General features: G+C 36.8%; 4 protein-coding genes, 1 long non-coding RNA gene and 2 pseudogenes across 7 annotated transcripts in view; 2 read left to right on the forward strand and 5 right to left on the reverse strand.

Annotated features, from left to right (window-relative positions):
* LOC145822325 (uncharacterized) overlaps positions 1 to 1276 on the forward strand; it is a 5450-nt pseudogene extending 4174 nt beyond the window's left edge. The window contains exon 1 of the transcript XR_014363432.1: positions 1 to 1276. This exon is cut by the window's left edge and continues 4174 nt beyond it. The product of XR_014363432.1 is annotated as an uncharacterized LOC145822325 (transcript).
* A 246-nt stretch (positions 1277 to 1522) lies between these two features.
* LOC114321820 (uncharacterized) lies at positions 1523 to 4534 on the reverse strand. The gene is made up of 3 exons (XR_003650412.2): positions 4312 to 4534; positions 4132 to 4227; positions 1523 to 2948 (listed from the first exon to the last, which is right to left on the reverse strand). It is a non-coding gene; the product is annotated as an uncharacterized LOC114321820 (long non-coding RNA).
* Positions 4535 to 24740: 20206 nt separating this feature from the next.
* LOC114321817 (abscisate beta-glucosyltransferase-like) lies at positions 24741 to 26954 on the reverse strand. Its single transcript, XM_028269048.2, has 2 exons — positions 26216 to 26954; positions 24741 to 26087 (listed from the first exon to the last, which is right to left on the reverse strand). Exons 1-2 carry the CDS (start codon positions 26643 to 26645, stop codon positions 25006 to 25008), a joined length of 1512 nt encoding a protein of 503 aa, XP_028124849.2. The 5' UTR covers positions 26646 to 26954; the 3' UTR covers positions 24741 to 25005.
* Positions 26955 to 31975: 5021 nt separating this feature from the next.
* Positions 31976 to 40264, reverse strand: LOC114321816 (protein trichome birefringence-like 3). The gene is made up of 6 exons (XM_028269047.2): positions 39938 to 40264; positions 38381 to 38627; positions 36745 to 36916; positions 35835 to 36034; positions 35561 to 35719; positions 31976 to 32600 (listed from the first exon to the last, which is right to left on the reverse strand). Exons 1-6 carry the CDS (start codon positions 40257 to 40259, stop codon positions 32267 to 32269), a joined length of 1434 nt encoding a protein of 477 aa, XP_028124848.2. The 5' UTR covers positions 40260 to 40264; the 3' UTR covers positions 31976 to 32266.
* Positions 40265 to 59047: 18783 nt separating this feature from the next.
* Positions 59048 to 106500, reverse strand: LOC114321823 (acyl-coenzyme A oxidase 4, peroxisomal-like; annotated as a pseudogene). The gene is made up of 12 exons (XR_014363321.1): positions 106389 to 106500; positions 105959 to 106065; positions 105702 to 105779; positions 105494 to 105617; positions 105286 to 105359; positions 105118 to 105177; positions 104868 to 104965; positions 67666 to 67825; positions 67085 to 67161; positions 60842 to 61013; positions 60422 to 60514; positions 59048 to 59408 (listed from the first exon to the last, which is right to left on the reverse strand). The product of XR_014363321.1 is annotated as an acyl-coenzyme A oxidase 4, peroxisomal-like (transcript).
* A 10184-nt stretch (positions 106501 to 116684) lies between these two features.
* Positions 116685 to 118492, reverse strand: LOC145820915 (uncharacterized). The gene is made up of 2 exons (XM_082917591.1): positions 117691 to 118492; positions 116685 to 117608 (listed from the first exon to the last, which is right to left on the reverse strand). Exons 1-2 carry the CDS (start codon positions 118168 to 118170, stop codon positions 116766 to 116768), a joined length of 1323 nt encoding a protein of 440 aa, XP_082773717.1. The 5' UTR covers positions 118171 to 118492; the 3' UTR covers positions 116685 to 116765.
* Positions 118493 to 140520: 22028 nt separating this feature from the next.
* Positions 140521 to 143792, forward strand: LOC145821306 (uncharacterized). The gene is made up of 4 exons (XM_082917811.1): positions 140521 to 142364; positions 142457 to 142762; positions 142862 to 142949; positions 143055 to 143792. The coding sequence occupies exons 1-4, from the start codon at positions 140521 to 140523 to the stop codon at positions 143790 to 143792; spliced, it is 2976 nt and encodes a 991-aa protein (XP_082773937.1).
* Positions 143793 to 144179: the final 387 nt, after the last annotated feature.

The following is a 144179-nucleotide window of genomic DNA, read 5'->3' on the forward strand; positions in this document are numbered from 1 at the left end:
AGAGATTATGCAACGTTTTCAAAATATGAAATCTCGTCGAGGGCAATTGTAATATTTTATCTAATTACAAGTTGTTTTGATGGCAATTGTAATTTTTATCTAATTGCAAGTTTTTTTTTTTTTGTCAAAACTTTAATATTAATACATTAGAGTTCTCTTTTATATTTGTTTTTTAATACAGTTGTTAGATTTTAAGTTACTTAATGAATACCCTGATTAAAATTCCTGGAGCCGCCACTGCAACCGGGTAGGATTTATCATTCCTCTTTATATGCTCAGTTAAATTAAATAAATTTGTATAATTTATTACTATTTGTTACCCAAAAAGCAACCTAAGATGGGGTGAATTAGGTTTCTACAAATTAAAATTAATAATACCCCAATAAAATTTACTACTAGTACAACAAATTATTAACAAGCACAATGATGAACTTAGCTGTAAATGAACAAGCAAAATAATAATGAAGTATAACTAACACACAGAGTAAATCAAATGATTAGCACATGAATATTAGATAACTATAGCAGTAATAAGAAAGTAAAGAGATTAAGGAAGATGAGACAAATAGATTTATAGTAGTTCGGCTTCAACCAAGCCTACTTCCACTCCTCAAGCTTCACTTGAGATTTTCCACTATCTTCTAACTTCACAGGGGTACTAGCAACCTCATAAACATGGAGCAATCCTCCATAAATTTTACACAGACTTCACAAGTCCAAACCCTTGCAAATCTTAAGTGATTCACAATCGCTCTCAAGATTTCAAGAACACAGTGTTTACAACACTTTTACAAGATGAAATGGTATTTTTACTTTTAAAGAAAGCTTACAATAAATATCTCTCCCAGATGGATATACAAAATGAAACTCTGATTTTTTTTATAAATCTCACACAAGAAAGATAGGCTTAAAACTATACATCTCAGTGTATAATTTTTAAAAGAGAATGTAAACAAAAATTGAAGAACACTTCTCAGAGAATTTTTTAGAAAATAGATGTGAGTGATTATAGATGAAAGAATATTTTCTGATTTTTTTGTAACTTGTTTGTATTAGAGGCTTTGGAATATATAATAAAACTTATAGCCGTTTATAACCGTTGTATTCATTTGAATTTATAACCATTGTATTCATTTGAATTGATAACCGTTTATAACTGTTGTACTCCATCATTACTGATTTGAATTTCTTTCACTCAATCATTACTAACTTGAATATCTTCCACTTGAACCTTTTGGCCTGTTGCTGTGCTGGGCTGTTTGAACCTCTATTTTTGATTATTTAAACTCCTGATTTAATCAAATATTAAATACATTCTAATAACATTTAGGATAAAGGTTTAGGTGAGAAATAATGAGACAAAATAAATTTTGATTCTATTTTTCTCTTTCAAATAAATTAAAAAATAATTAAATAAATCATCAAAATAAATTTTAGATTCTATTTTTCTTTTTCAAATAAATTAAAATATAATTAAATAAATCATCAAAATAAATTTTGAATTCTATTTTTCTCTTTCAAATAAATTAAAACATAATTAAATAAATTATCAAAATAAATAAATGTAACACTATTGCATCCAATGTCAGTTTAAATCTCCAAGTCGAATCAATGCTAAATTTTGTCAGTTTACAAATTGCATGTATGTTGTCAAGTGTCAATTAGCTAATACCACAAGATGGCAAGCCTATAAGTCAAAAGTGATTATAATAGAACAGTGGTTGCCAAACAGACTTCAATGGTTGCCAATATGAATAAACCAGCCCCTCTGTCTCTCTCTCTCTTTTAAATGGTTGCCAAATAGTCTTCAACTGGAGCTTGGCATATAAACAAACATGTAATAGGCAATCTGAATAAATATCATGGATGACTTTGGAAAGTAGAAAAGGAAATTCACAAGAATCTAACAATAACCACACTTGACTATAATTATAGACAATGGGCAAGAATTCAGTTGGCACTATATTCATGTTTCAACATCAAGTAAGAATCTGAGTTCTATTATTGGAAATTAAGAAGCTGACTATAATTACAGAACTTACAACAGCACTATGATCATTAAAAGTCAAAATTTGAGCAAAAATTCAACCACAACAATCAACATCAATTTCATCCAATATATCCTAACTTGTCTTGAACCCCAAAACCGATGGATACATCAAAATCACATCATTTTCATGCAAAACAATATTTTTAAATTTCAACTAACAATAATTGACATGGAATCTTACACAACTACCCTAATTATAGCAACAGATCATTCTATCAAATGTAACACTAATAAATCAATAGATGCATTAACAGATACAATTGAAAACTTAGAACATACCCATAATGCCATAATACCATAATTTTTTATTTTTTTATTTTTGATCCATTAACAGCACAAACACGGTTATATATAGTACCAAAACAACATAAGTATAGAATTATATCTTGCAAATGCAAGTACCTTATATTCGTACCATCCTTTTTCCACGTTACTTGTACTGTTTCTTCCAAACAAAATGTAATAACATAATTAAATATATATATTTTTTTAAATTCCTTCATTTTGTTTTTAAAAGTATAATTTTTGCGGGGTGATCCATAATCTATAAGATGCTGGTCTGTAGGAGTAAATCCAGTAGAAAACCAGAACAAAGACAATATGAATGATACTCAAATAAAAAATTCAAAATTTCCACAACCCATCATCAAAAACCTAGAAATTACAGTGGGTTCTTCAATCTCAGTTCCAATTGGACATCTAGGACTTTTTTATACAACAACAACAGCACAAAAACTCACAGTATCCAAAACAACAGCACAAAAACTATCAAATACCCATTAAAGAGAAGTGAAGAAAGAAGAGAAAAGAGGGCACCTTTGAGATCATGGGAGTTCCAATCAATAATAAAATTTAATCCCCAATTCTGGTATAAGCCTTTTGAAGGATATTGCTCGTCCTAGGTCACAAATAGGGTTGAAAATTACATATAATAACTACAACTAAAGAATAACCCCTTCATTGTGAATCAAATCAAAACAATAAACATTTAAACTCAAAACAAAATAGGCAAGATTCAAGCAAGACCAAAGTGAAAAAGATGACTTTTGGGCTTAGTGGAACCACAACAAACAAAAAAAGACTCATCAGCCTGTCTCACCAAAACATTAAGAAATAATCTTAAGCTGCCTGTGCCAATGCATTTCTCTGAAGTAGGTAGAACTATAAAATGAACAAGTTCTTCAGATTATCGGTTTGAATGTTCATATGGTATTATCTCACATTGAAACCCATTGAATTATTTCTATAAAAAGTAACTTCTGTATATACTATACATTAGGCATCAGATGATTATTAATTTGTAATTTTTATTTTGAATTTTTTCACAGGGACCATCATTCAACAATTCTAAGAATGCATCTATATATCCTCTTATTGGTTATATTTATATCAAAGGACAATATAACATCATCACATATTTACTGTCATACGATATAATCATAAAATTGTTGCAACAAAATAGGCAACAGAGCTCTGTTTGGATTAATATCTTTTACCAACATAGTTCAACGAACACTATTTGCACACTGCACTGTCCAATTGAGGTTTCTTAACAATTTATGTCATCAGATTTTACTCAAAATTGGTGAGAAATAAAATTACCTTTTTAAATTATTCAACACCTGAAAATTTTGCTGATATTAGAGTATATAGAACTTGCTGATATCATCCATTCATTCAAATTGTGACTCAACTATTGATACTCTGCCAGTGGCCAAAATGGTGCTGAAAACACCACAGCTACAAAAGTAGATTAGATTTTTGGGAAGCCCAAGAGACATTTTATCAAACAGTTAGAAGGCAAGAAAAAAAACAAACAAACAAACAAACAAACAAATTTAAAAGGCATAACAACTTCCCAAACCAACAATTCATGGGGGCCAACGAGCCATTAGATTTTAATGGGTTTTGATTTATATATATGGATATATATATATACACACAAAGAAGACTAGAAGAGGAAGAAACAGAGAGGGGTGTGAGGATGATTCTGGAAATTTTCCTAGAAAGTGGAAAGAAAGAGAGAGCTTTCAAAATTGAGACTTTGAGAGAGAGAGAGAGAGAGAGAGAGAGAGGGGTACCTCAGGCTTGGACAAGGATTTGCACTGCATGAGCTGTGCAATCTGCTCATCGAGATTCCCATGGGTATTCGAGGCGACCAGATCTACACTTATCTTCTGGATTATATACAGGAAATTATTTCAATGAAGAAAAACAGTGATGGTTCTATCAATACCTAGAAAGAAGACCTAATCACCAACCTAGATTTTGGGTCAATATGCGAACTGCACAGAGAGAGAGAGCTCGCAATTGGTACCCCAGTTGTCGGCGACCGTGAGGAGGAGCGGCGAAGGCACGGTTGGTGGAGCGACAGTGAGAGAGGAAAGGGAGAAGAGCAACGGAGAGGGAGAGGCAGAGGCAGAGAGAGAGGGACAGGTAGAGAGAAACGCTAAAGAGAGAGAGAGACAGAGGTGCCGGTCTGTTGTTGGGAACCAAATATATATATATAAAAAAATGTTTGAGCGGCACAATTTTTGTGGTTTAAATGACTCAAAATTGTAACTTTGAGTCATTTGAGTCATAAAAATTGTAACCCTCAACCATTGCTGATATATATATATATATATTATACAATTACCGACTAAATATTTTTAGTGGCCAATTCATTTTATAAAATCTCTTCAAAATTTGAAATGTTTGGCGTCAAATATTTTTGATTTTTGGCGACAAAAATAGTTTTTGGTCACTAAAATAGTTTTTGGTCACTGAAAATAAGGTTTTGATGACCAAATTTTTGGTCGTCAAAGATAAATAATAATTTTTTTATATTTCCATTCGACGACGAAATAATTTTAGTAGCCAAAAATTTAATATACGGCAAAATTTTTTTTTTATCGCTGAAATTAAGTTTTTGGCAACTAAAGTTTGGTCGCCAAAGATCAAAAAATAATTTTTTTACTTTCCATTCGGCGACTAAATGCTTTTAGGAGCTAAAACTTAATATACAGTGACTATTTTTTTTTTTTTGGTTGCCAATTTTGGATTTTTTAGCGACTAAGGCCTCATTTGACAAGTGATTTTTTTAGTTAAAAAGTCGCTAAAAAAATCAACAACCCATACTAAAAAGTCAAAAATTCTCTTTTCTCTCTACTTTTTACACATCTTTTCGTAAAAAGTCAAAAAGGCATCCCAAACATACTATTTTTTATTATCTCATATTTTAGCCAAATAGCAAAAAAGTTACTAAATTAGCCTGTTCCCAAATGAGACCTAAATTTTTTTTTAGTTGTCAATAATAAATATACGCCGACTAAAAAAAATTAGTAGCAAAATATTTTATTTGTGCCGACAAAAAAAATTATTAGTCACCAATTCCCCAACTTTTGCTGACTAAATTTTTTTTAGTTGTCAAATGTGCATTTTGTTGTAGTGGTAGCACATTTTGTCTAAATTTAAACAATGAAATTTAGGTCTACAATGTTCGTTCCTTGTTTAATTGTAAGACAAGTTTTGCATGCTATTCGAAAATAAAAAATGCTATCAATTACGGCAAATTACACTATTAGTCCCTCTATTTTGGCTATTATGTCATTTTAGTCTTTGTAATTTCAATTGAATTGATTTTAACCTTGAATTTTTTATTTTGTCAATATATTGGTCCAATTGATAGCATTTTTATATGACAAATGCAGCCTATCATCGTTTTAAGACTTAACCTTAACAAAATACTTAGTCAATTCGGTGACTTAACTTTAACCAATCCATTGAAATTTTCTATTAAAGACCCTAAAGATGTCATACCCCAAAATTTAGACAATTAAATATTAAATTAGGATTAAATCCCAATCAATATTCCATCATCTTCATACCAATACAATATCAAACCAACATCAAATAAATAAAAATAACAAATAAGAGCTGTACGGGGAAGAAATAATTCTTCTCGTATAATCCTGTTGACTAAGTCCACGCTCCTCCGTACAACGTCGCTTTATCACCTGAAAACACAAACGTGGGCTAGCTGGCGGGTGTGCGCCGGAAACCTCTCCGATGCCTAAGTCAGTAAGCTTGACAAATAGACAAAGCTCTATGTTCTCAGAAAGCAAAATTTGTGTTGTGTTCTGTTACCTCCTCCAAGGTGATGCTTGTGAGCTTTTATAAGTTTCCTGTGGCACAATCCTAGTAGGACTTGTATCTCTCCATGCAGAGTCCTCCTAGGATTCATACTCCTAAGGATAATGCTTATCCTTTTACACCTCCCCCACTGCTTAAACCAAGTGGGATGGTTTTTACTTTGGCCGAACTACTATATGACCGAAATAAGCTTGGCTATGCAGAGCCACTGAGTAAACCGAATTCATCCTTAGTTCGGTTCTTGTGTTATCCCTTTCTTATCTCGGCTTTCTATGTAGAACCCATAGTACGATCTTAGACCGGACCAATGACTTTCGGCCAGTATAACCTTAAGACCGGTATAACTCCAAGTTGCTTTCGGACTGAAGTATCTTTACAGTCACTGTGCCGAAGTAAATTTGTCTCTCTTATACCGGAGTAGCCTTGCCTCTCCTGGGCCGGAGTAATTATACCTCTCTTGGGCCGGAGTAGCCATGCCTCTCCTGGGCCGGAGTAACTATGCCTCTCTTGGGCCGGAGTAACATTGCGGCCGTTTCACCAAGTCCTTGGCACTTTGGGCCACAAAGCCTATCACATAGCTCGGCCCAATTTTTACCAAAAATTACCCTCTCAAGAGCAACAAAATAAACATAAATCAAGAAAAGTATGTTTTGCACTCACAATTATTTTTTGAACATCAAAAAAATATTTAAAGAATTAATGAAACTACTTAAATAAAACCATAACCCTTTCTTTCTCCCCTCTTCTCTATCTCCCCGCCGTCTCTCTTTCTCTCTCGGCTTTCTCTTTTCCGGGGCTTGCTCCTACACACAGAACGCTTTTTTTTCTTCTTCTCTTCTCTACTCTTCTCTTCCCATGGCAGTTACTTCTGTTGTCCTGGAAATTCTTCTACACACTCTCATGGTTATAAGTAGGTCTAGTATATTATACATAATTTACTATTATATTTATATTTTACAAATACCACATAAATACAATATATATAAATATGTTATATAAGATCAATATATATATCGCTTTTTTATATATAATATATATATAAATATTCAGATTAATTATATATTATGGATTTGTCGTTTTAAATTTTATAATGATTTTATATATGAAATTATACTTTATTTCTCACATTATTTTATATAATCACAACTCACAAGAGGAAAAATCTGCATAACAATGATACTCTTAAGGAACCTCTAAAATTTGAATTTACTGCTTGAGTTACTTTTTTAATTGTTGAACAGTAAGTTCTTTTACGTTTTGACATTATATTATAGATGATTAATTACTTTACACATTGAAATGTATCTATCATTTGGATGCTTTCATTATTTTTTCTTTTTATGTTTAGATGTTGTTATGTGATTCTTTCTTAGTTAGACGTTGTTGAATTTTTTTTTATATAGTTGATATTTTAATTTAATTAAGAGTGTTTATTTTATAATTTTATAATTTAATATATATATATATATATATAATAAAATCATTATATAATAATCCAACTACAACATATTTATATTTAATTTTTTAAATAAATTTTATATAATTTCTATTTTTACATACTTTTATTTTCCAAATGAATATAAAAGAAAATTAAATAGTTAGAATTACTTTTAATTTTATGTTATTAATTCTTCTTCTAATTTAACTATTATTTTTAATATCAAAACGAGTATTTATTTTATTATTTTATAATTTAATATATATCATACAAAATTATTATATGTTAATTACAATTCTATAATGCGATAAAACTAAAATTATCAAAATATACAAATAATTTAACTAAAATTAATATATATATATATATATATATAAGTATTTAAGTAACATTTTTTATAGAATAATAGTGTCAATATTATCCAAATAAATAATTAAAATCATACTTTAATTTTAATTTTAAATTAAATTTAAAATTATTCTTTATAATATACACATCGTACCATTAAATATATTTTGAAAAAAAAAATAGCACGTGCATTGCACGGGTGAACTGTTAGTTCTTATAATTAATATAAGAATTTGTTTTTCAATTTAGACCCAAAATATTATATAACTTGATTTTGCCCCAAGGTTTTTGGGCCCTTCTAATTTATGGCCCGTAATTGACCAAAACATATGGGATTGAAAAACAGAATGCGCCTCAATAAGTTACATTAAGGCCCATTTTATTTTTCTAATTTGACTTCCAAAATTTTGGGCCGCTTCAATTTACATAAGAAGATTGGCCCTATTTTATTGCCTTAACTTTTTGGGGCCCCAATGTTGGTCAAAAATTAGGGCCCGAGGCAGCTGCCTCTGTGACCTGCATCCCACACCCAGGCGTGTGTAAAATAAAATTTAGATAATGAGGAACATATATACTAATTAGAAAATGATATAGAAATTCATTTTTTAAGATCTATTTTCAAAAATCATTGTTGTATAAAAAAAATGGTTAGTTGATGATTAAATAAAATATTAAAGACAGAGTTGCATTAAATATTCTAATAGTCTACCACATCACTAAATTTGAAAATAAGTTTTACTTTTGAATTAGAATAGCAGTACATCATTTCTCAACATAAATTTGTGACTTATTTTGAAACCATATTTGGCCCTTTGTAGAATGTAATGTATATCATAAGAATATATTCTTCTTTGTATTTATGTTAATATGTCATATTATTTATGCTAATATATCATATCTTTGATCATAAGAGTAACATACATGGAAAAAAGTATTTTTAAGAGAACTCACAATGTAAATACAAAGAACCTTAAAAAGAAGAAAATCTACATTCTCATATGCAATGATGGAGATAGAGTACTTCAGATCAGCAGAACTCTAAAATTATATAGAACTAATTAGTTTCATATCCATTACGGAAAGAGTAATAATAGAAATTTTAAAGTTTCTATTAAAATTTTTATCAAATATCTTATATGGGTATGAGACCTGCTACCATGTGGGTTCTATGTTTGTTCGACACTAATATGAGAAATTTGATAGAAATTTTAGTATAATATTTAAAATCTGTAACATTTTTGTTACGAAAATACGACAATCCTTTTCAAAGTCTGAGTAATAAAAATTGTGTTGTCTAACTTCACTAAAAAATGAAATTCAATAGGCCATTTCCAACGTTTAATCAAATGTATCACCAAATTTAAATTTGGTGAAAAAGTATAACTTTTTATTTTTTTATCTCCAACGATTTCATCAAAACTCTATCAAATTGAAAACAACCCAAATCTTTCACCAAACTGAGGACCTAGGCAGTTTTCACAAAACCACTATGCGTGAACGTTGGGGGTGAGACTCACCAAACGTCCGGCCGATTGTCCCCTCGATCATCAGGTTAACAGCACAAAATTGAAAAGGAAACCCAAACCCTCTATTCCAGCATGACTCCTCTTACGGTTCTTCAACGAATGGCTGATTTTTTGACAACCAAAATAGGATTTTCTTTTTTTTCCTGCAGTTTCTTGGCAACCAAAAAGGGAATAATTTGTAGCTGGTTTTTTTTTTTCTTCTTTATTTTAGCTGAGATATATTATACAAGTAGCTAACTGGTTGCTGGTTTTTTCTAATTGGTTGTTTTTTTTTTTTCCCTAACTAGTTGCTGGTTTTTTTTTTTTTTTTTTCATTCTCTCTAATATATGTATATATATATTTATCCGAGTAACTATTACAAATATTTGTTCTTCTTGCTCTTATTGTTCTCTGTAAATTCATTATCTTGTGATTATCACAAGTACCTGTCACAATTAAATTTGTATATCAAAGTCATCATACTTGCAACACTAATCATGCAATATATTTTTGAGCATGGAACAATAAGAAATGGCAAAGATTTAATGGAGGGAAAAAGAAATGGCAAAAAAATTGAGAGAAACTAAAATGAATGGGGGAAAAAAATTTCATGAAATTCTCTTGTCGGTTGACCTGCTAGTCATCCCTTCAGACATCTGGTGATGAAAGTTACAGTAATTCATCATTGGAGTAACTGATATCAGATAGAGAAATTAGACATATTTTTACTCAGATTTAATAAAATTCTTAGTGAACCGTTAGAAATACCTTATTGTAGTTAGTGCTCATTTGGGAATGACTTTTTTAGTTAGCTTTTTCACTTTTTTAGCCTGAGACTTTTTTAATCGTTTGGTATTCTTGTGTGACTTTTTTGGCTTTTTGGCTTTGGAATGGTGTATTTTTCTTATTTAATTTTTTTGTATTCTTTGACTTTTTTTTATCATTTTGTGATTTTTTTAGTCCAATATATTTACCAAACGACCCCTTAATGTATAAATTAGTGTCCTATGTTGGCAGACGTTAAAAGTGACACACAAGATGTACATGATCAGGAATTGTGTCTATTACATATTCTCTACGTGCCTCAAAAACACTGAATACATAATTCCTATATATGAACAAAATTTTACACGTTTTTTTTTTTTTGTAAAATTAACATGCTTCCAAAAGTACATCTATTGACATTCTAGATATGGTCCATATTATATGTAAGAGTTTATGTATACAGAAAGAGAGAGCGCAAGTGAATAAATGAGATGTTATTGATATATTGAATGTTATACACGGTCTCCTTTATATAGGAGAAAATGGCCTAAGTGGTATACACACTATACAAAACAACATCATGGCCTAAAGGGAAAGTAGTCACCGAAAGGGGAAAGTATACACTAAGAAGACAACATTATTAAAGCTAGTTGGTGTTTTACAGCTAATATATATATGCACTAACATATAATACATATACTAACAGCCTCCCTCAAACTCAAGGAGGATAGGTACTAACCAACTTGAGTTTGAAGAGAGTAACAAAACAAGAAAATAAACTGACAAATAAAAGTGGATAGGAGATACTGTATGGTTGTGTCAAATCGTTGTTGAAGACACGGTATGGTCGTGTCACACCATTGGAGAAGACACTGTATGGTCGTGTCGGACCGTTGTAGCAGATAATGGCTGGACAGTTTACGAGGTCATGCCGGACCGATGTAGAAGCTAACCGGAATCAATGTCGGGACAGTTTATGGGGTCATGCCGGACCGTTGTAGAAGCTGACCGGAATCAATGTCGGGATAGTTTATGGGGTCATGTCGGACCGTTGGAGAAGCTAACCGGAATCAATGTCGGGACAGTTTATGGGGTCATGTCGGACCGTTGTAGAATACACTGTATGATGGTGTATATAGGCTGCCCAAATATATATACATGGCTATATATATCGAGCCCTCAAAAGTCGCACCCTCAAAAGGCGCGCCCACTTCATCAAAAGTCGTGCCCGACAGAAAGCGTCGAGCCATCAAAAGGGGCGCCGGACACGCGGCGAGGCACGTGATCGACAGAGCGTCGTGTCGCGGCGTCATGGTCAATATAAACCAATGCGGAGGCTGGGTAAACCAAACCAGTGTGAAACCTCGGAACATTTGCATTCTGAAACACTCTGTAAACACTCGGTAACCAACCCTTCTCTGAAAACACTCAGCAACCCATAACATGGCCTCTTCTTCCCGTGGTCTGCTCACTCTCTTTCCAGACTTCAACGAGTCCACAAGAGAGATAACTGGTGCAGTTGTGTCACGACCCAAACTCGGCCCTATGGGTTTAGCACCGTAACCGGCCAGTAATCCGAGATTACCAAAGGCCTGCAGAACAGTAACACAGTAAAACAGAGTACAGGGCCTGGCGGAAGCCAATACAGTAATTAAACAATGTCCAATGAGCTGTAACAGTCTGTATGCCAAAAAGATTTTTCATGCATTCATACATACACAAACAGTACAGTCTATACAGAATTTACAGTCACACAGTACAGGGACCTAATCCCTTGATAACAGTACGGTAAACATTCAGTCTATACAGAACAGTTAGACAGTATGAAGACAGGCGGGGGAAAACAAACAAAACACCCCCAAGCCATAGCATGGCAACTCGGAACCTCGCAGTGAGGCACAAAGGCTGGCTTGACAAAACTGGAGTTACCCTGACGCTCCTAGCTCCGATCTGGTGCCTGTACACCTACATATATATATATATATATATGAGCAGTGAGCTAAAGCCCAGTGAATAACATAAAGCGTAAAGGGGTTTAGAATGAATGTCCTTACAGTAATGAAAACAGTTCAATTCAATCAGTATTTCAGTTGTTCAGTACAGTAAACAGTCATATGTGGTACATCCATTAGCATAACAGTAACAGTAGGTCTTAAAAGACCGAACAGTAATGATGGCCATCAGTCAGTAAACAGTAGTGGTTCCGCGAGGGAACCGACAGAGATCTCTGTAACAGTAACAGTAACAGTAAACAGTAGGTACTAAGGATGCCACAGTACAGTTCAGAAATAAAGGACATACATTCATTCAGTAATACCAGTTCAGTAAACAGTTCAGTTCAGTATTCAAAAGATATCAGTTGAACATGTCTTTACACAATTGTTACTCACAGAGTTCTGGGCTACAGTATGCTAGAGCGTGTCTCCCCAGTTGCCAACCCTACACAGTTCACAGGTTGAACACACACTAAGCTACACAGTTGGGAAATATCATAACTTAATCCCTAATTTGCCTTGGTGTGTTCTACAACGATATCCTCATCTAAATGTCTTAAACTAGGCCTAAGAATGCCTAGGATGGGATGAGGATGCAAAAATACACTTAGAAAACATTTCGCAGAGTTTGCTGAAACTAGGAGCCTCGCTCGAGCGGGACTTTCTTCGCTCGAGCGGAAGTCCAAAATCAAAGGCTTCGCTCGAGCGAGTAATCCTTCGCTCGAGCGGTCTGTCGAAACAGTAAAAAAATACTGGATGCTGTGATTTTACGCGCGATGGTCGCTCGATGGTCGCTCGAGCGGATCCCTGGACAAAGGTTCTCGCTCGAGCGGGGAATCCTTCGCTCGAGCGAGGAAGCAAAATCTGAAATTTCCAGATCTGCCTCCCAAGCTCAAACCAAGCATTCTACCACTCCAAACTCGACCTCTTGGGCCCAAATTCTGGAAAACATAACTAAATTCAATGTATAACAAGTTTCAAAGCTCAATTTATGAACTCAAGCCCCAAAGGTGAGTCAATTTAAAACCATATTCAAACCCATTTTCAAGAATATGAAGAACATGCAAACATGCATGAATTCAAATCATTTCAAAGCTTCAATTTGATGCTCTAAGGAGCCAATTGATCCAAAAACAAGTTGAAAACATGAACCATTACAAAATTATGAACATGCATGCATCAATTTACCATGAATTCAACTCAAACTTCTACATTACAACATGCATGCATGAATTATGCTCTATATCATCATATATGAGCTAAAACATGGCTTAACTCTACAAATGAAGCATGAATCATGCAAGAACTAGCTCAAACACATCAATAAAGGTTGAGTTCTCTTACCTAGAGCCTCAATTACAAGTGTAGGACCACAAAGCAACAATCAACCTTCAATTCTCTAAGTTGTTTAAGCAAAATCTCAAGAACTACACAAACTCTCACTCTCTCTTCCTCAAGGTCGGCTAGAACAAGAGATATGGCTGATGGAAATGTTTTTGGCTCAAGTATAATGAGCTCAAGGTGTAGAGGTAGTGGCCCACTCAAGGGCAAAACGGTAATTAAGTCCAACTCTTTAATTAGCTTATTTTAATCTAATTTAATCATACCTAATCAGTTTTCAGGTAAATACACCACAAAATCACATAAATTATGTTGATCATTAAACATCAATCAATTTTGGATTCGGCCGCCGATAAGGCCTTCAATTTGCAGTTTAAACATATAAGCATGAACAGATATTCATACAATCAAACAGATAGGATGTAATTTAACTAACATATACTCCATCAATTCGGTTTCCAATTTCAGTCAGTCAGTTAGCAGTCATTATTAGTTCCGTTTAACAGTAATTGGTGATTAACGGTAATCAATCAGTCATTAATCAGTAAACAGTATGAGGGTTGTTACAGTCTCCCCTCCTTATAAAGAGTTTAGTCCTCTAAACTGGAGTTACCTTCATTCTGGAAGAAAACAGGATTCAGTGGAAACAGTTCAGGATATCGTTTGGCCATGTCATCTTCCCTTTCCCAAGTGGCATACACGCCACCGTGGTTTTGCCAGTCAACTTTCACTAACGGGATCTCTTTGTTTCTCAGTTTCTTGATTCGTCTGTTTACAATCTGTATAGGCCGTTCCTCGTAAGTGTAGTCATCACTCAACACTACGTGGGTAGGCTCTATTACATGGAAGGGATCCCGGAGATAATCTCTTAACATAGAAATGTGGAAAACATTATGCATGTGTTCCATTTCAAGAGGAAGCGCAACTTGATACGCCACCGGATTGATTTTCTCAATAATCTCATACGGTCCGACATATCTCGGCGCTAACTTGCCTTTGACTCCAAAACGAGTCTGGCCTTTCATCGGTGTCACTTTCACAAAAACGTGATCACCTACTTTATACTCTCTGTCTCGTCTTCTGACGTCAGCATAACTCTTCTGTCTGCTCTGTGCAGTTTTCAGTCTCTGTTGTATCAGTTTAACTTTCCCAGTTGTTTCATAAACAATCTCGGGCCCAAGCAAAGGCCCATCTCCAACTTCTGCCCAGCAGATCGGAGATCTACATTTTCTGCCATATAATGCCTCGAAAGGCGCCATACCAATACTCGAATGGTAGCTGTTGTTGTAGGCGAATTCAGCCAAGGGTAAATGGCTTTCCCAATCTCCCTGAAAATCAAGGACACACACTCTCAGTAAATCCTCCAGAGTCTGGATGGTCCTTTCTGACTGTCCATCTGTCTGAGGATGATAGGCACTACTCAATCTCAGTTCAGTACCCAATGCAGTCTGTAGACTTCGCCAAAATCTCGATGTAAACTTCGAATCCCTGTCAGAAACAATAGACACAGGTACTCCATGCAGTCTTACAATCTCATCAATATAGATAACGGCCAATTTGTCCGCATTATAGATTGTCTTGACAGGTAAGAAGTGAGCAGATTTGGTTAGTCTATCAACAATAACCCAAATAGAATCCATACCTTTTCTGGAGCGAGGCAATCCAACGATAAAATCCATCGTGATATGCTCCCATTTCCACTCTGGTATGGGTAGGGGTTGCAATAGTCCGGCAGGTCGTTGATGTTCAGCTTTGACCTGTTGGCAATGAAGACATTTGGACACAAAGTCGGCAATTTCTTTCTTCATTCCTGGCCACCAGAAATTCTGTTTCAGATCTTGGTACATTTTCGTATTCCCCGGGTGGATAGACAATTTCGAATTGTGGCCTTCTTGCAGAACTCTTCTTTTCAGTTCAATGTCATTCGGTACACACAGTCTTTCCTGAAATTTCAGTACATTGTTCTCAAATTCGAATCCCGGCCTTGGTTTAGATTCTCTTTCTTCGATGATCTTTTTCAAGAAGTCATCCAGTTGCTGTTTCTCTTTAATTTCTTCAATCAGTGCCGGTTGAGCAGAAATAGCAGCTAAGGTTCCACCTTGTTCTCTCAAAACAATTTCAATTTCAGATTTTTCAAGGTCACAAAGCAACTCTTTCTGTCCTGTGAGCAAACATGCTAAGTTTGCAATCGATTTCCGGCTCAATGCATCGGCAACGGTATTGGCTTTTCCCGGATGGTACAAAATTTGTAGGTCATAATCTTTGATCAGTTCTAGCCATCTCCGCTGTCTCATGTTCAGTTCTTTCTGTGTGAAGAAATATTTCAAACTCTTGTGGTCGATGTATACTTCACATGTCACCCCGTACAGGTAGTGACGCCAGATTTTCAGTGCAAATACTACTGCAGCAAGTTCCAGATCATGGGTCGGGTAGTTCTTTTCATGTGGTCTCAACTGTCGGGAAGCATAAGCAATAACTTTCCCATTCTGCATCAAAACACATCCCAAACCCTTATGAGAAGCATCACTAAATACAGTATAACCATCCGTACCTGAAGGTAATGTGAGAATCGGTGCAGTCACTAATCGAGTTTTCAACTCCTGGAAAGCAGATTCTCTTTGGTCAGTCCAGTCAAATGACGTCCCCTTTTGTGTCAGTTGAGTCAACGGTAAAGCAATCTTGGAGAAATCTTTGACAAATCTTCTGTAATATCCGGCCAATCCCAAAAAGCTTCGGACTTCAGTCACATTTGTTGGTCTAGGCCAGTTCACTACAGCTTCAATTTTCTACGGATCAACAGAAATCCCATCTTTGCTAACAACATGCCCCAAAAACATAACATGATCAAGCCAAAATTCACATTTAGACAGTTTAGCATATAGTTTCTGTTCTCTTAAGGTTTGTAGGGCAAGTCTCAGATGTTGTTCGTGTTCTTCTATACCCTTGGAGTAAATCAATATGTCATCAATAAATACAACAATAAAATTGTCAAGGTATGGTTTAAAGATTCTGTTCATGAGGTCCATAAATGCAGCTGGTGCATTCGTGACTCCGAATGGCATAACTAAAAATTCATAATGTCCATACCTCGTTCTAAAAGCAGTTTTATCAATGTCTTCCGGTTTAACCTTCAGTTGATGATATCCCGATCTAAGATCAATCTTGGAAAACACTTGCGCACCCTGTAATTGATCAAACAGGTCATCGATACGCGGTAATGGGTATTTATTCTTTACAGTTACCTTATTCAGTTCACGGTAGTCAATGCACAGTCTCAGTGAGCCATCTTTCTTCTTTACAAACAAAACCGGCGCACCCCAGGGTGAAGTACTGGGCCTGATAAACTTCTTATCCAGCAGTTCCTGCAGTTGCACTTTCAATTCTTTCAGTTCAGTTGGGGCCATTCTGTAAGGAGCTTTAGAAACCGACTGTGTTCCGGGAATCACATCAACAGTAAATTCAATCTCCCTGTCAGTTAAATCCCCTGGAAGATTATCTGGAAAAACATCTGGGAATTCTCTGACTATAGGAATACAGTTCACATTAGCATTATCATCAGTAAATACAGTCAGTACAGAACACAAATATCCCTTACAGCCCTTTCTAATCAATTTTACAGCTTTCACAGACGAAATCAAGTACGGAGGAGGTACTACTCCACTCCCATTAAACACAAATTCAGGCAAACCAGGTGGACGGAAAACAACTTGCTTGGTCACACAGTCAATAGTGGCATGATATTTTTGTAACCAATCCATCCCCAAATTACATCAAAATGATCAATGTTCAATGGCAGTAAATCAATAAACAGATGCATATCCCCAACAATAATTTCACATGCGGGGTACATATAAGCACATGTCATGGATCCCCCTACGGGTGATGATACGGCTAACAGATAGTTCATAGGTTCTAAGGGTCTATTCAATTTCCGTGAGAAAGCATGCGATACATAAGAATGTGTAGACCCCGAATCAATCAATACATATGCATTTTGCGTACAGATAGAGAGGATACCTGACACAACGGTCTCAGTATTTTGCACGTCTCCCGGTACTAGGGCGAACACTCGACCCTGCCTCATGGGCTCTTTCCCGGTAGCCTTAGGGTTCGGTTTTGGTGGAGCGTTTGATGCTGCGCCGCTGGCTGCAGCTTTGCTATTGCCTTTAGGAGCAGAAGGACAATCCTTAACCATGTGGCCCACCTTGCCACACCTGTAACAGGCTCCAGATAATTTGTGACAAACCCCCTTGTGCTTGTTGCCACATACAGAGCAGGGCGGTATGAATCCACTCCCTTGGCTGGGGCTAGTTGTCGACCCCGTATTCTGTTTCTTATTGGCTGGGTTGTGCTTGCCTTTCTTGAATTTGAAACCCTGCCTTTTACCATGCCATTCAGTTGTTGGCGTTTCAGATTGTTTCACTGCTGCAATGTTCGACTCGGCCATCAATGCCCGGTCGAGAACCCCCACAAAAGTCAGTAGTTTCAAAACATTTATTCGATCCAGAATTGCAACATTAAGGCCACCTTCAAATTTTCTGGCCTTCTTATACTCAGTATCCACCATATGCGGTGCATAACGGGCAAGTTCAGTAAATTTTGTTTCGTATTCGGCAACCGACGTGGTGCCCTGTTTCAGTTGCTCAAATTCAGTCACTTTCCTATCCCTGACACACTGTGGGAAGTACTTTTCAAAAAAGGACTCCTTAAACTGAGCCCAAGTCATAACAGCATTTGTATCGCGAATCAACATCCACCACCTTCTAGCTTCTTCTTGAAGGGTGAAGGTAGCTAACAATACCTTGTTCGCTTCCGAGCACGGAAACACTTCAAATAATTTCTCTGTTTCCAGAACCCAAGCTTCAGCTTTTAACGGTTCAAGGCCTCCCTGAAAGGATGGCGGTTTCATTTTGCTGAACTTCTGGGTCAAAGTAATTATGTCCCCATCATTCACATTCGCATTAGGTTCCGGCTGTACCGGAGGAGGAGGAGGCTGTTGGTTCTGTTGTTCAAGTCTAGCAGTTATCAGTTCCATCATTCTTTCCATTCTTTCCATTCTTGCCTCAGTAGATGAGGACTCAGGTTCATTTGCATTGTCCATTTTCACTATAAGCAGTTACAACAGTTTTAAACATAAGCAGTCATTGTTTCACAGTTTAACACATTAGCATGTTTTTAGTCATAACATAACCACACACTTATCATGCTCATGAGATGCCCTAACAACTTTTCTAGGACACCCTATAGCTCATTTGGACACGTGTGTGCGGTATAACTCGTGGTAAGTATCGCTCTGATACCACTCTGTCACGACCCAAACCCGGCCCTATGGGTTTAGCACCGTAACCGGCCAGTAATCCGAGATTACCAAAGGCCTGCAGAACAGTAACACAGTAAAACAGAGTACAGGGCCTGGCGGAAGCCAATACAATAATTAAACAATGTCCAATGAGCTGTGACAGTCTGTATGCCAAAAAGATTTTTCATGCATTCATACATACACAAACAGTACAGTCTATACAGAATTTACAGTCACACAGTACAGGGACCTAATCCCTTGATAACAGTACGGTAAACATTCAGTCTATACAGAACAGTTAGACAGTATGAAGACAGGCGGGGGAAAACAAACAAAACACCCCCAAGCCATAGCATGGCAACTCGGAACCTCGCAGTGAGGCACAAAGGCTGGCTTGACAAAACTGGAGTTACCCTGACGCTCCTAGCTCCGATCTGGTGCCTGTACACCTACATATATATATATGAGCAGTGAGCTAAAGCCCAGTGAATAACATAAAGCGTAAAGGGGTTTAGAATGAATGTCCTTACAGTAATGAAAACAGTTCAATTCAATCAGTATTTCAGTTGTTCAGTACAGTAAACAGTCATATGTGGTACATCCATTAGCATAACAGTAACAGTAGGTCTTAAAAGACCGAACAGTAATGATGGCCATCAGTCAGTAAACAGTAGTGGTTCCACGAGGGAACCGACAGAGATCTCTGTAACAGTAACAGTAACAGTAATAGTAAACAGTAGGTACTAAGGATGCCACAGTACAGTTCAGAAATAAAGGACATACATTCATTCAGTAATACCAGTTCAGTAAACAGTTCAGTTCAGTATTCAAAAGATATCAGTTGAACATATCTTTACACAATTGTTACTCACAGAGTTCTGGGCTACAGTATGCTAGAGCGTGTCTCCCCAGTTGCCAACCCTACACAGTTCACAGGTTGAACACACACTAAGCTACACAGTTGGGAAATATCATAACTTAATCCCTAATTTGCCTTGGTGTGTTCTACAATGATATCCTCATCTAAATGTCTTAAACTAGGCCTAAGAATGCCTAGGATGGGATGAGGATGCAAAAATACACTTAGAAAACATTTCGCAGAGTTTGCTGAAACTAGGAGCCTCGCTCGAGCGGGACTTTCTTCGCTCGAGCGGAAGTCCAAAATCAAAGGCTTCGCTCGAGCGAGTAATCCTTCGCTCGAGCGGTCTGTCGAAATAGTAAAAAAATACTGGATGCTGTGATTTTACGCGCGATGGTCGCTCGATGGTCGCTCGAGCGGATCCCTGGACAAAGGTTCTCGCTCGAGCGGGGAATCCTTCGCTTGAGCGAGGAAGCCAAATCTGGAATTTCCAGATCTGCCTCCCAAGCTCAAACCAAGCATTCTACCACTCCAAACTCGACCTCTTGGGCCCAAATTCTGGAAAACATAACTAAATTCAATGTATAACAAGTTTCAAAGCTCAATTTATGAACTCAAGCCCCAAAGGTGAGTCAATTTAAAACCATATTCAAACCCATTTTCAAGAATATGAAGAACATGCAAACATGCATGAATTCAAATCATTTCAAAGCTTCAATTTGATGCTCTAAGGAGCCAATTGATCCAAAAACAAGTTGAAAACATGAACCATTACAAAATTATGAACATGCATGCATCAATTTACCATGAATTCAACTCAAACTTCTACATTACAACATGCATGCATGAATTATGCTCTATATCATCATATATGAGCTAAAACATGGCTTAACTCTACAAATGAAGCATGAATCATGCAAGAACTAGCTCAAACACATCAATAAAGGTTGAGTTCTCTTACCTAGAGCCTCAATTACAAGTGTAGGACCACAAAGCAACAATCAACCTTCAATTCTCTAAGTTGTTTAAGCAAAATCTCAAGAACTACACAAACTCTCACTCTCTCTTCCTCAAGGTCGGCTAGAACAAGAGATATGGCTGATGGAAATGTTTTTGGCTCAAGTATAATGAGCTCAAGGTGTAGAGGTAGTGGCCCACTCAAGGGCAAAACGGTAATTAAGTCCAACTCTTTAATTAGCTTATTTTAATCTAATTTAATCATACCTAATCAGTTTTCAGGTAAATACACCACAAAATCACATAAATTATGTTGATCATTAAACATCAATCAATTTTGGATTCGGCCGCCGATAAGGCCTTCAATTTGCAGTTTAAACATATAAGCATGAACAGATATTCATACAATCAAACAGATAGGATGTAATTTAACTAACATATACTCCATCAATTCGGTTTCCAATTTCAGTCAGTCAGTTAGCAGTCATTATTAGTTCCGTTTAACAGTAATTGGTGATTAACGGTAATCAATCAGTCATTAATCAGTAAACAGTATGAGGGTTGTTACAAGTTGCCCGTGAACCTCAACCAAGCGCCCCTGAGTTTGCTCCGTTGACCTTTCCTATGCGGTCTGTGGAGCAAAGAATGGCAGCACAATCAGATATTGAGACCAATCAGTATATATTGAAGTCATGTGTGGAGACGATGACGGCAGTCACAAACTTGTCGCACCGGCTTCAGAGTAGGACAAATGAGGTGCAGCAGTTAAACGCCCAACTGGCTCTGCTCCAGTGCATGTATAAGGATGCGCGAGCAGAAATATGTGTACTAAAGGCGGAAAACAAGGATCTGAAGCGGAAGGCCACCGTTATGTTTCGATTTGGAGGTCCGCCATATGCTGTAGTGGGGGAGCAGGGGGGAGTGAACGTGCTCGTCGGCGTGGGAAACACGAAGGCAGCACCGGCAAGGGCCGCACAGGACGGAGGCAAGAAGAAGAGACCGGCGGCAGAGTAGAGAAGAAAAATCCCGCCGGTGGATGTGGTGGTTGTGGTTTTGGGTGTTTTTTTTTTTTTTTGTTGTGTTTTTTTTTTTTTTTTTTTGTGTAAAATTGTGATCGGGGTTGATCCCCGGCATGAAGAAATGACAAGTGTGTGGAATGAAAACCGAGTTGGTTGTGAATGGATTTTTTTTTTTTATTGTGAAAAGTAAGGGAATCGAATAAAAAAAAAAATGGGATGGTGATGAAATGATAAGCATGGTGATGATGAATATATAATGATGAATAAAAATAATAAAGGAGGGAGTGGGGAACAGGGCGAATCGAGAGCACCAATTAAGCTTTATAATAAAAAAAAAATAAAGGTTGGGCGGTGGATCGGTGTGATTAAAAAAGAAAAGGAAGGAGGATTGGTATCCGTGTTGGTGAGAATAAAAAAAAAAAAATATATATATATATTTATAGATATAGGAAAAGAAAAATGAAAAAAGAAAGAAAAAGAAAAATAATGTGTCAAAGTGAGTGGAGATAGATGGCTTACGATATTGTTCAGGAAAGTGATAGGAGATAGGAGGAGAGAGAGTGCAGATTGGTCAAGTCATCGTCGCCGCCGTCTGTGGCGACGACGGCGATGGTAGGTTTATCAAAGACAGCGGTGGCAGATCTATAGGTTGAGAGAGCAAGTCTAGAGAGTCTGTTTTGTTTTGGTTTGGCCCAACTTCAACATAAGAGAGAGAGTTTATGCATGTGTGTACCTTTGTGTGAGAGAGAGGTGCCGAGATGGGAAATTGAGGGAGAAACTTGGAGCAGCTATGGATGGCTGCAGCTTCAAACTCTAGAGAGAGATCGATCATGCATGGTTGAGAGAGTGCATGTGTATGGATCTTCCCCTTCAAAACCGTGTGTGTCTGTGTGTGCTTTTGCTGTGTGTATCGTGTGTGTTTATGGTGTGTTGTTTTTGTTTTGCTCAGATCAAAGACTCTCCCCTATGTGTGTGTTGAAGCCTCGCTTGCAGTCAATGCTACTGCCGTCCCGAGAGAGAGATAATAGAGAGAGAGTGTGGGTGTGGGTGTGGGTTGAAGAATCAATCAGAGAGGCAAAAGCCGAAGCGGAGGAAAGAGAGAGGCTGCAACTCCTCCTCCTCGCCCCACTCTCTGCCCTCCCTGTAGTACACATCTCCGACTCTATGTTTTTGTTAATTTGTTTTGATGTCGATCTGAGGTGATCGGGCTGTTGAAACGCAGGTCTAGCGATGGCTTCAAAGCGGATCTCGAAGGAACTCAAGGATCTCCAGAAGGATCCTCCTACATCTTGCAGCGCTGGTCCTGTTGCTGAAGACATGTTTCACTGGTAGGCAACAATTATGGGTTCGACATGAGGAGACCATAGTGGCACCGATTGTGGCCGTTGTTGGAAGGTGCACCTGAGCTGTCCATACTCACCGGCGGCGGAAGCAGCCGCGGAGGACCGAAACTGGGAGGTATGGCAGACATGTTATGTGCTTAGTTTTCTCATCGTCCGGCGGGCGGCCAAGGCGAGGCTGCCGCCCGCCGGTGAAGCAAAATTACTAGATTGTTAACTTTGCTCTGATACCATGTAAGAGTTTATGTATACAGAAAGAGAGAGAGAGCAAGTGAATAAATGAGATGTTATTGATATATTGAATGTTATACGCGGTCTCCTTTATATAGGAGAAAATGGCCTAAGTGGTATACACACTATACAAAACAACATCATGGCCTAAAGGGAAAGTAGTCACCGAAAGGGGAAAGTATACACTAAGAAGACAACATTATTAAAGCTAGTTGGTGTTTTACAGCTAATATATATATGCACTAACATATAATACATATACTAACATTATACAAAATTTGAATGTATACAACATACTTCACTTTTAAAATAATTTTCCAAATAACTATTCGAAGTAAATAACATTTTTATTTTTATTTTTATTTTTATTTTTGATTAACAATAAACGTGAAGTACCAATAAATCTTAAATATTGATCTTATAAACTGTTTGATCTTTCTTTTTTTTTTATAGACCCAAAGATCCCATTTTAGTGTGAATTATATAAAGGGTCAAGTATAAATCCGCGTATATGTGATGTGTTAAGCGATAAATGTAAGTTTTCTCATAATATTGAAATTATTAAACGTAACACTTCAAAAAAAAAAATTAATGTACTTTTCTTAAATATAACACTCCAATGTAACATTCCGAAAACGTAAAATTTCAATGTAACGCAGTAAAAAAAAATTTAATGCATGTATTTCTCAAACGTAACAATGTAACATTTCACAAAAAAAATTTAATATACTTTTCTCAAACATAACACTCTAATCAATGTAGTACTAAAAAATTCTTTAGTGTACTTTGCCAAATGTAATACTTTAATTTAGCACACTAAAAAATTTCTTAGTATATTTTTCTCAAACGTAACAACGTAACATTATAAAAAAATTATTTAGTGTACTTTTCCCAAACGTAATATTCCAATCAATATAACTCATAAAAACTTTTATGTGAAGTTTTCCCAAACATGACATTCTAATGTAACATACTACAAAATTCCTTAGTGTGCTTTTCTTAAACGTAACAACATAACAATCTAAAGAAAATTTTTAGTATATTTTTCTCAAACATAATACTCGAATAAATGTAACACACAAAAAATTCTTAGTATACTTTTTTTAAACGTAACACTCTAATGTAACACTTCAATGCAACATCAGAAAACTACGCTAACAGAAATGTAGATTTCCATGTTTGACAACCAACACGTCAACCACGAATCCCTCAAAAAAAAAAAAAAATCTTTTACACCTTACATTTTCATTCACATCCCAAAAATAAATAAGAAAATTAGAAAAAAAAATCACAAAAAGATATTCATTTAAACTTAAATAATACCAAATCAAATAAATATGACTTTTCAAAACAAAAAAATTAATTGATTCATAAAAAAGCCTCTTAGAAATAAATGGATCAACATTCCCCATATAAGATTTATAAATAATTTTTCTTAACAATAATATTAAAGAAGTTATTCAGGAAAATCCAAGTAATTTATTATAATGAACCCATTATTCAATAATAATAATACAAACATCATATATTAGAAGAAGCTTGAAATAGGTACGTCGGTCATTGATGACTCAAGAGTCAAGAATCCGACTTTGGCCAAATTTTCCCTCCCCACCCGCTCCCCCAGAAAACAAAACAAAAACAAAAAAACAATCATGTGGTATTACTTATTAATACTACAAAATAATAAGAGAGTTGAATCTATACCACATATCACCATACCACAATCATAATTTATTTGCACGAACACGGTGGCGACGAGATTTAAGTTCATTGATCAAAGCAATAGCATCGGCGTTAGATGAGCCACCATGGTCTACAGCTTTCTTAGCCTTCTCGCTCACCACTTTTGCTCGCCTTCTCATCTCCTCCACTTCATCACCACCATTACCAGCCATCAACCACTTCACCGCTGCCTCCACTTTCTCCCTCCTCACCGTCAGCTTGGGTTCCCAAATATACGACAGCCATTCCTCATTCCCCACTCGAATCCCGGTCTTCAACACATCCACAACGATGCTTTCATTGAAGAATTGCTCTGCCACCAATGGCCATGTGATCATCGGAACGCCCGCTCCTATCCCCTCAATCGTCGAGTTCCATCCACAGTGTGTCAAGTACCCTCCAATGTTGGCATGTTCTAAGATTAGCAACTGTGGTGCCCAACTTTTTACCATCAACCCTTGTCCGGACTTAGTCATCCTCTCTTCAAATCCCTCTGGAAGCTTTTTGCCTCGATTTTTGTCTCCTTCCTTCTTTTCTTTCTCTTCTTGGCCGTACTCTGACATATCTCTGGCCACCCAAATGAATGGACAACCAGAAGTCTCGAGCCCATGAGCAACCTCGAGGAACTGTTCAGGAGCCATACTAGCCTGACTCCCGAAACTAACATAGAGCACTGACTTGGATTGTTTGGAGTCGAGCCATTTCAAAATTGTATTTCCATCAATGGAGTTCTTTGCACCCCTCTCGGCCTTTTCTTCGAATGCTTTGTTGAAAAGACACACCGGTCCTACGAGACATAACTTTCTGCCCATTTCATTCTTGAAATACTCAGCATAAGCTGGTTCCAACTCGTAAAAGCTGTTAACTATAACCCCATAGCTTTTTAGCTCAGACTTTAGAACCTCGTCAATGAATTGTCCATAACCAGTTCCTTTCTCCTTAAACCAGTATGGGATTTTTCTCTTGGTAAATATGATGTTATCATCGGGAAGACCCGGCAAAGCAAATGTCTCTGCATCAGAATTTACCTTGTCATGTGGTGCATACCGTCGAATGCTCTCTTCACAACACAGAGAAAACAAACCTGCAACATGAATCAGAATTTTAATAATAGTTATATACACACAAAAATTCACACAAAATGTGTATTCAAAATGATGTGACAGTTTAGGTTGTGTCAATTTAAAATCAAAGAGAAAGAAAGGAACAAACCTGTACCATAGAACAAGAACCTGGGAATGCCGAGGCGAGCACCAAGGTCGGCAGTCCAGGGATGGTACATGTCGCTGACGATGCAATCGGGGCGGCGTTCTCGGAGGAGTTGCTCGATGGGTTCATGGAGCTTCTCGAAGGCCATGAAAAGTTTAGCGATAATGCCGGCAGAGGCAGCGAGGAGAGTCTCGCATCCATCGGGCAAGCCAAAGTCAGAGGTGGGTAATTTGAAGATGTGGAAGTTGATGTCAAGGCCTAGTGACTGGTCTCTCTCTATGGTTTTCTGGAAGAGCTGGGCATATGCTGGTGTTATTATTATGGTGACTTCAGCTCCTTGAGCTGCAAATAGCCTTGCTGTATCTATTGCTGGTAGAATGTGACCTCTCCCCATTACACTTGGTATGAAGAACATTTGTACTTTTGAATCCATTGAGAGAGACAGAGAGAGAGACAGAGACAGAGGAGTTAGAGATTGAGGCTGAAACTTGATTGCTCTGCTCTGATGTGGGTTGTGTCATGGGATTTATAAGTAGTGCATGATGAGAGAGAGTAGCTAGCATTAATCAGTAACGATGTAAAAGTGAACATAATTAAAAGTAAAAAGTTGTAATTAAGTTTTTTTTTTTTTTTTTTTTTTTTTTTTTTTTTTTTGAGGTTTAATGTTGAAATATTGGTTTAGTGGATGTAATGATTATGATATAGTGGATAGATACTGTGATTAGAGGTTTGGTAGATCCTTACGGCCGCGTGGTCAGTTAATGAGTAAGGCTAAGCTTTCGTTTGACATGTCAATTTTTAAAATTTTGTTGACTATTTTAATTATAGAAAGATAAAATAAGGCTGTTTAGTACAGCTCTGGAACGTTAGTTCCAAAACTTATTTTACATATGACGTTTGTTTATAATTTTCAAAAGTTAATTCTACGTTCAATTTTGAAAACTCGATCGAAGGCGGGAAAATTTGGGATAATCGGTCGTCCCACCGGACGTTCCACCGGTCGTCCCGCTGGTTGACCGGAACAGTGCAAATATTTATTTATTTATTTATTTATTGCAATTCACACATTAATTTTTATATATTCGAAAAAAATATTTTCTGAATTTTTAAAATTTTTTTATGAGCTTTAATAGAATTTTGAGTTGTGTGTTTGGTTATGAATTGTAAGTTTTTGTATCAAATATCATATGCTACATAAAAAATTCCTCACTCAATTCAAAACTCTTTCACTAAACAAATTTTTCGCACTTAAATCATAATTCCAAAATTCACAAACTCAAAATACAACTCCTACTCTCAAATCATATTTAGAAAGTTCTACCAAATACAACCGAAATTTTTTAATCTAACAAGACAAAATATCACATCTAACTCATAATTATTTCATTTTTTCTCTAACAAAAGTCAAAAAAGTAAAAAACTCTATTCCAAACGAGACTTTTTAGCCCCAGCTTAAAATAGTCAAAAAACTAAAAAACTAACCCACATCCCAAACGAACCCTAAGACTTGTTTTGGGAAGTTGGCTAGAAGTTAGTTTTTTTAGTTTTTTTTTTAATTTTTTTAAAAAATATATTAAAAAAATATAAAGTGATGTGATTTAAAAAAGCTAAAAAATAAAAAAAAAAAAACTTTTAACCAGCTTACCAAAATAGGCCTAAGTATCTCGAATAATCTATCAATTTTCTATTAAACCTCTTACGTGAGTGTGGGATCTATACTGTTACAACCTAAACCCGCCCTTATAAATTTAACGTCATGATCGGCCAGTAATCTTAGATTACCTACGGCCTCTATATATAAAATCAATTGAATATAAATTATGAAGCTTAGTGGAAGCAAGTTAAAACATAAAAGTAATCCATTGAGCTGTGCATATATAAAAAGACTTCATATTGAAACTGTACAACCATTCAATAAGTAAGTGCATACATTACAAAAAGTTTTAAAAACAAACATCCAGTCCACATATCCAAACTTGACAAGTCATACTTACTCAAAAACCTCTATATTCAAAGCAAAAAGGGATTTAGACTTTGCTTGGCTCCACACGAGTCCAAGTTGGCTTCTTCTCAGAAGCTCTACAAAAGGCTAACAACGGGGTGACTCCGAGGCAATCTCTATCCTTGATGCTTAACTTGTTCACCTACACACACATATACATATATATATATATATATATATATACATAAATAGTGAGCTACTGCCCAATGAGTAATAACAGATTAAAGAGGTTATACGAATGAAATTCAATAACAAACAAATATCAATTTCACATTTCTAGTTAATCTTGACATCAATAGCCATTTCATTCAAATCATGTAGCACATCTAGTAAAGTTACAACGCTTTAATAACAATGGGACCACGAGGGTCATTCAATGGGACCACGATGGGTCTAACATAAAAAATTTCTGTGTTTTGATTGATTTGATAGGCCACGGTATTTTTTTCTCCGGAAGAGGGCCAATGGGCCATGGTATTAATTTTTTCTAGGCAAGGGCCTGTTGAACAATTAAGTCATGATATTAATTTCCCCCAAGCAAAGACCTATTAAACAATAGACCTTGGTATTATTTCCTCCAGGCAAAGACTAATGGGCCATGGTATTGTTTCTTCCAAGCAAGGGTCTCACTAAAGAATAACACGAATACATTTTTAAAAGGGAACTTCATTTATTCATAAGAAAATAACGTTTCAATAAACTATTCAATCAATCAATCATATATCGATTTCGAGAACAAAAGCAATTTCAAAAATAAAGATAATTTGAACATATCTTTATAAAGTTACTACTCACAGTGGGTTAAGTTGTCACCAGGCCTCTGATGTCCACCTAAACAAAACACAAAACAAAAACACAATTGAAGTACCATTCGATATCCATTTTGCTTTAATTCAACTCTTCTTATATGTTTCTAACTCATTTTATGATTATATGAGTCCAATTGGTGCTTAAGAGTACTAGAAATAACATGAGGATGCAAGTATGCACTTAAACGAGTTAGTCAAAATTTGCTGAAAATAGGGTTTCCGCTCGAGTGGTCTGCAAATCTCTATAAAATGAATAAAATTTTACGTAACTTCTCTGATATTATATGTAACTGTGATAAAAATAAATAAAATTTAGTTGATTCTAAATCATTTTTGCTAAATATTATAGATAAAATTTTTAGATTATTAGTTAATTTTAAAAATTAATTTTTGATTATTTATTTATAGCCGTGCATAGCACGAGTAATTATGCTAGTTAACTAATTATTACAAACACAAATGAATAAACTAATTATCTAATTATTAACTAATTATTACAAAATACGAATCTCAAAAGCGACTAATCTAAGGAATTGAATGAGTGGCGAGGAATCGCGTCCTATAACGATTCTGGTTTAGACTCCATCCATTTTATATTCCGGACTCGGATTTCATGGTTTCGTATTGTTGTTCATATCTTGCTTCCCTTATACATCCTTAAATTTGGCTATTGGGTTGTCATGCTTGTGATTGGGACAAGTTGATTGCTCAGTTTCCAAACTTTTGTTTTTCAAAATTTTGCTCTTCCGCTCTAGCGGATTTTACAAACTTTTAGTACTTTTTGTAGGTTTACAAAATTACTGGATGATGAATTCATGGAGAGAGAGAGAGAGTGAGTGTGTGTGTGTGTTTGTGTGTGTGAGAGAGAGAGAGAGAGAGAGAGAGAGAGAGAGAGATTGAGGGTGAATTTTGATTGCTCTGATGAAGAGCACTGTGGTGGGTTGTGCATAGGATTTATAAGCAGTGCATCATGAGAGCGTTCCAACATTGGGGACAAATGCTAATACTTATTTCTTAGTCCATAATTTAGGATAAATTACACTTAATACCCTTGCGCTTTTATGAAAATGGGGACAACTAATTAACCAGACAATGGGTTTTCTTTTTTCCTCATCATTACCCCTATATAAGTAAAAAGTTTAAAAATAATTATGGGTTCATATAATTTGAAAGTGGATATGATACTATACCAAAAAGATTTGCTTTATTGAGAGAGGATGTAAAACACCCGTCTTTAGTGAATTTGTCAAAACTATAATTTATTTTGATAAGTAAAATTTCAGTTTGGTGTTTGCTTTCCCTAAAAGTGTTCGGTAAGGTTGAGATGGCTTTATTCTGATTGATCCAATTTTTAACATAGATTGCTTTGGAAAGCTAAGAATGGTATATATATTTATGAAAAAAATGTTTAAAACCTACCCCCAAAAAAAATATTTCTTATAATTTGATTTATAATAATGTGACTTGATACATATCAATTTTTTATTTATCATATATTTAATTGTGTAAGATTTATCTGCTTTATCAGATTATTACGAATAATATTAAGAATCTAAATTATAAATTTCGAACATTAGTCATATTTATGGCTTTTGTGTCTTTCACTTTAATATGTTTGCTTTCCTTCCCTATGAGGGGGTTCAATCTGTCACACTATATATATGCCTTGTACTTATATTCTGCACATTTGCCCTTTTAATGTGCAGTTAATAACAAAGGTAGTTGCGGGGGCATTTAAGTGTAGCTGCATTTTATGGTGCAGCGAGATAATATATGACTTGATAAAATAGTGGCGGTCCTTTAAATGATACACTAATTTTATCAACAAATTAACAAATTTAGCTATTTAAAATGTTGACGATAAAATAAAATAAAATAAAAAGAAAAAAAGGAAACTCCATATCCTTATCGACTAATGCTCTATATGTTAATGTCATTGGCAGTATTTAGGCTTGGTTTGGAAATATGCTTTTTTAGTAATTTTTTTAGCTTTTTATGAAAAAATATACAGAAAAGTAGAGAGAGTAATTTGATAACGTATAGTAACTTTTTAATTTTTTGACTAAAATATAAAGTTGACAAACGAGGCCTTACTTAAGGCTGATCCAGATGGTTATTTTATTTATTTTTTAAATTTTCATGAAAAAATTTGCAAGGGTAAATAAAGTAATATGATAATTTTCAGTATTTATTTTTTTAGCTAAAATTCTTGATCGCCAAATGAGGCCTTAAACCCTTCAATTTTTTCTCTAACTTGTCTTATTTGATTAGTCAAAAAATCAATACAAGAAGTAAATTTACTTTTCTTACTTTTTTTTACATATAACTTCGTAAAAAGTTAAAAACATACTAACAAAAGTCGATCCCCAAACAATAATTCATATAAGTTTCAATTCTTTTAAGAAAAATGATCTTTTATGGATTTATTTTATTTGTCTTTCTGGTGATTGAATAAAAAGAAATTAACATATTCAAGGTAATTATTTATTTATAAAGGGTAAATTATAAATATACCTCATGAGATTTGATTAAAATATGAATCGTCTCCTGTGATTTTAAAAATTACATTCCACTCTTGAGGTTTCTAATTTCATAACAAATCGTCCCTTTTATTAATAAATCATTAAGTCAATTAACAGTTTTTAATGATGTTAAAAATATATTTCAATTAATAATTTAGGTAATTTTATTATTGTATAGGAGAACAATTATGAATTTCATTTTTTAGTTAATTCTATTAATAAATTTTTTTAATAAAGGGATATTTGTAATTTTTCAAACCATAAGAAACAATTTGTATTTTAAACAAACTTCATGAAGTATATTTATAATTTACCCATTTATAAAATACCGTCTCAAATCACCCTATTTCATTATATCGAAATGTGTAATGTAAAAATACATCAAACATTCTAAAGCAAACTTTTAAAATTAATCACAAACACCATCATAGACTGTAACAAACGAAACCGAGATCATTTTGAATGGTTTGATGTACAATTGAAGGTAGTACTAACTTTTAAATAAAAAAAAATAAAAAATGGAAGACATAAAAAATAAAAAAATTGGCACAAAGAAAGTTGGGGACATAATTGGCATCTTGTTCCCAAAGAAACACAGAATTTGGAAAATAGAATTAATTTTTATCAAATATAGTGAGATCTATACTTGAAATGAATCTCAAACATTCAATTTTTTTTAAAATTTTTTTTTAGATAAATGATTTTCTTTCCATTTTGTGGGCTACAAGTAAGCTAAAAAGATTTGATTCCACGTATCAGGAACACCGGGCAAGCACCAATGAATGCAGTCCGCATAGCGTAAAGGGTCAGTTTTTTGCTCATCAGTCAACAATTGGCCTCCCAACTCATTGTAGATCGAAGCGTGACCGTCGATTCTGTACTCAGATAACTGAGTTATGTTGATGAATGTCACAGGGAATTTCATTTTCCTAACCACGTTGGATACAATGCTCATTATGTGTTTGTTAGAGCCAGTCCCCCAGTGGCCTCTCTTCATGACTGGCCTTGTTTCATTGAAGCATTTAATTCCATCTTTCTTGTTCCAGTCTTCACTCCTGAAGATAAGAGACTTGTGCAGTCATTATATTGTAGTAGGAAAAAATCAGATTAGTGTATCTCAAAAAAAAATAATTACAAATTAATGAATTTTTTTTTTTATAAATATTAATAATTAAATTTATAATTTTTTTTTTTTTTTTTGTGATTTTGCATTTTCTTTTCCTGACACCATTATTCGGTAATAACTCCCATTGTAATCCCGTAAATTACAATTTACCTTTTCTGTTTAGCCATTTTCTTACTTTGACTCTTAAAATTTATTTTTTCTTACTTTAATTTTCATGTTTTAATTTTTTCTTAAAATTGTCTTCTAGTAAAAAATTTATAAAAAATAACACATGATAGTTACGTAACATAAAAATATTTATTATATATATCATTTTGACACAAAGTTAAACTCTAATATAATAAAATATTTTTTTATATTATGTGACAGTTATCATGACATTTTCTGTCTAATTTTGAATAAAAGTTAATTTTAAAAGTAAAATATAAAAAAATTAAAACATGGAGGGACAAGTGGAAAAAATAAATTTTAAGAGCCAAATACCTCTTTGGGGAAAGAGGTTAAAGCAGTTTTTTAGGTTTCAATCTTTTTGGGTCATATTATTTCTCTATTTTTTACACATTTGTTCAAAAAAAAGTCAAAAAATTAACTTTTAATCTACTTCCCAAAAAGCCAAATATAAAAGGGACAAAAGTAATTTACTCTATTGTAATCTGATCTAAATATTTCAATTTTATTTTTAAATTTATTTATTTTTAACTACAAGATAAATTACAAATATTAATTTTTGATCTAAATAAAAGATAAGAGACTTGTCCTTTTTTTTTAACATGAAAATTTTGGGGAGACATCACAACATTTAGAGGCCCTAATCTTAGGATAATTGATTGACGGCCAGATTTAATCAATCTAAAAGAAGGGATTCATCACCGAGGCACTTAATGAAATTTAAGAATTTGGTTAAAAGTTATTTTTTAACTATTAACTTATTTTGGGTTAAATTACCTTTCTATTTTTTTTACATAATTAAAAAAAAAATCACAAAGTCAATTTTTAATATACTTTTCAAAACAAACTTAAATAGTTGTTTGGGATGTGTTATATGAGTGCACTTTTTGATTTTTTTGTTAAAAAAGTAAAGAAAAAAATATGTATATTTAGGATAAATTTTTGATTTTTTACGAAAAAATATGTAATAAAATATTATAGTAAAATCATAATAACAATTTTACCTTTTTGACTTTTTAACTTTTTGAGTAGTTAAATTCAAAAGGCAAAATAATAATTTTGCCACTTCCCTCACAAGCTATCTATGAATAATATAATTTTTTTAATTTTTTAAATAACTTGTTAATTTTTTTTAATTTATCCCAAACAAGATCTTATATCAATCGAAAGACTATATAGATCTTCAAATTAAAAAATAATAATAATAATAATCAACTAGACAAGAGGGCTGCCTCTCCACCGCGAGGAATTGGACTATACGTGCCGAAGAATCCAACCCAAGAGGGCTGCCTCTCCACGAGGCCACCACTCCCAATGGAGAGACTGGTCCTTTGTTGCTTTCCCCTTGCGTGTCTCACGTGGCTGGATCAATCTTAATTTTTTTTTTATTTGGAAATCCTTTGGTTTTAAATATTTAAAAAATTTTTTTTTATGATGATTAAACAAAATGTAAGTATAATATTATTTAAAGAAAATATTTTTTATTATCATAGTCCCAAAAATAATTTGCCAATAAAAAATTTGTAAGTCAATTTTTGTGTAGTTTAATTTTAATTTTTGATCTAGAAGATAAATTATAAATATTAATTTTTGATCTAAGAGACAAGAGACTTGTCCTTAGTTGCCTTTTCTTGCGTGTCTCACGTGGCTGGATCAATCTTTAACTTACTATTTTTTAATTTGGGTGACAATATTGCCATCTTGTGCCACCAACCTTTGGGTTTAAATATTTTTTAAAAAGAATATTTTATGGATATTTTATAGTTTGGTCATTGAACAAAAAGTAAGTATAATATTATTTAAAGAAATTGTTTTTTATTATCATAGTCCCAAAAATGATTTGTCAATAAAAAATTTATAAGCCAATTTTTGTAAAGTTTACTTTCCTTTTAATACACTTGACTTTTTCAAACAAGTATTATAACTCACTAATTATTTGATGGAAAGTTATAATGGGCATTTTATTGGATCAAAATTTTACTTCGAGAAACTTTATCTATTTAAATTGTTTATTTACAAAAATACTAATGTTTGATAATTTTAATGATGTGGAAAGTACGCATGTGAAGGTGGAGCCCACACTCCTCTCTCTATCTATCTCTACTCTCTTTCTCACCTCACTAGAGTTCTATCAGTGTGTTTGATTTGAGTTTTTTGAATTAAGTTTTTTGAAAACTGGAGTTTTTTGGTTTTCGTATTTTTTTATTTTTAGTGAATATTTTTAAAATTTTAAATATTTTTTTTACTTTTTTAGATGCACCTTACTTAGATGTATCTAAAAAGTAAAAAAAATGTGAAAAAATATTTTAAAAAATTAATAAATACATAAAAATACAAAATATGTACAGAATTCTCGTTTTTTTTTTTTTTTATATTTTTGGTATTTAGTGAATTTTTAAAAGGTTTCTTTCAAAAATTTTTTACTTTTTAAGTATATTTATGTTAGGTATGTCTAAAAAGTAAAAAAAAATTACTTAAAATATTAAAAAAATTCAGTAAAAACAAAAAAAATACAAAAAATAAGAAAGTAGAATTTTCTGAAAAGAGTTTTTGGAAAACTCTAACCAAGCATAATTGTATTTTTTTTTGAACGGACACTAGAGTTCCATTTAAAGCTCTCAAATTAGAGCTATGTATCTTTACTGTTACAAAAATACCATTACCAGATTATTATGATAATAAATTTTGTATAAAATTTTGTTAGGAGAGAGAGAGAGAGACCTTGTGTGAGTAGGGGACATAGTAGTGAAGAACACGCGAGTTTTGTTAGGATCAATGTTTGAATCAATCCAGTTAGCCCATGTCTTCAATCCAATTTTATAAGCAATTGGTGTATCCAACTCTTCTGCCCCTTCTTCCCCATTTCCAAATGATCCCCATCTGTGTGTTCAATCAGACATTTTTCGTTGCAATCAAGGTTTATTTTAAATGTAAGCCTCGCAATACATAAGTTAAATATAAACCGTAAAAAACTTTATGATGAGAGAAAACTTACAGAGAGTTGACCTTGAGACCACTCATCCACCAAACATAAGTATTGAAGGCCAAGATATCCACACCTACCCAGAATTTGGCATGCTTGGAAACTGAATCCACTCTTAATATCCTACTCTTTGGATCTGCTATTATTGGGTTATCTGAATTTGACTCCACTAGAAATGGAGCCCAATAGAACTCTATTGTTGCATTGTATTCCTGATTAATCATACATGCAAGAATTTCATATGAGATCCCATGAGAAAAATAAAAATTGATAAATTTGAGATTTAACACCTAGATAAATTGTTTTTCTTTTCTTCAAAAAAGATGAAAATTAGTTTGATAAAAAAAAATGAAAAGCACTTATGATTTTCGGATGATTTTCTCTTTTTAGGGGCAAAATTGTGCAATTAAACAAAAACAAGAGTGTGAGCCTCACATTTTTGTGGGCTTTCCCACCTTATTTTTGTTCTCTACATTTCATTATATTTCATACAAGCATCACTTACAAGAACTTTGAATTATCAAATTAATCATATATAAAAGGGTGGATCATATGCATGGTCGCAATAATTTGTCTCTTACGTCAATTGAATCTATATAATTTTAGTTGTAACAATTTTACTTTTTAATTTGTTCTATTGCATCAATTCAGTATTGTCGATAGCTTTTGTTAAAAAAGAGGACATATATTAAGGGAAAAACAATCTATTTAAAAGAAATAGACCATTTTAAGTAGAATATTAACCCCTCAATGACTTTGACACAAGTGAATGGACTGTTACATTAAAAAATTAATTTCCAAAACGACCCCAAAATTCAAATGAAGTGTTAAGTTTAAGCCTTTTTTTATGGGTGTTTGTTAGAAGTCATTGTTGTCAAACATCATTTTTTTAACAGTCCTTGAGATGTGAAGTAATTGTTACCTTGGCTTGGAAGACTGCATGAGAGTGGTCTCGTCGCATGGACTTGTGTTTTTCAGGTATAATGGATTCAACAAGGCAAACGAACGATTCCCACTGATTTCTTTGTAATGAATCTCCTACAAACATCAGCCTCTTTCCCCGAAGCTTTTCAAGTGCAATTTTAGGATTAAACCTACGTCACATGACAAATGTTGAGTTTATCAATAAAAGGGCGGTCAGAAGCCGTTTAATTTTTAGGAGACTTACGTTTAGGTACTAATAGGTGGGTTTATTGTCTAATAGATTTTGTGAGAATTAATGACATTTTTTTTATCAAATATTATTAAAAAATATCACTAATTATTAATTTTTAGCAACAGATTGAAAATTTTATCACAAAAAATGTTACTAATTATAAGTTTTAGCGACCGTTGAAAAAGAATTCTCACAAAAAAGTCGCTAACTTTTAACTTTCAGCGACAGTTTCAAAAATTCGCCACAGAAAAACGTCACTAATTGTTAAATTTTAACGACATGTAAAAATTATCATAAAAAATAATTTTTAGCTACGATTATTATGACCTATTTGTAAATTATCATAATTTGTATCAAAGTCTATAAATGCAAATAGAAAATAAATGGATTAGATAATATTTTTGAAAAGCAGACTCCAATAATAAATTTGGTAAATCTTGTACATCTATGTGTTTTTTGTGTTCAAGTTTATTTCTGTGCTCTTTGCATTATTTTAAAAAATATCATGAATAAACTATGTACCTCAAAAATAAAATATACAATGTAAATTCAAAATTGATATCGTTGGGTATGCTTTGGCCCTTGCACATGCTTTGGTGTATGTGTCAATCCACTTGGGTTACACTATAAACAATACACAGTTCTACTTTAGTTTATTTATTAGAGTAACGTTAGACGCTTTAAAATTTTTATTAAATTTTTTACCAAATATTTTACATAGATATGAGACCTATATGATATGGGTCTCACACCCATGTAAAATATTTAATAAAAAATTTAATAAAATTTTAGAGTTTCTAACATTTTCTATTTATTAATGTACTTCCATTGTATTATCTAGTACTCATTTCTTATTACATTAATAATCTTTTTTTCTTTTTTTTCCTGTTGGAAGAAAACTATATATGTTTCAGACATGTTTTTGTTTTGCTTAAAGTTTTAGGATAGATGCATAGTATTGGTCTACAAAATACTAATGTCGCATTATTTTGATTTTAAATTTTGTAAAATTATTCTATTAGTCCAAATTATTTGTTTGATACAGGGGGAAAAAATGATACATTCACGTATAGAAATTTTAAACTTTTTTTTTTACCAATTAAAAGATCTCATTAAGTACTTTTAATTTATGAAAAAAAAAAATTTGAACAAAACATATTATTTTAAAATTTTTATTTTTTGTGCCAAACAAATAAATAATTTGAGACCGAGATGGAGGTAGTAATAAGAACATGATTTTTTATTTTATTTTTTTAGAAAAAAACAAAAGGAGAGAGAGCAATAGGACGAGGACTTTACAAATTATCCATCCTAATATTAGTCTCTTGTTGAAACACGCTTAATTGAAAAGTTCTGATAAGATCCGATGTATTAGTTTTTTCTGAATATGAATTTTGCATACCTAGGCAAGATGCAGTCATCAGGCTGCCATTCCCAGTGAAGGTAATCAGAATCATTATCAGGGCGTCCATTCTTAACACAAGAGAATTGCCTATCAACGTGTGGGCAACTCCTGTCTGTGTACAATGGTTTAAGTGAATTGTTGAAGACCCACTTTCCATGAGCTAGGCTGCACTCATTTGGGTCGAACTCAAACCTGTCATCTACTTCAGACTTCACTATCTCTTCCTCCTCTGTACTTCTCTCATCTGTTGTTTCAACATTTCCATCACAACACAAAACAAACATCTCACACTCATTATCATTAATCTTATTCATCAGTAGTAGCTACAAAAACACAAACTCAATTGCTATATATTATTTAATTTTCAGATTTTGAATTCAATCATATAGTTTAAAATCTTGGCCATGTAACTACTTTGATAAAAATAAATATCAAAAAAATAGTTTTAAATTTTTAAAATTATTTCTAACCTTTCAAAAGACAAAATTATATAAAAACAATAAGTGATTTTGATTTTTTTAAATTTATTTATTTCACTAAATTAATTTTTAATATTTTAAGAAAAAAATTTGAAAGAAATTTTTGAAAATCAAACCAAACAAAATGATCATATGAGCATACATGGCGTGTCCCGCCACTTCTAATTTTATATTATATAAAATCGATACTTCTCTTGGTGTGACTGTCATTTTTTTTTTAATTTCTAAAATGCCCCCCAAACATGATAATTTCTCTAAATTGCTTCAATTCTTTTAAATCTAATTGTTTCAAACAACTGTTGTATGTGCCTACCTCTAATATATATATATATATATATACATACTATTATATAAAACCAACCAACTCGCTCGGTGTTGTGTGAACAGGATAATGAAGTTGTGTAAACATCTAATGTCAAAACTATACGGATAAAAGTCAATTTTTACATTTGTTTCTGGTACTCTCATGTGTAATTGTTTAGCAAACAAAAATATTAGAAATCCAAATATTTTACCAAAAAAATTACCAAACATTCACTTAAGTGTAGACTCCTTACACATGTGAGACTCATGTGAGTATTTAATAAAATTTTTGATAAATTATTTTATACTCATAACATTACTCGTTTAGCAAATATGTAAAAATACTTCCAATGAAGTCTAGTTGCAAAACTACCTCCAATTTCTCACTTCCTCTCCCACAACATATCATCTTTTAAACTCAACACATGTATCACATGAGGGGATACATGTCATACATGTCACTAAACTATTAGGCCATGTGACCTGCCATCTAAGGTCCACCAAAAAATATTTACAAAATTTTATTGTCAAAATGTCAAATTTTTAAACGCTTAATAAGATAAAATTACATTTTGAAGTTCAGCAAACCGCTCCATGCAATCCAAAAAAAAATTGAAGTTTTGTCACTTTTTTTTCCCAAAATTATCCACATTGTAAACTACTTCAATAATTGCTAACAATTTTCAAATTCAACCAATCATTTTATTCATTTAGAGGTAAAATTACAAATGGGATGCGTTTGCACCCACTGCGAACATAAATATACACATACCTGTTATAGACTTGATAGATTTTGCAATAGCACCTCGTTTAGAGCAGGATTTGAAACTGAAAAAGGAGGTGCTAGAAGAAAGAGAGCTTATCCTTTCAGTGTACAAGAAAGCAATGAAGGCAGAAATGCAGATTACGACGGCGACAATGGAGAGAGGTCGCCGCCCACGCGGAGCTTTCATTGTGCTCATTGGAAAGAAGAGAAAGAAAGAAAATAGTTGAGAAGTGTGGATGGTGGAGCAACAGAATGATGCATGAGGAGTTTGAGAAAGGTTTTGGAGGAATTTTATTTGGTTTTTGAGTAGGAGTGAAGCTAAAGTCATGCATATGTATGGTTGGGTTTTTGGGTTGTATGCTCTTTAATTAAAAGTAGGGTTATAGTTTGATTTAAATTTTACATTAATTTTTATAATTTTAAATTGAACAATTTGATTCATCTACTTTAAGTTCACTTTTAATTTAGTTCTTTTATTCAAATTTGAAGTCAAAATTAATCACTCTGTTTGGTTTCAATTTTCAAAATTCACCTTTTCGAAAAATTTTATTTTTTCGTTTTTCATATTTTTTGTTTTAACTGAATTTTTTTAATATTTTAAGCATTTTTTTTTTAAATTTTTAGACACACCTAACATTAATACACTTAAAAAATATAATATTTGTGATTTTTTTTATAAAAAATTCACCAAATACCAAAAATATAAAAAATATATACATGAAAATTTAGTACATTTTTCATATTTTTATATATTTATTATTTTTTTAAAATATTTTTTTACAAATATTTTACTATTTAGATACATCTAAGTAAAGTGTATCTAAAAAAGGGAAAAAAAAAATTGCTTAAATTTTAAAAATATTCACTAAAAACAAAAAAACACGAAAAAAATTCAATTTTTAGAAAACTAAATTCAAAAAACTGAAATCAAACTCAATAATTTTTAAGATAGCAAGTAGAAGAAATTAATGAAAATTATAACAGAAGGACCAAATTAAAATTGGATTTAAAATGTATGGACCAAGTTATTTAATTTGAAATTATATAAATTAAAATAAAATTTGGATCAAACTATTGAGGTGAATAGTGTAATTAACCCATAAAAGTATGTAATGGGGTGGGTTAGAAGTAAGGTGGAAGGCTAACATCTTTCTGCTCTGCATATCGTGTATGCATGTATGATGAGCCAACCACAGTATTGTGTGCTATTGTTTTCAAGTTGCACCTTTATGGTGTTCATTAGGTGGGACAGCTTCTCTCTCTCCTGACTTGCACTTACAGTTACATATCTGCCATAACAGGTTAAACTTATCAATCATATGATTCAACTTGATAGATAGTTGTATATTTTGTATGCACATAGTGAAGAAGGGAATTTAAGTTCAATGTTTTGTGTACAACTTGTATTTAGATTTAAGGTTGTAAATCGAAGAAATAGATAGGTGGGTTGAATTCATTTTTGTTATAATTCACATCACATTAATAAGTATATTAAAGTTAAATAATGCTTACAATTGTTATGTATCAAGAATTTTTTTTACCTTTTTATATCACCAGGTATGTGGTAAAATATCATTTGCTTTTATTAATTTCTTAATAATTTTTTTAAACAAGGTAAGTAATCATTTATGTTCATGTAGACAATAATACAAAATGATAAACTAATGAAACTGTTGATACAATAGAACTCACATAAAATTTTATCAATACGAAATAGTTTTAAATGTATTATACCAAATAATAAACAAAATGTAACACAAAAAATTATAAACGAAACATTATTATCTGAATAATCTAGATCAAAAAAATAATTAAAAAAAAAGGATAAAATTAAAAGCACACCCCTGAGATTTATTTAAATTACAAATTACCCCTACAGTTTTAAAAATTACATTATGCCCCTAAGGTTTCTAATTTCAGAACAAATAGATCATTTTATTAATAAATTATTAAGTTAATTAACAGTTTTAAATAATGTTAAAAAATTTAATTAATAATTCAGATTATTATATTATTGTATAGGTGAACAATTAAAATTTTACTTTTTCAATTAATTCTGTTAAATAAAAAATTATGATAGGAAGGTATTTGTAATTTTCCAAACCACATGGGGCAATTCGTATTCTAAACAAATCTCAGGGAGTGTACTTATAATGGAAAATTTACCAATAAATCCCATTTCACAAACTGTTAAACCAATTAGTCCCAACTTTATTCTTTTGTTCGAGTAAGTCCTATTAGTGGGGAGGTTTGTTTCTTTCTGATCCTATTTTTCATATGTGGTGTCACTGTGTGGACAGTTTTACCCTTTATTGTTATGTTTCCATATTCTGTTGCGGGATCACGTGATTCTTTCGATTTTGTGGGTATCACAATTGATATTTCAATGTTACGTGTATAAACGTTTCAGCCTTTTTGACTTAGGGTTTTCAGTGGTGTAGGTCGGTGATTTTACAGTGGCTGTGTGACAGACTGATTCAGAAAGTTTAAACAAAGTCGGTACCCCATTGGTTCAAAGGTATGTCTTCTTATTTGGATAGCATTTACAGTTTTGTATGTATTGGTGGAAGGGGCTGCACCACAACGGGTGAGGGTGGGGGGTTATGTGGTGCATTTTTTGGGATTATTTTTTGTGTTACGATGGTATGCTTTGTTTTTTGTATTGCTTCTGTTGTGGGTGTGTGTTGCATTACGTGTTGGTGTAAGGGGGTTCTGTTCAACAGGTGGGGTAGGGGGTTATGTGGTGCATTTTTTGGGGTTGTTTTCTGTGTTACAAAGGTATGTGTTGTTATTCATATATTCTATGTTGTGGGTGTGTTTTGTATGGGTTTTCTAGTGTTTGTCAATTTTGTTTCGGGTTTTTCTGGTCCTGATAAAGCACATGTTAATCTTGTTAGGGGGATGGACACACATATTATGTTAATTTGTTGTTACGAAAATGTTAATGTCGCAATTAATTTACAAGCTCCATTTCGGTTTGATGACATGGTTAATTGTGCGTGCGAAAAGTTTCCTGGGTTAACATCGGCCCAAGTTTGTTTGTTCATCAAGATACTAGGTTATAATAATTTCACATTACATAATGATGTCGATGTGGAAAACATGGTATCTCTTGCACGGTCTTTCCGTTTGCAATGCATCGATGTCATCATTCAGTTACGAGAGTCACGCGACGCTGACAATGTTGGCAGCCCATTTCATAGTGTGCAGACTGTCCCGTGTCACACGGCGGGGGTGTTTGCTGATTCAGACATGGATGACGAACAAGATTTATTGGAAAAATTCTGTCCTCACATTGATAAGGTTTTTCTGTCTGTTCCATGGGCTAATGGGATTCAACATATTGGTCAAAGTTTTGAAGGTGGAGCATCTGAATTTCGAAATGTTCTTCGCAAGTATGCGGTTGAGTGTGGTTTCACTTCAAATTTGTGAAGAAAGATTATGTTCGAATCACAGCTTTATGTACGATGAGGGAATCGAGAGGATGCATGTGGTTGGTACATGCACGTGTTTTGCATGCCAATGGTTTTTTCTACCTTTGTAAGTGGAATAGCGAGCACATTTGTGGTGTTGCTGTACGGACCCCCAAAAACCCTAGAGCTGGTTCCGATCTAGTGTCCGATGCTATTTGTGAACGGGTACGTGATAAACCGCTCACACGGCCTACTGATGTTGTGTATGATATGAAAAAAGATTACGGATTGGAGGTTAGTTACCAAGTTGCATGGTTAGGTGTTGAAAAAGCTCGCGGTGAGATGTTTGGTGCACACTCCATTTCATTTGACCAACTACGCTGGTACAGTAGCGTAGTCATGGAAAATAATCCTGGGAGTTACATCAACATTGAATATGATGAACAAAACTACTGTTTCATACGGTATTTCATATCATTCAAAGCATGCATTGACGGGTTCAACCATTGCCCCCCATTGCTTTTCTTGGACGGGACTTTTCTAAAAGGGAAATTCAAGGGGAACTTGCTAGCCGCAACTGCGAAGGATGGCAACCAAGGTATTACTATGTGGTAATTATTTATATATTATATTTATGTGGTGCAAATGTACTTACATTGTTGCTAAGAAGGATACTTTCTTTTCCACATCGGCGTGACCGTCATAACACTTGTTCATAAATATTGTTTCACCGATTGGTTGCTTGACTAACAAATACAAATTGCAGGCTTATTCCCTGTGGCCATTGCGATTGTTGATTCCGAAAACACTACAAATTGGGCTTGGTTTTTGGGACACCTCACAAACGTGGTAAATGGGCAAAGGACACTTACATTTGTCTTAGATCGACATGCGGGCTTACTAGAATCGATACCCATCATATTCGCCACAACAAAGCATGCGTTTTGCTTACAACATTTGCAGCGTAACTTGCAACACAAGTTACGTTATGTGAATAGTTCATATCGATCTGTGATGTTGGCTAAATTTCATGCTTGCGCGTACCCTCTGACTGTGGCTGCATTCAACCAGAGTATGGAAGAGTTCACAAAATGTGGACGTAAGGTTATGCCTGCTTTCTTAAAAGATTTACCCCTTCATTACTGGGCGAATGCTTACTTCCAATACATAATTACTTCTTTTTTTTTCCCCACACCCACTTTATTCCTACAATACATCATTTCTGTTTCATGCCTGCGCATTGGCTTTTTTGTTCCCTAACACATGTCATCCTTCTTTAAAACTAGAGGTTCACAGTACGGTAAGATGAGTTCCAACGCCATTGAATCATTTAACTCGTGGATACGGGAAGCACGCCACCTACTAATAACTCAAATGATTGATAGTATCCGGGCAAAGATTATGCATGTAGACACTCCATTTTTGACCGACCTTAAGACTCAGACGTCACCGATCGAGCGCTCAGTGATGATGCATATTGTGCTCGTTCTAAGGTTTCGGAGTCTCGACTGAGAGCCTTGCCTCAAGACTTCGGGGTTCTTTTGTGCTTTGCCTCGGTTTGCGAATAAGATTCTGTTTTCTCTGTTTTCTCTTCCCGAAGGGAGGGAGAGGTTTCGTAGACCATCTCTCAGTGGCCGTAGGCTACGTTTCGTGGTCGTAGGCCATTTTTTCCGTTTGGAGACCAATTTCTGGTTTTCGGAGCCGTCGGCCGCGCGCCTCGGTTCGAGACCGCGTAACTTCCTCCGTTTACTCCGGTTTTCAGCACACACCTTATTTCCTCTCCTTAAAGGGACACTGTGGCCCGGGAGACCACCTTTGGGGTCGCACGCCACTTCCGGCGCTTAACAGTTAGTTTTCGGGGCCCCCGGCTGTGCGTTTTGACCCCCGAACCCTCGTTTTGCATTGGTTAGGGTTCATTTTTGGCATGGACCCTATTTTCATTGTTAAGAAGGTGGTGCAAGGGTGGGAGACCACCTTTTCCCCTTGGAAACCAGCTTTCTTCTTGGAGACCACTTTTCTCTCTCCTCAAGCCAGTTTTCTTGTCGGAAAACTGGTCTCCCTCACTTTTAGGCCATAATTTTTGGTTTCCCATACCACCATTGTGTTGCATTCATCTGGGAGGCCACCAATATGGGTAGGCCGACCACCTTTGGTGCTTGACCCTTTTGACCCCTTAGTCTCCCTCACTTTTGGGCCACAATTTCTGGTCTCCCACTATACCACTGAGTTGCATTCACTTGGGAGGCCACCAATATGGGTAAGCCGACCACCTTTTCTTCTTGACCCTTTTAACCTCTGGTCGGCCGACCAGGGGGAGTGGTTCCTGGTCGGCCGACCACCTAGACTGGTCGGCCAGTTTTCTGCTTTTTTGTCTCATTGAGTTGAAGCCAGTTGTGCCAGCTGGAAGCCTCAGAATGCATCCTCCATACACGTGTATGGACGTGTATGGAGGATGTTTAAGTTAGCTTTTAAGCTTCTTTGAGAAGCTTTAGACCTTCTCCTCTATAAAGGGAAGGGCCCTCTTCCATTGCTAGGGTTCAGAAATTGTTTAAGGCTCATGCATACACATCTCTTTATATCTCTCCTATTTAGCTTCAAAGGTTGAAGTTCTTGGCCCCATTGCCCTACACCTCCTAGCACAACACCTCCACCATCCATCCAAGAACCTTGGAATTGATTTGCAGAGGTTGAAGGCTCATTACCTTGGTCCAGAAGTTGCTGAGGGTCGGCTCTATAAGGGTAAGCCTCTATTTTCCCCTTTTTTTTGCATTATTTTGCTTCATATCTTAGCCCTATTTGCAAGCATTTTTGGGTTTTGACATAAACTGAAAAAAGTTTTCTTTTGAGCTTATAAACATGTTTTCTTAAGGTCATTTTTCTGTTGGGGGTCATCTACCCCGTTCCATGCTTTATTTTCTCATGTTTTGAGCTATGCATTTGAGTATTTGCATTGGCCTTGGTTTGGCCTTTTAGCCATTGAAATCCAGTGGATTTTCAGTGGCTAACATGTGTCTTTGAGCTTCAAAATCATAGAGGGGTGACCCTCTCACCCCTTGTTCTCTTTACTAGCTTTGTTGGCCTTTCAAAGGGCCCCTTATTTGCATGTTTTGAAGTCATGTTTCAGGCCCTATTTGGTAAGTTTTAAGGTCTGCATAAGCTCTATCCGGAGCCCTTTTGGCCATTTTGAATGTCTATTATGCATGTGTAGAACAATCCTATTCAAGGCCTTTCAAAGGGGCTTTCACTTGCATGCTCCCTAGGCTAATTTCAGGACCTTTTTGGTGGGTTTTAAGACCCTCATAACCTCTGTCCAGAGGTGGTTTTTCCATTTTGTGTGTCCATCATACATGTGTAGAATAACCTCTTGCATGGCCTTTCAAAGGAGCACTTCATTCTTGCATGTGTTGACTGAGTTTCAGTGGTTATTTGGGCATATTTTGGCATGGCATACTTCTTTTTTTGGTTGGTTTGGTGAGCCCTCATGTGCTTCATATACGTGTAGTGTAAATCATGGTTCACTAGCTTACTTCGCATGCTTTGTTGACCCTTCATGTTAGCACTTTTTGGCCATGCCTTAAACTAATATTGTGCGTATTTTGGACTGCCCTAGCTCTGTTTTTGGGTCTCATGATTGAATGATGTTTGTTTTGCATGCTTGTAGTTCAATACCCATGTTTAACTTTGAGTTTCGAGGTCCATTCCATGCATATACTGAGGTGTGTTCATGTTTTGGACCCATTATACATCATATTTTAGAGCTTGTTTGAATGTCATATTGCCATGTTTTGTACTCTTTAAATGCGTTCGAGAGTCGGGCTTGTATGCCTCGTTTACCGACCATTGAATAAGCTCAATTTCTTTGCATTCCGAACCATCATTTTAGGCCATTTCCCTACTATTTCAGACCTACCTAGGGTCAGTTTGGAGTTAGTTTTGCCATTAGTGCATTGCTTTAGGTACCTCTAGTGTAACGCACTTCACTAGTTTCGGTACCCGGGCCATCTAGCATGCATTGGGTGACATATTTACATGTATCTCGGTTGTCTCATTTTCATCACATGGCCATTGATTTGGGCGCGACTGAGGCCTCTCCATTTTGGTATAAGTCCATTGCGCATTGTTTATGCCATGTTGCAATGTGTTGTGCATGTTATGTTGTTTTAGGCATTGTGTATGCCATCTCATTTCCTTGCATTGCGTATGCTAGGTTGTTAGTCGCATTGTGTATGCCATATGGTTCATAGCATTGTGTATGCTAGTAGCATGTTTGCATCTCATCCTTGCATGTTTGCATGATTAGGTCGCATTGTATTAGGATTGCATGCTAGTTGCATTTGTGCATGTCATGCCATCCTTATTCGTTGCATTGTGTTTGGATTAGGGTTTAGTCCAAACACGGGAAACGAGGGACGTTTCGTACTCCAAGTAACGAAACGTGCCTCGCTTCTCGGTCGCCAACACTCTTGACTGTCCATGATAGAATTATTGGCTTTACTTGCTTATATGTGCATTCATTTCATATGGAGTCGTGCAATTCGACTCCTTGGCCATCATGCATCGAGATGCGTGATTGGTGGCACGAGGATCGAGAATTACATCCCCTTGAGCTTGTGCAAGGATAGGGAGAGTGATCTTGCACGCATATGTTGAAAATATATTGCCTTCTCTCTCTCTTGCCTTTGTTGTAGAAAAACCAGAATCTAGGGGCAGAAAGTGGTCGGCCGACCAGGTTTTCTGGCAGGCCGACCACCTTTTTTGGTTTCCACCACAAAGGGTGGTCGGCAGGTGTCTCCCAAGCCAATATCTGGTCGGTAGCCTTCCCAGGGTGGAGTTTCAGCCTCTTGGAGCCTTGTGCAAATTTCTAAAATCAGTTGCAAACAAAGGCGAGACGAGGCATTGCGACGGAAGTTCCCGACGAGGCGACTCAAGTATGCATGCATCCATCGTCACCCAAAACAGAGCTGAGGCAGTCACATTCATGTAGTTTACATGCTTACTTAGCTAGTTTGTTAATTAGTTAATATTGTGTAATAATTAGCTGTAGCTGTTATTTATTCGGACCCCTCGAGGGGGGCAATGTTGTAATAAGTGTGCGTGTGTGTGATGTATGTCTTCCAACCCCACGTCTTTTTCCCTTTTATTTATCAGCTTATGATGTTAGATTAGGGCATGTTTCAATTAGCATACTTATGCTCGCATGTTTGCATTCATTCATCTGTCTTGCATGCACTGGGCTCGGCACATTATACTAACTGTATTGTATTTCAATTCCAAGTTGAATACATGTTAGCTGTAGCATCATCACATGCCATCTTAGAATAGCCGAGCCTATTGTAGTTGCATTTTTGCATGTGTTGCATTAGGCATTTCTGTATAGTTAGGATCATACATGGATTTCTAACATAGCTTCTGTTTTGGCTTGGAGTACTCAGTAAGTATTTATGCTTTAGCATCCTTGCATATGTGTGAGTGACTGCCATGATAGCATGCTTACCATGAGGCTATTTGCTTATGTGATATATCTGCCTGAATGCCTGTGGGTGAAGGTTGGATTATCTGAATTGGAATAATGCATTGACTGTGAGTTTTAAGCCCACCCGAAGGTGGCAAAATCTGCATTTTTAGCCTACTTGCAAGTAGCAAACCGCTTTAAAAAACAAACATGAAATGTTTTGTTCCAATTCAGGCGATTCAGTCTATACTTATATGCTGTGCGCATCACATAGTAAATCTAGGCTAATAACCGAAATAAGAGCACATAATGTTTTCAAAACTCGATATCATGGTTAGTAAAGGCCGATCTTTGATCGGGCGAGCGGGGGTGCTCACGAAGTGACCTTCCCCAATCGAACCCAAGTTCCCGAGCCGAGGCAACTTTGGTGATGACGGACACGTGGCCTTAGGAAAACGAGTCAGGATTTCCTAAATTCCCCAAAATAAATATTTAGGTGGCGACTCTGTATCTGGCAAAGCAGTCCATGTTTGGCACTTCTTTCTAAAAATTTGTTTTCCAAAAAATGATTTGCCAAATTTGGACTCTTTGGTGATTTATCAATCTCACATTGCACATTGTGAGATCAGATTAAGAACCGTGACAATTTGAGTCCGAACTGTAGTGAGCCCCAATGAACAAAACGGGATTCCCTCCCGGGACGTTCGGGGACGTCTACAATGCGCTAGATGGCAAAACAGAAACATAAGGCAAATGCGTGGGCAGGTGTTATTTGTCCCAAAATGGAAGCTCGGTTGGTCAAAGCGTACAACAAAAGTAGATCGTGTCAAACAATGACGTATATGAGGTTCACTCTTTTCCATCCGTCATGGTCGATGTTGGTAGACGTACATGTTCTTCTTTCAAGTGGCAAATTAGCGACTTCCTATGTGCTCATGCAATTGTGGCAATCTGAAACAGTGGTCTAGATCTGTACAAGTTAGTTATTCCCTACTACCATGTGACTGAGTACCAGAATTCATATGCACATAACATAACCCCCATTCCAACCGTAGAGAAACCACAATTTGACTCTTCAGATTTTGTCATACAACCCCTCGCTGTCAAACGCCCACCGGGAAGGCCTATGAAGAAACGCCTGCTTTCTAAAGGGGAAAAAGTCCAACAAATTTGGTGTGGTCGTTGTCAACGCATGGGTAATCACAATAGGAAAACATGCAAGGAACCAATTTAGCTTCCAAACAAAATTCGTAGATTCGTACTTTTCACATTAAACTTTTACAGTTTTTTTAGTAAATAAGTGGATGTTCCACAATTCCCTACTCCGTCATTCAGACAGAAGAGTCAATGAACAAATTTAGTATTGGTGTGCTATTCTGTTTACCCCTTCATCATATTATTTACATTTGTTTCGTATTGTACTGCTACTTATTTCAGCACATACACCATACTTCAATATGTGTAGTTGCAATATTTTGTCATCATGTGACCAAATGAACTGCCACATCTGCAAACATTACACACAAAGAAGAAATACAGCACAGAATTGCCTGGTAACAAACATGGTTGTACCATTTTCAATTTTGTCCGGATAACCATCCTGCAGCCCATAGTCGTGTCGTTTTCCATCTTTTCCCTGACTATAATTTTCGCATATATACCATACTTATACATCAATGTAATTAATATCTTACAATTTTCGACACCCAACTTCTATCACTACGTGTACATCAACGTCACACAGTTTCTGCCCATAACGCAGTCCCACATGACTTAAAACCGTTACATCAACTTCCATTACTTATTTGAAATTTCTCACTACAATCACACAACCTACCTACAAACGCATCAACAAACAGGCCAAACAAACAACCAAAATCATAATCCAAATCATACCATACTTCCATTCAAAATGCATAAAACGTTATCCACAACGACTATTACGTAACACCCACAAAAAATATTTCTAACAAATTATAAACTTGAATTTCCAAACCTAAAGTTAAAACCAACAAACATGTTGTTTCAAAAAAAAAACAAACAAAATGCATAAACCAAATTCATAAAACAAAAATTGCTGCATCCGAATTCTTTCTCGTCCTCGTTTCAGGCCAAACACATCTAATCCTTCAACCCCCGAGTCGGATCGTTGATGAAATACTTAACCATGTTTGCTCGCAACACGCTACAATTACTACCTTGCAACGTTCACTCCACGTCGCCACGATACACGTACTAGCGCATTATACCACAACTATTACCCCACAATCAAGCCTGCACACGAAACAAGCACATGTAACTAGCGACACTCATAACATCATTGTTATAATTATAGTTCCCTTACATTTACGACAACACTGTTACTTATGTTTCTGGTTTTTGCTGTGGACACTTAGTTACGGCCTCTAACGGATGCCTGAAATTTGCCTCAATGCTCTGCTCATCCAGTCCAAACTGACGTAACGATTGCATCATAACATTTGACACACGTTCTTTCTGCTATTCAATAAAATTACAAAATTAAACCAAATCACCAACCATCGTCTACACAACTACAACCAATTTACACAACACACATACTAGTTACAAATACTTACCAGCATAACAGCTTCGGTGTAGTGCACATCTGTCCTATTCCCACGTTGTCTCATCGGGTTGTAATGCTTCCAACTACTATCTTCAGTGTCGTATACTACAAGCGTCCAGTGCCCAAGATGACACATGGGAAAATGGATGAAACGAAACTCGTAACCTGCAGACACGTTCTTCCGGATGTAGTTTTCTATTGAACGCACGTCATTACTTTTCACCACGCCCTACAAATACATCATTCTCATGAAACATTACACCACCACACCACCCACAAAAAAAAAAAAAAAAAAACTAAACCACAAACTCACCAGGCACACACTACTGAAACAATAAGACTTGTCCACCAATTCATTGTCTCCATACATCCTCAACTGGTCGGTCTTCAACAACTCCACATACGCATCAACGACGCACCAACCACCATAACCAATTTTCACAACAATACTGTAGAAACTAAATAATTGTCATGATGCCACCGTTTAAAACAAAATTAACCACAAATATATGAATAGAAAATACAACATTACAACCACTATATGTAAACGCTCACATTCCCACGCATGCAGCTCTGGCGTATAAGGTTTTTCACATCGCTGAAATAAACCACAACGCCATTCATATTGTCCTCCCACATGACCGCCCTGTACAGAATGCCGACGTACATTATACAAATTTACAAATAAATCCAAACAACACAAATAACACTCAAAATAAATACGTACCCATCACCGTGCCTCTCATACGCTTTGGTGATCCTTGCCTTCTTATCCATTGTCACCATCTTCCAAACACCCAACCGGTTATTCAAATCAAACCCAGACCACTTTTTCTCAAGTAACACCACCGTATCGACATCAATAATTGCGTTATGCACGTCACATTTGCTCTCATCCACTCCGTCACAATTGTTCCCGACTATCTTCTTAGTACGCCCACCCAACAGTGGGTAATCAAACTCAGGCATTTTTCGCTTCCTTCTCACTTTGTTCTTGATTTTACGCACATATGAATTTACATAACCCAATCCTACAACACATTCAACATCACTCGTCAAGCCTTCAACTTCAGTAGCAGAACTACTGCTACCGTAATGACCATGAAGCATCCCTGGTCTGCACTCCGCCATACTGTCCACCACCCCCTCATGACCACTCCGACCATGCTGTGGCAACATACGCAAAGGTGACACATCACAGAACATAACACCATCACATCCATCGTTCCCCACATTAACCCCACCACTACTCCCAATATCCACGCCTTCCCGAAACCGTTGCGTCACAACGTGCACATCACGGTCCTCTAATTGGTCCTCAAGCACTAACACTCTCTTCCGCAATTCCTCATTCTCATTTTTTAACTTACTCAACTCATCGTCTTTCATCTTCACCACACACTCAAATCCCCCTACTATGTTAACAGCTTGCAACTCCACCTTCCTCTTCAACCCAGCAACTTCTTCTTCAAGCAATGATACCTTTTCATCTTTCTTTTTGTTTTGCATTTCAAGGTCTGTGATTGCAATTAGTGCCTCTTCTAATTTGTCATTAATAACCCTTTCAATACCAGAATTGCGATCCACATGCTCTGTGAACTATTTTACTTCAATGTTGCGGCCCTGCACCACCTGGTGAGCACTTGTATTTTTTCCCGTCCTCTCTTCCATGAAATGCTCGTCCACACCGTCACAATCCACACCTCCGCCATCGATATTTGCCAAACCTTCTTCCTCCATCTGAATGTCTGTGCCCATAACTTCACGTTCATAATCAAAAGACCTCAGACGGTCAACTTTAACCTGCAAATAAAAACACATCAGAATTAATAATTACATCTTATTCACACTAGTACAAACTTCAGTAATAAAGTGTATAACTAACGCAACAAGTACACTACACCGAGTTACCTGAAAACCAATTGGACCCACCAAATCCACCCCTTGAATTTTATTCATTAATGCCCCAATGCCCCATTTAAGGAACCTGGGAAACATGTTGTCAGTTTGAGGCTCTACTATATTCGAATGTTCACAAAACCAATACTACATGAACAACAAAACGGAAAACAACAAATCAGCCATTTATAGATATAAAAATTAAAAAAAAAATGCATACATTCAATAACTAACTAATGTCCAAATGTACACATATTAGCAACGCAACCACGCACCTTGTCACCTTCCCTGGGGTGCGATGGAACTCCTTGATTGACGCCATCAATGTTGTCAGTATTGCTTCAGTCCAATCGTATATCCTAACGGTGTTCAGGTCGTTCAAGTAGTGAACGAAAGCCCAACTTATTGTCTCCCCAGAGTTAGAGAAAAAAAGCTTCCCACACATGTACAGCGCCAACAACTTCGGTGTGTCTTCTTCATCTTGTTTCTTTTGGCCATTCAAAGCCTCTAAAAATAACGTTTTAACCAACTTCAACGTTAGGTGCAACGTGTCACGACACCTACGTTGAATGAAGTCCGACACTAGCCACCAACCGGGTGACAAATCTAAACGCCATTTCTCGCACTGCAAACCAAATTTTAACCTGATGTCGCTGCTCCCAAATTTCACATTGACACCTCCAATGTTGAATGCATTATCTCGCTGATTGTATGATCTTATAATTTTGGATAAAAGATCATTACAATTCCTAAACTCGTTGTGGTTCAAATTATTCATGTGTATCGCCTCGATCATAATCCAAAATGGCGTCTTCCGCAACTGTTTCAAGTGTGCCTCCCTCAAATTTGCCTCCCCTACAAGTTTAACTATCCTAGCAACATTTGAACGGAAGTTCAACCGCATGTGTGACTGTTGCGTGGGTGCTACTATATCCTTAGCCACTTTTCGTCCAACTGCATTGCTCACCCCTTTCGACTGCTTGAACAAAATGCGCCCCTGCATTTTCACACCCAGGTTGTTTCCCTTTGAACCATTACCTTCATCAGCCTTTCTCCGTTTACATGAACGTGTCCACGGACTACTTGCCCTTCCGCAATCTGAAAAAAAAAAAAAAAACCACAGGTAGCACACACAAACAACCACATATGCCTCACAAACATACCACCAACCCCTAATCACTAATATAATGCACCAAAAAACTAGAACACACACCCCTTACGCCATACGTAAGTTACACACAACCAACGTTACTAGCATTAGTACTGTCAACAACACCATTTCAACTCTACGCCACGGAAACCCATACTACAAACCACATAACTGACGGACACACATTTAACACCAACATATCACTCGTCCCACAATTCACAACAACACGACAATCATTCACAATAAAAAAAAAAACCAAATTTCATTATTCCAGCCGCACCCCTAACCCACACACGTTCACCACGATCACACACATGCAACCAACGTGTACGACAAACACAACAAAACACAACCCCCGACCAACCCATACCAACCACACCAGTTTCATCCATTATTATCGCCCCAACAAACATTTTTCCCCCCTTGCCATTTACTTGTCAACAAGGTAGCAGTCACACAACACACCATAGCTGTGATATAAACGCACTTACTGACACCACTACAATACCTCCCCACCTCGACAACACCCACAAACTACAACATTCCCAAACCCTCACACCATCATCCCCCACATCAGTACCTCACACGTATTTCACAACTCGTTTCACAAATCCCAGCAACACGACACACAATCACAAAATAAAAACCAAACACCATTACACACCTTACACCCACACCCCACATATGTGCACTACGTTCACAAACACGAAAAAAACAAAAACCTTATGAACGTCAGAAAGTAACACACACCCAAAAAAAAACAAAACCCCGCCCATCCCAGCCACACAACACATCATTATCTTCCAGTTTTGTGGTCCCAACCAATTTTGTGTCCCCCCATGCCAACTACTTGTCCACAATTTAACCGACACATGACACACACACGAACCCCACACAAACCCTATACCCATAACCAAGTACAATCTTCCCCACAACATCACCAACACCAACCCATCCCAACACACAAAAACAACGTCACAATACACATAACAAATCAACGACATAGATAACCCCAAATGAAAAATCGCAAAAAAAAAAAAAAAAATGACTGCAACAGTGTAATTAGAAAGAATAATCAAACACTCACGATCCACATTGTCACACAACGCTTACTACATCAAGATATGGGACATACCCTTTTCGGCCATAACTATACGCCCACAACCAACGACTACGGAATATGAATACTAGGGTTCGTCGTCGTCCACGATCTACCCTGTCACAAATACGTTTGCCCAAATAATCACAACAACAATGGAAATTGCCCACTCAATCTTTATTATTCCCCCCCAAATCACGTGACGGTATATACAGTCAATCCCAAATTTCAAATCCCAGCAAATCCCAAAAACGGGGGTTTTCTATGTTACGTTTCCATTGTACTGTGTGTGGGGATGTGGATGCAGAAATCGGGTTGTGTTTTAATGGGTATGGGTTTTCAATATGTGGAATACGTGGCAATCAAAAACCACAACAGTCTTCTACAAAAACCCTTAGTGAACTTTTTGGGTGTGTGGCAGTCAATTGTGTGGCACGTGACAAACCTCATGCTGTTTTACCTCATCTGTGCCACATGCACAGACGACTGCACAACAAACATTACACAACAACTAATGGCAATTGCGTCCTTTGACAACATATAGGACTAAACGGAGCACTAGAAAACATATGGGACTAATTGGATTATAATATCAACGTGTAGGATTTATTGGTAAATTTTCCATTTATAATTTACCCTAAAAAATGAAATTACCTACTAATTATTATGAACTATAAATATGTAGCTGTCTCGTGTTGGTTATAATAATTAATTAATAAATCAAATCAGCTGTTGGACTTTTTGATATTAGATTCAAATCATTCAGTCCTCCTGTAGCCTTGTTATGGGTGGAAAACTATTGCTTGAAAATATGGGATGGCAATTCTATTAGTCCTAGAATGTTAGTTATATATACATTGTTAATTCATCATTGCTCAGTTCTATTGACAATCTCTGGGGACCCCTAGAAGGATGTGCTGGTACTTGACTTGGACAGAACAACATATGCATGCGATGTTAGAGGCTTTTGATTCAATCCACACCCTTTTATTTGCTCTTTTGGCAAGGAAGTTAGTAGTTACTTTCTAATTTTCAACTCATTTTAGGTTATATTATTTTTTATATTTTTTAATTTTTTTTAAAAAGTAAAAAAAATTAAAAAGCTAATTTTTAACTATACTTTCAAAATAATCCTTAAGCCATGAGTACAGATCCAACCACATTAAAAAAAAAAAAAAAAAAAAAAATTCTAAAAAATCCTAAAAAAGAATTTTAATCACATATTAGATGGTCATTTGTATTTTTTTGAAAGTAGTACTGTGGTAGGAAACAAACACATAATGCAAAACTTGTAAGAAAGGACTAAACCAAAATGAAGACTAGCTGGTAAAAAAAAAAAAAAAATTGGGGGGTCAATTGAATAAGATCAATGGTTGAGAAAGGTGTACCAACATACTTGTCGAGACAAAAAAATTGCAAAAATCCTAATCAAAAGACATTGGTCATGAAATAAGAGAAGGAGAGATTGGCAATTGAGCCAGTCATTTTGCCGATCAAACTTGATTGACACGTGGGTCGTGAGTGGTATCGCAAATATTGCAAGTGCCAAAATAATATCTATACCTATTCCATGAGAAAGGCCGCTCACTAATCACACATGATTGTAAGTTAATGGTAAATTGTTTTAAGAATTATGACTCAAAATATTTTTTTTTTTAAAGAATGCTTTACTTACGTTTTGTTTAATTAAACAAAGGAAAATGAGTAACAAAACAAACAGAGCCTAAATTTATTTGTTCCAATTATACTTTCTAGTCATATATTCATGCATCATTTTTTTTTTTTTAATCTTGAAACTCTCACTAAATTTTATAATTAAGAATATATTAAGACAAAAGTTGAAAAATAAAAACACTCTTTACTGGTCTAGGGTAAGCTGGCATCAACATCTACTGCTAATGGAGTGAGATAGGAAGGAGACAAGCCTGTCGCTGAGAGTTGACAATGATGTTGCCTTAGTTTTAATCACGCAATGTTTTTAGCTCCTGAAAAGTACTTTTTAGTTACAAATGGAAAGAAAAAAAAAGAGTAAAAGACTGAAGAGAAAGAGCCATTTTTTCTGAAAGTAATTGCTTGATTTTTGGCATGATGATACCTATGCATTGATTGATAACATCTACACAATAACGACTCTTTTTCTCTGTATTAAAAAAGAAGAAGAAGAAGAAGATAATTACACAATAATGACTCATGGCGAATGCCTTTCATTCTACTCTAAATCTTATGTGCATGGAAAAAAAAAAAAAATACTTGTTTGGAATCATGTTAAAAAACTTTAGCCCAAAAGTAAATTTAAAAAAAAATAAAAAATAATCAACTTGTTGGTTTTAATTTTCAGAAAACACTTTTTAAAAAATTCTACTTTTTTATTTTTCGTATTTTTTTTTGTTTTCAATGATTTTTTTTAATATTTTAAACATTTTTTTTTTAATTTTTAGACATACCTAACATAATTACACTTAAAAAGTCCAATATTTGTGAAAAAAATCTTTACAAAATTTACTAAATACCAAAAATATAAAAATTCAATATATTTTTCATATTTTTGTGTATTTATTAATTTTTTAAAATATTTTTTTCACAAATATTTTATTATTTAGATACATCTAAGTAAGGAGCATCTAAAAAAGTAAAAAAAATACTTAAAATTTTAAAAATATTCACTAAAAGCAAAAAAACACTAAAAATAAAAAAACTCAATTTTCAAAAAACTGAATTTAAAAAACTGGAACTAAATTGTGGGACAATTTGAAAAATTGATAAAAAGTTAACTTTTTAGTCTTTTAACTTTTTTATCACAAAAAAAATACAAAAGAACCAACTTTCTTAACCAAAAAAATTATCAAAAAATTAACTTTTTACCAACTATCTAAACCACCGCACAATAATGTCTAGAAATGGAATTGGAGAACAATGGCAAAAAGTTTTGTTTCTGTGCACTCTTTCAGCCTCTCCATGTGGATTTGTAAAAATTATTATACAGATTCTGGATATGACATCATTTCGTGCTTGTCTAACGAGATTTTTGAGATTTTTTCCACTAAGTTTCTTGTTTTTCGAACCATAGCCTCTTGTTATTTGATGGGCAAATTGTCAAACTTAAAATTATCGAAATACAGAATAATTACTCACAACTTTTATCATCAATTAGTCTCATGCAAAATCAGTCCCAAATCCAACGATGTTGAATGTGACAAGCTAATACCAAACCCACAAAACTCTCCTTGTTTATCATTGTGTTCCACACTATCTGTATAGTATAATTATGCGAAAATGATAAAATTTGTTATATTTTTTTCAAATTTTAAAAGAGGTGAACGTAAGTTATCCAAAAATAAATAAAATAACATAAGCATTTTAAGTAGGTGTAATCAAATGCATGTGGCCCTGTGGTATGGAAGCAGCACTTAGATACTTATAAGAGAGAAGTTGGGAGTTCAATCTCCTCAAATTACTAATCTAACGATTGATTTTTGCTGATAAAAAAATTAAATAAATTTAACAAAGATAGGTGTAATCAAACAACTGTTTCTTTATTTGATTTATGTAGTTCCACCCCTAGCAAGAAGCAAGACATTTTATTATAGCTCATTTTGGGAAGTGGGTTCAAAGCCACTTCTCAATTTTTAATCCACTTCTCCTCTCACATAAAAAATTCAAAAATTTCAAAAAAGTCAAAAAATTAGCTTTTAACTATCTTCTCAAAATACTCATGTATTAGCTAAAAGAAAAGTATTCGATAACATTACAGGCGACTCTGTTGGGTCAATGCGGCTACCCTGAAACTAGAAATCTCGGTGATTTCCTTGCCTGTAACCAATGTGTTGACGTCATAAGTGCCTTCGCCTGTGTAAATCGGCTCCAAGTCACAGAATGCCTATAAAACATTCGACAATGAGACTGTTAATGTTAATGTTATAGGTCAATGGTTCGTTAAAATAGCCAACAAATTAGAATGGAGCCAAGGACAACAGCACAGAATACGAACTACAAGCAAATATATGTTGTAAATATGTACATTGCTGGCCTACTAAAAGTAAGCTAGAAATGACATTCCATAGAATCATTTTGAAACCGACGAATATTATGCAATTAATGTACACGGATGTGAAGCATGTAAAGTAATAATAGATCACAGTGAATACTCAATTGTTGAAGAACTGCCACATTAAAAGGAGCCCACATGATTGCTCTCTGAATCAATGAAGCAAATCCTTCAACCAAAAAAAAAAAAAAAACCTAATGGGAAGAGGTTAGCCATTAATTTTTTTTTTTTTTTCTAATCAAGAAATTATTGAATTCATAGGGTCCCATCATTCTTCCTCTACATTAATTGTTTAAGGAATTAGGGTTCTTTTGGGGTTATAGTTGATGGCTTCTTCTAAACTCCATCTCTATTCTCTACTATAAAAACCAGACATGAGAATTTCTTCCTATCCAGCTCGTCAAGAATAAAATAACTAATATCCTCAATCCAAGGACCATTACATGATAAATTAGATAAAACTATTCTCAATCCAATGATTTGAATTATGTGCAAAGGATTCTCAAAATAAAAACACATTCTGTGTACATTGCATCATTCTCCTACAATAAATTTCACAACATCATTGGATTTCATACTCTTGTCCGTAGTAATAAGCCAATAAGATTTAATAAACAATATCCTATTTCACTTTTGGATTGAATATCAATAAACACATAACTTTAGAACCTATTCCTTTTTTGTCTGTTATTTTCTTCATGAAGTGTCTAAGATCTTATTTTTTATCATTCAAGGAATCTTAGCTATAAAAAGGCACTAAACATCACAATCTAGAAAACTCAAAATCCAATCCTTCACAGCTCAAGTTAAAGGGAAAGATATGAAATTAAGATATGTTTGAAAACCTTTGCAACTTGGAAGTCCGTCAAGATTCCATTGCCACCAAGTAACTCCCGCCCAAGAGCTACAGTCTCCCTTGCTTTCAAGCTAATCCAAGACTGAACAATGTAGAATATTTGTCACCAGTCCTAAATCAGGCAGAGTATCACCTCGACATAAAATAGTTAAATTATACTTTTCACCCCTCTAGTTTGATTCAAATTGAATAATTTGGTCCCTATATTTTCAATATTGTTTCAATTTGGTCCTTATGTTCAAGTTGAAGGTTCAAATTAACAATTTTAGGACACTTATCAATCTCCTGAAGTGTACGCACAAGAAAATTTAACAAAAAATTTGATGGAAGGACCAAATTAAAATTTGACTAAAAGTGTAGGCAAATTTTAAGTAAAAAATTTACCCTACAATAAAAATTCATTTCTTACCTTTCCTAAACTAACTTGACCAACAATCATTGTTCCCTTCTCATACAACTTACAAAGACGCCAACCCATCAGAATCATTCCTTGAATATTACCCAACATTTGAACTAGTCTCTGCTAGGAAATTTGGAAAGCTGCCAATGGTACTCCGAACTGTTTCCTCTCTTGCAAGTACCTGTCAATTACATAAAAATCGCATGGTCATCAACTGAAGGATGAAAATAAAATATAAAATAATGGGCCAAAGCTCTACTTCTACACATATTATAAATAAAAGGTTTCTGACTGCGAAATTCTATCTTCAAATTTCACTTTTTAAAACTTAAAGTGGGAGTTCTTTTGCTTGAAACTATATTTAAAAGAGGCATATACGGCATCGACAGAATCAGGGGTGATAATTACCCCAAAACTATTACCGAGAGGATCATCCTATATGGAAATTTCACTTGCAACACTCCGCTGCTTTTCTCCACTAATTTTACTTGGAATTCACAATTTGATTTTGGGGAGGAGACAAAGAGGGCTCAATAACCTTTTCACTAAGGTATAACCGAAAAACTGAACATTAGTGAGATCCCCCTTGTAGACGCGCCCGGGAGGGCTTCTGTGCTACAGTTCGGACTCAAATGTCACGGTTCTGAATCTGATCTCGCAAAGTACAATGCAAGACCGATAAATCACCAAAAAGTTCAAATCCGGCAAATCATTTTGGAAAACTGATTTTTGTAAAGTAGTGCCAAACATGGACTGCTTTGCCAGATACAGAGTCGCCATCTAAATATTTTATTTTGGGAGAATTTAGAAAACCATGACTCATTGCCTAAGGCCACGTGTCCGTCATCACCAAAGTTGTCTCAGCTCGGGAACTTGGGTACGATTGGGGAAGGTCATCTATGAGCACCCCCGCTCGCCCGATCAAAGATCGGCCACTACTAAACATGATATTTTATTTTTGAAAACACATGTGTTCTTATTCCGATTAATTAGCTAATCTTACTATGTGATGCGTACAGCAAATAAGTATAGACTAGATCGCCTAATTTGGAACAAAACATTGCATATTTGTTTGTTTGAAAATGGTTTGAAGTTTGCTACTCGTAAGTAGGCTAAATCGAAGATTTCAATGAATTGTTCCAATTCAAGTAATCCAACCTTCACCCACAGGCATTCAGGCAGTTTATATCAACTAAGCAGTTAGCCTCATGGCAAGCATGCTTTCATGGCAATCAATAACACACATGCAATATGCTAAAGCGTAAAAGCTTACCTAATACTCCGAGCCAAAACAATAGCTAGTTAGTAATCAATGCATAATCCTAGTTCATGTTAAGATGGCTAATGCAACGCATGCAAAATGCAACTAGAAATAGGATCGGCTATTCTAAGATGACATATGAGATGCGATAATTGATACATGTATTCAACTTGGAATTGAAATACGATGCAGTTAGTATGATGCGCCGAGTCCGGTGCATGCAATACAGATGAATGATGCAAACATGCATAGCATAAGGATGCTAATTGAAAATGACCCTAAACTAACCATTGTAAGCGGTTAAGTAAAAGAGAGAAAGACGTGGGGTTGGAAGACATTCACACACGCACGCACACTTATTACAAAATTCGCCCTCTCGACGGAGGGTCCGAATAAATAATACAAACCAACTAATTAACTAACTAACAAGCTAATTAATTATTACATAACCGAATGAATAACTAGCTACATCACTTAATTATTACAAAACTTAATTAATTAACAAATTAACTAATTAAATTACAAAACCAAATGCTAACTAAAAAGTAAGCAATTAAACAAAGCTGCCTTGGCAAGTTGAAGAAGAGGAACATGCATGCTCGGTTCCTGTCCCGGTAAGCTCTCCGGTTGCTCTCAAGAGGCTCTGTTTGCAGGGTGTCCTTGAGAACTTGCTGCTGGAACTTACCAAAAACGTGCTGGGGAGTGCATCAGTGGCTAGGAATGGCAACGGGCCCGGGCGGGGCCAGGGATCATACTCCCCGTCCCCGATCCCCGATGGTGAATATTTCCCCGTCCCCGGCCCCGATCCCCGACGGGGAACCTACCACCAACCCCGCCCCCGTCCCCTAACGGGGATCGGGTTTCCCCGAACCCGAAAATTCCTCGGCCAAATTTAAAAAAAAAAAAAAAAAAACCAGAGATTCAGATCGAGAAATCTATTTCATCTCATCATCATCAACATCAACAACAAACAGACAGATTATTCAACAACTATAATCTATATATCAAGAATCAAATATATATATATATATATATATGCATATATCAACATCATCAGATCCGCCGGATATATAGACATCGTCAAATATATATATGTATATATCAACATCATCAAAAAAGAGATATATATATATATATATATGTATATCAACAACAAGAATAAAAAAATCAACTATATATTTATGTATATATCAACATCAAATAGTGGGGATCTACTCAGATCTGTCGGAAGAAGAAACGACGAAGGAAGAGGCGACTGGATCTGCTCAGATCTGCTGGGGAAGGAAACGACGGAGAAGGATGAGGAGGCGACGGGGGTTTGTTCAGATCTGCCGGATGAGAAGGCGACGGAGAAGGAGGAGGAGGAAGAGGCGATGGAGCAGGGATTGACCGAGCGAAGGAGTAGAAGAGGCCACCGAGCGGCGTAGGGAAGGAGAAGAGAGAGTGCGAGATGTTAGACTCAACTGTGTCTCTAACCTTTTTTGAACTGAACTCAGTGTCTCTAACCTGAAATAAGAAAAGAGAGTGAGAAAACATATATATATACACAGTGGTAGAGTGGTAATTTCACATCGGGGAAATGGGTACGGGGCCGGGGCCGGGGACAGGCTGGGGACGGGGTTGTAAAACATATCACCGTCCCCGGCCCAAAAATGGTCGGGGATTTATTTTTAAATACCATTCCCGGCCCGTCGGGGGTATTTTTCAGAAAAAAATCGTTCCCATCGGGGTCGGGGGGTCGGCTCCCCGTCGGGCCGGTTTTAAATTGCCATTTCTATCAGTGGCCTGCCGGCCATGGGGGAGATGCTGCCGACCACCTGCCGGCCAAAGATGGTACACTGCCGGCCAAGGATGAGGAGGTGCCGGCCATCTATAGAGCACTGCCGGCCACTGATGTGATGGGACACCAAGCTGCAGCAGAGCACAAAATAGAGAAAAGGGAGGGTTTCCAAAGGGTATGTATGCACTATGCCACTCCATATCACCTTGAAACATCAAGGGAGAGGCATAGTCGGATCCAAGACCATCAATCACGCATCCCGATGCATGATGGCCAATGATCCAACTTGTGCAAATCAATGAGAAATGAATGCACAAATAAACACATAAATGCCCAGAACTCTATCATGAATAATCAAGAGCGTCGGCGACCAAAAATTGAGACACATTTCATCACTTGAAGTATGAAACGTCTCTCGTTTCTCGTGCTCGGATTAACACTTAATCCAAACAACAATGCAATGCAAGGTTGTCATACACAACGCTAATGCAATATGGACAACCTAGCAAGGCCAATGGCATGCACAATACTAATACATGCAACAACTAAGGATACACAATGTAAAGTAAACTAGACATGCAAACATGTGATAAACCAAGCATGCAACAACGTACAAGGTGACAAACATGCTACAACATGCAAAGATGGAGCAAGCATACAATAATATGCAAGACAAGCATGCAACAACATGCAAGGATGGGCTTAAACCAAGATAGGCAAACCTCAACTATGCCCAAATCAGTGGCCATTAATGCTAAGATGATGGCGCCGAAAACACATACAAGCATGCAAAATGCAATGGCTCATCAAAGAGGCCCAAGAACACAACTATCTAGAGTGCTTAAGGAGTGACAAATGTGCAAGTGTAACAACACTAAGTGCACTGAAATTAAGTAAGAAATGATGCCAACTCATTCAAACGACACAAGTATGGCATGCGAAGGTCCTTAAAGCATGGAGCTATCAAACAGGATTACAAAGGAGGCATGCAATACATGGCACAAATGCATGAATTAAGCATGGACAGAGCTTAATTAGGTCTAAACAAAGACTTAAACATGCTGAGATGAAGGTTCAAATACCTAGGCACGCAAGCATACAAGCTAAGCCATAAACTAGGCAATAATGCACAATACTCAAAGACACTTAAAGAATGAATGAAGTGGAAATATGGAAATGCTATTGGCTCTGAAATGAAGTATTAAGTGATGCCAAATCATCTAAATAACTCAAAGATAGCATGCATGAGTCAACAAAACACAAAGCTTGCAAGGCCAATTACACTACAACTATACAAAGCATGAAGGATATGGCAAGGGTAACCCAAAACAGTCCTAGTACATGTTAATATGAGACTAAAACATGTATGGAGGTAAGCCAAAACAAGCTAGCATGGAGAGCATGAGGCATGATGCATACAAGGCAAATAAGGTGGATTACACTACACCTATTAAGACCAAGCATGGGATGACTCAACTAACAAAAATCAGAGTTAAGGCATGGCATAATAACCCCAAAAAACCACTGAGATGGCATCCCAAAGGCCTAAGCATAGAGGCATGCACAATGATCCATTCATGAGGCATAAAACACAAACTCTCTAAGACATTGAAAGCATGTCAAATGCAGGTGTATGACCATATTTCATGGACTGAAATAACATTCAAGATGATGGCAAAGCATGGAAACATCACATGCATGGCATGGTAGGGGCCTTAAAATCCAAGGCTAACCAAAGCATTTACACTATAGCTATACAAAACATGAGTGATATGACCATAGCAGCCCAAAATAGTCCTAGAACAGCCCAAAATAAGAATAAAATCATGCTAGAGCAAAGCCAAAACATGCTAGAATGATGAGTCAAAACATCATGCACATAAAGCTAGTAAGCAAGATTTGTTCTACAATTATATGGAGCATGCAAAAGATGACCAAAACCACTTTAAATAGAGTTATGTCATGGAAAAACATCACAAAAAATATGCTGAAATGGACTCAACATAAGCTAGGCAAACATGCTACTTTGATGAGCCACAAATGGGATTACATTACACATACAAGAAGCATGCAAAATATGACCAAACCAGCCATGGACAGAGTTAAGGCAGGTCCTAAAAGTCACAAAAAAGGGCCTGAACCAAGCCTCAAAAATAAAGGGATACATGCTCTTTTGATAGGCCAATAATACAAGCAAACAAAAACAAGAAGAGAGGGGGCCACCCCCTTTGATTTGAGACCTCAAAACCACATGCCTACCACTGAAAATTCACTGGATTTCAGTGGCTAAAAGGCTAAACAAATACTAGCTCAAAGGCCTTAAAGTATGGCTCAAAACAAGGCCAAACAAAGCATGCAAGAGGGTTGTACACCCCTAACACCAAAAACACCTAAACAAACTTCAAAAGCACTTAAATACAGAACTTTTTTCATTTGAAAGAAAGGCCTAAAACAATATACAAGGATGGCCAAAACGAGGTATAAATAAATGCTAAAAAGGGGAAGAAACTCACCCTTGAAGACCAACTTCGAAACCTGCAATCTCAGGGGCCAAAAACCAAGTTTCAGAGCTCAAGTAACCCCCTCAAGAACCTCAGCTCAAAGATGATGGTGTATCTCTATGTGTTGTAGTGCAAAAGTGCAAGAAAAATGGACATTAGAGCACTATTCTATGCAATATATATATAGAGAGAGATACAACTCCTTCAAAAAAAATTTCAACCTCTGATATAGAATAAGGCTCTTTCCTTATATAGAAGAATACAAGAAGAAGCTTGTTAAACAAGCTTGGCAAGAGCTTCATCCCTCCATACATATGTATGGAGGGGAAAGGAGTGAAAACCAGTTGGCTCAAAAGATCTGGCGTGAAACCTGCTGAGACAGGGGGTCTGCCGGCCATTAGTGGTGGCCGGCAGTGGCTCATTGATGGCCGGCAGGCATCATCAATGGCCGTCTATGGCAAAGGCATGGCCAACAGGGCCAAAAAGGGGCCGGCAGTGCCTTCCACAAAGCGTGCAGAAAGGGCCAATACAAGGTCCAAAAATGGGACAGGAAGGATACAAGGTTTGGAAAGTTCAAACCTGTGACGTTCCACCGTGAAAATCGAGTACCCAGCGAGCAATCGAACTAGTTGTTGGGTGTATCTGCAAGCACAACCAAGTCTTGAGGACGATCAAAAATGGGGTGTCTACACCCCCATGCTATATCATACCTGTGACACATATCATAGACACCTATTGGAATGCCAATAAGTTGCCAAGCAACCATGAGACGTGCAGAAGCAAGGACCTGTATTCAGACAGTAGTAAGTAGATAAGTAAATAAGCCACCAAGAACCATGCATTGACATAAGGGAATAGAGAGTAGCCCCCTCCCCAACTAAAAACCAAAAATATAATATATATATATATATATTCTCTCTCTCTCTCTCTCTCTCTTTCTCTCTCTCTCTCTCTCAGGAGATAGGGAGGGGAGTCAAGAGACTGATAGGACAATAATACATAAATAATCAAAGGTGAAAAAGACAAAACCGTAAAACATAAAACAAAGCTACTCAGTAATAAGCTAAAGCTAAATTACATTGATAAATTATGAGTCTATGGAACAACTTGAAATACAACATGTATCAACAAGGACAAACAATTAAACTCCAAAACCAGCAATGCCAATCTATCCACAGGATAAACTGCTGGCATGATAATGGACCAAAGCATCATACCATCGAGATTAATATAATAACCAAGGAATTGATACATGAAAACACAGTTAATAGAACCCCATTTGTTGCCATACCTTGTTTGTGTCCCGGAAAGAATTGATACCAAGTAATTTGTCCTCATCAAGAACAAAAACTTTCTTAAGGAGAATATCTCCATTTTGGACCATCCGCATGCCAATCTTATTTTCAATTTTAGTAACTTGCAGTCTAGGGGTATCCTTCTTTACCAGAAATCTAAAACAGATGGAATAAGCACTGGTAATGTTTCTGGGAGTTGCAAGAAAAAGAATCAAGTAGCTCAAAACCCAGAAAAATAAAACAATAATGTAGTGAAACCTAGCACTGTTGAATAGATTAGAAAAAAAAAAGAAAAAGAAAAATGCCTGCAGGACACATCGGTGCAACAGAAAACACTATCCACTAGTTCAGTTACTTCCGGAAAGCACTTGTTAGCCTGGGTTGGACACAATCAAGTGGAAATCAATTTAGCCTCTTCTAGTTTTGAACATTCAGAAAATAAAATAAAATAAAATAAAATAAGAAGAATGGAGGAATTTGAGAATTAGCCATTTTAGTTCTTGATAAATCTAAATTAAAAATTACAAGTTAGACAAGTACGTTGAATTATCAATTATTCAAAATGTTGAACTGCAAAAATGAGGCGATGTAAGAGGCTAGCTTCTTGTCCTTGGAACTTAAGTTTCTAGTCAATCTGAGCAACCTTCAATGGGTTTTATGTTTTTCCTTGGTATTGTCAGGGCTGGTAAGTTCAGATAACCATGTATATTTTCTAACATGTATTTTTCCTCTGGATTTGGTTGATGTAGTTGGGGGTTCCATTTGTGCACTTTACGTGCATCCTGTTGGCTCCAGCCCACATGGAGTAGTAGTTAGAGGTTGGCTCCAAGTCAAGAAGTAAGAGGGGAGATGGCAGGTGGCAGCCCTTCCAATTACTCCTCTTCCTTGACTTTGTTTCTTCTCATTTGTGTATAAAATTGAGGTGATGAGGAAGGGATGAAACACAACACAAACAGAGCAAGAGAGAATCAAAGAGAGTGTGTGTAAATCTATAGAAAGTGAGTGTGAGTTCTGTAATCTCCCTCCGGGAAATTCTATAGTGAAATCTCTCTGTGGACGTAGGCAATTGCTGAATCACGTAAATATCTTGTGTCTTTTCTGTGTGAGTGATTTCTGAGTGCTCCTAATTCTAACAAGTAGTATCAGAGCCTCCTTAGTCGATTTTCAGAAAAACAAGGTGTGTTTTTTAGAAACTGCTAGAAATCAAGTTGCTCGAAATTCACTTTTGAGCATATTGGAAGGAAGCTCTCGACGAGAGGAGTCTAGAACTGTAAAGAAGAGCCCCAAACGAGGCACCACATGCTCCTACGCGCCTCCTAAAGGAGGCGAGTGAAGCCCAGTTACAGGCATGCGCTTAACGCACTATTAACTGTGCCAACAAGTTATCCTAGTCATGGACACTTGGCAGACGCGCGGTTGAAGGAAGAAGGCGAGTGCTCTGCGCTTAATAGTGACATCATCATCACGTCATCACCAGCTCAGCGCCACGTCAGCCTAGGGCAGTGCCACGTGTCTGCCACGTCATCCCCTCACCTGACCAGTCAACCCGTCTAGTTGACCCAACCAGATCCGACCCAAAGGCAAAGGGCTATCCAGTGCTACGCGGCTAAAGTACATCCGCAGATCTGAACCATTGAACTTATTTTGGCTAGATCTGAGCCATTTGAAGTCTAATTTTGGCGAGCCAATAGTGGTTTCCAACTATTTGGAGTATTTCGGAGAGATCCATACGGTCAGATTTTTGAATCAGAGTTTTTGTAAAAAGTAAGAAGACGATGGAAGAATTGACATCAATTTCAGGATTGATGATAAAGTTAAATCCTTCCAATTATGCAATTTGGAAGCCGCGGATAGAAGACATCTTATATTATAAAGACCTGTTTGACCCAATTGTATTAAAAGGGGTTAAACCGGAAGAACTGAAGGATGAAGACTAGATGAAGATGAACCGGAAGACTATCGGTTATATCAGACAATGGATAGACCACAATGTGTTCCACCCTGTCGCCCAGGAGACAGATGCATATGTCTTTTGGACAATGTTAGAAGACATGTACTAGTCAAAGACCGCCTGAAACAAAGCCTTAGTGATGAGAAGGCTTGTAAATCTGAAGTTAAAAAATGATGTGTTTGTCGCCGAGAACACTAGTGAATTCAAGAATCTGGTGAATCAACTTGTAACTATCAAGATACCCTCGGATGATGAAATGCAAGCCGTTTTACTGCTCAGTTCTTTATCAGACAATTGGGGATATTGGTGGTTTCTCTTAGTAACTCTGCACTAGAGGGGAAGCTGACCGTGAGCATGGTCACAGACACCACACACAATGAAGAGACAAGAAGGAAAGACATGTGAGGTAATCAATCCCATGCTCTTGTCACAGAAGATAGAGGTAGAGACAGAGGTAGAGGAAGAAACAAGAGTAGAGGCAGATGGAACAACAAGAGTAAATCCAGAGACAGTAAAAGTGAAGGTAACTCTAGCTTTACTTACTTTCACTGTGGCCAGAAAGGTCACATAAAGAGGAACTGTCCAAACTGAAAAGATAAAGGCCAAAGCAGTAAGTCAAAGGGAGAGGAGAATAAGATAGCTACAACGACTGATAAAATACTTGTTGCAGTTGGTGAAAAGAAGGATTGCCTTCACGTGGCTGACCATAACTATACAGAGTGGGTGATAGACACAGCTGCATCCTATCATGCCATTTCCCACAGAGAGCTCTTCAGCTCGTACAACGTTGGAGATTTTGACAATGTTCGAATGGAAAATTCTAGCTATTTGAAGATTGTGGGCATTGGAGACATTAGTATTCAGACTAATGTTGAACACAAAATGGTTCTCAAAGATGTGAAGTATGTTCCAGATTAGCGCCTCAATCTTATCTTCGAAAGCACCCTGAACCGACTGGGCCATACAAGTACATTCGAAAATGGTCATTGGAAGTTGACAGGAGGAGCTTTGACAATCGTCAGAGGAAAGATGTCTTCAACACTGTACAAGACTCAAACGAAGATCTGTCTGGGAAGTCTTAATGCAGTAGAAGACAAGGAGTCACCAGACTTATGGAATAGAAGACTGGCTCACATGAGTGAAAAGGGATTGCATCTGTTGGCAAATCAATCCAAGATACCTTTATCCAAAGGGAGTGCCATGAAGCCGTGTGATCATTGCCTTTATGGCAAGTAGCATTGAGTATTATTCAGTTCAACGAGCAAGAGGAAAACAGCAGTGCTCAGTATGGTATACTCGGATATTTGTGGCACAATCGAAGTAGAGTCACTTGGCGGCTGCAAGTATTTTCTGACCTTCATTGATGATGATCAAGGAAGTTGTGGGTGTATTTCCTGAAGACGAAGAATGAGGTATTCCAGCACTTTCAAGATTTCCATGCAATGGTGGAAAGAGAGACCGTAAAGAAGTTGAAGTGTCTTCGCACAAACAATGGTGGCGAGTACACTTCCAATACTTTTGAAGCATATTGTACTAGCAGAGGTATTCGACACAAGACAACAGTTTCCAGTACCCCACAACACAATGGTGTGACAGAAAGGATGAACCATACTATTATTGAAAGAGTCAGATGCATCAGAATGACAAAGTTGCCAAAGTCATTCTGGGCTGAAGCCGCCCATACAGCCTATTATCTTATCAACAGGTCACCTTCAATCCCGTTGAATTTTGCGATACCTAAGGAAGTCTAGTCCAGATGAAAAATATCATATTCTCACTTGAGAGACTTTGGGTGTAAGGCGTTCGCACACATCTCCAAGGAAAACAGACAGAAGCGTCATGGCAAGTCCACTCCATGTATATTTGTTGGCTATTCAGATACATCATTTAGGTACAAGTTGTGGGACCTAGTGAACAAGAAGATGTTCAGGAGCAGAAATGTTGTGCTCCAGAAAGACTAAACAGTAGCAAATTTTGAAAAGTCTGCAATGTCTAGAGATGCCATCACTCCAGACTTGTTCCCATCTACCGAGCCATCACAAAATGATAGATGTGATGATGTACAACAAGAAGTGCCAGAGTTTCAGGATCCTATGCCAGAAATTGAGGATCAGGAGGAAAGAGATGAAGACTCGAATGAAGAGGATGTTGAGCAGGGGGAGCAACCCCTTCAACCAGAGGCAATTGGGCCTCAGTTGCGAAGATCTGGAAGAGCTGTCCTGCCATCAACCAAATATCCCGCTTCTCAGTATATTTTGATTACTGATGAGGGAGAGCCTGAGAGTTTTTCGAAAGCAAAGAGTCATACAGAAAAAGATTGTTGGATACAAGCCATGAAGGAGGATATAAGTTCTTTGTAGAAAAACCACACTTATGAGCTTGTTTCACTTGCAAAGGGTAAGAAGTCATTCAAAAACAAATGGGTGTACAAATTGAAGAAAGATGGCAATGGTAAAATATTGCAGCATGAAGCTCGCTTGGTAGTCAAAGGTTTTGGGAAAAAGAAGGGAATTGATTTTGATGAGATCTTCTCTCAAGTTGTGAAGATGACTTCCATTTGAGTAGCTCTGGGATTAGCAGCTCGCTTGAATCTGGAGGAAGAACAGATAGATGTCAAGACTGCCTTTCTCCATATTGACTTGGAGGAAGAGATCTATATGGAGCAGCCAGAAGGATTTGAAGTTAAAGGAAAAGAAAATCTAGATTGCAAACTGAAGAAGAATTTTTATGGTCTGAAACAGGCGTCGAGACAATGGTACAAGAAGTTTGATTCATTCACGGTGGATCACGAGTACACAAGAACAGTAGCAGACCAGTGTGTATATTTCCGAAGGTTTTTGGATGAAAACTTCATCATCCTACTGTTGTATGTCGATGATATGCTGATCATCGGACAGGATACTGCTATGATCAACAAGTTGAAAAAGGACTTGTCGTAGTATTTTGACATGAAAAATTTAGGCCTAGCACAGCAGATTTTAGGCATGAAGATTATTCATGACATGAAAGCCAAGAAGATATGGCTGCCACAGGAAAAATATGTTGAACGGGTGATTGAAAGGTTCAACATGAAAGACGCCAAGCCATTCAATACTTTGCTGGCTAATCATTTCAAGCTAAGTAAGAGTTCTTATCCCTCATCTACAAATGAAAGAGAAGAGATGGAGACAATTCCCTACTCATCTGCAGTAGGGAGTTTGATGTATGCAATGGTGTGTAGCTCATGCAATTAGCGTTGTGAGTAGATTCCCCGCCAATCCAGGAAAGGAGCATTCAGAGGTAATCAAATGGATTCTTCGGTACTTGGAGGGAACTTCAAAGATGTGTCTATGTTTTTGTAGCTCGGCTTTTCGCGCTCCCTTTTGGAAGAATGAATAGCCCTAACAGTTCAGACTCCACTTGTGTTGGTTCTAAATTTGATTTCACAAGTGCAATGTGAAACAGTGGAAACACAAAAAGAGTTCAAGTCCGCCAATTTCTTTTAGAAAATCGATTTTTGAATCAAATGCCAAAAATGAACTCCTTTGCCAAATTTCAGAGTCACCATCTAAATATTTTTAGGAAATTTAGGAAACCCATGAGTCATGCCAAAGGCCATTAGTCCGTCGTCACCAAGTGTCTTGGTTGGGGAACTTAGATATGAGAGGGGAAGGTCAATAATGAGCACCCCACTCACCCGATTAGAGATTGGCCTCTACTAATTATGATGTGATTCTTATGTACAATATATGTTCTTATTTTGATTATTTAATAAATTCTCAAAATTTATTATGTGAAGCATACAAGTATAGACTAGTTTGTTCAAATTGGAACAATTCAATTTCATATTTGTTTTTCGAAAAGGGTTTGAATTTGCCACTTCAAGTGGGCTTAAAATTTGCAGATTTGCCACCAAATATAGTGGGCTTAAAATACGATTTGCCACTCAATAAAGTGAGCTTAAAACTTACATTCGTTGAATCGTTTCAATTCAAACAACAAGCCTTCATCCACAGGCATTCAAATAGTTTATCAATTAAGCAATTAGCCTCATGGTAGGATGCTAAACATAATAAGAAAATTATGTACAGGCGGGATGCTAAAGCATAAAAACTCACATATTTATCGACGTCCCGCGAACAAACTACAAAACAAAGTTAGAAAATATGCATGATTCCTAACTAAATGCAACACATGTGATATGCAATTCTAGGCTCAGCTATTAACATGACATATGAAATGATTTGATCGCCTGCGATCTAAGCATGTATTCAAAGAAGTATTAAAACGTCAATGTGAATGAGAATGATGCGCCGAGCCTTGGTGCATGCAATACAAGTGGATGCAAACATGAGTATGCTAAATTAAACATGATGTCCCTAATCTAACCATCATAAACTGGTAAATAAAAGGGAGAAAGACGTGGGGTTGGAAGACATACACATTATTACAAGTTTGTTAGCCCTCACGCAGGAGGGTTCGAATGAACTACCTTGCTAACTAATTGTAGACGTCCCTGAACGCCCCGGGAGGATGAGTCCCGTTCTGTTCATTTGGGCTCACTACAAGTTCGGACTCTCATATTGTCACGGTTCTAAATCTGAACCAAAGAGTCCAAATCCGGCAAATCGTTTTGAGAAAACAGATTTTCAAATAAGTGCCAAACATGGACTGCTTTGCCAGATACAGAGTTGCCACATAAATGTTTTATTTTGGAAAAATTTAGGAAATCCTGACTCGTTTGCCTAAGGCCACGTGTCCGTCATCACCAAAGTTGCCTCGGCTCGGGAACTTGGGTATGATTGGGGAAGGTCACTTCATGAGCACCCCCTCTCACCCGATCAAAGATCGGCCTCTATTAACCATGATATCTATTTTTGAAAACATTATGCGTTCTTATTCAGGTTATTAGCCTAGATTTACTATGTGATGCGCACAGCATACAAGTATAGACTGGATCGCCTGAATTGGAACAAAACGTTTCATGTTTGTTTATTTTGAAAACGGTTTGATTGTGCTACCCGCAAGTAGGCTAAGACGTGGATTTGCCACCCTCGGGTGGGCTTAGAAAACATGATTTTGCCACTATCTAGTGGGCTTTAAAACTCATAATTAATGAATTGTTACAATTCAAATAACCCAACCTTCACCCACAGGCATTCAGGCAGTTATATCATATAAGCATATAGCCTCATGGTAAGCATGCTATCATGGCAGTCACTCACACGCATGCAAGGATGCTAAAGCATAAAACTTACCGAGTACTCCAAGCCAAAACAGAAGCTAATTAGAAATCCATGCGTGATCCTAACTATACAGAAATGCCTAATGCAACACATGCAAAAATGCAACTATAGAAGGCTCGGCTATTCTAAAGATGGCATGCGAAATGCTACAACTAACAAGTATTCAACTTGGAATTGAAATATAATGCAGTTAGTATGATGCGCCGAGCCCGGTGCATGCAAAACAGATGAATGAATACAAACATGCTATCATACTGTATGCTAATTGAAACATGCCCTAATCTAACCATCATAAGCAGGTAAATAAAAGGGAGAAAGACGTGGGGTTGGAAAACATACATCACACACACGTACACTTATTACAGTTGTGCCCTCACTCGGAGGGTCCGAATAAATAATATACAGTCCCGAATAAATAGAACAGTCCGAATAAGTACAAAATCCTAATTAATTAGCAAATTAATCTAGGAAAGCAGTAAATTGCATGCAAATTCGTGGACCACCTCAGCTCTGTTCCGACTGATGGATGATGCATGCTCGAGTTGCCTTGCGCGGAAATCCATTGCGATGCCCCGATTCGCCTCTATTTGTAATTATTCTTGGGATGCGTGCCAAGCTCCAGAAGGCTGCCGATTTCTGATTTACTGCAACAGAGAGCAACACAAGGGCATGGCAAAGTATTTTCACATATGTATGCATGACTACTCTTCAGGGAGTGTAGTGCTCGATCCTCGTGCCACCAATCACGCATCTCGATGCATGATGGCCGAGGAGTCAATTTGCACGACTCAATATGAAATGAATGCACATATGGATACAAGAAGGCCTAAGCTTCATCATGGGTAATTCGGAGTGTCGGCGACAGGGAATTGAGACACGTTCCGTCACTCGTAGTACGAAACGTCCCTCGTTTCCCATGCTTGGGCTAACTCCTATCCCAAACACTATGCAATATGCATGATATGCATGAATGCAACCCTAACATGAAACCTGGCATACACAATGCTATGAAATGGCATACACAATGCACGATGTAACGAGGCATACACAATGCTCTAACATACAACCTAGCATACACAATGCTATGAAATGAAATGGCATGCACCATGCACAATGGACTTACACCAACATGAGTGGACCTCAACCACACTCACATCAATAGCCATGAGATGAGAATGAGACTATCGAAATGCGTGCACACATGCACGCAAACCGAGGACCGAACCTAAGGCATAATATGCAAATATGCAACTGTAACAAGGCATGGCAAGGCATGAAATATGGCATACAAGCATGTAATTTCCAGCACTAAAATGTGATGCAAAATGGCCCCGAAACATGGAAACATGGCACCCGATGCATGGAATGGTCCCGAAACACAAAACTAGGCACATGCATTGACCTATAGCTCTACAAAGCATGCATTATTTGATCATGAAGCATGAAGACAGAACCAAGGCAGTCCCAAAACATGAACATTTCTAGTTCAAAGTATGGCCAAAAGATGCTAACAAGATGGACTAAAATAGCATGCAACTTTGACTAGCAAACATGAGTTACATGGCATGTGCATGAATCAGGTGAGAACTCATCAAACCAGCAAAAATGAGTGAATAAAACATGCCAAAACATGCCCAAATAAGCATGGAAATGCAGCCAACACATGCACAAACGAGGGGCTCCTTTGGAAGGGCATACAGCGGGTTATTAAGCACATACATCAAGGACACTTGGCATGGAAAAATTAACTCTGGAAATCAAATATGGTAGCCCTAAAACTCACCAAATTGGCCCTGAAATCAATCAACTGAGCATGCAAGATAGGGCCTCTTTGGAAGGCCAAAATGACCACCAAACAAGTCAAGGTGAGAGGGGGTCACCCCCCTCTGATTTTGGCTCTCAAAACAGTGTTCCAGCCACTGAAAATCCATTGGATTTCAGTGGCTAGAAGGCCAAACAAAGCATGCAATTGGGGCTTAGGTGTAAGCCTACAAGGAAGCATGTGACCACAAATAAAATAATACCCTTAATAAAACATGAAGATGATGTCAAAACAAGCCTTTTTCCTGTTTATAATAAGTCTAAAAAATGAACATAAATAGGGCTAATCTATCATGCAAAAATGGCCCTAAAAGAGAGAATAGAGACAAGGGACAACAGATGACCCCAAACAGTGAAGAGCCCTTCAACAAAGTTGAAGAGGGGCTCAAAATGAAGCATTTTACAGTTTACATTAAGTCTCGAAAATGAACAAAAGTGAGGCTAAATCAGCATGCAAGAAGAAGGCCTAAAAGAGCGATAAAGAGGCAAGTGGTATCAGCTGACCTCAAACAGAGGAGAGCCCTTCAACAAAGTTGAAGAGGGGCTTAAAACAAGACATTTCACAGTTTATAACCAAGTCCAAAAAAGCTCACAAATAAGCCTAAAATATCATGCAAAAATAGGCCTAAAAGAGAGTTTAAACACAAAGGGGAAGGAGGAGACCTCAAATAGAGAAAGACCCTTGATCAAACATGGGGAAGAGCTCGAAATATGACTATTTCCAGTGTAGGTCGGAGCTCAAAAATGCAAGCAACAAAGGCTAAGAAAGCATGCAAAATAGAGCTAAAAGAGAGAGAAAAGAGACTTACCCTTGTAGCCTAAGTCTTCAACAACTTTTGGTCTAAGAAATGGTGCTCCTAGCCTCTGGAAATCAGCTTCAAAGGGCTGGAATGGAGGGTGGAGGTGTGGTGCTATGAGTGGTAGTGTCAGGGGGGCAAGAACCTTAGGGTTTGAAGGTTTTGGAAGAGAGGGAGAGGGAGAGGGAGAGGGAGAGGGAGAGTTGTATGCAAGGCTCAAAACAATTTTTGTAACCCTCAAACATGAAGGAGGGGTGCTGGTTATATAGGAGAGGAGAGTGGAGGAATGGGGGGTAAAAATCAAATTCAAATTTCCCTCATAAAAGGCAGCCCCCCGGATACAAAATCTGGGAAAAAACAGAGGGTAGAGTTGGAAGGCACTTGGAGAGAGGATTCTGGCCGGCCAGGTTCAAAAGGTTCAGGTGGCCGGCTGGCCAGGGGTCAAAAGGGTCAATGAAAATTGCTGGCCTTCCATCCCAAAAAGGTGGCCTCCCATGTGTGCACAACACAAATATGTGGTCAAAACCCAGAAAATGTGAACCAGGAGAGAGAAAAGTCAACTTTTTAGAGGGGTTCAAAAGGGTCAAGGACAATTACTGGCCGGCCTATACATATTGGTGGCCTCCCAGGTGTGTACAACACAAATATGGGGTTTAGGGCTAAAGAAAGTGGCCCCGGGGTGGTCAACATTAGCTTTTTAGTGAGGAAAACGGGCGACGGAGAGCGATGAAGAAATAAAGCTGGCTTTTAAGAAAAATTGCTGGCCTCCCACCCTCCTACAAGCTTCCTAACAATGAAAATAAGGTCTCCACCATAAATGAACCAAAACGGATGCAAAACGGAGGTTTGGGGACCGAAACGCGCTGCCTAGGGCCCCAAAAATGGGCTGTTAAACACCGGAGGTGGCATTCGACCACGAAGTTGGTCTCTCAGACCACAGTGTCCCTAAAAAGGAAGGAAATAAGGTGTGTGCCAAAAATCGGAGCAAACGGAGGTGTTTAATCGGAAACCGGGCTCCAAACGGAAAAAATGGCCTACGACCACAAAACGTAGCCTACGGCCACTGAGAGATAGTCTACGAGACCTCTCCCTCCCTTCGGGAAGAGAAAACGGAGAAAACGAAACCCGGTTCGTAAACCGAGGCAAAGCACAAAAGAGCCCCGAAGTCCGGAGGCAAGGCTCGCGACCGAGACTCTAAAACCTCAGAACGAGCACAAAATGCAACATCACTGAGCGCTCAACCGGTGACATCTGAGTCTAAAGGTCGGTCAAATATGGGGTGTCTACAGTTGCCCCTCTTTGACAGAACTCGGAAGTCACACGTGACAGGAGTGAATGTCAAAGCCCAGAGACGACCCATTTTTGACAAGGCCGAAGACTTAGACAAACATACAAGATAACAAAGATGTGCCCACAAGCTTGCCCGCAGGTAGGGGCAAAATGCAGAATGAAATGCACAAAGTTGGACGTAACTCATGATCATGCAAAGCAGCAAGCTGTAATGAAGCGAACACGCAACAGTTTTAAGCAAGAATGTAAAGCAACAACTACATTTCATGCAGAAAAGATGTAAGAGAATTACTGCAATTCTCACTGCGAATACAGTGTGCATGTATGATAGATACACAAAGCGAAAGTGTGATAGATACACAAAGTGAGTAAGCACATGTGATAGATACACAAAGGGTGAACACAAGGCGTGATAGATGCACTTAGTGAACAAACGTGATGGATACACAAAAAGGATGAACACAAAGTGTGATAGATGCACTATGTGAACAGAGTATGATTGATATACTAAATGTGAACACGAAGTGTGATAGATGCACTTAGTGAACAGAGTATGATTGATATACTGAAAATGAACACAAAGTGTGATAGATGCACTATGTGAACAGAGTATGATTGATATACTGAAAATGAACAAAAAGGGTGATATATGCACTATGTGAAAGAGTATGATTGATATACTAAATGTGAACACGAAGTGTGATAGATGCACTTAGTGAACAGAGTATGATTGATATACTGAAAATGAACACAAAGTGTGATAGATGCACTTAGTGAACAAAGTGTGACTGATATACTGGAAATGAACACAAAGTGTGATAGATGCACTATGTGAACAGAGTATGATTGATATACTAAATGTGAACACGAAGTGTGATAGATGCACTTAGTGAACAGAGTATGATTGATATACTGAAAATGAACACAAAGTGTGATAGATCCACTTAGTGAACAAAGTGTGATTGATATACTGAAAATGAACACAAAGTGTGATAGATGCACTATGTGAATAGAGTATGATTGATATACTAAATGTGAACACGAAGTGTGATAGATGTACTTAGTGAACAGATTATGATTGATATACTGAAAATGAACACAAAGTGTGATAGATGCATTATGTGAATAGAGTATGATTGATATACTAAATGTGAACACGAAGTGTGATAGACGCACTTAGTGAACAGAGTATGATTGATATACTGAAAATGAACACAAAGTGTGATAGATGCACTATGTGAACAGAGTATGATTGATATACTAAATGTGAACATGAAGTGTGATAGATGCACTTAGTGAACAGAGTATGATTGATATACTGAAAATGAACACAAAGTGTGATAGATGCACTTAGTGAACAAAGTGTGATTGATATACTGAAAATGAACACAAAGTGTGATAGATGCACCATGTGAACAGAGTATGATTGATATACTAAATGTGAACACGAAGTGTGATAGATGCACTTAGTGAACAGAGTATGATTGATATACTGAAAATGAACACAAAGTGTGATAGATGCACTATGTGAACAGAGTATGATTGATATACTGAAAATGAACACAAAGTGTGATAGATGCACTATGTGAACAGAGTATGATTAATATACTAAATGTGAACACGAAGTGTGATAGATGCACTTAGTGAACAGAGTATGATTGATATACTGAAAATGAACACAAAGTGTGATAGATGCACTTAGTGAATAAAGTGTGATTGACATACTGAAAATGAACACAAAGTGTGATAGATGCACTTAGTGAACAAAGTGTGATTGATATACTGAGAATGAACACAAAGTGTGATAGATGCACTATGTGAACAGAGTATGATTGATATACTAAATGTGAACACGAAGTGTGATAGATGCACTTAGTGAACAAGTGTGAAGGATACACAAAAATGATGAACACAAAGTGTGATAGATGCACTTAGTGAACAGGTTTGATGGATACACAAAAGGTGAACACGAAGTGTGATAGATGCACTTAGTGAACAAAGTTTGATAGATATACTAAAAATGAACACAAAGTGTGAAAGATGCACTATGTGAACAGAGTATGTTAGATATACTAAAAATGAACACAAAGTGTGATAGATGCACTAAGTGAACAAGTGCGATGGATACACAAAATGAGAATGTGTGTGATAGATACACAGAAGTGAATGAAGTGTGATTGATACACTAAGTGAATGAAGTGAAGTGTGATTGATACACAAAACGAGAATGTATGTGATAGATACACAAAATGGAAGAAGTGTGATTGATACACTAAGTGAAGAGAGTGTGATTGATACACTAAATAAATGAAGTGTGATTGATACACTAACTGAATGAAGTGAAGTGCGATTGATACACAAAATGAGTGAAGTGTGATTGATGCATTAAATGAATGATCTTAAACGGAACTTCTTTGAATGAGCCGTACATACAATATCGTGCATGAATGAGAAAGAAACTTGATAGGTACAATGCAATACAATGCATGATATTTAAGGAACGTAATAAACAAGCATAGCGGCCCTTTAGAAAGCACCTCATGAGGTGAGTGGCGGTGAACCGCTCTTCTCCGATGGGGATCTCCCCTTGTGCTCTTCGAACACTTACCTTCAACTCACAGTACAAAGGCTCTGAAATACTGACAAAGGTTCTTCACATAGAACACTTTGGATGCTGCCTTTCTTTCTAATCATATTCACAACTTTCCCTATTCTCCAATGAGGTGACAGACTAGGTTGGTTCAGTATCTAGAATTGAGGTGCATACACGCTATCTCAACCTATGGGGCTTCCATACAGATTTCAAGCCGAGGACACGCCTCTGGGTATTTAAACCAGACTTTAGTCCCAGAAATCCCGAACCTTTACGCTCTAGGCATTAGCCATTCGAACTCTAGTTTCCACCGTCGCAGTTGGTCTCCTAGGAACTCATTGCAAACACATCCAAGATGTCCCTGGCATGAAACGGTACTCAAGGAGAGCACTTCTGATTGCCATTTTGGCTTGAAGTAGACTTGATCTTGAGCTTGAGGTAGAGGCACACTCATACTTCGGAGCATTGTCAAGACTTGAAGAGGTACACACGGAATGTAGTCTCGGAACTTACCGAAGTTGAAACAAACTCAGTTACCCGACATTTCCTCTTTTCTTTGCTTTGTAGTCTGAAACCAATGTAGCTTCAGATAGGCCCTGGTTTTACTATTCTGACATGACCTGGGTTGAACCCTGCGGTTTTATGAAAGAACGAATCTTGTTTTGTACAGATGTGGAGAACGGCACAGCGCTCAGAGCACAAAACGATTTTATTTTGAAATTAATAAATGAGTTCTCGACTGGGTATTGAGCCTACGACTGAACATAGCGCACTATGACTCAACAAAGGAAAACAAAGGCAAAACAACCTAAATACAAACACAGACACTCAAAAACGACTCAAGACAAGAATCGAGGTACAACAAAAAGACACGACACTTAGACGTGCACAGGGAGCCTGTTTTTCTGGGTATTGTTTCCCACTCTTTCTCATTTGTGATTCTCACATCACTCGGCCTTCAAGCTCGGTTTTTCTCACAAAACCCTTTTCTCACTTTTCTCTCATCGTACATCTCTCTATTCTTTATTCTCTAATTTTTATCCCTCCCCAGGGTGGTTGATGGATAAACAAAAAGTTGTGGGCTCTTGCCCCTAGCACTCAGCTAGATTCTTCTTTTTCTACGCGCATGCAGCTAGTGAGTTCCTCTCACAGAGGGGTTGCGTTACAACTAAGCGTGTAGCGAATCTGCAGCTAACATCGGCTGTCGATGCTCTGCCGGGGAGTTTGGACGTGGTTAGATCTGTCCAGATGAGGGAGTGGGATATCTTGATCCATTCCAGTTCGTGCTTCGCACTTGGCTTGATACCTCGTTGCTTGGAGGATGAGAGAGCTTTCAGCTCTTTTGTTGACAGTTTCAGTTGTGCCCTTTCTGGCAGGGAGAGTGCCCTTCTTGGCAAGTATGGTGCCCTTTCTGGCAAAGGCATTGGCAACGGGGAAAAGACAGAACACCTGACTTAACTTTGCCCTTAGTTCATTATTTTGACCATTTTTTGTTTTTGACGTTCTGTTAAAACAATTTTGACCAACATGAGAGTTAGATTAACATGCTTGTTCGATTTTCTGATTCGAAATCATGCAAGTTAGGTTATGAGCACTGAAATTTTTTCTTTTTTGGGTCTAAGAAAAAGGTCCAGTTTTGGAAAAATGGAATAGTTTTCGAGAGAAACTCAGTCAACGTTAGTAAAAATTCTCAAAAACTGTTTTTGCAAACGGCCACTGCTCAACGAGCATAGAACCCACTCTCGAGATGCACAACCGCAGATTCGAAGGAAAATTGCCCCTTACTTGAAGGGAGCTGCATGGCAACGGAAAGTTGCCCCTTGTTTGAACGGCGCCACGGCGCATTGAATGGCAACGGAAAGTTGCCCCTTGTTTGAATGGCACCGCAGCGCATTGTAGTCAATCCTCAGAGTGACGATCACAACCGAACTCCCGGATACAAAAAAGACAAAGATGACCAGAACCATCACATGGACATAGTTGAGTTTGAAGTGTTTTACAGCTGGACTTCAGAATGAAGTTGCCTACGTATCCCAAAGATGGGAATCAAGCCTTACGTAGTTCAGGGTTAAGGTACACTCGGGTATTTAACCTCTCCTTTTGCGCTCTAACTTTTGGCAAGGCCGCCCTTTCGGGTTTTCAACCTTGCGAGCTATGTTCTTCTTCTCTTTTCAATTCTTTCCATTTCTTTTCTACTTTGTTCATTCTTTTTCAGAATTTTTCATTTCTTTTTCTTTATTTCTTTTTTTTGTTCTTTGCATTTTTGTTCTTTTTTTTTTTGTTCTTTTTCTTGCTCTAACTTTTGCCTGGGTCGCCCTTCTGGGTTTTCGGCCTAGCGAGCCTCTCAAGGGTAAAAGTGTAGCTTGGCCCATGTCAAATGGTTCTGAGATCTCGAATCCGTCTGAATCCAAGAGAGTGGCTGCTGTTCGCTGACGATGTAGGAGTCCATCCCGTGGAGGCTGAATTTGCGCCTAGTGTTGTAGATCGGAACTCAATTTTTCTTCAGCAATACTTTCTTCTTTCTTCCCCTCTGGGATTTGGCATTCTTGCCGATCTTTGTTAGCTTGAGAAACATCCCAATTTTTTTTTGACTCTTCAAGTACATCTGACAGTTTTGCCCCTAGTTTGAGGGCTTTTGATCTAGCTTCGCAAGCTTCCTTTGAAAACACTTGATCTTCTTGATCTGACTTTTCTTTGCCCCTAGTTCGAGGGCTGCTTCGAATCTGGCCACACAGGCCTCACATTATGGTTGACCTTTGAACTTTCTGAGTCCGAGTTCGAGGTTTGAAAGCAAAGGGTTGAGTCTCGAGGCTGAGAGCGATCCTAGGCTACACAATCTCAAGAGCGATTCCACACAGGTCTTCGCAGGACCGCGCAAAACATTTTTTGAAATCTTTTAAGAAAGCGACTAGTCGCTTGCGCTGAAGACAATGTAGAACCAATCTGGATCAAGCCAGGATCCTTCTTAGTACTCACATTAACAAGCATGATCTCATTCATTAATGGCTTAGCACGCCTCTCTTTCTCTCAATTGATCAAATTTTTGCAAATCCCGAGGAATTCCTTCCTCTTTGTTTTCACCACAGTGTTAGAAAAAGTTTTAAAAACTTAGGTCAATGCAATGAGTTCAAGGCACAGAAAAGACACAGTTTTGGTCAAATACTGCCATCTCAATCAGAACTTCTGGCACAACTGGCACACGGCAGAAGCAAATACAAGAGCGTAAAAATCACCGCTGTTCCATTCAAATTTTTTGGTGTAACTGGCTCCAAGCCGGAACAGACTCAAAGCAAAACGAAAAGACAAACACAAAACAAAATGGTGATGCCTAAGGTAACACCCCCGGAATCACCCGACCTTTGTACAAAAGGACTGACTCGATACAACAAGACAGACCCTTAATCAAGAAGACTGACTCGAGACAATGAGACAAACTCAAAACAAAACTATAGAACTGACTCAACACCCAAGTCAGAAACTACAAAACTAGCATTCGCAAATGCTCAAAATAGTGCGTGACATACGCCACATCCGAGGTAAACCGCGCGCCGCCCGTAGGTGGTCGAACCCCTGATCACATACTTGCATTATCCTCGAAATCCACCAACTCGGTGGTGACAGACTTTGCCGAGCTTGGAGGGAGGATGACTTCATTGTCAATCAAATCTTGCACTTCGTGGCGAAGACGGAAGCAGTTGTCGGTGCTGTGACTGGTTTGTTGATGGTATGCACAGTACTGGGTACCATCATGCTTAGCTGGAAGGGGACTCGGGAGAGGCCGAGGCTCGAGGGGTTTGAGATGCCCTTTTTTGACGAGGATTTGAAGGGCCTTAGACAAAGGCATGTAGAGGGCATGGAAGACCCTGCGACCTCGGGGCAGATACTTCGAGGTTTGCTGACTTTTGCTGGACGCACTTGAAAAAAGGTCGGCAGGTGCTGCCTTGGCTCTCTGATCTTTTCCAGGTGCAGGGTTAGGATTGGAAGGAACTGTTCTGGTACGACGGTCTCCATCTCGATTTTTCATCTGCCTTAAACTGCTCTCGGCCTGAGTGGGGAAGATGTCATCCACAGTTTTTATAGCAACAGCGAGCACCTGCTGTTTATTCAATCCTCCGGCTTTCAAAGCCTCAACAGCCCACAGGAGTTGTTCGTAGGGATCGGTGTCGACCTTCATCTTGTTTTTACCACTCGCCTTGGCTTGGTAGAAGGTTTGAGTTGCTACATCAGAGTGGAGCCCCATTGTTGTCGACATGCCATTACCGGAACTTGGGATGGCTTCAGGTTGGCTAAGTTCGATTACAATTTGTCCCAGTAGTGGGGGCTCCTTCGGTATGAAGTTCCCGGCATACGATGTGGTTGGTAGCGGAGCCGACATTCCGTAGGCTAGATCAACCACGGATCTCTGAAGGTCGCCAATCATTCCCATCAACTCAAACGTAGTGGGCTCACGAGCTTGAAACAACTAGGGTGTCCAGATCGGGTGCGCGACAGGTGACCTAGGTGGGTGTGGTACTTCAACGTCGGTCTTACCCTGCAATGTGATTCCTTGGTCTAATGTAGCTGCCATAACCACAATTTCTTCCGAATTTTGCGTCATCACGAGTTTGCTGAACTGAACAGAGGTGATGTGACTGGTGACTGACGGATCAGATGGACCGGCGAGCCTTTTCCTGTCTTGCCTTAGCAAAGGAGAACACTGGTTGCTCTGAATCGAGTCTCTGAACTGAAAGAGAAAACATGCTGCATCTCAGCCCAATCGCACTAATACAGACATGAGCATAACTGAATAACTGCATTCGATCACTGATCACTGTTCCCAAAATTACTGCCCCCAAAACTGAATCTGATACCCACAGATATAACTGATTCCCAAAATAATGAACTGGTGCCCGTAGGCCTGATGCCCAAACTTGCAAACTAATACGTGCATTCCCTGTAGAGGCACACCCTAACAGCACATAGCAGGCAAATGAGAGCCAAAACACCCCTATGTTGGGGTAGGGTTTCCCTGTCCTATTTGTCAGGAGCTAGGGTTTCACTATGTACGCAGCGGTTTCAAACAACTTATATTGGGTAAGCAACCTGTCCTAGTTTGGGATGGTCACTATCGATCTGAATATGCACTAGGTTGAATGGTCAAAAAGGGTGCCCCAGTAAAACCGGGGTTTGTGTTCCCATACTGGCAGAGCCCACAACCGGTCAGCCTTATGGTCATGCCTTGACAAGACAAGCCTCCGGCAAACTGTTCAGGAATAGCAGATGGCAAACACGGTGTCCTAGGCGCACCAATGCAAATGCAATGCAAAGAAACACGTAAGTGCAGTTAAAACAAGATATCATGAGTTCGAGTCAAGTTCTCTAAATCCCCAGTGGAGTCGCCAGAAACTTTAGACGTCCCCGAACGCCCTAGGAGGATGAGTCCCGTTCTGTTCATTTGGGCTCACTACAAGTTCGGACTCTCAAATTGTCACGGTTCTAAATCTGAACCAAAGAGTCCAAATCCGGCAAATCGTTTTGAGAAAACAGATTTTGAAAGAAGTGCCAAACATGGACTACTTTGCCAGATAAAGAGTCGCCACCTAAATGTTTTATTTTGGAGAAATTTAGGAAACCCTGACTCGTTTGCCTAAGGCCACGTGTCCGTTATCACCAAAGTTGCCTCGGCTCAGGAACTTGGGTACGATTGGGGAAGGTCACTTCATGAGCACCCCCGCTCACCCGATCAAAGATCGGCCTCTACTAACCATGATATCTATTTTTGAAAATATTATGCGTTCTTATTCCGGTTATTAGCCTAGATTTACTATGTGATGCGCACAACATACAAGTATAGACTGGATTGACTGAATTGGAACAAAACGTTTCATGTTTGTTTATTTTGAAAATGGTTTGATGGTGTTACCCGCAAGTAGGCTAAGACGTGGATTTGCCACCCTCGGGTGGGCTTAGAAAACATGATTTTGCCACTATCTAGTGGGCTTTAAAACTCACAATTAATGAATTGTTCCAATTCAAATAACCCAACCTTCACCCACAGGCATTCAGGCAGTTATACCATATAAGCATATAGCCTCATGGTAAGCATGCTATCATAGCAGTCACTCACACGCATGCAAGGATGCTAAAGCATAAAACTTACCGAGTACTCCAAGCCAAAACAGAAGCTAATTAGAAATCCATGCATGATCCTAACTATACAGAAATGCCTAATGCAACACATGCAAAAATGCAACTATAGAAGGCTCGGCTATTCTAAAGATGGCATGCGAAATGCTACAACTAACAAGTATTCAACTTGGAATTGAAATATAATGCAGTTAGTATGATGCGCTGAGCCCGGTGCATGCAAAACAGATGAATGAATGCAAACATGCTATCATACTGTATGCTAATTGAAACATGCCCTAATCTAATCATCATAAGCAGGTAAATGAAAGGGAGAAAGACGTGGGGTTGGAAGACATACATCACACACACGCACACTTATTACAGTTGTGCGCTCACTCGGAGGGTCCGAATAAATAATATACAGTCCCGAATAAATAGAACAGTCCGAATAAGTACAAAATCCTAATTAATTAGCAAATTAATCTAGGAAAGCAGTAAATTGCACGCAAATTCGTGGACCACCTCAGCTCTGTTCCGAATGATGGATGATGCATGCTCGAGTTGCCTTGCGTAGAAATCCATTGCGATGCCACGGTTCGCCTCTATTTGTAATTGTTCTCGGGATACGTGCCAAGCTCCGGAAGGCTGCCGATTTCTGATTTGCTGCAACAAAGAGCAACAATGGGGCATGGAAAAGTATTTTCACATATGTATGCATGACTACTCTTCAGGAAGTGTAGTCCTCAATCCTCGTGCCACCAATCACGCATCTCAATGCATGATGGTCGAGGAGCCGATTTGCACGACTCAATATAAAATGAATACACATATGGACACAACAAGGCCTAAACTTCATCATGGGTAATCTGGAGTGTCGGCGACAGGGAATTGAGACACGTTCCGTCACTCGTAGTACGAAACGTCCCTCGTTTCCCGTGCTTGGGCTAACTCCTATCCCAAACACTATGCAATATGCATGATATGCATGAATGTAACCCTAACATGCAACCTAGCATACACAATGCTATGAAATGGCATACACAATGCATGATGTAACGAGGCATACACAATGCTCTAACATACAACCTAGCATACACAATGCTATGAAATGAAATGGCATACACCATGCACGATGGACTTACACAGACATAAGTGTACCTCAGCCACACTCACATCAGTAGCCATGAGATGAAAATGAGACTATCGAAATGCGTGCACACATGCACGCAAACCGAGGACCGAACCTAAGGCATAATATGCAACTCTAACAAGGCATGGCAAGGCATGAAATATGGTATACAAGCATGTAATTTCCAGCACTAAAATGTGATGCAAAATGGTCCCGAAACATGGCACCCGATGCATGGAATGGTCCCGAAACACAAAACTAGGCACATGCATTGACCTATAGCTCTACAAAGCATGCATTATTTGATCATGAAGCATGAAGACAGAACCAAGGCAGTCCCAAAACATGAACATTTCTAGTTAAAAGCATGGCCAAAAGATGCTAACAAGATGGACTAAAATAACATGCAACTTTGACTAGCAAACATGAGTTACATGGCATGTGCATGAAGCAGGTGAGAACTCATCAAACCAGCAAAAATCAGTGAATAAAAAATGCCAAAATATGCCAAAATATGCATGGAAATGCAGCCAACACATGCACAAACGAGGGGCTCCTTTGGAAGGGCATACAAGGGGTTATTAAGCACATACATCAAGGACACTTGGCATGGAAAAATTAACTCTGGAAATCAAATATGGTAGCCCTAAAACTCACCAAATTGGCCCTGAAATCAATCAACTAAGCATGCAAGATAGGGCCTCTTTGGAAGGCCAAAATGACCACCAAACAAGTCAAGGTGAGAGGGGGTCACCCCTCTCTGATTTTGGCTCTCAAAATAGTGTTCCATCCACTAAAAATCCACTGGATTTCAGTGGCTAGAAGGCCAAACAAAGCATGCAATTGGGGCTTAGGTGTAAGGCTCAAAACAAGGGACAATCAAGCATACACGGAAGCATGTGACCTTAAATAAAATAATTCCCTTAATAAAACATGAAGATGATATCAAAACAAGCCTTTTTCCAGTTTATAACAAGTCTAAAAAATGAACATAAATAGGGCTAATCTATCATTCAAAAATGGCCCTAAAAGAGAGAATAGAGACAAGGGACAACATCTGGCCCCAAACAGTGAATATCCCTTCAAAAAAGTTGAAGAGGGGCTCAAAATAAAGCACTTTATAGTTTACATCAAGTCTCAAAAATGAACAAAAGTGAGGCTAAATCAGCATGCAAGAAGAAGGCCTAAAAGAGGGATAAAGAGGCAAGTGGTAGAATCTGACCTCAAACAGAGAAGAGCCCTTCAACAAAGTTGAAGACGGGCTCAAAACAAGACATTTCACAGTTTATGACCAAGTCCAAAACAGCTCACAAATAAGCCTAAAATATCATGCAAAAATAGGCCTAAAAGAGAGTTTAAACACAAAGGGGGAGGAGGAGACCTCAAACAGAGAAAGACCCTTGATCAATCATGGAGAAGAGCTCGAAATTTGACTATTTCCAGTTTGGGTCGGAGCTCAAAAATGCAAGCAACAAAGGCTAAGAAAGCATGCAAAATAGAGCTAAAAGAGAGGGAAAAGAGACTTACCCTTGTAGCCTAAGTCTTCAACAACTTTTGGTCCAAGAAATGGTGCTCCTAGCCTTTGGAAATTAGCTTCAAAGGGCTGGAATGGAGGGTGGAGGTGTGGTGCTATGAGTGATAGTGTAAAGGGGGCAAGAACCTTAGGGTTTGAAGGGTTTGGAAGAGAGGGAGAGGGAGAGTTGTATGCAAGGCTCAAAACAATTTTTGTAACCCTCAAACATGAAGGAGAGGTGCTGGTTATATAGAAGAGGAGAGTGGAGGAATGGGGAGGAAAATCAAATTCAAATTTCTCTCCTAAAAGGCAGCCCCTCGGATACAAAATCTGGGGGAAAACGGAGGGTACAGCTGGAAGGCACTTGAAGAGAGGATTCTGGCCGGCCAGGTTCAAAAGGTTCAGGTGTCCGGTCGGCCACCCTCCTTGGCTGGTCGGCCAGGGGTCAAAAGGGTCAATGAAAATTGCTGGCCTCCCATCCCAAAAAGGTGGCCTCCCATGTGTGCACAACACAAATATGTGGTCAAAACCCAGAAAATGTGAACCAGAAGAGAGAAAAGCCAAATTTTTAGAGGGGATTCAAAAGGGTCAAGGACAATTACTGGCCGACCTATACATATTGGTGGCCTCCCAGGTGTGTACAACACAAATATGGGGTTCAGGGCTAAAGAAAGTGGCCTCGGGGTGGTCAACATTAACTTTTTAGTGAGGAAAACGGGCGACGGAGAGCGATGAAGAAATAAAGCTGGCTTTTCAGAATAGTTGCTGGCCTCGCACCCTTCTACGAGCTTCCTAACAATGAAAATAAGGTCTCCACCAAAAATGAACCAAAACGGATGCAAAACGGAGGTTCGGGGCCCCGAAATGGGCTGTTAAACACCGGAGGTGGCATTCGACCACGAAGTTGGTCTCTCGGACCACAGTGTCCCTAAAAAGGGAGGAAATAAGGTGTGCGCCAAAAATCGGAGCAAACGGAGGTGGTTAAGCGGTCCCGAACCTAGGCACACGGCCGACGACTCCGAAAAACCGGAAACCGGGCTCCAAACGGGAAAAATGGCCTACGACCACAAAACGTAGCCTACGGCCACTGAGAGATGGTCTACGAGACCTCTCCCTCCCTTCGGGAAGAGAAAACGGAGAAAACGGAGAAAACGGGACTCGGTTCGCAAACCGAGGCAAAGCAGAAAAGAGCCCCAAAGTCCGGAGGCAAGGCTCGCGGCCGAGACTCTGAAACCTCAGAACGAGCACAAAATGCAACATCACCGAGCGCTCAACTGGTAACCTCTGAGTCTAAAGGTCGGTCAAAAATAGGGTGTCTACACTAATTAAAGCTAAACTATTACAAAACAAATTAACGAATTATGCTAGCAAATTATTACAAATTATAAATTGGATCTATCTAATTAATTACACTAATGAATTAATTATAAAATTCTAATTCACTAACTAATTAATTACACTAATTAATTCATTATTAAATTCTAATGAACTAACTAATTAACTAAACTAATTAATTAATTATAAAATTCTAATTAACTAAACTAATTAATTACACTAATTAATTAATTATAAAATTCTAATTAAACTAACTAATTAATTATACTAAGTAATTATTTATAACATTCTAATGAACTAACTAATTAATTATATTAATTAATTATACTAATTAGTTAATTATAAAAGTCTAATGAACTAACTAATTAATTATACAACTTCTAATTAATTAATGAAATTCGAATTACCTACACTAATTACTAATTATCCTAATTACCTAAACTACTTCTTGACAGGTCATGCATGGAGAGAAGAGTTGCCGAAGCTGCTGTCATGGTGCTGCTGCCATGGTGAGGAAGGTGGTGGCGCCGGCGATCTTGAAGTTCTTTCCAACTCTGCTCTCTACCCATTTTCTCTCTAGCTGCTCTCTCTCAAAATATATGTTTTGCTTTTTGCCACACTTATGAACCTGGCGAATTGAAACCAGAGAGAGGGAGAGGTCGGTTTGGTGTGTGATAGGAGAGAGAGAGATGTTGATGCCGAGAGGGTTGTAAAGAGGAAGAGGGATAGTGTCATGCATGGAGAGAGAACAAAGCAAGTTTGGTCCTGCTTGTGTATTATCTGAGGATGTAATCTTGAGCAATCCAAACAGAGTTGCAGATGGGAAGTATCGAATTGGATTTGGCCGTTAAGGTTGAGATTAGAAGAGCATTAAACTGTTTGTGAATTCGCATGTGAAGCCACCCTCAGAGATGAGGAACCAGACAACGAATATAGAAGATGCCCTTTTTTCCCTTCTTCCTCTCTCTACCCCCTTTTCTCTGTAAAAAATAATATCTCTCCACTCTTGTTTTCTTTTTCTTTTTTCTCTTCAGAATCCACTGTCCATGTGCATTGGGCCCTTGACAAATAACGATTCATCACCATAAGTAAGGCACCATGTGCATTGGGCCCTTGACAAATAACGATTCATCACCATAAGTAAGGCAGAGCTTGTTAAAATTAATGCCATATTTACATTAGATACATTAGATATATTGTATGCATTGAGTTCATACATTCTTTGTATTCATGTATTTTTATATTCATGTATTTTATATTTATTAAGTACATTGTCTAGATTATATTCATGTACCTAATTAATTGCAAGGTTGTTTAGATTCATGAATCTTATTCATTGAACTTATGTATAACCTTCTCTATATAAAAAGATGTAAGTCTATGGGCAAAATATATGAATCAATAAGTGATAAAAATTCAATACAAAATATAGTTCATTCTAAAGAGAGTTTTATCAAAAGTTAACATAAGTGGTATCAAAGCTTTGGTTCGGTCAAGGGCAAGCTGGGCATAGAGATCGGATACGGGAAAACAAGCCCCGAAGAAGAACAAAGCGACGTCCATGGCGAATCCCAACAACCAAAATGTATCCACTCCTATCTTTAATGGTGAAAATTTTGATTTTTGGTATGTGAAAATGAGAACTATTTTTGTCTATACGGAGCTTTGGGATCTTGTTGAGAATGGGTTCGAGGAACCTGAAGATGAAGAAGCTTTGACAAATCCCCAAAAGAACCAATTAAAAGAGCAAAGGAAGAAGGATTCAAAGGCTCTCTCTTTTATTCAACAAGGAGTTTCAGAAGCAATCTTTTCAAGAATTATCAATGCAACAAAAGCGAATGAGGCATGGGATATTCTTCAGAAAGAGTATAGAGGCAACTTGAAGGTAAGAACCATCAAACTTCAGTCATTGAAAAGAGATTTTGAAAATTTAAAGATGAAGGATATGGAATTGTTGAAGGATTATTTTTCTAAAGTTATGGAACTTGTAAACCAAATGAAAATTTATGGGGATAATATTACTAATCAAAGAGTTGTTGAGAAAATTTTGATAAGTTTGCCGGAGAAATACAATCCCATTGTTGCTGTCATTGAAGAAACTAAAGATCTTGCTGATTTGAGTATTGAAGAATTGATGGGTTCAATTAAAGCATTTGAGCAAAGGTTGAGTAGGCAATCTGAAAAGTCAATTGAAAGTTCCTTTCAATCCAAGCTCAATGTTAGTACCTCTAATTCCCAAGGAAAAGGAAGAGGAGGAGGAAGAAATGCAACCGGAAGAGTAAGAAATGCAAGAGGAAGAGGAAGGACTAATTTTCAAAGAAAGGAAAATGAAGAATCCACTCAACAAAAGTGTGGAATTTGCAACCGAAGCAATCATATTGATAAAGATTGTTGGTTTCGAGGAAAGCCAAAATGTTACAATTGCAACAAATTTGGGCATCTCAAGAAGGATTGCCTAGTCAAGAGCACTCAACAAGCTAATTTTTCTGAGGAGCAAGAAAGTGAAGGGCACATGTTCTATGCTTGTCACAAGGCATCAGATTAAACCAAGGATGTATGGTTTCTCGATAGCGGATGTAGCAATCACATGACAGGAGATGAAAGCATTTTTGTAAAAATGGATGCTTCCTCTAGTCCTCAAGTAAAAATGGGGAATGGTGCCTTAGTCCAAACAAAAGGAAAAGGTACTATTGCTGTAGAAACCAAGATGGGTACAAGATTCATTTCCGATGTCCTCTTAGTTCCAGACTTGGAGCAAAATTTGCTAAGTGTTGGACAACTTATGGAGCATGGATATCTTGTTCACTTTGAAGACGAATTTTGCAAATTTTTTGACAAAGGGGGGAAAAGCCAAGTTGTAGCACAAATCAAGATGGAGAAGAATAGAAGTTTTCCTCTCATTTTTTGGTATAGCAAAAATGCGGCTTTGAAGATGGATGTGATTAATAATTCATGGCTTTGGCATAGAAGATTTGGACACTTGAATTTTCAAAGCTTGAAGCATCTACAACAAAACAATATGGTTTTTGGGTTGCCAACCATTCATGAAGTGCAACATATTTGTGAAGGTTGTGCACTTGGAAAGCATCACCGGAAGTCATTTCCAAAGGAGAAAACATGGAGAGCTAAAGCACCATTGGAGCTTGTCCATACCGATGTGTGCGGACCTATGGATACACCAACTCATGGAGGTAACAAATACTTTATTATCTTTGTTGATGATTTTACTAGAATGAATTGGGTGTATTTCATGAGACAAAAGAGTGAAGTTTTCTCTATCTTCAAGAAATTTCAAAATCTTGTTGAAAGACAAAGTGGTTGTTTGATGAAAGTATTAAGAAGTGATAAAGGCGGAGAATACAACTCAAATGAGTTTATGAAATTTTGTGAAGATATTGGAATGGAAAGGCAATTGACTGTTTGGTACACTCCACAACAAAATGGTGTGGCGGAAAGAAAGAATAGAACCATAGAGGAGATGTCCAAGTCTATGCTACATGAGAAGGGGCTACCCAAAACTTTTTGGGGTGAGGCCGTGTATACATCTGTTTACTTGATGAATAGATGTCCTACAAAAGCTCTTAAGGACAAAACTCCATTTGAAGCTTGGAGTGGAAGGAAACCATCGGTGAATCACTTGAAGGTGTTTGATTCCATTTGTTATGCTCATGTTCCAAAAGAAGTAAGGCACAAGCTTGATGAATATAGTAAGAAATGCATCTTTGTGGGTTATAGCTCGAAATCCAAAGGCTATAGACTCTTCAATTTGGATCAAAAGAATGTGATTATTTGTAGAGATGTTCTCTTTGATGAGAAGGCGTCTTTTGATTGGAAGGAAAAGAAAGTTCAAGATCAAAGCATTGCTTTCAATGAAGAATCAGAAAGTCTACAAGTTGAAGATGTTGCAACTCTTGAATCTCCACAAAGATTGTCACCAATTGCTAGTTCACAATCTTCTCCAAGTTCAAGTTCAAGTTCAAGTTCTTCATCTCCAAGTTCAACTCCAAGAAATATTAGGAGTCTTAGTGATGTGTATGCAAGATGCAATTTATGCATTGTTGAACCTGAAAATTTTGAAGAGGCAATTAGAGATGAAGCATGGAAGAAAGCAATGGAAGATGAAATTCATGTGATTGAGAAGAACAAGACTTGGGAGTTAGTGGAGAAACCGAAAGAAAAAGAAATAATTGGAGTGAAGTGGATTTTCAAAACAAAGTTCAATCCGGATGGCTCGATTCAAAAGAACAAAGCAAGACTTGTGGCAAAAGGGTATTCACAACAACCTGGAATTGATTTCCAAGAAACTTTTGCTCATGTGGCTCGACTTGATACAATTAGAGCTATCATTGCTTTGGCGGCTTAAAAGGGTTGGTTCTTGCACCAACTTGATGCAAAGTCAGCATTTTTTAATGGGAAATTAGAAGAAGAAGTGTATGTTGATCAACCTCAAGGCTTTGTTGTCAAAGGCAAAGAAGATAAAGTGTACAAGTTGAAGAAGGCTTTATATGGCCTAAAGCAAGCACCCCGGGCATGGTATAGTGAAATTGATGTTTACTTCAATGAAAAGGGTTTTCAAAGAAGCAAAACTGAGCCAACTTTGTACATCAAGAGGCAAGGTACAACCGGTATTTTCATTGTTTCACTTTATGTTGATGATTTGGTTTTTACCGGTAGTGATGAAAAATTGATTGAAGATTTTAAAAGGGAGATGATGAAGAAATATGAAATGAGTGATTTGGGTCTATTGCATCATTTTTTAGGCATTGAAATTTACCAAAACAATGGTGGTGTTTTTATTTTCCAAAAGAAGTATGCTCAAACACTTCTTGAGAAATTTAAAATGAAGAATTGCAAAGCAGTTGCTACTCCCTTGATTGTGAATGAAAAGTTGTCAAAAGAAGATGGAAGCAAAAAAGCTGAAGCATCTTGTTATAGAAGTTTGGTTGGTAGTTTGTTGTACTTAACTGCTACAAGACCGGACATCATGTATGCTACAAGTTTATTGTCTTGGTTCATGCACAGTCCAAGCCAAATTCATTTTGGGGTTGCAAAAAGAGTGTTGAGATACATTCAAGGTACACTTGATTATGGAATTTTTTATGAGAAATTTCTTGATGCAAAGTTAATTGAATTTTGTGATAGTGATTGGGCCGGATGTGCTGATGATATGAGAAGCACTTCTGGGTATGCATTTTCTCTTGGATTGTAACGCCCTCAAAATGATACATAATACCCAACATTTCAGACATGCATTGATACAAAAGAAATCAACTATTTCTATTTATCAGAGTAATTCTTACAACTGTATTACATGTTAACAACAAAAGCAAGTGCCCTATGGGCTTACAGCTTTCCAAGCTAACACTTGGTTACAAAAAAGAAGAGTGCTAACTCAATACATATTAAGCCCTTGGCTGGAATTTACATGTAATACATCAAAATAAACAAAAGAAAGAGTCTCCAACTCTCATTATCATCCAAGCTACGTCCTTGGAGGTGGCATACTACCTGTACCTAAAAATAATGTCCCATAAAGGGTGAGCCAACGCCCAGTAGAGATATGCTAAACATAGTATGAGTAATAATTAAGACATTAGCAATTGATAAATATTTAATTTCCATAAACCAATTCATAACCCATTTCCATTTCACTTCAGTTTCCATTTCATATCAATTTCGCAATTTACATCAACGGCTCAGAACCTGGCCAACCACTTATATGAGACAATGACTCATATCAAACTTTTCCCCATCTTTACAATAGATAAACACACAAGTTGTATCAACATCTCGACAGATAAGCATACAAGCTATGTCTACATTTCAACAGATATGCATATTAGTCATATCAACACTTCTAATGACAAGCATATGAGCTATATCAACACATTGTCTGACAAGCATATGAGCTGTATCAGTGGAGTCCATCCCCTATCTCCTCCCAAACAACATCCGGTTTAGAGGTCCATCCCCTATCTTCCCCTAAACCGTGGAGTACATCCCCTATCTCCTCCCCCACACACAATGCATATATACACAAAGGTCATATACACAATCAATCAATACATAATGTTAATGTATTCTATCAACCGTCATATTCTATGACATATCCAATTGATTAGTTTTAGTTTGCCTAATCATCATGCATTGTCTACAACAATCAAAACTACCCCCCACCAGTAACCCAAGCAATTATTTCTAAACAGATAATAAAAGCTCCAACAGATAAAAATATCAATGTTTTCAAAAAAATGAGCGATTTATAAATCTAACTCCATCATTTCACAACATAATGAGCCAATTTCATTATTTCCAACTCAATTCCATAAGTTCACAATTTTCCCAAATTAATTATACCAATTAATTTTAAACAACAAATTAGGGCCTTTGCCCCCAACTCTCGATGTTAACCCAAAGGTTCCGATATCACCAACCAATAACTATATCATCATCTTGAAACCCAAATTACATATTATGAACCCAAAATCACAAAACCCTCTTTAACACATTTTGAAACCCTAAGTCCCAAAATCAACCATTTAAACAATAGGCTCAAAATCTAGGTTAAAACCCATAAGAGTGAGTAGGAATCCCTACCTCAAAAGATGAGACCCAACGAGGAAGATGGTGAAAACGAAGTTGCTCCAAACCACGAGTTTCTCAGATCAAAAGATAGCCCTCGACGATCAACAACCTTTTTGCAAAGGCCAAAGGTGAGGAAAACACCCTAGCTAGATCAATATCTAGAGAGAAGGCAAGGTTTTAGAGAGAGAGGTTCTCAAATGGCCTTTTCGGAAAAGTAAGAGAGAGAAAGGGTGAGAAAAAGTGATTTAAAACTGCCCCACAGTTAACTGATATACGACATTCCCGCTCGAACGGAAAACACAACGCTCGAGCGTCAAGAACAAAAACTAGGTCTGCTCGAGCGCAAAAAGTCCCGCTCGAGCGCTAAGACACAAGAATAAAGCACATCCGCTCGAGCGCGAAAACCAGTCCGCTCGAGCGTAGATTTCCCCCTCCCAAAACATACACCAAAAAGTACTACCCGCTCGAGCGCCATAATACCCGCTCGAGTGCTACCGCTCGAGCACAAAAATCACACCTGCAGAAGTTTTGCAGGGACACGAAAAACTGGAAGTATGCAATATCCGCTCGAGCGCAAAAAGACCCGCTCGAGCGAGACGACCAAAAACCTGGCAACAAGATTTCAGACGAAGGTTCAATCCACCTGTTCAAAACAAGCCCGACACATCCTATAACTCAAACAAGCGGAATTAAAGGATGCCAACCAGATAGATACAACTACCAACTTCACGGATCCGAGTCCGGAATACAACAGAACAGTAAAGGGACAACCGGGATCGCTATATGGATCGGGCGTAATTTCATGGTCATCCAAGAAACAACAAACTGTGGCACAATCATCTGCTGAAGCCAAATATATTTCAGCATCATTGGCAACTACACAAGCAATTTGGCTAAGAAGAATTTTGGATGATTTTGGTGAGAAACAAGGTGAAGCTACTCCAATTATGTGTGATAATAAGTCTGCTATTGCTATGGCAAAGAATCCCATCTACCATTCTCGTACCAAACACATTGCTATCAAACATCATTTCATTAGAGAAGCTGTGGAAGATGATGAGATTCAAATCAAGTATTGCAAGACTAAAGATCAAGTTACGGACATCTTCACCAAAGCTCTACCAAGGGACAAATTTGAATTTTTTAGAGAAATGTTGGGTGCCACACAATATGGCATTAAGGAGGAATGTTAAAATTAATGCCATATTTACATTAGATACATCGGATACATTGCATGCATTGAGTTCATACATTCTTTGTATTCATGTATTTTTATATTCATGTATTTTATATTTATTAAGTACATTGTCTAGATTATATTCATGTACCTAATTAATTGCAAGGTTGTTTAGGTTCATGGACCTTATTCATTGAACTTATGTATAAACTTCTCTATATAAAAGGATGTAAGCCTATGGGCAAAATATATGAATCAATAAGTGATAAAAATTCAATACAAAATATAGTTCATTCTAAAGAGAGTTTTATCAAAAGCTAACAGAGCTGACCCTTTTGAGTTACATACATAATATGCTTTGTCCCCACTTTTGTTGTTCTTTTTTATTTTATTTTTTTAAAATCAACCTGCAGAGCCAGAGAGAGCCCATGCATGTGTATCTTTTTTTAGCTCAAAGCAAAGATGCTTTGTCCCCTCTTCCTCTTTTTTTTCTCACCCACGAGGCCACTCCCTATTTTCTTATCACCTACGAGACCACTCACATGAACCACACCCACTATCTCTTAAAATAATTTATCATTTTTGCCACCCAAAACCTCATCATAATATATTCTATCTATATTTTAATATATAAACATATACATATATACATATATATATATATATAAATTGAATTCAATTTCTTTTTTTTTTGTTTATTATTATTTTCTTTTTTTTTTAATTTTGTTTTTATTATTTTCTATTTCTAAAATACACCACCTCAAAAATGTACACACATATCAAATTATATAAAAATATATAAAATTATAAAATACTACAAAGTAGTAAACTATATGATATAAACTAATTTGGCCAAAATGGGTGAGGTTTGGGATTAAAATTTCAATTTGATTTTTCTAGTGAGGATGTTCATTACATGGCATATTCTAATTTTCATCATGAGATTTTCAAAAGAAAGTGCCCAAGTCTTAGGGTTGGTCAAAATGACGTGTCTACAGTTTTGGGAGAGCTGAACCAATTTTGGAGGGTTTTATAGATACCGATATGACAGGTGATCTTGATGGTAGAAAGTCCACATAAGGATTTTTATTCACCTTTGTAGGGGGAGCTGTTTTATGGCAGTCTAAATTATAAAAGTGTATTGCTTTATCTACAACAGAGGTATAGTACATTGTTGCTGCATATGCTGGAAAGGAAATGTTGTGGTTAAAGCGGTTTCTTCAAGAATTGGGTCTACAACAGGAAGAGTACAAGGAACATTGTAATAGTCAGAGTGCAATTGATCTGAGAAATAATTTCATATACCATTCACATACAGAGCATATTGATGTTCGATATCATTGGATACGAGAAGTGATGGAAAAGCAGCTGATGAAGCTAGTGAAGATTCACATGGACAAGAATCCTTCTAACATAATGACCAAGGTTGTCACCAGAGACAAACTAGAAGTTTGCAAGAATCTGACCGGGATGAACTTCAAGTAAGAAGTCAGTTATTAATATGGGCGTGGAGGGGGAGAATTGTTAGCTCTAGCCTACATGGAGGAGTAGTTGGAGGTTGGCTCAAAGTCAAGAAGTAGGAGGGGAGATGGCAGGTGGCAGCCCTCCCATTTACTTCTCTTCATTGACTTTGTTCCCTCTCATTTGTGTACAAAATTGAGGTGAGGAGGAAATGATGAAACACAACACAATCAGAGCAAGAGAGAATCCGAGAGAGTGTGTGTAAATCTATAGAAAGTAATGATAAACTTCTTATGCAATTGTTCCAGCACAACCTAATGGGGCCTGCACTTCAATGGTTTGCCAGACTGGAAATGCACCAAATCCAATCTTGGATGGAATTGGCTCATGCCTTTATCAAGAATACAAGCACAATTGTGATTTGTGCATTGATTGCAACTCATTCATGAGAATGACTAAGAAATCGGAAGAATCTTTCACAGATCACGCCCTCAGATGGAGAGAAGCAAGTACATAAGTGAACCCAACATTATCAAAATCAAAATATGTCTCACTTTTTATCTTAGCATGCAAAGGGATCTATTTTGATAAGCTTTGTGCCAGTATCAGCAAAAGCTTTGCGGAAGTCATGATTCAAGGTGAGTTTATTCAAGACAGAATAAAGACAGGACGTCTTATAGATCCCTACGCCAAAAATGGAGAAGTTCTTGCATCCTCATCTAATAAAAGACCCTTGGAAAACAAACCCGAATAGGGGGAATTTTCTCTATTTCTTCATATCAATATGTAATAACCCACATTCATGTCTTAGTCATGTTCATGTACATTTGCATGATTTTGTCTTGTTAAGCTTGCATTTACAGACTTGGACTTGTTTTGCCTAAGTAAAGGTACCTGTCTTGTTTTGTGCTTATGTGATTTGCCTAAGTGTTGTATGCATGTTTTGTTCCTTCCTTGCTATGTCAAGCCTAAGTCATGCCAAGCCTAGGTGATGTTAAGCCTAAGTCATGCCAAGCCTAAGACATGCCAAGCCTAGATCATGCCAAGCCTAGGTCATGCCAACACCTAGGATCATCTTAGAACCACTTTGGTGACCTCCACCATCACCTAGGCATATAGGCCGAGATGTGCATCATCTAGGCGTCCTAGACCCTTGATCCTTGCACCTGGTGATCTTGTTCCGGGACTGGAATGACCTAGACCGAGGTGTGGCATATCTAGGCCGAGGTGTGGCACAGCTAGGTCAAGTGTTATCCCTCCTAGCCGAGGTCATTGGAACCTTACTTGCCGAAGCCTATGTCCTTAGCCGAGATCATTACTTGCCGGAGTGCCCTTGCTATCTAGCTTGTTGAGTACACTTTGTCATAGTTTTGTCTTTTCACTCAGCCACCTTTTTGAGAAGAACCAACCAATCGTTGCCATGTGTCCCGGCTGAGTGTTAAGTCAGCCGGCAGACCTAGAAATGTATCATTTGCTATATCCTTGTCTTAGAAGAGAGAGAAGCTCTAGGAAGAGGAAGAGGAATTCTAGAGAGAGGTAGATTTCCAAGCTTGATCCCTAGAGATCGAACCGTTAGATCTGTGTTTTAAGGTTAGATTCGTGATCTACTCTACTTATTCTTTAGGTTGGTCTAATCGCATTGCATGATCTAGCATGTTTCATGAACCATGCATTGCTTTGAAGTTCGATTTTAGAAAGAGAAAGTGATATTCATGTGTTCTTGAGGAAAAACCATGTTTTAATTCGAAAGTTTGTATCAATGTGCATGTTTTCGTGTTTGTTTTCATATGTTCTTCAAGTATGGGTACCAAGGTCCATGTTTTCGAACTCATAGCATGAAATCACAGATCTTGTAATAACAAGTTATGATTTTAGCATTCATGTTCTTCATGCTCATGTTCTTCAAGGAGGAAACCCAGATTTCCAGGCTTCATTTCCCTAGGTGTGATCACCGAGACCACTCTTGCCTAGATCACACACCTTGGTCTACCTTGCATGATCACTTGCACGTAGTTTATCTTGCATGCACACCTAGGCCGACCATGGTACACCCATGCCGGCACCTTGTAACACCTCGGCAGGCAGCTGCATACTGAAGCCTAGGTAACCACACCTCGGCCAAGAGGTGTGGGACCTCGGCCAAGACCTCCCGAGTTCACCCAGTTAGGTCGTTTTAGCCTAGATCATCTCTGTGCATCCATTCTAGGACCTGGTTGGTACTCAGCATGTTTTCCCTAGATGTTTTCCAGCATGTTTTCCCTAGATGTTTCCAGCATGTTTTCCCTAGATGTTTTCCAACATGTTTTCCCTAGATGTTTTCCAGCATGTTTTCCCTAGATCATTTGCATTCATGTGAAGCTTGTTTTTAAGAGTGCATTCAATAAACTTTGCCATGTGTTTGTAGGACTTGGACCTTTGCCTTGATCCCGACGACCCAAGAACTATGTGAGTGGTATTTTTAATAAAGATATGCTCTTAAGGTTTTGATAAAGCTTTGCCTTGTTTTGATAAAAGTATTTCTTAAGCATGAATGATATCCCTATTTTATGTATCAAGTATAAGCTTTGTTTTGAATGGCAAGTTATCAAGTGAGCTTTGTTTTGATGTCAAACTTTGAAAGTCCGTACGTGCCAGGGAACTTTAAGCATTTGTGGCACAAGTCCGTACGTGCTAAGGGACTATAAGCATTAGTAGCACACATGTGAAGCCCGTACGTGCTAAGGGACTATAAGCATTAGTAGCACACATGTGAAGTTCGTACGTGCTAAGGGACTATAAGCATTAGTAGCACACATGTGAAGTCCGTACGCGCCAGGGGACTCTAAGCTTTCGTGGCACCTTTGTTTGTTTTGTCCGGAATGTTGTCACCCCATGTTTTAAGATTTGACGCATGTTAAGTATGTAAGTTTTGTAAGATCAAGTTTGATGAACAAGATTTATCTCATATTTTGTACAAGCTATGATAAGTATGGTTTTGACAAAGATATATTATGTATTGTTTTGAAAGACCTCGGGAATCATTCATTTAACCCCTTTATTACTTATACCATTCACTGAGTATCCAAGCTCACCCTCCCTATGTATATATGTAAGTAACAAGCAAGAAGTCGGCTAGGCCGAGATGTGTGTTTTGCAAGATGTTTTGGATGCATGTTATGTCGGCAATATTTACGTCGGCAAACCTTGAGGCTTATGTATTTTGAACATGTCGGCTTGAAAAGCCTTTTAGTCAAGATGTAATATGCATTTTATTTTGCTTATATTCAAGTTGTAAAGCTATGTAAAGATGTATGCCATTTCATTTGACTTATGCACAGCTCTTATGGACTAATTAGATTTGTATATATTGCTTCCGCACATGTTAGCCCCATATGTAATACTCTGATTGTGTGTGAATTTTTGATAGTTGGCCTTCGGTAATCTCGGATTACTGGCCATCACGGCACCATTCTACTAGGGGCGGAATGGGGTCGTGACACAATAACAACTCTCCATATCGAATGCAATATCTTAGGCTAGTGCAGTAGTATTCCCAATATCCCTCCAGTCAAGTGTTGCCTTTACAATCACAATATCAACTCCCATTAGCTATACCGCCACTGCAAGTTCATGCCTTAGCAACTAGAACAGACACTACTCTTGCACAAATGACATAACCAACAAATCAACAATGAGCAAACAATTGTTGGAATAAACAATTCACTACATTGGCAATCCCCATAGCTGAAGCCTTCAAGCGGCTATGGGCAGCAGGACAAGTAACTCCAATTCTAGCTCGACCATCACCAACTCCGCTTTTGAGAGGGTTTGACCCAAATCTCTAATGTACCTATCACTCTGGCTAGACAAGACATGATACTGAGCAATGTTTTTCCTTGCGACACTGCAGCTCGACTTTTTCACTCCCTCTTTTGGAGGTTCGAAATAATAAGCCCTACAGTTTGGACTCCTACGATTCTGAATCTAATCTCACAAGTGCAATGTGAAATTGATAAACAACAAAGAGTCCAAGTGTGAGTTCTGTATTCTCCCTCTGAGAAATTCTATAGTGAAATCTCTTCGTTGACGTAGGCAATTGCCGAACCACATAAATATCTTGTGTCTTTTCTGTGTGTGATTGATTTCTGAATGTTCTTAATCTGAACACATCCATCCTTAATGCTACACATCTTCATAATAGTATCGATATGACAACTGCACATAGATGGCTTACCCATTTATCTGTTTTGTTGTTGTGTTCCTAGCAAAAATAACTAACACATCTGCAAAAGTGTTGTTTCCTATCCAGTGCTTTTGACCTTCAAGTGTAACCTGATTATCCCAAAAAATAAAAGGCACAGCACGTGTATAAGATGCCAAGAAGGTGTTATAGACAGTAAACAGAATTTGGTAACTAAAAGCAAAAAAGAAGCATGATCAGCTCTACAAGATTAATAATTGTATAAAGGTTTAAGGTGCTGGACCTTTGTCGCTGTTGTTTTTAGAGAACTTGCATCACTTCCATAGCTAGGTTCAGTCAAACCCTGTCGTGTGAATAAAAGATCAGAGTCACATGCTTGCAGCAGAGACAGCTACTGATGTAATATTAGGAATCTAGACACATGTTAAAACAAAAAAATACAAATCCTTACCCAAGAACCTATAGTTTTTAATTGTGCTAGTGAAGGTAAATATTTCTGCTTCTGTGTTTCAGATTCTGCTAGTGCTGTTGTTGATAAACCAAGAAAGTATCAGAGACCTCATCATCCATCATCCATTAGCATACGACTACGGAAAACTGTAATCTCTAACAACAAAACACTAGAGGGAAAAGTAAAAAAAAAAAAAACAAGAACTTACCGATAGTTTTCATTGCTGAAGAAGAATGCACCACAAAAAAAAGAGAGAAGCTTGCATCAACTCTGGCAATTTCTGCCATGGTTATGGCACTTGCTGTAATGGAGTGACCTGGACACCCATAACCCTTGAAGAAAAAAACTAATTGAACTTCCCACATACCAATATAACAAGCTCAATAAGATAGATCAAAGCAAAATGCATGAAGTACCTTAATTGAGCCACCAGCAATACCTAGGGCAGCAAGCTTTGGAAGAACATCAAATGGAAATTCTGCTTTCTCCCAGTACTGAAAAGCAAAAAAAGAGAATTTTGTATAGTCAAGAGTTTAAAATAATAAAATAAAGGGCCATAAGCATGTGTAAGGCTTAATATACACAGGAAAACATATACAACCATCATCTATCAGACAAACCAACAAAGTTATACAACACCTGCAGACAAGTTGGGCATGTAACAAGAAAATACCTTCACCATTATTGGAGCTATTTCTTTTTCCATATACTCTGTTACTTTCATCCTGATGGACTGTTCTTCAGGAGTCAATAGGTCATCAAACTGAAAATAGTCCGAAGCTGTAATTATAGGAGTTCAAGGTAATTAGTACAAAGACTGTGGCATTGTAAGGAATCCAATAAACAACTTTTAGTTTTCAGACAGAAAGCATATATGTTTTGATTTTGAGAGCAAAAACAATTAGCAACACAGTGCAAAAGTTCTGCATGTATTGAAATAGGCCTTAGAATAAAGACTATTGGTTATAATTTCAAACATGCATCAGCATAATATCAACATATGTATGTATGCAAGTACTTAAAAAAACATACACCCAACCTTAAACAAAACAACAAAATATACCATAAATCTCTATAAGAATAAAATTTATCAATCTTATTACAAGGAGGAAAGATGGATGCCAGAGTCGCTTAGGGGAATGCAATGGAAGCATCCAATGCTGGTAAGTTGAAATAAGAGCTCTTTGGCTCGTTGTGTTGCTCATCTGCATTCATTGAAGCCAAGTCTTTCAATCAAATGAACTGCGAAATCACGATTAAAGTAGAAGATGATTTCACTACCTACAAAGAAGAATACAAAACTTAAGCAGCTTGTGAAAGCCATTAAAAAGCAGAGGATGGGAGAAGCCAATACAAATTTTGCCACACATTTTGGCAGAATTCTACTTAATTCAAACCTGATAATTCGCCAAAATAATTATCCTAGAAAACCCAGAATTGACATGCCAAACAAACTAGTAGTTAATTAGTAAAGAAACTCTTTTGTTGTGATTTGTTTTGCAACTACAAAACAGAGTAAAACTGGAGATCAACTTACAACTAATTTCATTCTCTTACATGTACTAAAAGTAACATATTTAGGTGAGAGGAGTATGAAAAAGCGGTTTGTAATCTGTAATTTAAATCATCAAGTTTCACTTATAAAATATAGTAAGCCCCACACATTTGGCATAATTACACTTGACTCCTATAGGTTTTTATTCATATAACACTTTTGTTCCTTTTTCGTGAGAAATTCATTAGTCGTATGATTGAAGAAAAAAATAATATTATCATTTCTTTTACATTAAAATATTTATTTTACCTTGTATATCTGTTTCTGCATACCATCTGCATTAATTTTGATTTAATAAAAAAGAAGTCAGTGCAATTATATCAAAATTACATGACTTATTATATTTTTTTCAAATATCAAGAAAAGACCATGTAATTTACCCTTTATATATCGATCTAATTGTCTGGGGTCGAGAGAGAGAGTGTTACCTTGAAATCCATTGTAGATCTCATTTTGTAATGGCTTAAGTTTTTCTTTTTCTTTTTTATTTTTATTTTTAAAGTAGTGGCTAGGAATGGTCACGGGGCAAGTTTGCCATTCCCCATTCCCGTCTCTACCGACAAACTCCACCACTGCCCTCGTCCCCGCCCCACCCCCACTACGGATAAAATTTTTCAACCCCACCCACGGCCTCGCAGATACCCGATACCCCAGATATCCGACCATATTTCAAATAGTCAAAAAAATTAAGAACGATTTAAATTCCTAGAACGCTAAATAATTTTTTTATTTTCATGTATATAAATGGCAAAATTTTTGAGATTATAATTTATATACATTTAAACAAAATTATAGACTTTTAATATTATTTTCTTATATCTAATTATATATTATATATATATACACACATATATTATTTATTTATATATTATTAATTATATCAGGTCGAGTTCGGATCGGGGGACGCGATATCCGCCCCTACCCCACCCGTTGCCACCCCATATAAGTGTCGAGACGGGTAAAATTCGGCCCATTCAGACAAGTATAAGTACTTCTCGCGAATCAAATTTAAATAGCCGTCCGTAGTAGTGGCGACTTAACAGTAACAATTTGAGGTCTCCATTAATTAGACTTTCACTTTATTTAACAAATGTAGATTTGGATTCAAATGGTTTCAATTTGATTGAAGATTCAACCCAGAGATTGTTAACTCTCAACTAATCCAACTATCCAAGCAAATCTTCAGCGAAAATCAAAAGAAAATACTTTTTTCGTCTCAAAATATTAATTTCTTATTTTATTTCTTATTATCCAAAATATTAGTTTATTTTCAAAATCAAAACTAAAATAATAATACAAAATACAAAATATAAATGATAATTATGACAATACAAAATACAATATAAATATTAATCTCTTATTTTGTCATTCTTTTAAATTTATTAACAATACAAAAATAAATATGAGATTCAAACTTGTTCTTTCTTAGAAATCCTAGGAGCGCCTCATCACTTTCCAAAAAGTCCTTGTATCAACTTGTATGTATCCCTAGTGAGGAGCATGCACGACAATCTACTAATTTATGAAAATAAAAAAAGTTAGTATATTAGTAAAAGAAAATTTATATATATATATATATATCAAAACACTTTCAAATTGAAATTACCTTGTTACATTCCTATCGAAACAATCTAGTTGTATTTATCTTTTTGAGCTCCATATATTTTTTAACCCAACCCTACAAAAGTCGACACATATAGTAGGGCCTCTTCCAATAAGTACTCTTGAATCTAATGTAGCACCAAGACTTGTAAAAGCATTGGTTGCATTGTACATTGTAATGCCCTCAAAATAATATATAAAACCCAACAATTTCGACATGTATTGATATAAGAGAATAAAACATTCTTCCATTCATGAGAGTATTCTTACAAAAGATATTACATGTTGACAACAAAAGTAAATGCCCTACGCGCTTACAACTTTCCAAGCCAACACTTGGATACAAAAAGTGAGTGCTAACTCAAATACATATTAAGCCCTTGGCTTGAATTTACATGTAATATCAAAATAACAAAACAACAAAAGGAGTCTTCGACCATCAGAACTTCCCAAGCTAAGTCCTTGGAGATGGCATATCACCTGGACCTGAAAATGAAGTCCCATATAGGGTGAGTCAAAGCCTAGTAAAGATATACTAAACCAAATATAAGCAATGACTAAAACAATAGCATTTGATAGATGATTAATACTTATAAACCAGTTATATCACAATACAGTTCTATGACAATCCTGTCCATGTTATGTTCCACTTTCCTTTACTTATCCAAATCATTTCATATACATGGCTCAGAACCTGGCCGAACAATTCAATGAGACTATAACTCATATACCAACACTTTCGTATTTCAATATAGATACTGTGGGGATATATTTTCTGAATACCAACACGTGGCATGGTGACGCCGACGTGTCAGCCGAGGTGCCACGTGCCCTGGTAGTTAAGCCGAGGTAATCTCGGAGAAGCCGAGGTCATCTCCGAAGATATCGGAATCCGAGATAAGGGGCAAGAGTCCTAAGGCACAAAGGGGACTGAATCAAGATAAGGATAAAACTCTCAAGGAGTTATCTTTATCACTTAAAAGAGTCCAGAGTAAACAGTGAATTAGAATTCATAGAAGTCATACTTCTAGTGGGACTTGGATTGAGTATATTATAAAAGAGAGGCACCCCCATGGGTCTAAGGTATGTAATTTATACTTTGAGTATTCAATTTAGTACTTGATTATCTTTGAGAGATATACTGACTTGATCGTCGGAGTGCCCCCGGGTGGAAGAACCACCGCCGGAGCTTTTTTCTTTCTGTTTCAGGTTGCTTAAGCCATCTATTCTGCTTGTGCTCTCCAGCTGATCACTAAACGGGCAGTGTGGTCAGATTTTCACCCACACAATTTGGCGCTGTCTGTGGGAACGAAGGAAGAATAGATGGCCAGTAACGGACAGCAGGAAAATATTGGGGATGACGCTCCCACTGGGAGTGGCAGACCAATTGACCTGGACATCGAAGGAGATAACCACAATGCAGAAGCCCGTGACCAGGGCCACAGAGAGAACGACGTCATCCCAGAAGGCGACACGTCAAAAAGAGCAAACCAAGGAAAATACTACAATGAAGATAACCTCCAGGTATGGAGGGACAGGTGCCTACGGAGGGATGAGGAAGTAAAAGAACTAGCAAACAAGTTGGCGGACCTCCAGTCAGTCGTCAACTTCATAATGCAGAATAATGTTATGCAGCCACCATACCCGCTGCAAGATACGCCGATGCCGGCGAACAACACTCAGAAGGATGGAAGAAAAACAATCCCCGAGGTCCCTCAGCATACCAGAAGCGGAAGGTATTCTCACCGGCCTTCCAGGGAAGTCGGACGGGAAAACCCGAGGCAAGAAGAGTCCCGAAGAACACACCACATGAAGAATCCAGACCCCAAAGAACATCGACATGTTCAAGGGCAAGTACTCCATTTTGACACAACCCATGAAGAAAGATCCAAACGACCCCACCACGAGGCCGAAAGCAGTGTACCAAAAAGACTAAAATCCAAAGACAGCCGAGCTCCAGGGAGGAGCAAAGAAGACTTAAGGGACTACCTCAAGAGGAGGCAGCAGAATGCAGAAGTCGAGGTAAATTCCCTAGTGAAACCGAGGACAGCCTTCTCGGTGGAACTGGACAAATTCGAACCGCCCAAAAGATTCAGTATGCCGAGGTTTCAAATCTATGATGGTAAGTCAGATCCAAACTTTCATGTTGGGCTATACCTAAATTCAATGGCGTTGTATAGCGGGAACGAGCCGTTGCTCTGCAAAGTATTCCCCTCATCCTTTGGGGAAATTGCATCTGATTGGTTCCATAAGTTACCAAAAGGAAGCGTAAAGACATGGGAAGGCTTGGCCGAGATGTTTGTGGCCAGATTCGTGACCAACAAGCTGCAACCCCTGAGGGTTGATGCTTTGATGGCTCTACGAATCACCAAAGAAGAAGGCCTCAGGGCCTATGCGAAGAGGTACTACGAGGTGTTCAACCGAATACCTGAATGCAACTAGGAAGTAGCAGTCGTATCCTTCAAGAACGGCCTGAAAGATGACTGCCCACTACGGAAATCTTTGGCAAAAACATTGCCAAAAAGCATGGAAGAACTCATGGCAAGAATTGAGAAATACGCCAGGGCCGAGGAAGATACATCGGGAAACAAGGAGGTGAAACAAGAAAAGGGAAACGGCTCGCCAAAGCGAGGCCGAGTCAACAATGGACCGACCAAACAAGAAATAGAATTGAGAAATAAACAGGCGGTAACAACGGTATTCCGGATCCCAATCCATAAAATCTTAGATCGGATTCGAAATCAACCTTATTTCAGGGCTCCAGCAAGAGCACCGGGGGAATTCATGGAAAGGAACGTTGGTAGACGTTGTGCCTACCACAATGAAGAAGGGCATCCAACTCAAGGTTGCAAAGCCTTAAAAGCACACTTGGAAGACCTAGTAAGACAAGGCCTTCTGAGGGACCTGGTCGATGAGGCCAGAACAAGGGAAGAACAGGCAAGGTTGCCTCAAGCACCAGCGGCACCCCCTCCCCCAGCACAGCTACCACAAGCAGGAGAACCAAGGGTGGTTAATGTGATCCACTCAAGGGTCAACGAAAACGAAGTCAGAGGAGAAACCCAGAGGGTAAGACATTTACAGCATATCTATCAAGTCGGGGAAAAGAGACATCGGCCAGAAGAATGCCAAGGGCCGATGATAGCCTTTACTGAAGCCGACCTAGAACTGGTCCAACATCCGCATAATGATGCCTTGGTAGTATCCCTCCAGGTTGGGGAGTGCCAAGTAAAACGCATCCTAATAGACCAAGGCAGCTCCTGTGACATCATGTACGTCAGATGTTACAAAGAGCTAGGCCTTCACCCCGATGACCTAGAACAATCCAGCGGCCCGATGGTCGGCTTTAATGGAACGCTGACATGGCCACTGGGTTCAACAAGCTTGGAGGTACAAGCCGGCACTAAGAAGATCAGGATGGAATTCCTGGTAATTGACACACCCTCACCATACAACATCATCCTGGGAAGACCGTGGTTGCATGCAATGGGGGCAGTTCCCTCGACGTTGCATCAACTACTCCGGTTCCCAACAGAGCATGGGATTGAGGAAGTCAGAGGGGATCAACTACAAGCCAAAAATTGCTCCATGGCAGCAATAAAGTCCACCTGTAGTATACAGGAGCCAAAGAAAGCAGAAGTTGAAGATGAGGACATGGAAGCCCTAGAAGACGTCGGGAAAGAACCAGCCGAGAAAAGCGAAGAGGCATTAAAGAAAATCCTCGTCCAGGAGGGCGACGAAGAACGATTTTTTCTTCTCGGCTCAGGCTTAGCTAGAGAAGAAGAAAAAGAACTGGAAGATTTTTTAAGGACAAACATAGAGGCGTTCGCCTGGACACCTTATGAAATGCCTGGCATTGACCCCGAGGTCACTTGCCACAGTCTGAATGTCGACAGATTGGCAAAACCTGTGATTCAACGAGCCAGAAGGCCGACGTTAATGCACGTCGAAGCAATCGAGGAAGAGGTAGACAGACTCCTTGAAGCCAGGGCCATCCGAGAAGTCCAGTACCCAACGTGGCTGTCCAACACAGTAGTAGTAAAAAAGAAGAATGGCAAGTGGAGGGTTTGTGTAGACTTCACCAGCCTCAACAAAGCTTGCCCGAAAGACAGCTTTCCTCTGCCCAAAATCGACCAACTGGTAGACGCCACCTCGGGACATGAAAGGATGAGTTTTTTAGATGCATACAGAGGGTACCACCAGATTGCTATGTACCCTCCAGATGAGGAGAAGACCGCGTTCATCACCCCGAAAGGCCTGTACTGTTACAGGGTAATGCCTTTTGGGCTGAAAAACGCAGGAGCAACCTATCAGAGGTTAGTGACAAAGATGTTTAAACACCTGATTGGCAAAACGGTAGAAGTTTACATCGATGATATGGTCGTAAAGACCAAGGAATCAAAAGGTCATCTTGCCGACCTAAAAGAGGTCTTTGACATACTCAAAAGATATCGGCTCTGACTCAACGCCTCAAAGTGCGCCTTCGGAGTTGGGTCAGGTAAATTTCTAGGATATCTGGTAACAAGAAAGGGCATTGAAGCCAGCCCAGACCAAATCAAGGCCATCCTGGAACTACAGAGTCCAACATCGGCAAAGCAAGTTCAAGTGATCACTGGAAGGGCCGCAGCCCTAAACCGATTCATCAGCAGAAGCTCAGACAAGTGCAGACCCTTCTTTAACCTGGTGAAAAAAGCCACAGACTTCCTATGGACGGAAGAATGTGAAGCTGCCTTAGCCGACCTAAAAAAGTACTTGACCACAACCCCGGTCCTTTCTAACCCAATCCCAGGGGAGGAATTGTTTTTGTACTTAGCAGTCTCTGAACACGCAGTCAGTGCAGTGCTAATCCGAGATGAAAAAGGGGAGCAAAAGGCTGTCTATTATGTAAGCAAGACTCTGGCTAACGCGGAAACAAGGTACCTACCACTGGAAAAATTAACGCTAGCCTTGGTAATGGCCTCAAAGAAATTGAGCCATTACTTTCAGGCACACAAGATTGTGGTTCTAACAGAACACCCGCTGAAATCCTTATTACATCAAGGAGACTTAACAGGAAGGATAGCAAAATGGGCAGTAACACTAGGCCAGTTTGACCTAGAATTTAGGCCAAGAACAGCAATAAAGGGCCAAGTTTTGGCCGACTTCGTCGCAGAACTCACACCTGAAGGCATCACACCTCGGGCTCCGTCGAGCCAAGATGAGCATCGGCCCGACAAGCAAAAAGAATCCCAGTCAAAGACAAAAAAGCAAGAGAAAGAAAAGCTCAGACCATGCAGCATCTACATCGGCGATTCATTCAGACTATTCGTCGATGGAAGTTCAAACCGCCAGGGAGCAGGAGCAGGAGTACTGCTGATATCTCCAGATGGAGAAATTGTAGAACAGTCCATCCGCCTGGGGTTCAAAGCCTCCAATAATGAAGCAGAATATGAAGCATTAATTGCAGGACTAAAGCTAGCAGCAGTAGCAGAGGCAGACGAGGTAATTGTTTTTTGTGATTCACAATTGATTGTTAACCAATCAACAGGAGAATTTGCAGCCAGAGACGAAAGAATGTCGGCATATGCAAAGGAAGTCATTCGACTGGCAGCCCTATTCCAGAACTGCAGATTACTCCAAGTAAGCCGAGATAACAACACCCACGCCGACGCGTTAGCCAACTTGGCCAGCTCAATTCGAACTGGAAAAACAAGGACAATTATGATCGACTACATGTCGGCCCCGAGCATAGATAAACAGAGCATTGAACAAGAAGCAATGTGCGTGGGCCTTGGACCAAGTTGGATGGATGCAATCATTACATTCCTAAAAGAGGGGAAGCTGCCAGAAGACCATAAAGAAGCACATAAAATTAGGCTAAAATCGGCCAGATTCAGTCTAACAGCGGAAGGCCATCTCTACAGGAGGTCCTTCACTGGACCACTTTTAAGGTGCGTACATCCTTTGCAGGTTGAAGATTTCCTTTACGAGATTCATGAAGGAATTTGTGGAAGCCATGCAGGGGGCAGATCGTTAGCCCACAGGGCCATTACCCAGGGGTATTGGTGGCCCTACATGCAAAAGGATGCTGAAGCCTATGTAAAGAAGTGTGAACAATGTCAAAGGTTTGCACCTTTGATACATCAACCAGCTGCCGACCTAAACCCAGTATCCAGCCCTTGGCCGTTTGCCCAATGGGGCATGGATCTGGTCGGACAACTTCCCCAAGCAACTGGGCAAAGAAAATACTTGCTGGTAGCAACAGACTACTTCACAAAATGGATAGAGGCAGAACCTCTTGCCAAAATCCGAGATGTGGATGTCAAGAATTTTATTTGGAGAAACATAATCACCAGATTTGGGATTCCAAGAGCAATTGTTGCCGACAACGGGACACAGTTCGACAGCAAACTCATCAAAAACTTTTGTGCAAAATTCAAGATCAAGAATTATTTCTCAACACCAAGTTTTCCTCAAAGCAATGGGCAAGCAGAAGCATCCAACAAAGTAATCCTGGATGGAATAAAGAAGAGGCTGCAGGCAGCAAAAGGAAAGTGGGTGGACGAATTGCCTAACGTACTTTGGGCGTATCGGACTACGCCGAGAAGATCAACAGGAGAATCCCCCTTTGCCATGGCCTATGGCACAGAAGCAGTCATCCCATTAGAGATCGGCATCCCAGGGATCAGAACCCAGGGAGTAGAGAATGGCACCAACGACATACTCTTAGCTCGAGACCTGGATTTATTAGAAGAACGAAGAGAGAAAGCTGCAATTCAGCTCGCAGTATACCAGCAACAGCTTGCCAGAGCTTACAACAAGAAGGTTAATCCAAGAGATTTTCAAGTTGGCGACCTAGTCCTAAGAAAAGTCGTCGGGAACAAGAAGGATCCCAGGGAAGGCAAGCTTGGACCAAACTGGGAAGGACCCTACAGAGTCACTTCAATATTAGGCAATGGAGCATATCGGCTTGAGGACAATGAGGGCAAAGCATTGCCCAGACCTTGGAATACTTGTAATTTGAAATTTTTCTATCATTAGATAAACATCATTGTTTGGCCGATATTATCAATAAAGTCTTTTCAGAATCCTTTCAACATGATCGATTGATAAAGTTATGCATGGATGTTTTTGAAGACATATCAAACTCAGGCAAAGCTAAGCCGATGTTATTCCTTAATTCACTTGTTGAAATTTGTAGCAATTTACAAGTTGGAATTAAGCTGATTCCTTATCTTCACTTGTTGAAATTTGTAGCAATTTACAAGTTGAAGTTAAGCCGATGTTATTCCTTAATCCACTTGTTGAAATTTGTAGCAATTTACAAGTTGGAATTAAGCTGATTCCTTATCTTCACTTGTTGAAATTTGTAGCAATTTACAAGTTGAAGTTAAGCCGATGTTATTCCTTAATCCACTTGTTGAAATTTGTAGCAATTTACAAGTTGGAATTAAGCTGATTCCTTATCTTCACTTGTTGAAATTTGTAGCAATTTACAAGTTGAAGTTAAGCCGATGTTATTCCTTAATCCACTTGTTGAAATTTGTAGCAATTTACAAGTTGGAATTAAGCTGATTCCTTATCTTCACTTGTTGAAATTTGTAGCAATTTACAAGTTGAAGTTAAGCCGATGTTATTCCTTAATCCACTTGTTGAAATTTGTAGCAATTTACAAGTTGGAATTAAGCCGATTCCTTATCTTCACTTGTTGAAATTTGTAGCAATTTACAAGTTGAAGATAGGCCGAGGTTATTGCTTAAGTTCTCATAGAAATATGTGGGTTGTTTAAACCCAAGGGAAGATGCTTAACACTTGTTGAAATTTGTAGCAATTTACAAGTTTATGTTAAGCCGACATACGATCACCCGCTGAGGTACACAGAAAGTTACAGGTTAAAATAAAGGCTAAGTATATTGTTCATTACTTGTTGAAATTTGTAGCAATTTACAAGCAGGTAAGATTAAGATAACCGTCTAAAACTTGTTGAAACTTAAGAAGGAGCTTGCAAAAGTTTACATTCCGAAATATATGTTCTATACTTGTTGAAATTTATGAAAAGATTGCAGGACAGTATCTTGCCGAAGTAAAAGTTTTATGGTTATACCCGAGGTATATAACCCCGAGAAGATTGCACAAAGGAAGCAACATGCAAAGGATTTTTTTTTTCTAAGTACAAGACTATGCAGAAGCAGTCAACAGAATATCACAAGATCAAAACATCCAGAGAAAGAACTGTTGCAGTTACATATTGAAGAAACCACATCAACCAAAAGAAGGAGTTTTGCATTATCCAGAAAGTAAAGAAGTACAAAGTACAAGGTACAAAAAAAAAAAAAAAACACCATTTTCAAGATTCTTCAGTATCAGCCACTACAGGAACGGGGACCTCGGACGATTCAGGTGGAATCTCCTCGGCCACTTTCTCCGCTTGTATTTCGGCATCTATCTCTGCCAATGTTGTGTCAAGACTTCTTTCAGTCAGAAGACGGTCAGATGATAGATACCCTTGAACAGACTCCCTGGGCACTTCCTCAGCATCATCACCCCCCTCATCTTGAGTTAAGTCCATAACCTGCTCAGCAGGAGGAGGGGACTTGGCTTCGGCAGCATTCTTGGGTTTTCTCACCAAGGCCTCACCATCATCTTTTTCTTCATCTTCATCCACGGCCTCGGCCTCAGACTCTGATCCACCTTCAGGAGGAGGTGGAGGAAATGGTAAAGGAATAGCGTCGGCCTGGCGCAATGGCGAGTCAGCAGGAAGATCAAGCTTCTTTATCAAGGACATCCAACCAAGGGAAAATCCCCTGTTGCATGCCTGCCTGACTTGAAGCTTGTAGTCTTCTGCGACGTCGGCCATACCTTGAGCATAGGCCTTTTCGTCGGCCTCTTTGATTTCGGCCTCTTTAGTGGCCAGAGCTTGCTGGAGTTCTTTCTCCGCTTGGGCCTTCTGAACCTCGACCTCTCTCTTCTCAGCCTCAGCAACCTTTCTAACGGCCTCAGCAGCTTCGGCCTTCTCAAGAGCTAAAGTTTGAACCTTCGTTGCAGCCTCGGCCTGATCCTCCAATTTTTTCATTTTTGCTTCAAGGGCCCGTATCTCTCTCTTCATTGAAGATGCTTCCCTTTTCATATCAACCAACCTTTGACGATTTTCAAAGGATTGCATGGAAAATGAGTGGGCATGCTGAATGGCCTGCAAAAAGAACAGAAATGTGAGACAGTACTCTCAGTGAAGAACGGAAGAAAAAATCACAAGTACAAACAGAAATACTTACTTGAGCAGAGTGTTGGAGCATAAGAGCGTAATTTTCATACTCACTAAGCTTGGCATTTCGCTCCAAGTCATTTGGTAGAAGAAGAGCAGTGCTAAGGGCGACAGCAACGTTGATATCGTCAGCACTTTCACTAGCCATAATAGGCCTATCCTCCAGGGATAGATCAGGGGCCCAGGGGACGTCGGGCTTCTTCGAAGCCGAGGTTGTCGCAGACGATGACCTTGGCCGCTTTGATTGTGTAGACCCTGAGGGTTGGCCCTCAGCAGATCTCTTTGTTGAAGTAGAGGCTGATTTTTTGCTTTCAGCTAGCTTCGAAATCGGCAAAGCATCCTCAGCCTCGGCATCTGTAGCCTTGGCCTTAGGCTGAACCTTTTTAACTCTCTTTGGTTTGGGTGGGAGCATTGATTGCGTTGGTGCGGCTTCGGCGTCAGTTGGGAGATCGGCAAGAAGGTCTTGGACGACAGGCCTTGGACGAACCATTTCGGCAGTCTTTACAAGCTTTCGTCGCCGTTTACGTTCAGGAATTGGTATTAAGTAGGGGGCCGAAGTTGATGGAAGATCGGCTGGGTCAGATGTGGACTCTTGATCTGTTCGGGATGTAGAAGCAGTTAAGGTTGTGGCTGTGGGTGGAGAAAGACTCTTCTTCCTTTTCTTGGGACGTCGGGTAAGGTGGATTTGTATGTAGGGATGAAGTTTAGTAATACTGGGGCTTTTCGTTTATGGATTGGGAGGCCAAGAAGTGTTTTCAGATCTGTTCCTGGGAAGAAGGATTGGCGAAAATTTTTCGGTGGCTGATGAAGATCTGCAAAGAAACAGACGTCAGAAACAAAGTATTAAAGTCTTAAATAAAAACAACTAAAGTGTTGACTCAGGGCTCTTACTCTTGCCCTCTGTAATTGTTCGAGGAAGAGGGTAGAGGTGGACATCTTCATCTGGACCAAATTCCCAATTTCCAGAAGCAATGAGAAAATCATCTCCAGCCCCCTTGTTGGAGTCTGGGAGGTCGGCTATAATTTTGTACTGAGTGGATCTCGGCTTAAGGTAATAGACAAAACCCCTATCCTTCAGATCAAGAGGGCACATGGTATAACAATATTGAAGGTCGGCTAGGGTGATTCTAAGGTTTTCTTGCCTAGCTAAGGCAATAATACCGTTAATTACCCTATAGGAATTGATAGTAAGTTGCATAGGGTTCAGCTTATAGAAATGGAGAACTTGATGAAAAAGGGGATCGAGTGGAAGCCGAAGTCCACATTCGGTAAAAGCAACTATTGGAAAAGGCATTATGTGGTCTGTGGGCACGATGGTATCATTATCCCCAGCCAGCTTAAGATGAACATCGGCTGGGATAGAGAATTCTTGCCTAAAGTATTCAAGTTTTGTCGGGGTATTTACCCTATGCCTCCACATACCCATTATGTTGGCTTAAACTAAGAGGAATATGTTTCAGAAGGTGGGCGTTTTTCAGGTTTCCCTAAAGATTAAGGGTTCTACAGACAAATCCCAAATCTATAAGGTATGAAGATAAAGATCGAGGGCACAGATCTGGGGCAGATACAAAAAAGAGAAAACAAAGATGAAGTTTCAGATTCAAGAACAGAGGTATAGTTCTCAGAAACAATAGAAATACAGAAAAAATCAAGGACAGCGGCAAAGAGAATGATGAAAAAGCATAGAAGTTCAAGGTAAAAGCCACAAATTCAAGATACAATAATCCAAGACCTCGAACAAGATCAGTAATGGCAACAGACAGACAAAAGCACATAAAGAGAATGAAAGAATTAAAGGAAAGGGTCTTACCAAGACAAATGAAGCTGAGGCAGTGCTCGCCGAACCCAGAAATTGATTGCAACAGCAAAGAGGGCTTTTGCAAGAATGAGGGATTAAGAGCAGTTCCAGAAGAAAGAACGGAGCAAGGGCAGATTCGAAGAAGAATGAGTTTTCAGAGGGAGAAAGAGCAAGAAGACGGAATGAAAAAGTGAAGAAAAGAAAGAGGCAAAAGAAAAGTTTTGTCAAAAATGTGAAACAGCGGCAAAATTAGGGCAATCATTACGCCTAGGGTAACGCACGCGTCAGACGGCGCAGACGAAATGAACAGACAGCTTCAGGCGCGTCACTGACACGCTCCAATAAAGACGAAACACGTAAAAGAAACAGTTAGATATGCATGACAGCTCATGCGCATGGGAGAATACGATCGAAGCCTTGTTCTCCGAAGAGAACACGTCGGCTGAAAGTAGATAATCTTGGCTAAATAATTTTTGAGCCATTACTCAGAAAAGAAGTGACAAAATTTCGGAATAGGTTCCATCACCTCAGAATGCCGAGGTAATAGAACCTAGGGGGCAGTTGTGGGGATATATTTTCTGAATACCAACACGTGGCATGGTGACGCCGACGTGTCAGCCGAGGTGCCACGTGCCCTGGTAGTTAAGTCGAGGTAATCTCGGAGAAGCCGAGGTCATCTCCGAAGATATCGGAATCCGAGATAAGGGGCAAGAGTCCTAAGGCACAAAGGGGACTGAATCAAGATAAGGATAAAACTCTCAAGGAGTTATCTTTATCACTTAAAAGAGTCCAGAGTAAACAGTGAATTAGAATTCATAGAAGTCATACTTCTAGTGGGACTTGGATTGAGTATATTATAAAAGAGAGGCACCCCCATGGGTCTAAGGTATGTAATTTATACTTTGAGTATTCAATTTAGTACTTGATTATCTTTGAGAGATATACTGACTTGATCGTCGGAGTGCCCCCGGGTGGAAGAACCACCGTCGGAGCTTTTTTCTTTCTGTTTCAGGTTGCTTAAGCCATCTATTCTGCTTGTGCTCTCCAGCTGATCACTAAACGGGCAGTGTGGTCAGATTTTCACCCACACAGATACACATATTTGATGCATCATTATCATATAAAGACACTTCCACACTTCACAAATGATACACATATTTGATGCATCAATACTTCAATTTAATACACATGTTCGCTGTATTAATGGAGTCCATCCCCTATCTCCTCCCAAATAGGTTTGAAGGTCCATCCCCTATCTTCCCTCAAACCATGGAGTACATCCCCTATCTCCTCCCACAAAATACACATATTCCAAGTATATAAACAATTATCATATACAGGGATCACTCAATACACATATTTGATGTATTATTCCTTGAGTATAACGTCGAAACGATTTTGATTTATCTTCATTCCCATCATATAATGCTTGAAGAAGTGAAGAGGGTGTAATAAGCAGAGGAAGCTTAACCTTCCCTTTTAAACAACATGTTCCGAATAGAGGACGGTTTGGAGATGATTTTACTAATTTTTCATTCTTCTAATGTAATGCTGAACAGAAAGTACATAATACATCCATCTTGCCAAGAGAATGACGATGTGAATTTATATGTGCTCGAGTACCAACCATTGGACTCATAGGCATATCCTCTAATTCCTCATTAGTACATAGATCCTCCTGAAGGGAAGGAGTTATAAGAGTAGGCCTACAAATATTAGTTCTGTGTAAATTAAAATAGAATGGTAATAGTAGGAGTATGTATTTGAAGAATTAAACACAGTCTTTTACCAATTCCTTTGTGGAGCTCAAGATGTGCTTGGCATTGAGAACGAACATGTGGAAGGATGTGCAACCATTGTTCGTTTTTGCACCGACTGAGTATCCTCAGTTGCCTTTGTTCCTGGTTCCTAGCAAGCACGACTACGACGACACGGTATTAAAGAAGTTTGTCTCGGTTGAATACATTCTCTTGATTTCTCCCGTTCTCGCCGTGCACGTTGGGCCAATGTAGCTTTTGATATAACATTGTTATTGTGTGCTTAAAATGTGAACATTACATCGTTGATATCTAAAATACAAATATTATCGTATAATATTTTATTTCTTGATTCAATAATTTTGTTATTTTAATTATATTTTACTTTTTCTTCCTGCCTTGTGATAATTTTAAGAATAATTTTACATTTTCTTTGTCCTACTTCCTTTTCCATTTCGCTTCATTTTCCCTCTTCATGCCTTGTGATATAAGAATTTGTTTTTTAATTATTGTTTTCTCTTTCTTCTTGCCTTATGATAATTTTAAGAAAATTAAAAATATCTTCTATGCCTATGATCCTCTGTTCCTTTGCTTAGATGTTACAAAGTTTTTCTTGGAGTTGATAAAGGTTACAATTATTTTTTAGGAAATGTTAAAGAGAGCTAAAAATACTTTGTTTGAGTGTACAGAAAACAAAGAGCACACAAAAAAAATTGACAACACAGTTTACATTTTAAAAAATATACATGATCAATGTTCACTTTAACAATATGATTGGCTTTGTTTTACTCGATAAATATTTTTTTTTTTAAAATGTTGAATATATACCATTGGACATGCGTTTTCCTTTCCTTTGTCAAAAGAAGTTGCCTTTTCTTTTCCTTTAGACATTACCTTGGCCTTTTCCTTTTCCTTTGCCTACCAAAAATAAATAAAATTTATTCAGAATACAAAAAAAAGAACATGTATTTATAGAATTTATTAAGATTATGAAAAAAGAATATGTTGAACTTGATTTTTCTACTTACCTTAGAGTTGCGGATAATATTAATATTGCACTCATCGCGAATAACAACACCGATATTCCTAGTCTCATGGAGGAATGGGCTTGCATGAGTAGGCCTACAAATATTTTTTCTGAGCCGGTGGAGTATTAGTTAGCTTGGTGGAATCAATTCTCTCGATCTCTCTCGTTCACGTCGCGAACGTTGTCCCAATTGATATGAAGAGCTTGCCTTATCATTTCTTTCGCGTTCTCGCCGTGCACGTTGAGCCAATGCAACTTTCGATATAACATTATTGTTATGTGCCTAAAACATGAAGATTAATTTCATAAGATGCCTAAAATATGAATATTATCATCTATTGTTTTATACTTTTCTCTTCATTTTTCATTTCTATTAATTTACTTTATCTTAATTCCCTTTCCTTATGATATTTTGTAAAAAAATTGAAAACTTTTTCATTCTGTATCCCTCCCCCCCTCATTCTTTTTTTGTTCTATTTCTTTTTTCTTCCCTTGTAGATGTTCATGTCAATAGCAAAAAGCCAAAAAAGAATAATAATAATTTAAAACAAATATAATGTTTTTGTATAAATGCTATTTTAGCATGCTTCAAAAAAAACATTTTACAAATTTACATGAAACTGTTTACTATAAAAACAGTATATGTCACTGTGCAAGTAGTATGTGATTTTACATTTAAAAAAAAAAATAATCGAGGTTCATGGTCCAAAATAAATATTTCAAAAAAAGAACTTTAAATGGAAATGTTGAAGAGCCATACTACTGAACATGCATTTTCCTTTCCCTTGCCCGAAATGGTGGTCTTTTTGTTTTTCTTCAACAATGCCTTGGCAATTTCCTTTTCCTTTGCCTACAAAAAATAAAAAAATCTATATATATGTAGAAAGTTTTTAAAAAATATATAAATAAGAATATACGATGTATACGGTGTTTTGAATAAAAAAAATCTATATAATTAAATTGGGCCTACCTCTCTAATACAGATGACATTAAGGTCACGCTCATCACGGATAACAACATTAACATTTCTTTCTTGAAGAAATTGGACCTAAAAATACAAAAGAATTAGAGGTAAAAAAAAATAAAAAAATTATACATGTAAGAAAATGAGTAAAAGGAGTCAATATTACAATTCGACGTAGGTCTCCATCCATCTGTAAATTATAAGAAAAGAGCATTTTGTTATAAGGAATTAGATAAAAAATAATGAAAAGAAAATAAAATTGACTTTTACTTACAAGAAAAATATATATTTTTTTTTCAAATAAATAAAAAAGAAAACAACTTACGTGACCAAAAATAGTAATGTTGTCCATAATTAACGGTTGAAGGTCAATGGTGTCTCAACCTGAAAGTGTCTGGTTATGTAAATTTGACAAAGGTAACTGTATGGAGGCAAAATGAGGTTTAATAATTGCTATAAAGAAAAATTAATCGCTACAAAATTAACAACCTCCTAACATATTTTAGTTAACAACCTAGCTTAAGAAGTTCGTTTGTGCATGTATATCACAGATGGAGAAATTGAACTACTACAGGATATAAGAAAAATTATAATTTTTTTATGTCTTCAATATACATTAAAAAGGATAGAAGAAAAATTAAATACTCTTATAGAAATCTTCATAATTTTTCTCTATTGGCCAAAATGTAGAACTATTGCAATACATGATTTTGTGGTTGATTCTATATAGTAACTTTGCATTGACAAAGGTTAATTCTTATGGATTGTATTGCCCATTTTTCCCACTAACAACTAAATAAATTATAAAAAAAATATAAATTATACTAATGAATAAAATTTTAGCAAAACTTAATTATAGAAATTTAATTACTAAATTTGCATTTTAAAATGTGAAAACAAAATAAGTAAAAAACTACAATAAAATTTATAAAAGGGCTCACCACACTGTAACTGAAAAATTACAAATACCTTTTGTATTATCTATATAATTACAAATGCCTTTTCCAATACACATCATAAAAAATTATACTACACAGTAGCTTATTTACTCCAAGGAGTAATACTCTCATAAAAATCATTAAAGAATTATTAAAACAAATTTTTAAAATAAGTATAAGCTTTTTCAAAAGTCTTGATAAACATCTAAAAAGTCCTTTTTTTGTTTGAAAAATTCCAAAAATAAAATTGAAAAAGCTAAATAAACTGGACTCTTTTTAAAAAGAGAGAAGCCTAAACATTTTAAAATAGTAGTCCAATAAAAAAAATCAAATTAAAAACAGTTCACCAAAAGCAAAAAAAAAATAAGGGTCATCAAATGAAAAAGGTTAACTTTGTAATGTTTCCTTTTCCTTTCAATCAACAAATTCCCTTCAAATCCTAAATCCAAATATAGCCTAAGAGAGATGAAAAAAAAGAAAATAATAGTTATTCAGGCCCAAAAGTTAAACCTATTTTATAGGTCCAGTGATATGTTAAGAAGATGATTGGTTCTTGACACATCACGAGGTCTATAAAATGGGTATAAAAAATGAACTTGTATATCATTATTATTAAAAAAAAAAAAAAGACATAAGTATTCACATAATTCATCATACATTCCAACTATACAAAAAAAAAAAAAAAAAAGTATTCTCTAGAAATTGAACAGTTATATACCAAGATACATAACTATACACATTATATTAGACTTTTTTCTAAACCAAACATTAAAAGCTTAATGTGTAATCTAATTATTGAAAATTCGAAGACCAAACATGAAAATTCCAGAGCATTAAAGAAATCTGAGAGAGTTCATTCATTAATCCAGAACATTCATTAACCCACTGCAATTCAAAAAAGAAAGCGAGAAACTAATAAAGAATTGCAAGGGAGAGACTTCCTAACCTGAATATTTGCTTGAGAAGCAAAATTAAAGAAATCTGAGACAAAAGGATAAAAAGAAAAACACAATTAGTAAGAGCATTCCTCAACACTAAAAATGTACACTAATATATTTTAATATTTGATGAATAAGAATATGATCAATAATGATTAATGAGAACCTCAACCCATTTGATTAAGATGAAATAAAAATGATTGTTGACATGAAATATAACCGTAAGAATGCAGAATGAGGTTTAATAATTGCCATAAAGAAAAATTAATTGACATAGAATTAACAACCTCATAACATATTTTAGTTAACAACCTACTTTAAGAAGTTTATCATTGCATGAATATCACAGATGAGGAAATTGAACTACTACAGGATAGAAGAAAAATTATAATTTTTTAATGTCTTCAATATACACTAAAAAGGATAGAAGAAAAATTAAATTATCTCATAGAAATCTTCATAATTTTTCTCTATTGGCCAAAATGTAGAATTATTGCAATACATGATTTTGTGGTTGATTCTATATAGTAATTTTGCATTGACAAAGGTTAACTCTTATGGATTGTATTGCCCACTATTCCTACTAACAACTAAGTAAATTATAAAAAAATATAAATTATACTACTTATGAATAAAATTTTAGCAAAACTTAATTACAGAAATTTAATTACTAATTTTACATTTTAAAATGTGAAAAAAAAATAAGTAAAAAACTACAATAAAATTTTATAAAAGGGCTCACCACACTGTAACTGGATAATTACAAATACCTTCTGTATTATCTACATAATTACAAATGCCTTTTTCAATACACATCATAAAAAATTTTCTTCATAGTAATTTATTTACTCCAAGGAGTAATACTCTCATAAAAATCATAAAAAAAATTATTAAAACAAAATTTTAAAATAAGGTTAAGTTTTTTCAAAAGTCTTGATAAAAATCTAAAAATTCTTTTTTTAAAAAAAAAATTCCAAAAATAAATTTTAAAAAGCTAATTTTTTAGAGAGAGAGAAGCCTAAACATTTTAAAATAGCAGTTCAATAAAAAAAACCAAATTAAAAACAATTCACTAAAAGCAAAAAAAAAAAAAAAAGGGGTCATCAAATAAAAAGGGTTAACTTTTTAATGTTTCCTTTTCCTTTCAATCAACAAATTCCCTTCAAATCCTAAATCCAAATACAACCTAAGAGAGATGGAAAAAAAGAAAAAAAAAAGAAAAAAAGAAAAAAAAGATCTATCATATTACAAGATTAAACTATAACAAAATCTTTGTAAAAAATAAATAAATAATAGTTATTTAGGCTCAAAAGTTAGACCTACTTTATAGGTCCAGTGATATGTCAAGAATCAACCAATCATCTTCTTGACACATCACTGGGATTATAAAGTGGGTATAAAAAATGAACTTGTATATCATTATTAAAAATAAAAAAATAAAAAAGACATAAGCATTCACATAATTCATCATACATTCCAACTATTAAAAAATAAATAAAAAACATAAGTATTCTCTAGAAATTTAACAGCTATATACCACGATACATAACTATACACACTATATTAGACTTCTTTCTAAACCAAACATTATTTTCATCGTGCCTTCAGGTACGAGCATACCCTAGTACACACTATATTAGACTTCTTTCTAAACAAAACATTAAAAGCTTAATGTTTAATCTAATTATTGAAAATTCCAAAGCATTAAAGTAATCTGAGAGAGTTCTTTTTTTATGTTTAAAAAAGAACTCTCTCAGATTACTTTAATGCTTTGGAATAAGAATATAACCATTCATTAACCCACTGCAATTCAAGAAAGAAACTGAGGAACTAATAAAGAATTGCAAGGGAGAGACTTCCTAACCTGAGTATCTGCTTGAGAAGCAAAATTAAAGAAATCTAAGACAAAAGGATAAAAAGAAAAACACAATTCGTAACAACACTCCTCACACGAATCTATTTTCATGTTTGATGAATAAGAATATGACCATTGATGATTAATAAGAACCTCAACCCATTTGATTAAGATGAAATAAAAATGATTGTTGACATGAAATATAACTGTAAGAATGCAGAATGAGGTTTAATAATTGCCATAAAGAAAAATTAATCGATACAGAATTAACAACCTCATAACATATTTTTGTTAACAACCTATTTTAAGAAGTTCATCATCGAATGAATATCACAGATGGGGAAATTGAAGTACTACAGAATAGAAGACAAATTATAATTTTTTAATGTCTTTAATATCATTAAAAAGGATAGAAGAAAAATTAAATGTTGTCATAGAAATCTTCATAATTTTTTTCTATTGGCCAAAATGTAGAACTATCGCAATAAATGATTTTGTGGTTGATTCTATATCATAATTTTGCATTGACAACAGTCAAATTCTTATGGATTGTATTGCCCACTTTTTGTACTAACAACAAATTTATACCACCAAAAAAAAAAGTAAATAAATAAATTATAAAAAAAATATAAATTATACTACTTATGAATAAAATTTTAACAAAACTTCAATATAGAAATTTAATTACTAATTTTGCATTATAAAATGTGAAAAAAAAGAAGAGTAAAAGACTACAATAAAAATTTATAAAAAGTCTCAACACACTGTAACTGGATAAGTACAAATATCTTTTGCCTTATCTATACAATTACAAATGCCTTTTTTTAATACTCTCATAAAAATTGTACTACACAGTAGCTTATTTAATCACAAATATATTTCCTTCACCCATTTTTCCATATTGTCCATTCAAAAGTTATATTTATTTATTTTTAATTATATGTTTTATAAACAGTGAAACAGTGAAAAAAGTTTAAACTTTCAATTTCCTTTTCCTTGATTTTCTCAGATACCAAACAACAATGCATAAGATTCAAACTTCCTTTTCCTCTCTCTCTCTCTCTCAACAATCAACAACCAAACTAAGAGAGAGAGAGAGAGAGAGAGAGAGAGAGAGAGAGAGAGAGAGAGAGAATCCAAAAAAAAAAATAAAGTGGGTATGAAAAATGAACTTGTATATCATTATTCAAAAAAAAAAAACGTAAGTATTCACATAATTCATCATACATTCCTATTATTTAAAAAAAAAAGACACATAAGTATTCTCTACAAATTGAACAACTATATACCAAGATACATAACTATACACACTATATTGGACTTTTTTTTTTTAAACCAAACATTAAAAGTATTACCAAACGGCACCTTAATGTTTAATCTAATTATTGAAAATTCCAAGACCAAACATGAAAATTCCAAAGCATTAAAGAAATCTGAGAGAGTTCATTCATTAACCCACTACAATTCAAGAAAGAAAGTAGGGAACTAATAAAGAATTGCAAGGGAAAGACCTCTCAACCTAAGTATCTGCTTGAGAATCAAAACTAAAGAAATCTGAGACAAAAGGATTAAAAAAAAAAAAAAAAAAAACACACACAATTAGTAAGAGCACTCCTCAACACTAAAAATGTATACGAATCTATTTTTACGTTTGATGAGTAAGAATATGACCATTGATGATTAATGAGAACCTCAACCCATTTGATTAAGATGAAATAAAAATGATTGTTGATATGAAATATAATTGTAAGAAAGGAGAATGAGATTTAGTAATTGCCATAAAGAAAAATTAATTGACACAGAATTAATAACCTCATAACATATTTTAGTTAACAATTTACTTTAAGAAGTTCGTATGTGCATGAATATCACAGATAGAGAAATTGAACTACTACAGGATTAAAGGAAAATTATAATTTTTTTTATGTCTTCAATATACATTAAAAAGGATAGAAGAAAATTTAAATATTGTCATAGAAATCTTCATCATTTTTCTCTATTGGCCAAAATGTAGAACTATTGCAATACATGATTTTGCAGTTGATTCTATATAGTAATTTTGCATTGACAACAGTTAAATTCTTATGGATTGTATTGACCATTTTTTGTACTAACAACTAATGTATACCACACCAAAAACAAAAAAACAAAAAAAAAAGTAAATTATAAAAAATATAAATTATACTACTTATTAATAAAATTTTAGCAAAACTTCAATATAGAAATTTAATTACTAATTTTTCATTTAAAAATGTGAAAAAAAATAAGTAAAAAACTACAATAAAAATTTATAAAAAGTTTTACCACACTATAACTGGATAATTACAATTTACAAATATCTTTTGTCTTATCTATATAATTACAAATGCCTTTTTCAATACTTCCATAAAAATTATACTACACAGTAGCTTATCTAATCACAAATATCTTTCCTTAACCCATTTTTTTCATACTTTCCATTCAAAAGTTCTATTTATTTATTTATTTATTTTTAATTATAAATTTTATAAGCAATGAAACGGTGAAGAAAGTTAAAACTTTCAATTTCCTTTTCCTTTCTTTTTCTCACATACCAAACAACAATGCATAAAACTCAAACTTCATTTTCCTCTTTCTCTCAACAATCAACCGCCAAACTTAAAGAGAGAGAGAGAGAGAGAGAGAGAGAGAGAGAGAGAGAGAGAGAGAGAGAGAGAGAATCCAAAAAAACAGAGATCGAAGTACTAACCAAAGCGTCGAGAAACAATCTGCAAGTAAGAACAAAACATAATCAGAAATCAAATAAAAAATTGAAAAAGAACAAAATAAAAATCACAAGAATAAAAAATTCTTACAAACCGTCATTTTGTCAACCCATGTTTGGTGAGTAAAAATATGACTATTGATAATTATGACCATTGATAATTAAAGAGAGTCTCAACCTATTTAACTAAGATGAAATAAAAATGATTCTTAACATGAAATCCATTTTTCCTTAACCTCCATTTGATATATAGAGAGAGAGAGAGAGGTGGGTGTTGAAACCCAATTGATTATTACAGAAAAAAACACAATACAAAATTTCATTTTGTATTTTGAGACATTTGATAAATTTTTTAAAATCTCTTAACATTTTTGTTTTGGTTATTAAAGCTCATCCTCAACAGTAGCATTTAATAGATTATGGGTTAGTTATTAGTCCTTTGAGAGCTTTAGTGCCTTATTAGAGGAAGACACCCTTTAATGTTTCAATTTCAGTGTGGTCCGAATGTAATTGTCATTGGTAGGGTTCAATGAGATTTTTGCTTTAGAATTTTTTTTTTTAAAGAGAGTCTCAACCCATAAAATGAAATAAAAATGATTCTTAACATGAAATCCATTTTTCCTTAACCTACATTTGATAAAGAGAGAGAAGTGGGTATTGAAACCCAATTGATTATTAAAGAAAAAAAACACAATACAGAATTTTATTTTGTATTTTGAGACATTTGAGACATTTGATAAAAATTTTAAAATTCTAACAAACCGTCATTTTGTCAACCCATAATTGGTGAGTAAAAATATGACTATTGATAATTAAATAGAGTCTCAACCCATTTAACTAAGATGAAATAAAAATGATTCTTAATTTGAAATCCATTTTTCCTTAACCCCCATTTGATAGAGAGAGAGAGAAGTGGGTGTTGAAACCCAATTGATTATTAAAGAAAAAAACACAATACATAATTTCATTTTGTATTTTGAGACATTTGATAAAAATTTTAAAATGTTCAACATTTTTGTTTTTTCTATTAAAGCTCATCCTCAACAGCAGCATTTAATAGATTATAGGAATTATTATCACCAAAAACATGGTGCAAAATAAAATGGGCTTTGAATTATGCAACAAAATAAAACAGGGTGCAAACAGCCCTATAATGCAACAAAATCAAAATCCATCATATTTTTAACCCATTTCAATATTTACAGAAATAGAAAGACACCTTTTAATGTTTCAATTTCAGTGTGGTCCGAATGTAATTGTCATTGGTAGGGTTCAATAAGATTTTTGCTTTAGAATTTCTTTTTAAAGGGAGTCTTAACCCATAAGATGAAATAAAAATGATTCTTAACATGAAATGCATTTTTCCTTAACCCCATTTGATAGAGAGAGAGAGAGAGAGAGAGAGAGAGAGAGAGAGAGAAGTGGGTGTTGAAACCCAATTGATTATTAAAGAAAAAAAACACAATACTGAATTTTATTTTGTATTTTGAGACATTTGATAAAAATTTTAAAATTATGACAAACCGTCATTTTGTCAACCCATATTTGGTGAGTAAAAATATGACTATTGATAATTATGGCCATTGATAATTATAGAGAGTCTCAACCCATTTAACTAAGATGAAATAAAAATGATTCTTAATTTGAAATCCATTTTTCCTTAACCCCCATTTGATAGAGAGAGAGGGAAGTGGGTGTTGAAACCCAATTGATTATTAAAGAAAAAAACACAATACAAAATTTTATTTTGTTTATCATTTGATAAAAATTTTAAAATGTTTAACATTTTTGTTTTTGCTATTAAAGCTCATCCTCAACAGCAGCATTTAATAGATTTAGGTATTATTATCACCAAAAACAGGGTGCAAAATAAAATGGGCTTTTGATTATGCAACAAAATAAAACAGGGTGCAAACAGCCCTATAATGCAACAAAATCAAACCAAAGACAGAATGCTAATGTTTCAATCGCAAAATAGAAACCCATGTCATCAGCACCCATTTACTCATAGAAATCTTATTCAATAATTTTTTGAAATCCTCATAGGTTTAGTTGATGAAACCCACAAATATGAACCTAAAATAGAAACTCATTTCATAGAAATCCAAAATCGAAATATAAACCCATTTCAAAATACAAAACCAAAATACAATTTTATAGAAATCAAAACCAAAATCGAAACCCATTATAATTATAGGTTAGTTAATACACTACAACAAAAGTAACCTATGGTGACGAAAACTAGTGAAGAAAATAAAATTCGTCACTAAATAAAAATAATTCGTGAGGAATTTATAAATTTTGTCACATATAATAAAAAAATGAAAATGGTAGGTGACAAAATTTATTTTCGTCAATAAATACTTCATTTTATGTGAGGAAAAATTAAGTTTCGTCACCAAAAATTTCCCCCCCTTTTTTTTTTGGTGGCGCCAAATTTTTGGGACTTTTGGTGAGAAAAAAATTTGTCACTAATTATAAAAGTATTTGTGAGGAATATATTTTCGTCACGAAAACGTTTTAATATTTTTGATATCTTTTGGTGAGGAAATAATATTGTCACCAATTTTGGTGGAAAATTTTTGATATATTGAGCGGCAATAAAAAAAAAAATAGGGTATTAATTTTTTTTATCCATTTTCTGTTTATCATCTCTCTCTCTCTCTCTCTCTCTCTGAAAACAGGATATTAATTTGTCTTACCTCTTGCTCCTCCACCACGCCGATCGCCATTGTTGCCTCTATTAGCCTTGCCGATTGTCGTCGCCACTAGTAGCCTTGCCGGTAACCGCCACATCTTCTTCGCTCGGTGATTTGGTAGGTGATTTCTCTTTACTCTTTTTCTGGTGTCTCTTTCTCTTATTCTTTGTATTAGTATGGTGACGAAAATTAGTGAAGAAAACAAATTTCGTCACTAAATAAGAATAATCCATGAAGAATTATAAATTTTGTCACGTATAATAAGAATATAAAAATAATAGGTGACGAAATTTATTTTCATCAATAAATACTTACTTTTAGGTGAGAAAAAAAAAAAGTTTCGTCACCTAAATTTTTCCCACTAATTTTTTTTGATGGTGCCAAAATTTAGAAACTTTTGGTGAGAATTTTTTTTTTCAACAATAAAAAAATTAATAATGAGGAATATATTTGCGTCACCAATAATCTTTTTTTTTCTTTTTGAAAACTTTGATTTTAAAGATTTTAAAACCATTTGGTGAGAAATATATTTTCCTCACTAATAATTTTTAATATTTTTAGGCCTTTTAGTGAGAAAATTATTTTGTCACTAATTTTGAAAGAAGAATTTTGACATATTAAGCAGGATAAAAAAAAACTATTATTTTTCCCTCCCTTCTTTTTCTTTTTCGTTTCTTTTTTTTTTTATCAGTTTATTTTTCCCTCCTTTTTTTTCGTTTTTTTTTATCAGTCTTCGTATCAGTCTGTATCTCTATCTGCCTCTCCCTCTCAAAACAAAACAGAATCAGTTTTCCTATCAATCTCTATTTCTATCTCTCCCTCTCTCCCTCTCCCTCTCCCTCTCTAAACACAAGTGCTGTGTGTTCTTCTCCGGCGGCCCTTCAGTGTGTTCTTCTCCAACGCCGCTGCCAACGTCCCTGTTCTCCTCCTTCAGTGTCGCCACAGACGTCTGTGTGTTCTCTTCCATCAGGTATGGGTCCTCTTTCTCTCTCCCTCTCTCTCACTTAATTTTTCTATTTTTCAATCTCTGTTTTCCCTAATTTTCAAAATTAATGTTTTCCCTAATTTTTTAAATTAATTTTCAGAATTAATGCTGTAGTTGATTTTTTCCAGCAAGGTTTCTCTTCAATAAATTGTGAATGTGTAAATTTTAAACTTGGCCATCCTTAATGTGTTTTGCTTGTTTCTGCTATAAACTTGAGAATGAATGTCCTATTGATTATAATTAACAGTTTGAATTTAATAAAAGCCCTTGACTAAATGTGAATATTTTATATGATTTGGATTGTTTTTCTGTATTTTTAATAAAATTAGGGTTCAACTCCTCTCTGTATTTGAATGTTTGTTCAATATCTGTTTATTTTATAGGTTTTTCTACTTAGGTTATTCATAAAAAAATAAAATTGATTACTTACGTCATGATATCGATCAATGTATTAGGATATAATGTATTATTTCCGACATTCTCTTTCATCAATGTATTAGGATATAATTTAGAACCTAAATTTTAGGTGAAGTCATTCAATACTTTTGGCACAATAGTAACTTTTAGGGCATTGTCTCAATAGTATTAGAAGTCACAAAATTATAATTTTTGAGACAAAGTTCAAGAAGTACACAATAATTTTTCAAAATTTCAGGATTAAGGAAAATTGTGAAGGGATGAGGTGATTAATGAGTACAAGTATTGAAAGGAACTGCATGAGAGAGGTACACTTAGATCATCTTGTTATAAGACTGTTTTATGGCATGTCATTGTTGCCTAGCAACACTTGGCATTTTTCTCAAGTCACAATCATTACTATTTTGTTGTCATTCTTTTCCAATTGTTGAGTTCCTTTTGGATGAAATTTGTTTGTTTTCTTTCTCAAAATAGACTATAATACATTGAAACTAATAAAGGTTAAAGCAGTGATAATTGACGTTTAGTAGCTGGCACATTTGATTGTCCTACATGTCACTTAATTATTAAATATATATATTATACAAACTAATAGAGTTTATAATTATTTTTATTCATAGATGTAATATAGTTTATATCACTATAAACTTCTCTATACGTGCGGGGTTTCTTTTTTCAAACCACATACCATACGGGACAGATTAAGTTGCAACTAATTACAGCAACAGTGAGTGCCCCAAAACTGAGGGATACACAAGGAATTCATCTGTTGTACAAGGTTGTTGCTGTAAATGACACTTTGCACTTTCATGTCAAATTGGTCTGCTATACAAGAATAGGGCTATCCTATGACTGACATTCCATCACATTCAGGATGCGACTGGAATAACTTTGGGATAATGTTTGATTCAGTTAAATGAAACAGAAGTCATTTCTTAATCTTTCTCTGAAATAATCATTATCTTATAATGGTAAATGACGCTTCCATTTACAAAAACAAAAAGAAATTAAATGAACTATTCGTGAGAATTTGATGAAAATCTTATCATTTTAGCAATTGTTGTGCAGTGGTGATATCAGGAACCATGCTTGATATTAAGCTCCATGTCTATGTTCAAATCCCCCTTAAACAATAAGCACAAAATATTTCTTCAATTTGAATCTACAGGTTATTATCAATCGTGTATCGCATAGAGAGAGGTAATTCTGCACATAATGCATAAATGTGAGAAAACATTCACAACAATGTGAACATTTTGGGTCACATTCCTGTTCTATAAAATTCTTCCTGTGCACCTAGCATAAGTGAAAAGAAAATGTTTCAAGATGTAATCATCAGGCAAGAGAATCTACACTCAGCCCACTTTCTTTGTCTATAAGTTCTGTATGAAGAACATCTGTGTAACACGTACACTTGTCATTTTCATACAATTCCTTCTCAGGGCATCCAAATTATTTTCAAATTGCCCTAGTAATCCATCATTGAGGAACCTGCTGAGGATAAAATGTGAGAGCATAGGGGATTCTCTAAAGCATCTTATGACAAGCAAAGCAATACTAACATCTTGTCTAAAGACCCATTTTCCCATTCCCTCGTCTGTACCTGTAACGCCCTCAAAATAACAACATTAAAGCCATTAATAAAGATATGCATTGATATGTAAAAGTTCCACATTCTTCCATTTATCAGAGTTCCATTACAAAAGTATTACATGTTAACAACAAAAGCAAATGCCCTATGGGCTTACAGCTTTCCAAGTTAACACTTGGTTACAACAAAAGAGTACTAACTCATTTACACATTAAGCCCTTGGCTTGAATTTACATGTAAAACATCAAAAAGTAAAACGACAAAAGTATGTCCGCCTCTAGCCTCCCAAGCTATGTCCTTGGAGGTGGCATGCTACCTGTACCTGAAAATGATATTCCCATATAGGGTGAGCCACAGCCCAGTAGAAATACACTAAACCAACCATGAACAATGACTAAAAGATTAGCAATTGATAGATGGCCAACACTGATACATTCACATAAATCACATATTTATGTCATACGACTTATGAGTCCAAGTTACTTTTCATTTTCCTTTTTTCAACAGATAGGCATATAAGCTCTATCCACATTCTCAACAGATATGTATAAAAACTATATCCCACATTCACAGACAAGCATATAAGCTATATCCACATTTTCAACAGATATGTATAACAACAATATCCCACATTCACATATAAGCATATAAGCTATATCCGCGTTCTCAACAGATATGTATAACAACAATATCCCACATTCACAGATAAGCATATAAGCTATATCCACACTTCACAAAGATAAGCATATAAGCTCTATCTTCACTTCTCTAGACAAGCATATGAGCTGTATCTACGGAGTTCATCCCCTATCTTCTCCCAACACTATCCGGTTTAGAGGTACATCCCCCATCTTCCCCTAAACCGCGGAGTACATCCCACATCTCCTCCTCTACACATAACGTATACAAACACATTGGTTCTATATACAATCACTCAATACATACAGTTAATGTATTCTATCAACCGTCAAATTCCATGACACATTCCATTGATTAGTTTTCGTTTGCCTAATCATCATGCATTGTCTACAACAATCACGACTATCCTCCACCGATAGCCCAAAGCAGTTATCTCTAAACAGAAAATAAATGCACAATGGATATTCAATCAACATTTCATTTCCTCATTTCTCACAATTAATTATCCCAATTAATCAAACAATGTAATTAGGTCATTATCCATAATTGACATTTCAACCCTTAGGTCCCATTTTCACCAATGATTCAACATTTATTCCATTTCTCTATGCCAAACATGCATCTAGGTTTATTATGAATAAAACCCCAACTTTTGTAAAATAACACAAAAGCCCCAAACTTTCACCAAATTACCAAACCAACCCCAACATCTCAAAATACTAAAATTTAAAGACAAAATCCATAGAGAGGAGTAGGATATCCCTACCTCGAAGTTTGAGCCAAAAAGGAGATGAAGACTCGAAGATCAACGTGCTCCAAATCTAAACTTTTTCAGATTAAGGCGAAGCTCTCAACGCCCTCTATCCTTTTAACAAAAGCCCTAGGCTAGATTCACACTCTAGGGAGATCAAATCTTAGAGAGAGTGTAAGTTTAGAGAGAGAGAGTCTCGGATCTAGGGTTTGAAAGAAAAAGAAAGTGAAAAACTGATGTTCAAAAACGCTACTGTCCGCTGATATAAAACACGCTCGCTCGAGCAAAGCCTTTGTCGCTCGAGCGACTAGACACAGAAAACTCTCGCTCGAGCCAAGAAGTTCTCGCTCGAGCCGAAAACTCAGAAGTGCGCTCGAGTGAAAGAATGCTCGCTCGAGCTAACAACTCAAACCCTCTGGTCCAGAACCAGACGCAATCGCTCGCTCGAGCGAAGCCACTCTGGCTCGATCCACCAGGCACGAACTCAACTCTCGCTCGAGCGACCAACTCCTCGCTCGAGCAAAGGTCCAAAAATCTGAGCAGCAGCACTGGGCTCCCAAACACAACCAACCTGTAACAAACCTGCCCAACACATCCTATAACTCAATATACAAAGTAAAGAGGATGCAAACAAGATAATAAACAACTACCAACATCCACGGACACATGTCCGGATCACTGTACAACAAGGGTAAACCCGGGATCGCTATAGTACCCATTCCATGATTTATATGTTTCTTTAGGATAAGTTTGAGAGATTCATTTCAGTTTGAATGCAGAGCTTTCTCCAGTCTTTATCTCTGCTCATTTTCTTCTTGGTCTTCCTCTGTCTCCTCTTTTTTCTTTTTTCTTTTTTGCCGTTGAAGTGAAATGATGTTGTTTTGAACTACTCCATGGAAATTGCGGAGTGTGGACTCTAGAGGATCTAAACATGTTCTACACAACTGATAAGAACCGAATTCTACAACCACAATGTTATTAGCTCAAGTTAGGTACTTCTCATGATATTATTTGAGGTGCGCGTAAACTAGTCCGGACATTGGTCATAAAAAAAATATATATATATAATCGCTTTATTAGGTGATAATGCTAGGCTAGCACTGTAAATGATGTACTGTTTATTTGTCAATACTTTGGATTGTGTTAGAACATTTTCACAAGAAAATAAAGAAGAAATAAAGAAAGGAAAAAAAAAAGGAGGGGGGGAGGGGGCGGGGAGTATATCAACTACAATTATATCCGTGATAATTGAACCTTTATTGTTCCAACCATGTAAGAACCCATGAATGCATGTGAGCTGCACATGGATTTAGTTTGTTAATCTCTGCTTCAGTTAGGCATGTTCATAGCCCATCTTCCATTAGGTAATCCATGTCCATGGCACTGCTAGTTCAAGCTGCTTGTTTGTTGCTGCCCATTTGCCTTGATTTCCTGGATGTGCTAACTGCTGGATGTAGGAAAATAGGTCTTTAGTTGGTCCTTCTACTTATTTTTGGATGTCCTGTCTTTGGTGGGGCTGCTTGGCTGCTGCTATGGTTGGTTTGGCCTGCTGCTATGCATAAATAACTAGCTAAAACAACCAGTTTAAACAACTTGTTTAAAATAAAGACATAATAAGAAGGAAACTAACTGCCTTGGTAAGTTGTTATCAGTTTATCATATATTTATCTTTTCCCACCTTTTAAAAATAGCTCAAAGCAGTAATATAGTACTTAATATTTTTTTTAAATTGCAGTCAACTTTTCCTTTTCTGTTGTGACATGCCCAAGAACTCATTCTATGATATGACAAGAACAGTTCTGTTTCTTTTACAACATCCAATCTTAATTCTTGCTTCATGATATCTACATTTGTGGAATTTGTATTCTGCTTCGATTCTGGAAAGGAAATTTTTTTTATTTTGTTCTTATTATAAATTCTGTTATTGATTTTTTTTTAAAAAGGAAAATGAAAAAAGAAGAGGATTGGAGAGAAGGAGAAAGGATAAGGCTGACATTATTTTATCTGAAAATATGGCTTTACAAAGAGCTAAATGGGAAAGTAAAGTACTCATGTAACCATCCTAATTAGTTGGGTTGAAGTTTGGTTTGTTGAACCACTACATTAACGTAGTCCTGAATATGGATCTTGTGTGTATAGTCCATTAAAAATTCTGGTTTTATTATAATACACTAATACACTAGACTAATATTTGGAAAGTTTTTGAACTATTCTTTATTTTTTCATTACCATTATTGACAAACAGCTACTTCTACTGTTTGATGATTGTTTTGACTGTTTTGTTGATGTTACAATGTGAAAAGTTTATATCAATAGATTAAATGGACAATCCTAGAATCCAGGAAAAGCATCAACTATCTGTAGTGTATTATGCTGCACTGTCATCTGTTTCTTAGTCCCCAACACAATTCGGATTCAACGAGATGAAGTCTATGTAAACTTACTAGGGATTAGTTTCATGGTTCCTTATTCACCATTCTACTCAATTTACAATCACTTTTGGCATTCATGATTACTAAGGCTTAACTAAAGGCTACACACCATATCTACCCATCACAGCTCCCTTTTCCCAGATTTTTGAAGCATCAGATTCTATACTATGACTATGCGGCAGTAGGGTGTCTTATTCAATGTTATGTGACTATAACCACTATATTAAGGATGCAAATGGGGGTTATCTGTATTTCAATACAATAGCTTGGCCTAGCATTTTATTTTAATTTATTTTTAAATTCGTACATCTTATGTTGGTGGCATATATTTGGTTAGTTATGTAATATCTTAATGGGAACACTGTATGGCATACTCATTTGACTGACTCTGGAAACATTTCATTAGATATTAATGTGTATTAATTGGGTGTTGTTTTATATAAAAATTTAGATCTATAGTTTTTTACTCAATAGTTAGTAATTAATTATTTTTTCTCTCACAACTATCGATTTAATGAAAATTGGAATATTACACCCTTAAATTAGCATATCTTGGTTTAACTTCTCTGGACTGCGTATATAGTTGAGTAAAGAGAAAATCAAACAGAGTACTAACTGCAGTAACAGGCCATAAGTACTAAATTATAGTCTCGGGCCATTCATTGGAATTGTCGCATGTGGCTATCAATTCTATTGGCATCGTTCATTTCTTATATGCATAGCTCCTTACGTACATTATTAAGTTCCTTTGCAGAATTTTATCACATTTTGTTTACCGAGTAAAATGTGAGCCAAAATAGTTATTGTTTCCGAATGTATTATTTTTTCAATATCCCAATTTAGTTGATAGATGTGTCAATTCTGGTATTCGGGGCATATATATATTTTTCCAAGTACGTGTAGTTCAATCATAACATTTTGCATTTGGATATTTGAGTACTTAAATTGATTGCTTTAGAAACTCAATGTGGCATATTGTGGGTTTTCTTTCCGTGTCATGTTATCTGCTTTTTACTCTCAGCTCACTGCTTTATTGGTTAAATTTTCTCTGAATTATGTTATTTGTCTTCTTATTGATGGATATTTTGTTGTGGTTTATGTTTTGGTTTTGAATACTTCTTCTGTTTACGCTAAATTGCTTTGGCTATTTTCTCATGTGAATTATGTGGTTGAAATTTATATAACTTAGTATAATCATTGGACTTCAACTTTTTTTTTTAAAATTAAAATATATATATATATATATATATGTATATCTAAAATTTGTCCTATTCACCTACCTTTGATTAACGCGGCATAGTCAGACATGGACAAGAGTTGGATTGCACTAGGTAGCACAGTTGATGGAAGGATAAGTCGGGCATATTATGATGGGGTAATATCATTTCTTCGTTTTGCAATGGCGGTTATCGATCGAGATGGTAAAATTTTGTGCCCTTGTCGAAAGTGTGTGAATGTTGTTCGTCATAATTTTCAAATTGTTCAAATTCATTTGCTGCAACATGGGATTATTTCAACTTACACTATCTGGCACGTGCATGGGGAATCCCGTGAATCAAATGAGGCTCATCATCATGATATACCCGTTAAGGGCAATGAGGTTTTGGGAGGTGTTGATGCCTTAGTAGAAGATCAAATAAGAGGGGAATCAACTAATACAACCCAGAAGGAGGAGGTTCGCACCTTTGATAAATTGTTGAATGATGCCAAACGTGAAGTGTACCCAGGTTGCACAAATTACACTTTGTTACAGTTTGTCATCGAGATACTTAATATGAAGGTAAAAAACCATTGGAGTAATAAGTCAGTTGACATGATGCTAGAGTTTTTAACAAAACTTTTACCGAAGGATAATTTGGTTCCAAAGTCAACTTATGAAGCTAAAAAAATACTACGTGAATTGGGTTTGTCATACGAGCTCATTGATGCTTGTGTAAACGATTGTGTGCTATTTTGGAAGGCGAATGCAACATTGGATAAATGTCCAAATTGTAATGCTTCTAGATACAAGACAAATCATGGTAGAGCTAAGAAGATCTCTCGTAAGGTCCTTCGATACTTCCCGTTAACACCGAGATTGAAAAGGTTGTACATGTCGAGAAAGAGAGCCGAGGATATGAAATGGTTCAATGAAAAACGTCTAGATGACGGTGTATTGAGGCATCCTGCAGATAGTGATGAGTGGAAGGAATTCGATTCACAACATCCTGAATTCGCCTTGGAGCCTCGGAATGTGAGGCTAGGGTTGGCTACTGATGGGTTCAACCCTTTTGGAAATATGAATAACTCATATAGTTTGTGGCCTATTGTACTCATTCCGTACAACTTGCCACCGTGGTTGGCTATGAAGGACCCATTTTTCATGCTGTCATTACTTATTCCTGGTGAATCACAACCAGGAATTGATATTGATGTCTACATGAGACCTTTGGTGGATGAATTGAATGAATTATGGAAAAATGGTACATTAACCTATGATGCCTCAACTGGTGAGACTTTCTGCATGCGTGCAGCTTTGATGTGGACGATACATGATTGGCCCGCATTTGGTGACATGTCTGGATGGAGAACAAAGGGTCATTACTCTTGTTACACTTGCAATGACGAGCCGTATTTTGAATCTTTAAGAAATAAGACTGCGTACAGTAACCATCGATGCTATTTGTCTGATGAGCACCCAGAAAGGCGAAAGAGTAGAGCATATAATGGCAAGCATGAAAAACGGAAGAGATCTTTGGTGATACCGATAGAAAAGATTGAAGAACAATTGGCCAGCGTGACGGGTGTCACATATGGAAAACATCCAAGCAACAGGAAAAGACCTCGTCAGGACCCAAATTGGACGAAGGTAAGCATCTTGTATGAGCTACCGTATTGGAAGAAAAAGAGGCTTCGACACAACATTCATGTCATGCACGTGGAGAAGAACTTTAGTGAAAATGTTGTTGGAACTATGTTGGGAATTGATGGGAAGAACAAGGATACAGATAAGGCACGAATGGATTTAGAAGATATGAATATAAGGAAAGAATTGTGGCTGACAAAAAATCCCGATGGATCATATGTCAAAGCTCGAGCCAGCTTCTCACTAGCCCCTAAAGAGAGAGAGGGTTTCTTTGAATTCTTAAAATCAGTCAAGTATCCAGATGGGTACGCGGTAATTTCTAAAATTGTAGTTTCAAATGAAAGGTGTAGATTATGTTGTGTGCCTAACCAATATCCTAATTGGTTATCTCTTCAAGGTTTCTCGGAGCTTTAAAAAAGTTCGTCAACAACCGAGCTCGACCAGAAGGTTCTATTGCAGAGGCTTACATTGTCAAGGAGTGCATTACTTTTTGCTCAATGTATCTTGAAGGGATTGAAACCGTGCATAATCGAGATGCACGAAATGAAGATTATGGAGTCCGGCGTCAAGGTTTGACAATATTCACCGAAACTGCTCGTCCTATTGGCCAAATCAGAAAGCATGTTGAGATGTCACAGGAACTTCGTGATATTGCTCATTGGTTCTTATTATACAATAGCCCTGAGATAGAGAAGTATCTTCAGTACGTGTTTCTTATAATTATATATATTTTAACATTTTGCATGTTATTAGTCATTAATAATAGTAGTATTTCACTCATTAACCAAAACTATTTGAGTAGGGAACACAAGAATTTGTTACAAATTTCCACTGGACAAGATATAACTCAGATACAACAGAAGGAATTTCCGAAGTGGTTCAAAGAATATGTAAGTCATTTTTAATATTCACAATTGCCCAAACACTACTAGGCTTGTATAAAATACAAACATTACTAACATAATTCTAGTGTTGCACATTGCATGTGGATGTAGATAAATAGATTGAGAGTTGATGAAGCACCAGAAGCAACCGAAGAATTGTGGTCATTAGCGAATGGTCCTAATTTGCTAGTGAAAGAGTACTCGGGTTGTATAATCAATGGTGTACGATTCCATACGAAGGAATTAGACAATCGTCGTAAGAGTCAAAATAGTGGTGTGCTTACCAAAGGGGACTACAAGGGAGAGATGCACGAATTCTATGGTCACTTGTGCAATATTTGGGAATTTGAGTACATGTGTCAAAATAAAGTTGTTTTTTTTCAATGTGAATGGTACAACACCGGTAACACTGGTAGAAGTAGAACAATACGAGCTGACACATATTGCACAAGCATCGATGTCACAAGCCGATGGTATCAATCTGACCCTTTTATCTTGCCTAGTCAAGCTAAACTAGTGTTCTACCTAAATGACACCAAATGGGGGCAACCTTGGCAAGTCGTGCAACAGGTCCAACATAGGGGCGTGTTTGATGTACCAGAGGTTGGTAATGGAGAACCGCCGGATCAACTAGAATTTAATGATGCATTCCAACAAGAAAACATTAACTCAGTTGTCCCGATCAAAATTGAAGATATTATTCGATGTCATAGGGATGATATTGAAGCTGAGGTTATTCCGAATAAGACAAAGAGAGATGGTAGAGATGACGAAGAAGATGAAGAACTTGGCATACTTGATGATGATATGGATCCTGATATGGAACTTGATATGGACTATGATATTTAGTTTTTGTTTTTTTATAGGTTTCTATATGGACATATGGTTTTAATGCATTACATACTTATGCTATATTTTGTTGTGTCTCTTCAAGTAAATATTCTGCTTTATATTTTATGTTTTATATCAATTTATGCTTTTTAGTTATCAAAATGGCCAAAGGGGAGAAACAATGGCTCAAACCAGGTTTTCTAGCGAAACAAAAGCGAACACAGTACGAAATCGAAAGAAATAAGACAATCAAGAAGAATAAAAAGAAAATGGATGCTCTACAATTGAACCGTTTAGCAACTTCTTTGATGGGTTCTACTCAGCCCAATCGTGTTAATCAGAAGAGAAAGAACATTAGGGTTGAGGTAGATGATGATGACTACATACCGTCAGATCATGAAGATG

Source organism: Camellia sinensis, chromosome 3, assembly GCF_055761805.1.
Source record: "Camellia sinensis isolate YWXY chromosome 3, ASM5576180v1, whole genome shotgun sequence".
Lineage (NCBI taxonomy): Eukaryota > Viridiplantae > Streptophyta > Magnoliopsida > Ericales > Theaceae > Camellia > Camellia sinensis.

What these genes read in the sequence shown, in the direction of transcription:
- LOC114321816 (XM_028269047.2), bottom strand. Translation starts at nt 40,259, where the DNA reads ATGACTTTAGCTTCACTCCTACTCAAAAACCAAATAAAATTCCTCCAA. An exon ending in ATCTATCAAGTCTATAACAG is followed by an intron (nt 38,628 to 39,937) that starts GTATGTGTATAT and finishes TTGAAACAACAG; the next exon opens with ATGAGAGAAGTACAGAGGAG. An exon ending in GGTCTCAAGGTCAACTCTCT is followed by an intron (nt 35,720 to 35,834) that starts GTAAGTTTTCTC and finishes TTGAACACACAG; the next exon opens with ATGGGGATCATTTGGAAATG.
- LOC145821306 (XM_082917811.1), top strand. Translation starts at nt 140,521, where the DNA reads ATGGACAAGAGTTGGATTGCACTAGGTAGCACAGTTGATGGAAGGATA. An exon ending in GAGATAGAGAAGTATCTTCA is followed by an intron (nt 142,763 to 142,861) that starts GTACGTGTTTCT and finishes CTATTTGAGTAG; the next exon opens with GGAACACAAGAATTTGTTAC. An exon ending in CGAAGTGGTTCAAAGAATAT is followed by an intron (nt 142,950 to 143,054) that starts GTAAGTCATTTT and finishes ATGTGGATGTAG; the next exon opens with ATAAATAGATTGAGAGTTGA.
- LOC114321817 (XM_028269048.2), bottom strand. Translation starts at nt 26,645, where the DNA reads ATGGATTCAAAAGTACAAATGTTCTTCATACCAAGTGTAATGGGGAGA. An exon ending in GTTCTTGTTCTATGGTACAG is followed by an intron (nt 26,088 to 26,215) that starts GTTTGTTCCTTT and finishes TTCATGTTGCAG; the next exon opens with GTTTGTTTTCTCTGTGTTGT.
- LOC145820915 (XM_082917591.1), bottom strand. Translation starts at nt 118,170, where the DNA reads ATGGTTCGTCCAAGGCCTGTCGTCCAAGACCTTCTTGCCGATCTCCCA. An exon ending in TGCTCCAACACTCTGCTCAA is followed by an intron (nt 117,609 to 117,690) that starts GTAAGTATTTCT and finishes TTCTTTTTGCAG; the next exon opens with GCCATTCAGCATGCCCACTC.